At 40.3% G+C, this 144179-nt stretch overlaps 1 protein-coding gene and 1 pseudogene across 1 annotated transcript; one reads left to right on the top strand and one right to left on the bottom strand.

The window, feature by feature from the left end:
- Positions 1-51276: 51276 nt before the first annotated feature.
- On the top strand, positions 51277-118605 carry LOC114094986 (chondroitin sulfate proteoglycan 4-like). The gene is made up of 10 exons (XM_027938139.3): positions 51277-51301; positions 63746-63909; positions 65302-68862; positions 70380-70850; positions 74651-74827; positions 87960-88158; positions 93260-93391; positions 101737-101909; positions 114793-114979; positions 115611-118605. The coding sequence occupies exons 1-10, from the start codon at positions 51277-51279 to the stop codon at positions 117662-117664; spliced, it is 7143 nt and encodes a 2380-aa protein (XP_027793940.2). The 3' UTR covers positions 117665-118605.
- LOC114094940 (acylphosphatase-1 pseudogene) lies at positions 64822-65121 on the bottom strand (annotated as a pseudogene).
- Positions 118606-144179: the final 25574 nt, after the last annotated feature.

The raw sequence follows: 144179 nt of genomic DNA on the forward strand, positions 1-144179 counted from the left end.
GAGGAGAGGAAAATGAATAAGCATTAGGCAAACCATCAGATGGCTCTAGTGAGCACCATTCATGCAAGATACACTGTAGCTTCATAAAAATGTTTACAGTCTTGATTCATTTTTCAGATTTACCTGATCTATTATACTTTATGAACTTGTTTCTAACAGGGACAAAAGCAAAACGGGGCAGAGAAATGAGAAGAGATGTTAAGTTTAAGAGGGTCACTGACATTGTAGGAAATATAAAAATTAAAAAAGTTTTCAAACATAATAAAAAGTAAGTCACAATTTCTACCACGAAATGTTCATCTCCACAGGGATTGACTTTCTATTTACTGGATTTTAATGCATCATTATGATGAAGAATTTAGTGTAATGCTGGGAATGTTTCATAAAGGTGCTGTCCCTAAGATAGCCTCTAGCTACAGTGCCCACTGAGTACTTGAAATGTGGGTAGCATGACAAAGAAATAGAAGTTTTGCTGTTACTTGATTAATTTAAGTTTAAATAGCCACAGGCGACTGGTGGCTACCATGGTAGAGAGCACAGTTCTAGAAAGTTATTGGCTGATGTCAGTCTTTAGCTCACATTGAATAGCATATTGTTAGAGAAAGGAGGATTTATAGAAACAGCTATGAATTCCTGAGTGCTTTTGAGGATAAAACTTTTCATTTTTCATTGAAAAGTGGACATTGAAAATCACAATGTGTGTTTGAGTAAGAAAGATGGAAAAAATTTAGGTACATTGCGTATCTTTCTGAGTTTTGAAAAGTCTCAATTTAGTAATTATGTAATACTGTCTTCTGTCTTAGTTGCCAAGAACCCATAGGCTCATGAGATTTCTAATCAATGTAGTTAGTTGGCAGATGAAAAAAACAAACCTCGAATTTTTGCATTTCAGAATTTAGAAAAATCAAATATGTCCCATTGATAAATCTCTTGTATTTAAAAAAATTTATTCTTAAATAAAGTAAATACCCCTTTCAAGACATGCAATTTCTTCTACATAATGTCCTGTGCATTCACTGAGATAGCTATCTAGAGCACACGTGGGAAAATTGAGAGAACAAATGAATGATAACCAATTGTCCCTCTACACAATTCCACAGCCTTTGGCCTTGCCAGAGAACCCAGTCCTTGATGAAAACATATTTGTGAGGTCCCCAGAAGAGATCCCATGACTGTGATAATTGTCACGTGCCTGTTTATTTTTCCCTTGAGAAATTGAATGAGTAAAAAAAATAAAAAGATCACAACTAAACAAAAGCATATCAATAACAGGAAACTGTTGGTGAGAAATACCCTGATGTTCCTGTAAATTCACGTCACCAGATTCCCCAGGGACAAAGGTGCATGAACTGCATGGGTAAATAATTATGATTTAATACAGAGACCTTGCAATGTTGTTTACAGTAAAACAACAAAAAAGAATTGTTCCTGGAGGCGCAAATAAGCAAATAATAGAAACACATATCAATATAATCAGGAAGTGGTGATGTTATGTCTAGGTCAACTACTGAAAACAATCTGTAATCTATCAAAGTATCTCCTTTGCATTTGCAAGTAGTCCAAGGAGGGACTCTATGAGGAAGAGAATCCCTCATCTAGAGAGCAATTAGAAACGGTGGAAAAAATGGAATCATCATCCTGGAGAATTTTCAAAAGGATTTCTGCATCATGACACCTGTTGGTAGGTTTTATTCCTGTGGATGATGAGAGGGAGAATAACAAGTTTCCCTTTCCTTCTTTAAGAGGATTTCAGTGGGAGGACAATGTCAGTCTTGGAATGTGTGTGTATGTATACCAGCTAAGGAAAGAAATGAGTGGCTGTTCTTTAACATAGTTAGGGCCTTCTCTCTCTCTCTCTCTCTCTCTCTCTCTCTCTCTCTCTCTCTCTCGTAAATGATGATTTACTTGATAAAAGTGTAAAACCACAATTTTCTGGTTTTCCCCTAAATCTAATTTAAAAAACTTTAAGTCCCTTGTTAGGTAGCCTGCAGGAAAATCCAACATTTATTGGGAATAAGCTTTATTGGAAAAGAGAAGTAGGGTATAGCAGAGAGTCATCATGGAATTCTTGCGTAAAATTTCTCCACTATATTCCAGTTGATAAGATAAAATCCTAGAAGCCTCATTTTCAGGGGCAATGGAAGCAAAGAGAAAGAGATTTGAAGATATGCTGCTGGCTTTGAAGATACAGAAAGGGATCAAGAGCTAAGGAACTCAGGGGACCTCTAGAAGATAGAAAAGGTAAATGGATTCTTACCTAGAACCTCCACCAACACCTTATTTTAGTTTAGTAAGACCCATTTTGGACTTCTGACACACTGAACTGTAAGATAATGAACTTGTGTTTCTGTAAGCTACTAAGTTTATAGCCCTTTGTTAAAGCAGCAATAGGAAACTAATATGGATTCAAAATGCTCTTTTATGTGAAATGGCAGTGTTAGACCTCTAAAATTTTTCTCAATGTTAGAGTTCCAATTTTAGAATAGTAGCCTGCCTATTAGAATTATATACCAGCACTTAAAAAACAGTAATGTCAGGCAATGGTTTAGATTTAGTGAGTTTAGGTGGAAGCAGTGGATGGTACCTTATAAATCTGCCAGATGATTCCATGTTCAGCTAAGGATGAGAACCCTATTGCTATAGAACTACTTCCTTTATAACTTCTCTTGGCTATTTGAGTCCAGGAAACTCATTAATATAATTTTTGATTAATATTAATGAAAGAATCATTCCACTATTGCGAGTGCAGTAAAAGTGCTGTCTAATTTTTTGGTCTTGAATATTGCATTAGATTTTTGTCTCTATCTGAACAAAGAAGGGTATAGATACCTAGGAAACAAAGCCTCCTCTGTCTCCATTTCTTCCATTTCTTTGGGTTTCAGTGTATGCTCAGATGCTGCTGAAAATATCTTCCCTCACTAGGACCCCTTGCAATAGGACTTCTGAGACTTGTGTAAAAGAAACATTGAGTTACATACACTATATTGCAGGGATGTGTCTGGGGATCAAGGCAGTGATGCTCACCAGGGCCCCACCATCCTCCGAACCTGTGTAATCATTGAGAGAATGGTGGAATTACTGCTTGCATTTATCTGTTCAGTATAGATCAAGTGCTCTGTTTCTAATGAATATCATAGCAGAAAGAAACTGTACCTGGATATCAGACACACAAAGTTCTAATTCTGGTTCTGTTACCTATTTTAATAATCATAACTTCCCTTCATGGGTAATGACACCAGGCTGTGTTTCATTTGGTGCTGATCTTATTTAATCATTTAAAAAATCTTGACCTAAAAGAGCCATTATTATCAATTTTAGATAATAAAATCAAGATTCTGCAGGTGCAAATTTTTGCAGATCTAAAGAGGTTAAGAAACTTGAGGTCCAGGACCATACAAGTAGAGAGTGGTGAGCTAGAGGTTGAGTCTAGGTCTGTGTCATCCAAAGGTTGTCTTCTCAGAAAATCTGAGGGGGTAATAGTGGTGTGATTCTGGAGAAGCCACTTTCCCTTTTGGGAGCCCCAGTTTCCACCCCACTAACACAGGGAGCTTGTGAGACACTCAGCACAGTGCCTGAGGCCTCTTTTGCTTGGACATTCTAGAGATCTGTGGACCCTGGGTTTATCCCTGGGTTTAGCCACTTCTCCATGACCAGACTCAGCCTGGCAGGAACCTTTTTTTCCTCCCCAGGAAGCCTTTTGAGGGTCACAATCTCAGGCAACCTTCCTGCCCATGCCAAGTTTGAATTCATGATGTCCCTTTGTCAGTTCAGAAATGCAGCCATGTAAGAAAGAGTCTTTGCTCAAGTGGGATAAGTTGAAGGGCTTAGCAACGCAACCACTGATTGTTACAAGAAAGCTGGGGTTTTAGTTTGTGGAGAAGGCACTCTGATAGCCAAAGCCCAACCAGGGGCCTTTATTATATGGGCTCTTCTCCAGATGTTAGGACACTTTGGGCCTCTTTATAATTGTTAATAAGCAGCTGGGGAAGAAGACACTTTGGATTTTTCTAAAATTACCAAGTGAAACAACATACAATAGGGGTTTTAAAAAATTAATTATTTGATTTGATTTGTATTTTTGGTGAAATCCAAATAGGGATTATCCCTTTAGGTATTTAAAAAACAATAGTAGTTGTACTGATAATTGAGGATCCATAATGAGAAAGGCATAGCTCAAATATTTTGGAAAATTTTCAATTCCCAGTGATAAGAAATTAGCACTTTAAAAAGCACCCCTAAAAAATTTGCTCTGAGATCATGTCTGAGCACTCCCAACAAGTTATATCAAGAATTGAATATTCATAGTTTTTGTTGTTTTTTGATATTTATTTAATATAAATAAAGTGTCCAAGTTCTTGGGAGTATATTAGGAAACAACTGGTAGAGTTTCCTACATGTGCTCATGAATACCATGTCCTCCTTTTCCTCAGTCATCACTGATATTTCTCAGCCTCCCTCACTGTTAAATGTGCCCATAAGACAGCTCTAGTAGATGAAATGTGACTGGTCTGAAGAATGCCACTTTGGACCTTCTCACTCCAAAAAGCCTGTTACCTGTGAATCTTCTTCCTCCCCCCCTACCCCACACCCAACCCCATGTGGACATAGATGTCTCTGAGATCCTGGAGGACAGAACTACAGAATGGAAGACATCTAAATATTTGAAGGACCATGTGGGAGGCCACCTCCTACCAGGTACTTCTAACATGATAAGTCGCAGGCATTTGGGGCTTATTTGGTACAGTAGTTAGTATTACTTACCTCAAAGAGTATGCATGAAAAGGCACCTTTTAAAGAAAGGGTTGAGGGCTGGGGCTGTAGCTCAGTGGCAGAGCTCTTGCCTAGCATGTGTGAGGCACTGGATTTAATCCTTAATAAGTAAAATAAATGAAATAAAGGCATGCTACCCATCTACAACTACAAAAACATTTTAAAAATAAGTTGAAAAACCTATTCTAAGGAGTTGAGAATGGCAGAAACTGAAAAGAAAAGAAAGCTAGGTAATAGATGTTTTCTGGATATATATTGATGACTATACCACTTCCCTCCTCAGGTCAAAGCAGGTTGAAGCAGAAAAATCCTTCAGGGAGAGGAATGTATAATGGTCAAGAGACACAAAGGCCATTTCCTTAGTTTTTCTCTTATGGTTTCTAAGACCCTACTTTCAGAATTGACTCTGGGGTGTTTCTCTCTCTCCGCCCTCCCCCCAAGTTCCCCATTTGGCAGCTTCAAGGCAAGTTCCAGGATACAGCATATTTTTGTTCATTATTATTATTATTATTTTGGTACTGGGGATTGAACCCAGGGGCACTGAACCTCAGAGCCATACCTTTAGCCCTTTTTTAATATTTTATTTAGACAGAGTCTCACTGAGTTGCTTAGTGCCATGCTAAATTGCTGAGGTTGGCTTTGAACTCTTGATCTTCCTGCCTCAGCCTTCCAAGCCTCTGGGATTACAGGCATGTGCCACCATGCCCAGCCCTTTGTCCATTGTTTTGACAGAGCTGAAAGTATGGTGGCCACCATCTAGCCCCCACTGAAAAATCACAGGAGAGGGGAATTTCCAGGTTCCGTAGGCTAAATCCTGCCAAATTCATCAATAGCTTCTGGAGAGGTGAGAGGACCATCGATGAAGAAATAGGTGGCTCAATCTGGAGGAGTAGACTTTTCCCTGAGAGTACAAGGCAATCAGTAAGCCCAGGAAGGACACACAGGGTTGTGTGTGTGTCAGTTCATCTTGTCTTCACAAGAACACCTGGTTCTGAGACTGACTCAGTAATTCATGTGACGGCACATGCTGGGACTCGTAGAATTTTACCTTCTGAACAGTCCTCTTTTGCCTCTGTCTATAAACCACCCAATGTTTTAAAGATCTTGATGACATCTTATTTCACCAGTTTCCAAGCTAGGTTGGGCCTAAAATATATACCCCCAACATTCAGTTTAAAGCTCTAAACCAATAACTAAGAATGGGACTGTATTTAGAGATAGGACCTTTAAAGGAATTTAAATTAGATTTAGGATGGATCCTAGTCCAGTCTGATTGGATTAAAAGGGAAGTTAGGGACTGAAAAAAAAAGTTAGGGGTGAACACACAGAGGACAGATCTTCTGGGGACATGGTGAGAGGTGTCCATCTTCAAGTGGAGGCCTTTAGAAGAAACAACTACACCTTGATCCTGGGCTTTGAGCCTCCAGAGCTCTGAGAAATGAAGTTATATAATTTAAGACTATTTATGGTCCTTTGTTACAGCAACTCTAGCAAACTGACACAGCCCTCCGGCACTGTTCCAGTCTCTTGGGGGCACCCACAATATGAGCATAAGCAATAAAATATGAGCTGTTCCAGCAAGTGGCTTTCCCAGAGCAGGCAACAAGTCCTAGATTACTCTCACCTAAGGGGCAAGGAAATAAAAGCCTCTTGGACTCCTTGTTTCCAAAGGCTTTTCAAGCAGGGTTTGCCAAGTTGAACCAAAGAAAGTGAGACACCTCCAAAAAGTGACCTAGTATCAAAGATCTCCTCTGGAAGGACAATAGACACGCAGTGAAAAGCAGGGGTGTTAATCATCCGACCCCTCAAAACAAACAGTACAATTGATGTGACCACTAAGAATCAAACAGGCGACAACACAGGGTAACTGGTGCCATTTCTTTGTCTAGCATTTGATCCTGCTTGTTAGGCATGACCTGGGTTGAGTTTAACAGACAAATTGAGGTTCTGGATGTTTTAGCATTCTCTTCCTGAGAACATTGTTCGCAATTTCATGGTTCACTGCCTTCTCCCCTTATAACAATTCAGGCTTTTCATCATCTCTATATTTAGAAATCACTTGATGTTAAAATACGGTCATTTGCTTACTAGATTTTTTAAGAACTTGGAGTGGGAGGATGGAATTAACTTCTTGGCAAACATGATTTTTTTTTTTTTCTCATTGCCCTCCATCTGTCAGTGACATTATTTGCGTGTTACAGGTAAGAAAAATAAAAAGAAAGTTTAATAAATCCAATTCAGTCATTTTATGAACCAAGAGAATTCTGGCATTTGGACACAGTGACTCTAATACCCCAAAGTACTTTACAGCCTGTGAGTGGCCACCTCAGTTTATAAGTGGAAAACCTTGGTCCAAAAATTATTTTAAATAATATTTGCTTTAAAAAATGATCATTTATTTGCATTTCTCTGACTGCTAGAGATGGTGAGCATTTTTTCATGTACCCTAAGATACCATCTCACTCCAGTTAGATTGGCAGCCATTATGAAGTCAAACAACAACAAGTGCTGGCGAGGATGTGGGGAAAAGGGTACACTTGTACATTGCTGGTGGGACTGCAAATTGGTGCAGCCAATTTGGAAAGCAGTATGGAGATTTCTTGGAAAGCTGGGAATGGAGCCACCATTTGACCCAGCTATTCCCCTTCTCGGTCTTTTCCCTAAAGACCTAAAAAGAGCATGCTACAGGGACACTGCGACATCGATGTTCATAGCAGCACAATTCACAATAGCTAGACTGTGGAACCAACCTAGATGCCCTTCAATGGATGAATGGATAAAAAAAATGTGGCATTTATACACAATGGAGTATTACTCTGCATTAAAAAATGACAAAATCATAGAATTTACAGGGAAATGGATGGCATTAGAGCAGATTATGCTAAGTGAAGCTAGCCAATCCCTAAAAAACAAATGCCAAATGTCTTCTTTGATATAAGGAGAGTAACTAAGAACAGAGTAGGGTCGAAGAGCATGAGAAGAAGATTAACATTAAACAGGGATGAGAGGTGGGAGGGAAAGGGAGAGAGAAGGGAAAATGCATGGAAATGGAAGGAGACCCTCAGAGTTATTCAAAAGTACATACAAGAGGAAGTGAGGGGAAGGGGAAAAATAATACAAGGGGGACAAACGAATGTCAGTAGAGGGGGCAGAGAGAGAAGAGGGGAGGGGAGGGGAGGGGAGGGGGGATAGTAGAGGATAGGAAAGGCAGCAGAATACAACAGACACTAGTATGGCAATATGTAAATCAATGGATGTGTAACTGATGTGATTCTGCAATCTGTATATGGGGTAAAAATGGGAGCTCATAACCCACTTGAATCAAATTGTGAAATATGATATATCAAGAACTATGTAATGTTTTGAACAGACAACAATAAAAAATTAAAAAAAAATGATCATTTAAAAATACTTCTACAACATTTATTGTGAGTAGATAAGTAGAAAAGGTATCTTCATTTTATATCTGAGAAAAATTGAGGCCAAATGAATATTCTCTAAAATTTGTAAATAAATTTGTGACAGAGGTGGAAATATAGACTCACACAGACACTTTCCCAGTACATCTTGATGGTGGTTCCCAGCCTGGGCTCCATGGTCCTTGAAGAGTAGATAATTTCTTAGGATAGTATGAGAGTGTTAGTGCTTTTTTCAATGTTCAAAAACAAAACAGAACTTAAAAGCCAGATTAAATAAGAAAGCACAGACCTCCAGAATAACATACTTCCATGGTTTCCTTTGATCTATCTTTCTTTCAGTTCCTCTTCAGGCTTTTTGCTTAATGTTGGAATATCCATGGCTCAGTCTGTGGATGACTTCTTGATCTACACTAACTCACTTGGTCACCTCATTATATAACCACATAAAATGCAAAGAAAGTATAATTCCAGCTCAGAAAAAAAAAGTATAGTTTCAGCCAAGAAAAGAGGATAACTTTGTCTTTTCCAGACTCATATATCCAACTTCTTACTTGACATTAACTCTTGCATTTCTAATAGACTTCTCAAAATTACCAAGTTCAAAACTGAATTTCTGATCCCTTGCCCCATGCCAACCAGGCTCAGTTAGAAAACAAACAAAAATACCCCAAATCCCCAAGCCCCATAACACCGCACATCACAATACAGTGACGTTTCATAGGTTTTGGAAGGGTTGGAAATGCAAAGGAAAAATGGAGGAGGTTTGGATGTGGGGTGGGGGTGGTCTGGATAAAGAAAGAAGAAGTGAAACCAGAATTTAGGAGCTGTGTGCATCCCCACACTGGTGCTCATAAGCCTGTCCTGCTGGAGATGCTGTTGGGTCAGGTCTGGCTCTGCTGTATCAGGACTGAAGTTCCCAGAAATCTGCTGCTCCTGCCAAGGACTTAGAGTGAACGAGGAAGAAGAAAGAGAAAAGGAAGAGGGAGACCAAAAGCAGGGACAGTGAAGGAGGAGAAACAAACCTCTTAAAGATATTACTTAATGCCAGGCACAGTGGTGGAAGCCTGTAATCCCAGCGGCTCAGGAGGCTGAGACAGGAGTACTGCAAGTTCAAAGCCAGCCTCAGTAACAGCAAGGCACTAAGCAACTCAGTGAGACCTGCCTCTAAATAAAATACAAAATAGGGCTGGGGAGGTGGCTCAGTGGTCGAGTGCCTCTGAGTTCAATCCCTAATACCCCCACACAAAAGATGTTGCTTAAGGAATGTCATACTCTAACAGCACCTATATTCTAGTCTCATAATTGCCTGTCCCAGCCTCCTGTCCCCAAACACTTTGGACTTTCATATCTCTATATGGTTGGTTCAGATCTTCGATTAATGAACACAACTTGTCTCCAGGGCTTCTCCACATGTGCTGGTCTTAGGTAGAAGCCATAGTTTAATATAATTTAACATGTGCATAATGAAAATTGATGACAGAGGTTTTCTATGCTCTACCATCCCCTGAATTCCATACTTGTCACTACTTGACCCTTTAAGAATAGTTACTAATTTCTGTCAGGTTTTGCAGATATTTGGGTGCATGCTCTATTTCTCTGGAGAGGAAAGACCTGGGACAGCTGGGCTGTGATCATTTTCTCTCTCCATTATCTATGCTAGGCCAGAAAGCACATGCCTAGTGGGAAGAAGGACTTGGGGAGCCACAGAGAATGTCACATACCTTCCTCTGCTTTTTCTGTGCTTCTTGAATGCTTGTGTCCTTGTATCCTTGCATTATTAATAATCTTGATGTTGGGTATGATCTCTGATTCATATGCATTTGATGGAAAGTTCCTTTATGTTAGCTCACTGTCCTGTTAAACCATAAGCTTCTGGAGGGCCAAGACACTCTATAATTCGCCTCTGCATTCTCTCTTTATCTGACATTGTATCTTCTTTAATATGACAGATGCTTAATAAACAAATGGAGTACAATAGCTTGGTAAGTTATATAAATCCAGCAGGTAAAAAGATGATAGAAATTACATGAAAAGAAATTTGTGTAAAGATAAATGATGTACTTGCCAATCCTCTGATGGTTTCTGTACCATTCTATTCTGGGTATAATGTACACTAAGTATAAATGTGATTTATCTGCACATTACATTTGATGTTCTTTGTGAAAACACTGAGAATTAGCAAGTGATTTTGGATTTTTAAAGTTTTTCCATTTAAATTCAACTGTAGGGCTCATAGACACATTTTGAATATTTCTTAACTATTTTTGTTCATAGCAGGTCATCAATCAATGATTGTCCCTAGTGTGCCAATTTTGACTTTCCTCAATCTCTATAGCACTCATGATTTGCAGTTCAAATTTGATCCTCATAGAGAAAAAGGAGTTAATATTTTTGCATAATGAATGAGGCAGCTTGCCCAGGCAAGGAAGCTGAATTCAAATTTGTTCCACTTTTGTTGTAAATTTGAGTATGGTTGTACATTTCTCACCTTCACACTGAGCAAAAACTCAGTGTGCTGAGTTTAAGTGGTATACTTCAGGGTTATTTATAGGTACTCTGTGTCTCAAAGTATCCCCTGTATTGGTCTGTAATTGTGTCCCAAATCATCAGTACTACTTTCACTCCTTTATAGTAAAGGGTATTTCTCCAAAATCATCAGTAAGCACTCAAGTATAATGTAAAAGTGCAACCTAATAACTCAAAGATCTGCTGACAGATAGAACACGTAATAGGAAGTCAAACAGTGAAGGGAGAAAAGCCAACAGAAGTTGTGTTAAAGAGAATTACTGCTGTTGGCAACTGTGCTTGCTGCCTCCTGCTGAAGACCCTCCAAAGAAATGTGAGAAATGCACAGTAGGACTAGTGTTTTGAAACTGGGCACTTTTCCCCTGGCATCTATCACTCATCGGTAGAGAGTTTCTCCTAGGGATTTTAATCCTGGGACCACACAGAATGCTGTGTGCATGGAATGAACAAGTTCCTATGGCCCAGGAGAAAGCCCCAGGCAGAAGAGAGAAGGAGGGGTACTAGATTGGACACAGTGCACAGGATTGTCCTCTGCAGCTACAGGTGGACTTGAGGTGGGTGGAGCAGGGTTTGCATCAGTGGGTTCATCCTGTGATCTAGACCAGAATGAAAGAACAGGGTGGAGAGCACATAGCAGTTGATCTGGAGAGAAGATACAGCACGAGGAAGAGGAGAGTGAACAAGGCTAGGAGGCTGCTTGTTGAACTGAAAGTTGAGGTGATGTTTCAGTGTTGTAAGCTCTGGGTCTGAGAACCCTGGGAGATAGAAGGAAAATGGAGGACTCCTCGCAGCTGGTCTGGACCCTGCCCAGACCCTTTTGGTCTTTCTAAATTTCAGGGATCCCATCAAGATAATGGGAGAGTGGGACTGTGCATAGTGCCGAATTGTATGAAGCTTCTTCCTGACCTTATTGTGATCAATTCTCTCTTAGATCAGTCACTTTGTTCAGTTCTTTGACTGTTGGCTCATCATTAGGCGGCTTGGTCCCTTGCTATTTTGGTAATCTGTGTGGGTGGCGCCCACCTTTCCACATACATGGCTGTGCAGGGGGCACAAAACCAAAGCAGGTTAGCACTTCACACCCTACTTGTTTTTTCTCACCCAGCTCTTAGACTTTCAGGATGACTTAGGATCTCTGAATGTTTTCTCCAGCAAGAGTGTAATGGATTTTTTGTACCAATACATCTACGTTTCATTGTGCTTCACCCTCCTTTTCCCTGAATGCCTGTTTTAAGTTTCTACCCAAATCCTACCAAGGTTTTCATGATCTTTTATTTAAAATATAGAGATAGCTTCTTAAGTAATCAGCCTTCCATCCCTCTCCACAACCCCTCTTCTACCCATTCTCCACTCCATCACCAGATTAATCTTTTTTTTTTCCAATAGAGCTTTTATCATTCTCATTTTCTGTTCAAAATTACTCATTGGCCTTCCAGTGAAAACCAATTGAGGCACAAATTTCCAAGTCTGGAAGTCAATTTTTTAAAAATATGCCCCAGTTCAACCTTATTAGATATTTCTTACACTGTCCCACTTTTACTGCTGCTGTTTATTCACCATCTGTAGACTTGGTTTGGTTATCAGACTCCTTAAGATAGGAATTAGTTGTTCACATTGAAACATTGAGGCATTTATCTCCCTCTCTCTCTCTCTCTCTCTCTCTCTCTCTCTCTCTCTCTCATACACACACACACACACACACACTATGGATTTCCAGTTTCTGAAGCATTGAGAGTTGAGAGTTTTGGCAACCTTGGATTTACATCCTTACAATCAGTTGGATTTGAGTAATGGCTCCCACTTTTAAACTATCACAAGAACCCCAGTGTGTCTGGTCCTACTGCAGGCTATTATTTACATAATTTACTAAGCCTTTAAAGTTACATGTGGCCCAATTCTATACATGTCCTAGTTCCTGCCTAACTGTATAACTTACTGTCCTGTAAATATGCCCCAATTTTTTTGCACAGTTTCTTACAGTGTGTAACCTTTGGCACTCAGTGTCCCCATCAATATCAGTGGCTTTCTGCTGAAATCGTGACTCTGTTGAGGACAAAAAGCAGACCAGAATACCAGCTTTGTTGCCACTAAGAATAGCCCACAATGATGACAGTGAGGTAAACAGATAAAAACTCCAACTTCTTTACCCCCATGTGAATGAGCACTGTGTGGTGTCCTCTCAACAGCCTTCTAGAGGCCCCTAGTGGGACTAAGCACCAACTATCCACAGCAGTAACCTGTTCGTATAACACACAAAGTTGATTTTCTTCTTTCTCTCTCTCACGTTCCCACTATTTTGCTGAGTTTCTGGGGGTCATTTCCAAATTAACTGTTGTATTCAAATCCCTGTCTCAGGGGAGCCTGCTTGGACACTGTTCTGCTATTAAACCACCAATCAATCACTTTATGCCCTGCTGCAAGGCCCTGCCTGCCCTTGCCCCTCAACCTCCACTTCATTTCTACAGTCCTTTCCTTCCTTCCAAGTTGGACTCAAATGTTTCCTCTGTCATGAATATCAATTAATGTAATATATGATAATAATGAAAACATGACAATCTCAATAGATAAATATACAATTTGACAAATCCAACATCATTTTATGATTAAAAAGAAAGTACACACACTTAGCAAACTAGAAATATTAGAGAATTCCCTCAACTTGATAAAAGTCACCTATGAAATTCCCATAGCTAAAACACTTAATAGAGAGGGACTGAAAGTTTCATTCAGTGATCAGGGAAGACAAAGACGTTTGTTTCCACCACCTCCATTCAACCCACACTGGAGGTTTCAGACAGCATTATGGTAAGAAATAGAAATAAAAGGCATCCAGATTGGAACTGAAGAAGTAAAACAATCTCAATCTGAAGGTGATATAGTCTGAGAGATTTTTAAAACCTAAAGAGTCCCCCTCCCAAACCTATGAGAGTCAATAACTGAGCTCAGCAAGGATGGAGAATTCAAAACCAACATACAAACATCAGTGGCATTTTTATAGCAATGAACAACTCAAAAAGCAAATTAAGAATCTAATGCCACCTACAAATATTAAAAAGAATAAAATACTTAGGAACAAATTTAATCAAAAAGGGACAAGACTTATGTACACAGAAAACTACAAAACATTGCTGAAAAAAATTAAAGACTGAAATAAATAAAAAGTATCTCATGTTCACTGATAGAAAAGCTTAATATTGTGAAGATGAATATATAATTTCCAAACTGATCTACAGATTCTGTGTGATCCCTATGACGATCTCTTCATATACACAAAAAGGGTTTTCTTGCACCACAGAAGAGGACCTTCAAGTTATGCATCTGTCAACTTATGTAGGAGGACAGTTGTCCTTCCCACCCTCTTTCACAAGAGAGGAGACAAAGTCTATGCTTCCCAGTCAACTATCATCTTTTGAGTGAAATGAATTCTTTTAGGAGGAGAAAGAGTAAAGTCCCTATTCCAGAATGTAAATATTTGGCTCCTGGGAGAAAGAAGTTTTATTATCTTAGGAATGGGAGTAGATGGCCTCAGGTCTAACTCTTTAACTTCCTAGGCTTTTCCTATAAACCAAATTTTTGTTTCCTATGCTTAGAAAGTCAAAACTGTGCATAAATATAAAAATATTTTCAGGACAATCTCACAGTCTGACTGACCTGGCTTAACAGTCCTGACTGGGCCTTGGCCATTCAGGCCAGGACAAAAGACACCATATTTTGCCTCAGGATACACAATATCTGGAGGACCTTATACCTTGCAGTACCAGGGTCATCTTGCTTTTACACCTGTTGTAGCTCAACTAGTGCTTGTTAATTATTTGTTGTGCTCCCTTTCAGTCTCAAAGTGTCTCAAGGGGATGATTAGTGATGCCATCATCCAACACAAAATCCTAAAGGAATGGAGGAAGGAAGGGAATGGAGCCTGGAACCCAATTGAACAATTCGTCAGCTAGAGTGAGTCACATTTTTCCTTGAGTCCAGTTTAATTAATACAGCCAATAATTCAAACTTGTTCTCATAAAGCAAGCCATTTATGCAATAACTGCCATTTGGGAATGAATGAGGAAAGTCTAAACCTCAAAAAAAAAAAAATGATGGGGTATGGTAGATAAGCTTCAGCCAAAGAGAACAGCAAGGACAATTGCATGAAATAGCAAAGAAATGAATCAACACTGAATCACAGGTGGAAAAAAAATGCCCTTGGTCCATTTTGGGGATGTAACATAGGGGAGAAAAAGAAACAAATGGCCTCAGAGCTGTTTGGCACTTGAGAAAGCCCCTAAATTAGTGAGCGTTGACTCTGATTTATATTTTTCCTTGGAAACACTTTGATATTACTGATATATTTGAGATGATACTAGATTTGTTTGTATTATTTGAGCTAAGCTTTGGTGTTGTTGAGTCTGGCAGAAGACAGAGCTTTGCTATTAGTGTTGGAGCAGGAAGGTATTGAGGAGCTCATCCCAGAAGCTTTCTGATCCACAGATTTCCTCCCGGACCTAGGGAAGGGCTTATTGGTGGTTGCAACATCGCTGAGAGGCTCTCATTAACCTCATTTGCCTCTGGGTTTCTCAGCGGGTTTACCCAGGCTCTTGCTGTAGATTTATCACATTTAGTTGTTTATGTACACCATTTACTTTATCAGAAACCGGGTCAGTGCAGTTTGTTAAAAAGAAGTGAAAGTAGTGAGATCATTTTGTGTCTTTGCTTCTACAGATTCAGAATCAATTGAGGTGTTTGATTTAGACTTATCTACCCCACCACTCTCCTCCATTGGCAATTAGAAGATGGGGTCCTGAATTTGGGAGCAAGAGGAAAGAGCTGGCAAACTGTTGTCAAGAAAGGAGATTAAAGTCCAGCTATTAACTTCTTGCTCTCTTGGGGTCAGACATCCTTAGTGCAAAAAGAGGAGAATGAAGAGTCCCAATTTTGGTTCTCTGCCCACATCTCCTTCACCTCTTATTCAACTGTATATCTAAACCAAATCTAGAGTGCCAGGTGGAATGACCCAACAGAAAGCTATTCAACCTTTTCAATATTAAAAAGATAGAAATGGCTCTTGGAGTTGCTGCTTTGAGGTGAGTTGCTTAAATAGTATTATTGGCATTGGACTGTTACGCAGCCAAACAAACAAAAGCCTTATTTGGAATGTTTGTTACAATAAGTAACCTCCCTCACCAATATACCTGGTGTGGTGTCTTCATTCTGCAGAAGGATTTTTCTGTGTGGTCAGTGGAAGTGGTTGTTGTCAGTTATGACTGACTTGGTTCCATATAGAGAGAGCTCCTTTCTCTCTCTGTTCATATGTTAATTCAAATCACTCTAATTATCAGAGTGCCCTTTTGCTAGACCAAGTACAGTATCTAAAATAATGAAAAGTGTTGAATTAGTGGCTAGGACCATGAACTCTGAAGTCAAACTCCCTGGATTAGAGTTCAGGTACTATCATTTTCTATTTGGAATGCATGGACCAATCACTTGGCTTCATTATGCCTGTTTTCCCATCTATAAAATGGGAACAATAACTATACATTCCATTATTATTGTGAGGAATAAATGAGTTAATATTTAGAGTTTAGCATGGTGACTGGTGCACAAGAAGGAAACGTGAGGTCTTCTGTCTACTCCTAAAAGCACATGCATGCTGAGAGATATTTAAATTGAACGAAACATCAGGAGTAGAAGAGCTTTACAGTTTACAAAGTACTTTTTACATTTTTCTTGCCTCAGTTCTACAAGGAGGCCATATTATTTTCTCCATTTTACAGATGGAGGAAGAAAAGGACAATGAACTTGAGATCACACAATTAGTAAACAACAATGGTGAATCTTCAACCCAGGACTTAGGAGCTTTCCAAGTCACCCTGAGTTGTATGTCTGTTGCTAGGGAGGTGCTGATTATGGACCCAGAAGGGACTGAGCTGCTGGGAAATCTGCTGGATGATGCAGGCCTTTCCAACCTGTGATTTGAAGTAATTTTCAGGAAACAATTCTGGGGAGTATGATTCTCTGCACTTCAGGGGACTGGCATCTAGAAGCACTGATGTGGTTTGGATCTTTAATTTCCCTCAAGGGTCATATGTTAGAGGCTTGGTCCCCAGTGTGACACTATTGGGAGGTAATGGCCCCTTTAAGAGGTGAGACCTAGAGGCTGGTCTTCAAGTCATTGGGGGTACACCCTTGAAGGGAATAGTGGGATACCACTTCCTCCCTCTTTCTCTTTTTGCTCTTACATGTAAGGTGAACAGCTTCTGTTTTAGTCAGTGTTGCCTCACTCTGACCAAAATACCTGGCAAGCATAATGTCAGAGGAGGAAAGTTTATTTTGGCTCAGGGTTCAGAGGTTCAGTCCATGTTCAGTGACTCCCTAGCTCTGGGCCCAAGGTGAGACAGAACATCATGGCAGAAGGGTGTGGTACAGGAGAGCAGCTCAGGATGTGACAGCGAAGAAGCAGAGAGAGAGCTCTGCTCACCAGGGACAAAATGTAAATTCCAGAAGTACACATCAGTGACACACCTCCTCTACCTATACTGCACCTGCCTACAGGAAACTACCTAGCAATTAATCCATATCAGTGGATTTTTAATCCACTGATCAGGATGCACCACTCATAATCTAGTCATTTCGTCTCTGAAAATTTTTGTATTGACTCACGCATGAGCTTCTGGGGAACATCTCATATCTAAACCGTAACAGTTTTGCTCTACATACACTTGTTCTGCCACACACACCACAATCCCAAAAGTAATGGAGCCAGATGATCATGGCTTAGATAATACTTATATTTGGCCCGCAAAACTGTAAGCCAAAGTAAAAACTTTAATCTTTACAAGTTGGTTGCCTCAGACCTTTGTTACAGGGGTGGAGAGCGGCCTGACCCGCACGCAGGACCATGTTGCACTTCCATCTGTTCAGGTACACGTTGGTTTAATGTTTAGGGTGCCCATGTTACATGATCTCTGGGGGCCAGAAGTCTATGTAGAGTCTTGTTAACTGAGTAACGCAAACAGGTTGGAAATACAAAATAATCTGGGTAGAGAATGCAATCCCTGACTCAAATATGCTTTAGGCCTTATTTTTTTGTTTGATTTTTTTCTCTCTCTTTTAAGAACCCAAATGCAATGTATTAATACCAATAATTTAGTAATCCTCACACCAGACCAGAACAGCTGGAAGTCAGAGGCAAGAACTTTGACTTTAGTATCTGACACAGATCTATTTATTTTTGTTTAAACTTTTGCCTTTTGAATATCAGCTTGATTTTTCCTTCAGGACTATGTTAGTCAGCTTTCCATTACTGCAATAAATACCTGAGATACTCAACTTATAAAGAGAAAAGGTTTGTTTCAACTCACAGTTTTGGAACATTTTGTCCATGACTGGTTGGCCCCACTGCTTTTAGGCTGTGGAAAGCACATCACATCAGGGAGAGTGTGGTAGAGCAAAGCTGCTCACCTCATGGCCAGGATGTGAAATCAAGACACTAGGGTCCCATGATCCCCTTTGAGGGAATACCCCTAATGACTTATTGAACTCCCTCTAGGGCTCACCTCTTAAAAGTTCTACCACCTCCCCATAACACCACTGGCTGGGGAAGCCTTCAACACGGGCCCTTGGGGGACATTCCAGATTCAACCTAGAGCAGGGACAGTTAAAGGCAAATAGAAAAATAAAACAACCCCTCCCCCAAACCAAAACAGTACCTAGATTTGGCCTTAAATTTAGGGGTAGGAAAGGGGAACGTTTACTTGTAGAGAATTTCTTAGCTGCATGTCAATGGGTGTTGGGGTGGGATGGAGACTCCAAATATGGCAGCCACCACTTCCTTCTCCCCTTGGGTGCTCATGCTGTTCCATCCATGAAGCCAGGAGTCCATTTCCTTTCCTGTGAATCTCGAATGCTCTTGTAACTTACTTGGAATAATAGAATCCGTAGCAATGGCACAGCTATTTCTTGTTCTACCTTAAAGGAATTCAGACAGCTTTCATTTTCCCTCTTTCTCTTTTCAGCCAGACTTCATGAATGCAGAGAAGCTTAGGCTAGACTGTCACAGGAGGAGTGATGTGTAGGAAGAGGGAGACCACATGGAGGGACACTAAGGCACTGCCAACCCTGCCTACCTGCTAGCTGAGGTCAGCTGAGTCAGTGACCCAGCCAGTGCCTTGTGGAAGAGAATTGCTCAACAAAGTCCCCACTCAATACCTAACTCGATACCTGCCAAACAGTGACAAAGAATGTGCCATTATTGCTTTAGTCAGTGAGTTTTGGGGTGGTTTGTTACAGAGCAAGAAATCTTTGTGCATCATGGGGTTTTGCTCAGTAGCTTTTGAAGGGAAGCCAACCTGGCATATATTCTGGATTCTAATCCCCTGAATGAGGACGACATTCAAAAGTTAACCAAAGCAAATAAAAGTTGCAAAGCTTAATAGCACTTCCAAAATGGAGTACAGATTTTTTTTTTCCTATTTTATTTTTCTCTTCTGAAATCGCATCATCTGATTATGGCATATACTGAGTATATTCAAGTGAATCCCAAGACTTCATTCAAATCAACTCAAACATTTACTTATGGGGCCTCTCCTTTATAGAGGGAGCTTGGCACATCCCTGGACATGGGAGGGGGACCTCTGCTCTAATAGATCTTAGACTCTAGCAGGGAAGCCAGAGAAGTAAAAAAATATGCTGAATATCATAAAAGGGGAGGTACAGGGAACAAAATTTGAGACAGTTTCTCTGAGGAAGAAAACTTTGAGACTGGGTAGGGAATGAAATTTAGCCAGGTGGAAGGGCAAAGGCAGGTGGAGTCAGGGAGGGGAGACCCAGGCAGAGACAATGGGAAGATCAGCAAAGGTCTTTACTGTGCCTGAGGGAGTGGGATCCAGCTCTCCAGGATTGGGGTAACCTGTTGTCACATAGCCTTCCACTGCATTTCCAGGCATTCCTTATTATCACTCTTTTTCCAGAATCAACTCCCTTTGGGGAGCTTGAAATGGCTGTGTATTTGTTTCCTTTCTCTTCCAATTCTCTTTCCCTTCCCAGCTCTGCTCTGACTTTCAGCTCCTCAGGCTGCTTGACTATCTCACATATGAAGGCTGGTGCATGCAAGTGCTGTTGAAGATTGCAAGGATTTAGCCATTCTTCTAATGATGCTCTTGGGAGGTCTTCTCAAGTGTAGATTCTCTACTGAGTGGGCAATTATTTCCCACCTATCTGGCCCTACTTTTTGGTTTTCCAATTTACTGCCTGACTGCAGAGCCAATCAGCAGATGTTTACAGTGGAATCTTGCTGGTTGGCTGAACACTGAGTCTGACAGCTGGGTTTGGAGTGCCACAGGCAATTCACTGCACATCTCTCTTTCAATGAACAAGTTTTCCAGGGACTCAATGGTAGGCTGATGTCTTGTGAAACAATATTGTGGTTTTGGACAGGGGACAATTGGCCACATTTCATAATTCAAGACACATGCCACCTTCACTGTACAGTCAGATTTCCAGGCAAATAACCAGAAGAGTCTCAGGGAAAAGCCAGGTGAAACAGGATAGTCACGACATCATCAAGCAAAACTAACTTGTGGTATTCAGTTCTGGCGGCAGCTAAAGCTCCTGGAGAAAGTATATGAGGTTTTTGATGCTGCCAGGGAGCAGTTTAGTAAGCTATTAAAATGTTCCCATAAATTAACTAATGTTCTGGTTACAAGTCACATCTGGAGAGATCAGCCTTCATTTCTCCAGAAGGTATAATAGGGCCAGAGTGATGATAAAATAATAACCTATATCTTGGCTCCCACAAGCAGAATCACCAGATCCTTAGCAGCATCCATTGCTACAGATTGAAAAATAATCCTCTACTTTTTCCAAGGCCACCTAGGATCTGACATGTGCTCCCTAAGGTTAATGTGGTCCTCTGCTTCGGCCTCTCTGTCTCTCTCACTATATCCTGGTTGCTGGGAGATGAGGCTGCTTGGGATTTTGGCCAAAGACTGGCAGAGGAGTCAGAAGATGTGTTTATCCTCCAGCTCATCTGTGTGGCCCTGGTCCACGTGGCCTCTGTGAGCTCAAGGTTGTTCATGGTGCCCTTCCCCCCCATATTCTTGCCCTTGGTAATCTCACAGCTGTAGTTAATAGTCTGCACAGGCTCAGTCATTTAGCATTCACTCAGCAAATACTGCCTAACTACCCACTGTGTGCCTGGCACTTTTCTCAGTGCTTGCACGAACACAGGCACATGCACACACCATGCATGTGCGTTCACACATGCTCACACACACACATACTTTAATGTCCTCATGGAGCTTTGAGAAACAGGAGGCAGTCCATGCACAGCTAAGCAAACAAACAAAACTAACATAGAGAATGTCAGATGGAGATGAGGGCTGAGGAGGAAAACCGAGCAGGAGAGGGAGATCCAGAGAAGGGTGGGACCAAGGTCATTTTAAAGAGAAGGGTTGGAGAAGGCCTCAAGGAGAAAAGGACACAGAGCAAGGCCTTACAGAAGGGAAGGGAGTGAACCATGAGGCTCAGGAAGAAGGAGAGTGTTCCAGGCAGTGAGGCAAAGGCTCAGAAGAGGGATGACCCAGGCAGGTTTGTGGTACAGCCAGGAGCTGAGTGGGCAAGGAAGATGAGTCTGGGAATGAAAGGCTGGTACAGAGCTGGGGTCAGCACCACCAGGTGGGGCTGTGCAGGCCTTTGTGAGGACTTTGGCAGCCAAGCCAGTTAAGAGGCATCCGTGGCAATCAGGAGAGAAGGTGATGCTGTCTTGGACCAGGGTAGCAGCATCAGGGAATGAAAAGTTGTCGGATTCTGGATTATAAGTCAATTTATAGGATGGGCAGGACCTATTACCAGATCTTCATCTCCTAGTGGCCTCTCTGTAGAGCTTTGGTCCCACAGTTGCAAACGGCCTCTGGGCAGCTGTACCTGGACATCTCTGCAGCGCTCAACTGTATCATGCCCCAAGCCTTTGTTCCCCACCTCCACCCCAGCCTACCTTTCCTGTTATTACTTTTTAGACATAACACCTTAGGCTTATATGAAAGTCTTCTTCACTCTCCATTCCATAATAGTTGATAATTCTAAAGATTCTTTCCACAATGCTATTCAAATCCATATTTTCTTCTAATCCTACTGCCATAAATGTGATTGGATTTCCCTTGTCTCCCTCTTGAAGATTCATTCCACAAATACTGAGTACCTTTTTTGGGTAAGGCACTGCTGAAAATCCAAAGAGGAGTGAAACATGGCAGCCCCAGCTCTCATGGTGGTGAGCTAGTAATGAGATAAGATCCTAGTGAGATAGGAAAGTGGTCACAAAGAGCAACCCCAAGGCTTGGACCTGAGATGGGACTTACTAAAGCAGGAGAATCTCCCCATCTTTGGAATTATGTAATAAGGGTTTGATTCTCAGCTCTGCCATGCATTTCCTCCAAGCCTTTGTGTGAGTTGCTCCATTCTCTCCAAGTAGGTTTCCTGGCATTGAAGGGCAATACATGTGATGTGACTTGCATGGAGTCAGCATTCCAATAAATAGTCATGCCAATTTCTCCCCCTTCTGAATATCCTTTCACTATGCCACCAGATTCAGGTCATGAATTAGTATATTGTCTGCAAGGTCATTTACCATTAAAATGCCTCAGGAACATGATGTGTTTAGCAAACATTAGCCCACACCTCTTTAAGTCTTTGGCATCCTTAAGCCTTTTTCACTAATAGAAATCATCTTGTCTTTTTTTTTTTTTTGAAGACAAGCGAATGGAAGAGGATTTGTCTTTGACTTTTTTACTTATCTTTAGATAAATAAGTACATTTGCATATGTTTATTATGTGCCTAATATGTCTCTGGGCTGGGCAACAGGAGATAATAAAAATATAATATTTGTTTCCTGCTTTCTGAGAGTCAAATGGAAGAGACTGGATTTATTCATTGAAAACAAATAGAACAATATAACTGCAAGAGAAAAATCTAAAAAATAAAATTATCACTTGGAAAAATAAAAGGAGGATCTAAGGGAATCACAGAACTCACCCAGAGTCCCAGAGATTGGGCACAGTGGAGTAGGTAGAAAGTGGGGAGAGGAAATTCCAAATTTGGATCAATAATATTCTCTTCTATTTTCTTTAATTCTCAGGTGCAGCCTATTTTCTCATTGACTATCTGACTTGGCAAATTCTGCCTTAACATTGATGTAGGTTTAGCTTCTTTAAATACTAGATTGAATTTAAAAATTCATTGGAGAGTACCCTGTGCCTCCTTTTTGCAGAAGCTCTGAGTACTTGGATATTTCAACCCTCCCAGTCATTTTCTACTATACCTCGCTGAAGGTAGGATCTGTTTTGGACAAACAAAGCCTGATTCAGAAGCTGAGGTCACATATCAGTTTTTCTTTTTCTTTTTTTTTACAATGTGATAATTTTTTAAATTTTATTTATTTATTTTTGCATTATAATTATCAGTTTTTCTTTTCTCTAGGAGTTTCAAACACCCAAGTAAAGCAAAGAAAATTCCCCATGGAACTCAAACAGCTTAGATTTCCAGTTTTAAGTCAGGAGATTCCTATTATGCAATTTGTTCCCACTATTTTTTCTCATTTCACATTGGAATGTTGATCTTAAGCAACTTTCTCTTCTGCGAAAATATACAGGGCATCTTTTCACACAATATCCCTTTTTATTTCATTTGGCTGGGTAAAGGCAGCTTTGTACAAGGGAATTGAGAGCTTGTCAACTGAACCTTGGTTAGTCCCACTTGAGTTTAAGGAGACATGATTACTGTTTCCCTTCCTTTTCCTAGAAGTGAGATCTAAATTCAGTTTTAGTTCATAGAGCTTATTGGACATAGGACTAGGTCCAAAGATGACACTCTTAAATAGCAGAAAGCTCTTTTCTTAAAACTTAATGGTGCCCCCAAGTGGCACATTCCATTTCAAAATTCTAAGTTGCATGGCAGGCTTTTCAGAAGCTTTGTTTATTAGAAGCTGGAGAAATTATTTTTTCAATAATCAAAGCTATCAGGAATTATTATTGTTTTTGTTGTTGTTATTGCTGGAGATTGAACACAGGGCCTTGTGCATAGTAAGTATTGTGCAAGTAAGTACCACTGAGCTATACCTCAGCCACTAAGACTATTTATTTATTTATTTTTGTTATCAGGGATTTTTATTTAGAGACAGGGTCTCAATCAGTTGCTTAAGGCCTTGTTAAGTTGCTGAGGCTGGCTTTGAACTTGTGATCCTCCCACCTCAGCCTCCAGAGCCACTGGGATTACAAGTGTGTGCCACTGTGCCCAGCTAGGTTTATTATTTTAAAAGAAGACTCTGCAAATTTCCCCTTATTAGACTTTACTCCTGGAGCAGTTGAGATGTTTCTGCAACTTGCTGCCATGAGAATGAAACTTGGATGCAAGCACTGAAGCTATGGAGCATGGTTGATGGATGATTTCTCAGAACATTCCCACGGGAAGGGTAGGTTCACTCTTACAATCAATGATTCCCGCTGAGATGATTGAGCAATGGAGGGGACTTAAGAAAATAGGTAAATGCTTTGAAACTCAGAGTATTTTATCCTCCCTCCTACACATGGAGTTTTAAGAAGGTGCAATGATTTATACTTTACAAGGTGGTAAATAGTGCTGAATTTCTTGGTTTCCTCTGAAGTGTCAGTAGTCAAGTTACTGGAGGGATGAGTGGACCACTTTGATCATTATTTTTCAAGGTTGACTTAGAACATAAACTCTTTGAAGCATTCCAGATAGATGGGTTTATCTTCCCACAGGCGAGTTAAGCCATTCACCAGACCTCTCATGTTCTGTAGTGCAGTAGAGTTGAGGTGGCTAAGGTGAGAGGTGGGGCAGATGAGGGCTGTGGCTGGATAGTCCAATATCTTTTGCATGATTGTTTTATTAGCCACTTGTGACAAAGAATTCACTTCCTAAGAGGCTTGGAATGAACTTTTTTCACTCAACCAGACTGAGTGGTCTGATCAAAATTGACACATGCCGACACCATCTGGGGTCTCAGAAGGCAAGTTGCTTCACACAGCATCAGTCATGGGAGCCACTTGGAATGTGGTTTCACATTTGCACTTTCCCACTAGTTTTTGGCTTTGTGTTCAAGTATCTAAGAGCTTTAAAAGTATGGGTACGAGAAAGGGAATCTTAAATGAAATGTCCTTTCATTGCTTTGATAATGGAGAATCCCATTTAAACAGGATGCCATGAAGATTTAGTCACAAGAAAGGAGGTACATGGATTTAGGTGACACTAGAAGGATTTTGTTGATGTGGCTAAACTCATTCATATTCCCAGGAGAGCAGGGAAGATATCATTCTGCTGCCTATGACTGTACAGGTGGTCACACTGGTGGCATGGATGGAAAGAAGCCCAAAAGAGCCAACAGAGAAAATTCAAATTCAGTTGTGTTAGTTAACCCGAAACAAAGAATTCCCTGGTTCTCGGGCTCCTGACTCAGGGGAGGGAGCCGTGTGCCTTCTCCCCCTTTTTGTTCTCTTGCCTCACAAAGTTGATTCCACAAAGTTAAAATGGACTGGAAGATTAGAGGGCTTTCATCACAAAGGTCTCAGGCTCAGGCTCCATGTTTTCATAAATGTTGTGTCATAGCATTAAAGAATAGGCTATGCCTACTAACTCTCTCAGGAAAAGACAGCGGGAACTGAGACACCTGGAGACCCGCTGAGATTTAGGCTCATGATTCACACTGGCCACTGGAGGGCGCCCCTGTACAGTTATCAGTGCCCAGAAGCCCAGATCAAATTTCGGCAGTACAGGTGCATTCTCGAACACAAGGTGTTGGGGCATTGCAGGATTTCTCAACTTTAGCAGTATTGACGTCTTGGGCTAGCGCATCTTTGTGGTGAGGGTGATGTCCTGTGTGATGCAGAGTGTTGAGCAGCACATCTGGCTTCTAGCCACTAAGACAACTGTAGTCTTTGACTTCTCAAAGTATTTTGAGACGTAAAATGTCCCTTGGGGAAGCAAAATCACCCTTGATTGATAGCCAGTTGTGTACTACATGTTGGATCTGGGTATCCGTCAGTCCATTTAGTTAGAAAGCTGAAATTCCTTTCCCCAAAGACTCTTGTTTAGCTTTAAAAAGACACAAGAGTCTTGAGTGATTTTTTAATTTAACCCAGGATTCAGGGATCCCTGCCAAGCTGGCTTTAATTAAGACTGTCAGATATGATATAGATGCACATCCCACCTTCTCTCTATATATCCTGACTGCCCCTCTTCACAGTCTCCTCCAAGAGTACAGGCTACAGAGGGTGAGGCATTTTGTAAACTTACATTAAGGATTTGTCATCTGGACTCCTACAGTGAGCCATGGTGTTGAGGTAAGGGATCTACACATTTAAAATGAGGAAATGGTCCAAAAGAGGGCGCAGTGTAAGCCTAGTAAATAAATCAACCTTCAATCTCTAACTTCCATGTAATATCCAGATACCTGAAACAAATAAACCAAAGCACTCACTGAGCAGAGCTTAGTCATAAATAACTAATCTCCCTTTCAAATCCACCCTTCAATATTCCATAGAGTCCAAAAAAATCATTGAATAAATAAATGAGCTACAGGTAAAATGGCAACAATATTTGCAAAGTTATCTACACTTTGTGAGCCATGTGGGCTATCTAGATTGTCAGACATAACTTTAAAATTAATAAAGTCACAGGCCTTCAAATCACCGGGATACTCAGCGGGACATAAGGAAAGCAGAGGAAAGCACAGTGTATGGAAGTGACAGGCAGAGAGAGGTGACTTCCCCACACATTGATTTAATGAGGAGGGTTCTGGGGATTGAGGAGGGGAAGGGTATGCCCAGCGTTTCTTGTGGGCCCTTGGAGTTTACTACATTACCAGGAAGCAGCTGTCGCTCAATGTCAGAGTCGGGGTCTTGGTTGGGGCGGGGGAGGTGTCAGTTTCACATGTGCCTTCTGAAGAATTGGAAACCTCAAATTCGCACAGAGACCACATTCACACTTTCTGAACTTTAGAGCCAAGCTGCCTGCATTCATGTTCTCGGCTGTTTCTGCAAAATGCTGCTTGGAGAACAAAATTAACTAAATCAAATTTTGCTGAACCAGAGAAAAGGGCATCCTCTTGGGAGTGCACAGCTATTGCTATTGAAAGTGTGTGTGTGTGTGTGTGTGTGTGTGTGTAAAGAGAGGTTGACTACCCATTGCTTTATACTGGAAGGAAGATGAGGATTTCCCATAAGTGAACAACATTAGTGTTTTCTCCTGTTTTAATAGCAGAGGGTCAATGTTATATTGTCTATGGATTAATTTATTTAAAATAATTTGTATAAGAGATAGATGTTAGGTACTCTTACTATAATGATTTAAAAAAAAAAAGAAAATTAACTACATGGGGATGATGGGTATGTTTAATTGCCTGACTGTCGTAATTTCTTCACTGTGTATAAAAAAATCAAATTGTACACCTTAACTACATATAATCACAGCCAAATAAACAAAAAGCCAAGCATAATTTGTAAATGCTGTGATTTTTTGTGTACAAGTTGACTCCAATTTTCTTTAAATATTAACACTTCTTTTATACCCTTATTTCAGGGAACTAAGTGCAGCTTAGCTTCCTAATGGATTCTCCTGAGAGAAACGGAGGCAATTCCCCTACTCATATTGTGATTTTGTTATTTTAGAATATCTCCTCAAGTTGATCATGAAGACTTACCAAAGTTCCATGGAAACAAACATTGCATTCATACTCTCAGTGTCCATTCGCTCATCCATTCGTTCAACAAATAATAACAACTATGGCTCAAACGCTGTTCTAGGCACTGGGGTTACTGCAGTGACCACACCAAGTCCAGATACATGGAGATCACATTAGAGGTCCAAACATATGTGTATAAGAACACATATAATCAGTGGTGATAAATACAGTGGAGAAAAAATGAAGCCGGCTGAGCAAGACAGGGAAGTTATTTTCTATAGGTGACCATGGAAAGCACCAGTAGACACCAGTGAAAGTTCTTGTGAGCAGAGGCCAAAGGCAGAGAGGGGAGAACCATGGGTACCTCAGAGCATCTTAGGCAAAGGACGCTGCAAGTGTGAAGACCCCAAGGAGATATGTACAATGGGTGCCTGTCTAGTTCAGGGTCGGCTTTTTCCATTGCAGACATATTCAGCTTCTTTTTGTTCTTCAAGGCTTCAAGAAGTTTCACAAACTGCTATTTAGAAAAAAGAACTGAAATGATAGGGTTGCTAATGTTTGACTAACAAAAGCACGTAATTAACCCTCCAGTATGGCTCTTTGAAGTTTGCTAATTTAGGACTATGATATTTCCCATCCGCGGGTAATCCCGAGATTCCTCCTTCCCTGACTATCACAATGCTCCTCCACCCCTGCCTGTTTAGAACAAAATTCCTTCACCCCACGTGGTGCATGAAGCTGTTCTCAAAGGGTGGTGGAGGTATCTCAGGTTGATGCAGATGTGATGAGAAAGTGTGTAACTTTTGTGTGTTAATATGTCTCCATATCCAGGCTCTGTGTCCATGGATTCAACCAACCACAGACCAAAAATGTTCAGGAAAAAACAAAAGATTGCATCTCTCTGAACATGCACAGGTTCTTTTTTTTTTTTCTTGTAAGTATTCCCTAAACATTACCATATGCTACTTACCTACTGTTTACATTGTGTTAGATATTATAAGTAATCTAGAGATTATTTAAAGTATAAAAGAGGATGTTTATCACAGCACTACTCAAATCACCAAGATTTGGAGTCAATTTAAGTGTCCATCAACAGAGAAATGGATAAAGAAAATATGCTGTGGAATACACAGTGGAATAGTATTCAGCCATAAAAAGTTATGAAACCCTGTCACTGTGACAACATGGGTAGACCTGGAGGATGTTAAGTGAATTAAGTCAAACACAGAAGGAGAGACACCACATGATTTCACTCATAAGTACAATCCTAAAAAAAGTTGATGTCATGGGAGTTGAGAGCAGAATAGTGGTTACCAGTGACTGGGTAGAATGGAGGGAAGGGGGAGATGTCGATCAAGAAGTACAATGCCATTTAAAAAAATACCTTTATTTTATTTATTTATTTATTCTTATGTGGTGTTGAGGATCGAGCCCAGTGCCTCACACATGTTAGATAAGCACTGTACCACTGAGCTACACCCCCATCCCACAATGCTATTATTTGTTAGAAAAATCATTTCTTGTGTCCAATGGCACAGTAGTGTGAAAATAATTAACAACAATACATTGTATGCCTCGAAGTTAGAGGAGAGAAATTTGAATGTATTCACCACAAAGAAATGATAAAAGTATAAGGTGATAGATATGCTCATTACCCTGAGTTGATCACTACCCAATGTATACATGAATCAGAACATCACATTGTATCTCGTAAATATTATGTGTCAATCAAAACTAGTAGAAATATATATATATATATATATATATATATATATATATATATATATATATATATAACAAAAATAAAGTATAGGGGAAGAAGCATATGAGTTATATGCAAATACAAAGCCATTTTATATGAGGGACTAGAGCATCTGCAGATTTTGTTATCCAGGAGGGGTCCTGGAACAAGTCCCCCAGAGATACCAAAGGATAACTGCACACACAGATACATGCACACACATACAGGTGGTCATCATATGAATTATTGTTCCAGCTGGGACACTGATGAGAGTGACCTGGTACTATGAATAATTACAACAGGCATAACCAAGAACTGCTTGAGACACACTAGATATAATGGTCAATCTACTTATAAACAATTTTGTGTAACAGAGGGGAAGGGAAGGAACATCAAACCAAAGATAATTCAGACCTTGCAGTCCTAGATTATGTCCCCTGCACTTGGCAGACATCCTTACATCTCATTTCACAGAGAAAATTGAGGCTACCAAAATTAGTTTTTTGTGCTCTTAGCTATAAACTTGACGTTGGCCTGAATGGTCTTCCCCCTTCTCTTGTCCAGGTAAACCTCCATGTGCATCTGGACCCCATGCCCTCCTGCCCCTTTGATGACCACCCCCCCTCTCTCAAGCCCTTTCCTGACCTTGGGATACCCTCACTCTATAATTTAACTTCACTCCTACTCATGCAACCCAGACCCTTCAGAGCAATATCTGCACATGACATCTCATTCTCTTTCCACCCCATCCATTCTGGGCAGTAAAATTTCTGTGTTCCACCAAGCTAATTAAGCTGCTCTCATCAAGGTTAGCTCTGTGCCCCCGATGGTTCACACCACTAGCGGTCTTCATCTTCAACTTGCTTGACTTCCCTTGGGGACACCTACATTGTGGAGCATTCATAGAGGACACTGCTGACTTCTTATCCCCCACATAGCTGGTCCTTCCTTTCCCCTGGTCCCTCTCTTAGGCTGCTCATCTGTGATCAGTCACCACCAGTACTACCATGAACTAGGATCACACAAAGGCATATAATACTTGGCTGTTTCTACTTCCTGCAGATGGCACCAGTGTCACAGGGTCATGAGCAGGTGGGCCCAGCAGACTCTGTGGAACAGCCAGCCTGGCTCTTTGTTTCTGAATTGAAAATGCCAAGAGCTGGAATCAAGGGGCCACATGGCCAAAGGGTTTTTTTTCATACACATTTCTGTTCACGTCTCACCCAGTTGTGGGGAGAAGGTAGCACTGAGTCATGTGTAAATCACACAAGGGGGAAGCAGAACAGCAGTAAATCGTTCTTTGGAAAGCAGAGTTCAACAATTTGAAATCAATTTTGTAGTTCTAAGATAGCCCAAAATAGTTTCCTGTGGCTTCTTACCAAAAGGGAGCTTTGTGTCAGACATGCAAGTTCAGCAGAAGTGTCTCTTCCTCTAACGAAGCCTGGTGCCTGTTGGTATTATGTCTGAGCCTCCGGCTGTTCAGTGGGGAAGGAGGTGGAGTCAGTCTCTGGGTTTCCAGTCGCTGAGAAGTTCCTCACGTTAAATGGCCATAAACTACCCTGGAGATTTGGAACTGGGCACAGGGCTTCTGAGAGGGGCCTGACTCCATACAAATCTTGTGGGTGGGTTTGTGGGGAGCAGTTTACTACTCAGAGCTGGCTCTGTGGTCTCCCTCCTTGTTTGGTGGGTGGCTTCACATCCCAGTCTGTGGTCTGAGAAGGCTCAGTTCTGAGGGAAGCTAATCAGGAGATGGGGCTGGGAAGCAGAGGATCTCCAGTTGTGGGGACTTTACAAGAATTCCCATCATGGCTAAGACAAGAGTCATCTTTGTGTGTCCTGTGTTACTGAAAGTGCTCTGTAAAGTTTCATCCATGATGGCCCAAATGTTGAAGGCCTCATGGAAGGCAGAGCCAGCAGGGACCACAGGGACCAGCTATCCCAGTCCTCTCATTTGAACAAAGCTTTTGAAATGCAGATGGTGGTTTGACCTCTGTAATTGCCTCAAGTCACACAATATCAAAACTTTTTACATTCCATCAGTGGTAAGCTATTCATTGCTGACGGCAAAACAAGATGTGACACCCAGGTGAGATGTGAAGGCTTTTGAAGTTAAATTCCTCAAATGTATAACATACCACCAGCTTCCAGTATTTCCTCACTTCCTCATTAACACATCACCAACTGACTTCTGCCCTGATTCTCTGCACAAACACTTCTCAAGCCATTATGTTCCCGGGACGGGACCACCCAACGGGCTTTCCCCAGGTCACAGTCATTTCTCTATGTTCTGCCACATCCCCCTGTGAGACAAGGAACTAAAAGCATGACTGGAAGTAGATGGGAGAGAGTAGATTTCTTTCCAGATTAAAAGAGATTATGATGGACTAAGGTGAAGAGGGACTAGGGATGTGGGAAAAGAGCAGAATAAAAACAAAGTGGGGGATACGAAATCCCCCAAGAGCTGACCCTGAGGAAGATGGATGGCAGGTGGATGGGCCTGGCAAGGGTGTAGGAGCTGCTTGGGGGCTGAGACTTGGTCCATGGAGCCCTCCCATCCATCAGAGAGAACCCACCCTGTTTGTGCTCTGGATGAAGTTCACTGTTCCTTCTGTTGGTGTCCACTGAGGGCATAGCTCTTACCAAGGAGTCACCAACGAGGTGATGAAGCAAGGCCTGAGCCAGGTCCCCAGCGTGCCAAGCTCCCTAGTGAAAATGGTCTCTTTCCCTAGGATACTCACAAGCTCACAGATGATGTGGGGACTAGACATGTAGTGAAGGTGCTGCTGGTGAGGAAGGACCCACGTGCGTACTTGATGGGACAAACTGAACAAACTCTGGAAGCTACATGTCCTGATATCCTCAGATGCTGCCCTTCTCTGCTCAGAACTCCATCCTCCTCTTATTATCCTGGGACCTGAGAAGTCGCCTCCTAAGGAGGTAAGAAGAGCTGGAAGCTACCAGGTTTTCATGTCCTCCTTCAGCCCAGGTCTCTCATCCCATCTCCAAATGACACCCTCCTTGAAGTCCAGCTTAAAAACCGAAAGAGAGGCTCTTGCTCTCCTCCTGTTCATCACGTATGGACTTTAGTTCCAGGTGAGGCCCTTTCAGTGGGGTTCTGTTCCTTGCAAGCAAACTAATGTGGTGAAGTAATATTTTTAAGTGAAATATACCCCCGTCTCTCCCCACACCCAATGATTCCCTTTCCTTCTTGGTCTTGGCATGTCTTTCAGTGATAATCTTCAAGGAACTACTATCTTACTTTGCTTAAAGGCAACAGTAGGTTAACAGTCAAAATGCTGGCTACTGTCATGGGTTAAGCATATTCTATAGGTGATCTTATTTAGCCATGCAATGCCCCATGTGGAGGGAAATACTTACACTATGCCTGTTTTTCAGATGATGAAACTGAGGCACAAAAGTGAAGCAACTTGCCTTGCCCAGTGGTGGAGCTGGGATTTGAATCTCCCACCACTCACGCAATCAGGGCTTATAGAGCTTCCGTGAAAAAGTGCATCCTTAAATAATGGGGCTATTACCCCAACTGCTCTCCAGCTGCATTAGTCCCCCCTCCTCGCAGTTTTTAAACTTGGTCTTGGGAACTTTCTGGCCTCATAGGAAACAGGAGGGCTGTATGTGCTCAGGTTTCTGCCCTTTCTTTATTGACTTACCAGGAGAATGAAAGCCTCCCAAGGTATTCTTTCAAAAACTAGTATTTCTTTTTTTTTTTAAATTTTTTATTGATGCATTATAATTATACATACTAGTGGGATTCATGATTCATACATGCACATAACATAATTTGGCCAATTTTGTTCCCCAGTACTTCCCCCGTTTCCTCCCTCCTCCTTCCCCTGGTTACCTTGTGTTATGGTTTGCACATGAGGTCCGGCCCCAAAGCTCCTGTTCTTGCAGGAATGTCAAAGGAGAAGTGATTGGGTTGTGAGATCTGAGACCTAATCAGTGCATCTAACTTTGAATGGACGAGCTGGGTGGTAACAGAAGATGGGTGGGTCACTGAGGACATGCCCTGGGAGTCCTGTTCTTCCCTGCAGCCCCTTTCCCTGGGTCCTGGCAGGCCAGGAGGAGAGCAGCGCTTCTCCACCCTGCCCTTCTGTCTGTGATGTCTTGCCTTACCTCGCATCCAGAGCAATGAAATCAGTCATCCCGGGACTGAACCTCTGCTCCCATGAATCAAAATTAACTTTTCCTCCTCTAAGTTGTCTTGGTCACAGTGACAAAAAGCTCACTAAAACATCTTCCTCGACTCTATTGGTCTGCCTTCTATTTTCATGAGAAATCTACTCCCTTTTTTTCTTTGAGAGAAAACGCTAGACCTTTGACTTTCTGAGTTGGCTTATTTTGTGTATCATAACGTTCATTCTCAAGTTTCACTCATTTCCTTGCAAATGACATGTTAGCTCTTCCTTATGACTGACTCAAACTCCACTGTACACATACACCACATTTTCCTTATCCATTCATCTACTGATAGCAGCTAGACTAGTTCCATAATTGTGAATTGTGCTGTTATAAACATGGGTATGTTTGAATTGCTGTAGTAGGCTGACTTTAATTTTTCTGGATAAATGCTGAGAAGCAGTATTTTGGGGTCATATGGTGTTCCCATTCCTAGTTTTTTGAGAAAGCCCCATACAACTCCATAATGGTTGTGCTAATTTACAATCCCACCAATAGTGTATAAATGTTTTTTTTCTTCACCAACATTCATTATTATTTGTATTCTTGATGTTTGCCATTCTAACTGGAATAGTTTGTGTCATTTTTATTTGCATTTTCCTGTTTGCTAAAGATATTGTACATTATTTTCATGTATTTGCTGGCCATTTGGATTTCTTCTTTGGAGAAATATCTGTTTAGTTCAATTGCCCATTTATTGAATGGATTATTTATTGTTTGGTGGTATTTTTTTGCATCTTTTAAAAATATATTTTGGTTATTAATCTTCTGGTAGAAGAGTAGCTGGGAAAAGATTTTCTCCTATTCTGTAGGTTCTCCATTCTCTCTTTTTAAAATATTTTTTAGATTGTTTTCCTTTTGTTGTAGATGAACACAATGACTTTATTTATTTATTTTTATTTGGTGCTGAGGATCAAACCCAATGCCTTACACATGCTAGGCGAGCACTCTATTGCTGAGCCACAACCCAGCCCTCTCTATTCTCTTTAAAAAATTTTTTGTTTGTTCTTTCTAGTTATACATGACAGTAGAATGTATTTTGACACATTAGACATACATGGAGTATAACTTCCCATTTTTGTGGTTGCACATGATATGGAGTTACACTGGTTGTTAATTCATATATGAATATAAGAAAGTTACATCCAATTTATTATATTCTTTCCCATTTAGATCCTTCCTCCATTCCCCTATCCAATCCAGTGAACCTCCCCCACAATCCTCCCCACCCAACACCACCCCACCTACTGTGAGTTAGCATTCATATATCAGAGAGAACATTCAGACTTTGGTTTTGGGGATTGGCATATTTCATTTAGCATGATAGTCTCTAGTTCCATCCATTTATCAGCACATGCCATAGTTTCATTCTTCTATATGGCTGAGTAATACTCCATTGTGTATATATACCACATTTTGTTTATCTATTCATCTGTTAAGGGAACCTACATTGGTTCCATAGGTTAGCTATTGTGAATTGAGCTGCTAACACTGATGTGGCTACGTCATTATAATATGCTGATTTTAAGTCCTTTGGGTATATATTGAGGAGTGGGATAACTGGGTCAAATGGTGGTTCTATTTCAAGTTTTCCGAAATAATGCTTTCCAGAGCAGTTGCACCAGTTTGCAGTCCCACCAGCAATGTATGAATGAATATTTTTTCCCACATCCTCGCCAACATTTATTGTTACTTGTATTCTTGATAATTTTCATTCTGACTAGGTTCTCCATTCTTTTAATCATTTTCTTTGCTCTGCAGAAGCTTATTAATTTGATGCTATCCATTTATTAATTATTGGTATTATTTCCTGAGGAGTAAGACTGGTATTTCTGACTTCTGACAGTTCATCTCATTTTTCACTGAGCTCACAGCCATTGACTCAAAGACATTGGCTCCAACTCAAACATTGTTAATGAGTCTGGGAGTCGCATAGGGAGAATTCTTAGCATTTCTGGACAGACCTCTTACCATGGCGAATACAAATCCCCATCCATAACTCAGATCTATGTGAAGGATAACATTATTTTTCAACAATCAATCTGATGACTCTATGCCTTGTTCTGCTGAGTGTCTACACCTTCATCTTGGTCTCTTCAGTGTTTCCCCTTCTCATCTTCCAACAGATTGAAAAGTAAAGGATTTCCTGGGTTGGGGGACAGGACAACTTGGGGGAAGTGGGTTCAGCGATGACACTGACAGGCCCTAAAGAAAGTCGGAGCTCATGAAAGTATTCCAAATCCCCACATCCAGATTAATGAGCTCCAGGAAGACAGTAAGACCCAGAAGAGAAGACGCCTCTGTGGTGAGTGTTGGTATCCAGGCTCAGAGAGTTCCCATGTTGGGGTGGGATTCAAAGGTTAGGGTTAGAGTTAGCATTTAAAGTGGTTTGGGAGAAGTGGAAAAGGTTGCTGGCACCTGAGGGGTCACTCAGAGAGGGATGAGGCTGTCTCTACAGAGTCTGCATGGACAGACTCTCAAAGACCAAATGGGCGAGGGATATCTCATTGGGTACCCAAGGGTGAATGTGTCCTACAGCAGAGAACTGGCACATCCCTTCTCCAGTCCCCCCTAATGTCTTGACACCACCTAAATTCCACTGAATTTCAACATAACTTGGCAGAGGGGATGCAGGAGAGAAACCCTCAGTTGACTGGCATGTAGATTTGTATTCATAGCAGATTTAGAGAAATCAAGTTGAGTTTTGGAAAGACAGAGATACCTTGTGCATATCTGAATCTGTACACTAGAGTTGCATACTAGCTCTTGTAAAGTGTGGTTATTGAAAGAACCCAGAAGAATCTCAAGGAAACAAATTTGTAAGGTGCATCTGAGAATTAGAGCCAACAAGAAGCTCCTGTCTGCTGCTCTGTCTCTTGCAATCAGTTTTTCTCTGAGATGTGGTGCCAATCTCCTCTTGCTAAAGGCTGAGACAGTAGCCAGTGGCTTTCTTTGCTGATTCATGGTCCTTGGGTGGACATGGGTCTCAGCTGGTGCTCATGAAGGGGTCATCTCCACCTCACTTATTGGTCCTGTGACTACCACCAAATAATGCCATTCCTTGGTTTTTGGTTGAAAGTTTTGAGAAGGGGTCAACTTTGACACTCTTGACTGCAGAGTCATGCTCCTTTAGATCTAGAATCCACATTGGCCTGATCATGTAGGACCAGAGAGTGGGAGGTCATGTAAATCTGATGTGGTTGCTCAAGTTGGTGACATTCATCATTGTACATGTTTTGGACAGTTCCATGACAGAGTTTTGGGCTCAAAGACATGACCTGATTTCTAAATCACCTTTGGTAAAATTACTCCTGTACCTGGCTTATACTCCTCTACATATTGTAATTCTTTGAAAGCAGAGGATTTAATTGATCTCTGTATGCACTGTGACATCTTTTGTGTAACTTTTGCATTTAGAAGAGTCCAATGAGAATTTGTGGAATAATGAACATCCTTATTTTGTTCTGTGTTCTCACCATTTCTGGGGTGAACAGTAATTCAGGGCAGTAGCTAAACAGAATAATTGCTGTTGTTAGTGACAGTCAAAATGACTAGAGTGTGATCATTATGTGGGTGGGTTTCCTGACCAGACATTATTAAAAAAAAGCCTTGAAGTCACCATAAACAAAGGATTTTCTTAACAACTGGGCATCTTAATTTCTCATTTATTCTACAGTCATCTTAAATGCCATGGAAAATGGCCAGAGACCACATTCAATCTTTGAAGCATTTACATGATAAATTAGAAGTAATTTTTAAAAAAGGAGAAAATGGTGCTCCACAGGGAGATAATTCCTAGTCTTTTCTTTTTGACACTTTGAACAATTTTTCTAATTAAAAACTTCAAGTATGTTAGCAATCACTGCCTTGGTTTGTGTAAAGAAATCCAAACATTTAAAATCTCGCTATGTGCTAATTAAAAGGGCACTTTTTAAATGGGGGAGTTATCCTGATACAATGATAATTAAAATCATAAAATGTTGAGTCTGAAATGAATTTATGCATCATTTCATCCACCCCTTTCATTTTACAGGGCAAAAAACAGGCTAGTGCAGGGTGTGTAACTTATACATCTAGGACCAGAACAACAGCTCCCTCCTAGTTCTAACCCCAGAAAACCAACACTACTGTGGGCAGCTGGAGGATGCTACAGATTTCTAACGTGGATAACTTGATAAGTTTCAGTAGGTATGGCTAAGTCCATGAAAGGAAAACAAAACAGTTCTTCTCTATCCTTCAGAAGCTAAGTCCCTTAGCTTCTCTGGGCCTCAATACCATGCCTGCTACATAATTTCTTTTCTTTTTTGTCAAAATGGACATAATGATGGCTCCTTCCTCAAAGGTTGGGAGGGTTAGTTAAGATTTTTTTTTGAATGGAGCCCAAAAGATAACCAAAAGGGTACAGAAACTTCATTTTTAGAAGTGTGTGTCTAAGGATGTCTAGGGAAGCTGAGAGGCTGGCAGAGGATCCCCACAGGCCTGGCAGGGCTCTCAGGTACAAGAGTGCACAGAACATTCCTTCCATGAGTCAGGTACCATGTTCAATACTTAATCCTCATGAGTTTGCTGAACCACATAACCCACATTATGAAGTTAGCACAATTTTCTTCATTCTACGCATAGAGAATAATTGGGACATTTAAGTGATATGTGCAAGGTCATATACCAGTGTCACTTGTTAGGATCTGCACTAGGATCTGAGATAGGATTTGCACTAGGTTTTTAGGACACTAAACCCATTTTCTTAGCCCTAGATGATATGTGAATAGAGGCCCCTTTGGGAGACATTGGTGACAGGCTGGGCCTCTCCAGGAATCTTGTTCTACGTTGCCTGTGCTTTTAGATTTATGTGGACACCTGATCTTGCCAGGAGAAATTCCTCATGCCTAAATCAGCATGAGCTGAACTGGCCTCTTTTCCCTGGGCTGACCTTATCACAAACTGTACCTCTAGCGATTGGTAGGACAGAGTCAGCCTGGGGTGGGGCCAGCTTCTGTGCTTAATTCTAAATATAAACTTTAAAATGCTAAAACTGGAAGGACTCTAGAGATCTGGTGTGATCACTATGTTTTAAGAAGGAAGAAATAGAAGCTCAGTTTGGGTTTGATCTATGTTGAGCTATAAATGGTGGGAAACCACAGTAGCTAAGAGTAACAGATTTGCATGGAGCCTGGAAAATCTAATTTGTCTTGCGTGCTGGTTCTCCTTTTAACTGCTTATTGGCCAGCTGATTACTCATTTCTTGCCTTTTGGTCAAGAAATGAGTAATCAGCTGGCCAATAGGATGACACTGATAAAGTACACAACCTTTGGAGGTAGGGGAAAGGACTCAAAGGAATTAGAACACAAGAGTGAGCATGGGAAGGCTAGGGTAGAATTCCAGCTGTCCTGAAAGTGTTAAGGATTCTTGCCAGGGGTCTAGGGACCCCTAGGTAGACTCTTTAATAAAGTTACTCTGAAATCCTGTTATACTTTGGTTTGAAGCTCTTTAGCTGCTATGACTGTCCTTGAAACCCAGAGAAGAAAAAGGAGTTACATAATTTGAGGGAGCTGTACTTACCTACATTAGACACAAAATCATCAAAGATCTGAATAGGATTTCTCTACCTTTTTGGCTCCATTCAAAAAAATCTTAACTAACCCTCACAACTTTTGAGGAAAGAGCCATCATTATGTCCATTTTGAAAAAAGAAAAGAAATCTTGTGGTAAGCATGGTATTGAGGCCCAGAGAAGCCAAGGGACTTAACCTCACCTTAGGCACTGAGTATGTCTGGGATGCAAAGCCAGAGGCCAGGTTCTTAATCACCACACTGCTGCCTCCAGATGGGTCCCAGAGGCTCCTTCCAAACCCAATGTTTTCTGGTTTGTTGACTTGTTGAGAGCCAGAGCCGAAGGGGCCCCAGCAAACTTCCAGCTGCCAGCAATCCAGCTGCCGGCTGATGATTGGCTCACAGCGGCCCCAGCAACATCTAGCTGATTGGCTCCTCGGCCCCAGCAACATCTAGCTGATTGGCTCCTCTGCAGTGATGCTCATTGGACTGTTTCCCTGCCCTTTCAGACCACGGAGCTGCTCATTGGGGGACTTTTTGGCTCTGCCCACGTGACCCAGCCAATCGGCCTCAAGAGCAGGAGGATTGTGGGAGGTGGAGAGAAGCTTGTGGGGGGAGAGAGAGGCTTGTGGAAAGCCGATGGTGGCAGTTGAGGCTCTGAGGGGTTTTTTCCTGAGAGGCTGTTTGTTTGGCGTGTTTGGTTCTAAAAATAAAGTTAGTTTCTTTTGACAAGTGGCTCCTGATTGTGCCCAGCCAGACTGCGGCATCTGGTGGCTCGCACGGGGAGCGACTGAGGGTAAGTGAAACTGCTCGCCCCTGAGGGCAGGGCGAGAGGATGGGTAGCCATTTTAAGATTCTTCTTTTGTTATTTTGTTTCACTTTTGTTTTAAGTTGCCTGTCCCTGGAGATGAGTGAGACGGAAGAAAAACCGCTCACATCTGAGGAAAAACTATTTACGTCTGAGGAACAGATAGGGAGAAAGGACGGATGCACATGTCAGGAGGATAGAAAGGCTATAATGACTTTTTGTTGTTCCCTTTTTATTTCATTCTGTCTCGGTTTTGTTTGGCGTCATCTTGTTGGGTTGTATTATAGTAGAAATACGGGATCAGAAATTAGTAAAAAACAAACTGAAAGAGTGTTAAGTAAATTGTTAGAGGAAGGAGGCATCCCAGTAAAATCAGTAGCAGTCAGGGCATACGTTGATACAATACAAAAATGTAGCCCATGGCTTTTTAAGGAGGAGTTGTTAAATATATCACAATGGAACCATCATGGTGAAGATTTAAAAAGAATAGAAAAGAAAAGCCCAGGGACTCTGCCAGTTGGCACATTGCCATTGTGGACGTTCGTATCTTGTTTGCTTAGTCCAAAGCCTTCAGTTCAGACAATGGTAGAGGAAGGAGAAGACATAATGATTCAAGTAAAAGAGAAGGTCTCTCAAGTTAGTCAGACAGAGGAAAAGATTCAAGTAAAAAAGAAGGTCTCTCAAGTTAGTCAGACAGAGGAAAAGATTCAAGTAAAAGAGAAGGCCTCTCAAGTTAGTCAGACAGAGAAAGAAAGTGTAAAACAGAAAAAGCCATCAGGGGGAAAGTTACAACAGGAGATTGCTACTAACACCTTTCTATCACCAGAGGGTGTAAGTGTCCAACCAACAGCACCACCTCTACAGGAGACTGCTACTAACACCTTTCTATCACCAGAGGACGTAAGTGTCCAACTAACAAGGCCACCTCCATATGCTGGGAGGTCCCCAACCCCCGCAGTTGATAGTTGGGATCCTGAGACAAGATCTCAAATATTAACATGCCCTGTATTTGAGGCAGGAGGGCAGCGATTTTACCAAGTTTTAAATTTCAAAACAGTGAAGCAGCTAAAAGAGGCTGTAACAACCTATGGTCCTCAAGCACCCTTCACTGTAAGCTTGGTCGAATCCATTAACAACTTGAACATGACGCCAGCAGATTGGGCTAATATGTGTAAAGCTGTGCTAAATGGAGGACAATACCTGTTATGGAAGGTTGCCAATGAGGAATTTTGCAAGGAGACGGCTAGGCGAAATGCAGCAGCTGGTTATCCTCAGAGAAATCTAGATATGTTGTTAGGAAAGGGACCTTATGAGGATCAGCAGCAACAAATGGCATATGATCCTGGCGTATACGCACAAATTGCTGCAGATGCAATTAAGGCATGGAAGACTTTACAAGGACATGGAGGTTTACAAGGTCAATTATCTAAGGTAATACAAGGAGCTAATGAACCTTATGCTGAATTTGTAGATAGGCTTATTCAAACAGCTACCAGAGTTTTTGGGAATACAGAACAAGCAATGCCATTACTAAAACACCTGGCTTATGAGCAAGCGAATCGTTGGTGCAGAGATATCATTAGACCATGGAAACATGAAGATTTAAACACATATATTAAATTATGTAGAGACATTAATGAACAAGAGCAAGTCGTGGCAGCTGCAGTAAAACAGGCTTTAGATGCCAGAGACATTAATGAACAAGGGCAAATTGTGGCAGCTGCAGTAAAACAGGCTTTAGATGCCAGGCCAAGAACATGCTACAATTGTGAACAAACAGGACATTTTAAAAGGAATTGCCCCATTGGAGGAGGGTTTAACAAAACTAGGTATCCAAGGAGTAGAATACCAGGTATTTGCCCACGATGCCGTAGAGGGAGACATTGGGCTAATGAATGCCGTTCTCAAACCACCATAGAGGGTACTCCATTATCAAAAAACGAACAAGGACCAGGTGTTTATCCACGATATCGTGGAGAAAGGCATCAGGCTCCATTGCCAAAAAATGGACAAGGGGGCCCAATGCTCCGGGGCCCAAAACCACAAATATACGGAGCACTGGAGGAACCCAGCAACCCCATCAGGGTAGTGCCCAGGACACATTGTCCATCAGATCCCTCATCAGACAAACCAGAGGGAGCGCAGGGTTGGACATCTGCGCCTCCGCCAGAGCAGTACTAACTCCAGAGATGGGAGTTCAAATCATTCCCACAGGGGTGAAAGGACCTCTTCCCAAAGGAACAGTAGGCTTATTATTGGGACGCAGCTCTTCTACTCTAAAAGGACTTATGATAAGTCCTGGGGTAATTGATCCCGATTATGAAGGTGAAATAAAAATTATAGCCAGTTCTCCAAAGGGTATATCAGTAATTTCACCAGGAGATAGAATAGCACAGTTACTAATAATACCCAGCCTACATGATAAATTTTCCAGTCGTACTGTAGAAAGAGGTTCCAAGGGATTAGGTTCCACAGGTGTAGATTGGGCTATGCTTTCTTTAAATTTAGATTCTCGCCCCATGCTAAAACTAAATATTCAAGGACATGAATTTAATGGGCTACTGGATACAGGTGCAGACCTTAGCATCATCTCTCGTCAAGAATGGCCAAAACATTGGCCATTACAACAAGCCACTCAAACGCTTCGAGGCCTAGGAGTGGCGACTAATCCCCATAGAAGTGCAATGGTATTAGATTGGAAGGATCCTGAAGGATGTGAAGGAACTATACAGCCATATGTATTGGATCATCTTCCCGTAAATTTATGGGGACGAGATGTCCTAGATCAATTAGGTTTGACATTAACAAATAACATCAACCAAAATGCACCCACTATTATGACTAGACAAGGTTTTAGGAAAGGAAAAAGATTAGAAAAACAAGAACAAGGTATAGCAGCACCAATACAAATAGATCAAGGAACAGACAGACATGGGTTGGATTTTCAGAAAGGGCCACTGAGACAATAAAAATTACTTGGAAATCAGAAAGACCAGTATGGGTTCCTCAGTGGCCCCTGACTAAAGAAAAGATACAAGCAGCCCATGACCTGGTCAAACAACAATTAGCAGAAGGACATATACAACCTTCTGTATCTCCCCATAATACTCCCATTTTTGTCATCAAAAAGAAATCTGGTAAATGGAGATTATTGCAAGATTTAAGAGCCATTAATAATGAGATGGTTATTATGGGACCTGCTCAATCAGGGATTCCTCAGTTGTCTGCTTTGCCAAAAACCTGGTATGTTTTAGTTATAGATATTAAAGATTGTTTTTTTTCAATTCCAATTCATCCTGAGGATAGTCCACGTTTTGCATTTACTATCCCTGCACTGAATCATGAAGGTCCTGATCAGAGATATGAATGGAAAGTACTCCCTCAAGGGATGGCTAACAGCCCAACTATGTGTCAAATTTATGTTAACAAAGCAATCCAGCCACTTAGAAATCAAAATTCTGAACTACAAATATTTCACTATATGGATGATGTATTATTAGCACACAAAGATAAAAACACATTGCTAGAATGTTATGCCACACTTACAAACTTATTAAAAAATTATAATCTAGAGATAGCAATAGATAAAGTACAATTAAATTTTCCAATTAATTATTTAGGAGTTCTATTATCCTCAACCATGGTCCGTCCACCAAAAATTCAAATACGAGTAGATCAACTCAAATCACTTAATGACTTTCAAAAGTTATTAGGAGACATAAATTGGATAAGGCCTTATTTAGGTATACCAACAGGAGAGTTGGGACCTTTATTTGATATCCTAAAAGGTCCATCAGATCCAAATTCACCCCGAATGTTAACGCCTGAAGCAAGAAAGGCATTAAAAATCATTGAAACATATATGGAAAATATGCATTTGGATAGAATTGATATAAGTTTGCCTTTATTATTTATTGTACTACCAACAAAAAATATTCCTACAGGAGTATTTTGGCAAGAAGGTCCATTATTATGGATACATTTATCTTATTCTCCTAACACTATTCTTACTAGGTATCCTGAGGCTGTAGGACAATTAATACTCAAAGGAATAAAAGCAGCAAAGGGAGTGTTTGGAATTTCTCCCAATAAAATTATTACTCCATATACTATGAATCAAATTGATGAGTTAGCTAATGAGTTAAATACTTGGGCAATAATCATGTGCAAATCTAATGTTTCATTTGATAACCACTTACCATCTAATCCTTTATTGTCTTTTTGGTCATTGCATCCTGTAATTTTTCCAAAAATGACAAGAAAAACACCTATCATGAATGCTCCAAATATATTCACTGATGGGTCAAATAATGGTACAGCAGCAGTAGTTACCCCTGATCAAACTTTTACATTTTTAGTACCCAAACAATCAGCTCAAAAGGTAGAGCTTAATGCAGTTTTACAAGCTTTTGTGATGTTTAAAGATTCTGTATTTAATTTATTTTCTGATAGTCAGTATGTAGTTAATGCTATAGTATCTCTTGAAGATGCTGGTAGGATTTCCCCTTCTTCTACTGTTTTCTCTTTGCTTTCCACTATACAAAGTCTAATCTGGGACAGAAAAGATCCATTCTTTATAGGACATATCAGGGCACATACAGGATTGCCTGGAGCTCTTAGTTTGGGCAATGATTTAGCAGATAAAACTACACATGACATACATATTTTCTCTACACTAGAAGAAGCTATAAATTTTCATAAAAAGTTCCATGTCAATGCTAATACTTTACAAAAGCGTTTTAAAATAACTAAGGAACAAGCTAGACAAATAATAAAACAATGTCAAAATTGTGTGACCTTTTTACCACAAGTTAATCTTGGAGTCAATCCTAGAGGATTGATACCTAACCATATTTGGCAGATGGACGTCACACACTTGCCAGAATTTGGAAAATTAAAATATTTGCATGTTACAGTTGATACTTCTTCTGGATTTTTGATGGGCTCCCTTCATGCCGGAGAAAAAACTAAAGATGTTATAGCTCATTGCTTACAAAATTTTGCCACTGTGGGTGTTCCAAAACAGTTAAAAACAGATAATGCCCCTGGTTATACTTCTACCTCTTTTAAACAATTTTGCTCAACATTTGGCATTACTCATATAACAGGAATCCCATACAATCCACAGGGACAAGGCATAGTTGAAAGAGCTCATCAAACTATTAAAATGTACTTATTAAAGCAAAAAGAAGGAATTGGGAAGGGGTATATATTCCCCAAAGATAAACTTAAAATAACCCTTTTTACTCTAAACTTTTTAAATTTGGATTCATCAGGACTTAGTGCTGCGGAAAGGCATATGTGTCCAAAAAATGTACATAAGCCCAAGGTACTTTGGAAGGATATTCTAACAGGACAATGGAAAGGTCCTGACCCAGTAATTGTCTGGAGTCGGGGGTCTGTTTGTGTGTTTCCACAGGGAGAACAGCAGCCGATTTGGATTCCAGAGAGATTAACCAAAGTCCTGACCCAGTGATTGTCTGGAGTCGGGGGTCTGTTTATGTGTTTCCACAGGGAGAACAGCAGCCGATTTGGATTCCAGAAAGATTAACTAAAGCGATTTCTACAGACCAAAAAGAAGATGATTTGGCTCAAATCCATAACAACTGATATCCAAAACTCCAGTTTGGCTATTCTTACATCTGCAACAGAACCAGGATGCTTTTTTCAATATCTATTTTATTATTGCCCTTTGCCATATCATGAAGTTCTATTTTGTTTTTTGAGCTCATACAGACCTAGGTTAATGTTTTGCTGATCAGTTCTATTTTTTGACTATAGAGTTTTTAAACATTGCAATGGAGATTTCACCTGTAAAAAGTTATAAGGCCTTTACTATAATGTTATGTGTTGTATGTATTATGTTATGTGTGCACACTTGTGTTTCGTGTTATATGTTTGAATGTCCATATATCATATATGATGAGCGCTCATGATAAAATGGATCCAAATTTTTTTTTTCACGTGATTTATATGGTTTAATTTATATTGGGTAAACAACTGTTGAGGATTGTTTTAATATGTAAACAAAAAAGAAGGTTAACAGATCTGTTTGTTTACTTTCACCTTTCCTTTTCATTATATTTAATAATTCTCTTAAAGATAATGTAAATTGTTAAGAAAATTGTTTTCTTTTAGTGCCTTCTGTAATGTTACATAATTTTTTCTTTAGCCATTATTGCCAGAATTCCTATCTTCATCCCAGTGCCGGTGAAGACAATGTAAATTGTTAAGAAAATTGTTTTCTTTTAGTGCCTTCTGTAATGTTACATAATTTTTTCTTTAGCCATTATTGCCAGAATTCCTATCTTCATCCCAGTGCTGGTGAAGTCAAAGATAAAACCAATCTACACCTTCTACAATAGCCATCACTGAACTGCTTGCAGAACTTGCCTGGACACATTGTGAGCTCACCTGTATGCATTTTGAACTATCTGTTGGTGCAGCAACTTGTGGTAGTGTTGGGGTATTTTTGCTGATGATGTCACCGGTGGTACAATTTTTCAAAGGAGCCCTCAATTGGCTTAATGTCATGACATTTTGCATCCTCCTCTACTAGTGATGGTCTAAAATTTGGGGGCCAACAGAGGTGAGGCAAAGAACCTCACCCCCCCACTGGTGCAAAGGCCTATCCACAAGTATGGCTGTATGCTGGACCGGTAGTCAGTGACGGGTATGATCCAATTGCAGTGGTACCAACCTAAGACAGGAGGCTGACGCCTAGAGGTCAGTTCATCCGATGACGGGTAAGGACCATATGTTGAATTGGACTGCCTAACAGGCACGGTCCCTAAGCCACATGCTTGTTGTTTAAACAGAGAGGGGGAGATGTTGAGAGCCAGAGCCGAAGGGGCCCCAGCAAACTTCCAGCTGCCAGCAATCCAGCTGCCGGCTGATGATTGGCTCACAGCGGCCCCAGCAACATCTAGCTGATTGGCTCCTCGGCCCCAGCAACATCTAGCTGATTGGCTCCTCTGCAGTGATGCTCATTGGACTGTTTCCCTGCCCTTTCAGACCACGGAGCTGCTCATTGGGGGACTTTTTGGCTCTGCCCACGTGACCCAGCCAATCGGCCTCAAGAGCAGGAGGATTGTGGGAGGTGGAGAGAAGCTTGTGGGGGGAGAGAGAGGCTTGTGGAAAGCCGATGGTGGCAGTTGAGGCTCTGAGGGGTTTTTTCCTGAGAGGCTGTTTGTTTGGCGTGTTTGGTTCTAAAAATAAAGTTAGTTTCTTTTGACAAGTGGCTCCTGATTGTGCCCAGCCAGACTGCGGCATCGACTGAGTAAGGAAGTGATTCCGCTATGCACCCACATTGATAAGCAGATTACTGCGGTGGGCAATTAGAGCTCCATCCTCTAAGAGACTGTTTAGAACCCACTTTGGAGTTGTCCAATCCCAGGGTGAGGAAGCTTAGATATTTATGCATCAACTCTCTTCACTGGTAGTAAGAGGCTGCTCCTGTATTTATTTCTGCTATGCATTGGGTATATATGGGTCAAGTAAGCCTTGCAGCGAACTGAAGTTGCTTGCAGGAAAAAGTAAACAACATGTAAGTGCCACAGGGGTCTGGACTAGGGATACAGTGTCCACAACATGCACTCTAGAGTCTTCAGATTCGACATCGGTTCCTTTGTTTCAGGGCTTGCAAATGTGTGGCCTGCAGAACACAAACCAGAGTGAGCAAAATTTAAATCATGCTTGGATTAAAGTTGAGAGGGTTCTTTGGAGACACATAGGGAACCGAATCTGAATTAGCTTAGGTTAAGAGGTAACATGACTGACTCATGTAAACAATCCCAGAAAAGATTAGGGTACATAGGGTCTCTGGGATGAATGGAGATGATAGATCCCAGGCCCATACTGCAAACTTCTATTTCTGCTCTCTTCTAATTGTGTTAACTTCTTTGAAAAGGCAGAGAGCTTGCATACTAGAGCTTCCCTGCACCTTCTCCAGACAGGAGTGGATCCTATTCCCTTAGAAGCCTTCTCTGAAATTCTTCAGGTTGGAACTGACTGGCCCTGCTTGGGTCAATTGTATACTCCCTGACCCACAACTGTGACTGGAAAGGTCATGAAGGAGGATGCCAGTCTCCATTTCCCCCATATGGTGGGGTTGGGAGTGGAAAGTAGTTTCCCAAAAGAGGAAGGGTGAGGTTCCCATGAGAATAGAAGGCTGCTGGGTAGAAAAAACACATCTGCTCAGAACTAAAACAGTGGTTTGCAGATTATCTGGAGGGGAAAAGTTGAATATATGATTATGTGCTTAAAGAGCACTTTATTACAGAACTGAAAAAAGAAATGAAGGGAAATGAAGTCAACACTTATTTTATTAGGAACTAAGTACCACTAGCATTGATTGTCTTGGTAACATATTAATTGATATTTTGACTAAGACCAAAGTTGCAGAGAATAGAGCTGAAGAAATGCAGCTGGGGAAGATAGTTTTAGAGAGTCCTGGGTTTCTCTTCCTAAAACTACCTCTTTAGGCCCTGCTTAAGTCAGTTTTTACCAGAAGTCCAGGATATGGGTAAAGGCTTTTCTTCTCCACGATCTGTGGTCATGCATCCAAAAGCAGGAGGTGACAGCCACCACCCTTTGATTCTTAGGACTTGATTAATTCTTCCCATACATAGTTCAAAAACTCAGTGATCTAATTTTTAGGGATTGTATTTTTTTTTTTTTTAAGTTTCACATTTAAGAAGGAATGATTAGGTTGCCTACTCTTCTCCCATTCTCATTCATCTAACACATTTACAAACGTTTGTGTACAAGGCATACCTGGGGAAAACAGCAAACAGAAAAGCCACCCTCTCCCCTCCTGAAGTACAACCTGCTCAAGGGAACCAGCTCCTTCAAAGCTGGGCTAGGATCCCACCTCCTGCAGGAATCCTTCTCCCTCCCACTAACTCCTCCAGCTGGCGCCTCCTCCTCTGTCACCTGTTGACACAAACACACTTAACTCCGTGGCAGAACCGCGGGCAGGGCGAGGGGCCACCTACTCTCTGCCCGCTTTGCCGTGGAGCCTACCCCAGCCGCGTTAGATTTAACCAATCGTGGAGGGGGGGAGGGGGAAGGACCCCGCCCGGAGGACCCCGCCCGCCCCGCGGAGCCCGGAGTTGGGGCCCGCGCGCTGATGGGGCTCAGCAGCTGCGGGTTGCAGGAGGCTCTCTTCGCCCCCGTCCAGCCCCCGCGCGGTTGGAGGCGGGTCCCCAAGCCAGGCTCCGCTCGCAGGGGCCGGTGGGGAGGGGTCTTGCAGGTAGCTTGGCCTCTGCCTGGGAGTGAGCGACGGCCGCCGCGGCGGGATGGGGCGGCTCGGGGCCCGCCGCCTTGTCCTGCTTGCCGCCTGCCTGGGGCTCTGCGGGGCGCGCGGGGCGCTCGGAGGTACGCGCCCCCACTTCCCTTTCCCGGCCCGCTGCGCGCGTGAGCCCGTGCGGAGAGGGAGGCCGAGCAGGGGGCGGCGCGGGGCAGAGAGCCCGCTGCGGTGCTCGGGGTCCCCGGGAGGCGCCGGGCCGCGTCAGTCCCTCAGCCACCCAGACTTCGACTCTCGGGCCGCATTCCTGAGCTGGGCGGCTCGGGGAGGAGACTGCTGGGCCCCGCTGGGTGGCCTCGGCGCCTCCGCGGAGAACTTTCAGCTCCGCGCCCCTCATGCTGGGCCGGTTCAGGACGATCCCAGTCGGGGTCTGTTCCTCACCTCCCCGAGGTCGACCCCTAGGATTTGGGTTTTAGAGTGGGCCTCCGGGTGCACTTGAACAGGCAGAATGAGCGACTCCTGCAGTCCTCCCTTCTGATCCTTTTTAGTTCTGCCCTTCCCCAGCGCTGGCCAGAGTGACTGGGCTGCACGTGACCCTCAGGGCTTTGTGGGCTTTGAAACTTCCCAAAATTCTTTGTTCACTGGGTCATTGTCCCAGAAGCCCCCCCCCCCCCCCCATATAGAGCTTAAACTTTGGAGGCCTAATGAGGTAGACCGGCCTTATATTTCTATGGCGCTTCTAATAAGAACATATTTAGATTTTTTTTTATGTGATTGTGCCTCTGTACTTGGGCCTTCTTGCCCTCACGAATCTTTGAAATCGAATTCAGTTCAACAAAAGACCCTGGACTTTTTATTTAAAGAGAACACTTTCAAAAAAAAAAAAAAAAAAAAAGACTTGTATCTCTGTAGTATTTGGATTAAAACCTGAAGACTTACACTGTATTTTAGGCTTAGCCAAATATACTGCCCACAATTGCTTGATAGTTTTCTAAGGAGCTTTAGAGAAGTGTTCCAGCCATGACCCAAGTAGCGACTCCTCACCCTTCTTGTTGGGGGAGGATTCTTTCCCCAGTTTTGCTTCTTCCTTTCTAGGTCTCCTTTTCTCCTTTTTCTACTCTTTCCTGCCTGGTTCCCTGGGTAGATAGGCCAAGGGACTTGGGGCTGCTGTGACTGTGGCTTTGATGGGAAAGATTTGGTTATAGGAAATCCTGTAGGAGATCCTGGAGGGCAATGAGTGACCTCTGGGGACAGATTGATGGTGGGTGGGCAGTGTAGGGTGATGGGAAGGCAATGGTGTTGGAGTCATACGGTCTAGGATTTTAATCCTGGTGTTGTCTTATATTTTTGGTGACTTTGGGCAAGTTACTTTACTTCTCCCGGTCTTGATTTTGCCTATATAAAATTGAGATGATAATAGCTTCTTGAGAGAGGCTTGAATATAATACTATGAAAGACGGACTGACAGCCTGAGAACATTCAATAAACACTCATTTCCATTCTTTCTTACTCATTAGCCTCCATTCCTGCCTTTCCATGCAATTAAACTGAGGAAGAGCCAATAGGTTAGAGATCCAGTTAGAGAGAAAGAATATAGTTAGGAGCTCTACTGAATAAAGAATTTCACAGTATAAACTTTAGCATATATGTTCTTCATCTATGGCTCTGATCACGTGACAAATATATGCCAAAGTCTTACCAACGTCTGCTTTGGGGTACTTGGAAGAATATTTTCTTGAGTAGGCAGATGTGTGGTCTGAATTTAGTTTTCTTGCTTATTCCACAGCTTTGATGAGCTCTGCTGTCAGTCCTTGAAGGACACAAACTGCTCTATCTTCAGCTTGGCAAGTCTCTATGTCAGGAAGCCACCTGTCTGGCAAATAGATGTCTCAGTAAAAATATCTGTATCACAAACCCACTGTATGTCTGTTTGTAAATCAATACATCGTCACTAGCCACTTTCTGAAGGTACATGTACACAGAGTGCTGGATTCAGTAATTTCTGATTTTGACTACTTTCCTATCAGATCTCATTAGTATATTACTACTTTTGCCTTGTAACAGGCTGAAAAGGATTTTGACCAGGAAGAAAACTGCCAGCACTGCCCATTCTTTTGCATTACTGTCACTTATGTTATTTGAATATATCTTAAGATTTGTATGCAGGAATTTTAAAAGCACCTAGTATTAGTCTGTTTTTGCTATAACAGAATATACAAGGCTGGATACTTTATAAAGAAAATAGATTTGTTTAGCTCATAGTTTTGGAGGCTGAAATTTCAAAGATTGTGGTGCTGACTCTGATGAGGACTTCATGGCAGTTGGCATCATGGGAGACCATGTCCGAGAGTAAGAGATTATATGGTGAGAGAAGAAACCAGAGAGAAATTGGTGAGGGGCCTGTCTTGTTCTTTCATAACAATTCTCTCTCCACAACTAACTGGGGTCCCAAAAAGACTACCTTTATCTCTTCTGATGGTCATGCCTTAAATGACCTAATGACCTCTTTTTAGGCCCCACTTTTTTTTTTTAAAGAATGGTTTAAAAGTTACCTCTTTTTTTTAAATTGGTTGTTCAAAACATTACAAAGCTCTTGACATATCATATTTCATACATTTGATTCAAGTGGGTTATGAATTCCCATTTTTACCCCGTATACAGATTGCAGAATCACATCAGTTACACATCCATGTTTTTACATATTGCCATACTAGTGACTGTTGTATTCTGCTATCTTTCCTATCCTCTACTATCTCCCCTCCCCTCCCCTCCCCTCCCATCTTCTCTCTCTACCCCATCTACTGTAATTCATTTCTCTCCCTTGATTTTTTTCCCTTTCCCCTCACATCCTCCTATATGTAATTTTGTATAACAATGAGGGTCTCCTTCCTTTTCCATGCAATTTCCCTTCTCTCTCCCTTTCCCTCCCACCTCTCGTCCCTGTTTAATGTTAATCTTTTTCTCATGCTCTTCCTCCCTGCTCTGTTTTTAGTTGCTCTCCTTATATCAAAGAAGACATTTGGCATTTGTTTTTTAGGGATTGGCTAGCTTCGCTAAGCATAATCTGCTCTAATGCCATCCATTTCCCTGCAAATTCCATGATTTTGTCTTTTTTTAGTGCTGAGTAATACTCCATTGTGTATAAATGCCACATTTTTTTAATCCATTCATCTATTGAAGGGCATCTAAGTTGGTTCCACAGTCTAGCTATTGTGAATTATGCTGCTATGAACATCGATGTAGCAGTATCTCTATAGTACGCTCTTTTAAGGTCTTCAGGGAATAGTCTGAGAAGGGCAATAGCTGGGTCAAATGGTGGTTCTATTCCCAGCTTTCCCAGGAATCTCCATTCTGCTTTCCAAATTGGCCTCAGCAATTTGCAGTCCCACCAGCAATGTACAAGTGTACCCTTTTCCCCACATCCTCGCCAGCACTTGTTGTTGTTTGACTTCATAATGGCTGCCAATCTTACTGGAGTGCGATGGTATCTTAGGGTGGTTTTGATTTGCATTTCTCTGACTGCTAGAAATGGTGAGCATTTTTTCATATACTTGTTGATTGATTGTATATCCTCCTCTGAGAAGTATCTGTTCAGGTCCTTGGCCCATTTGTTGATTGGGTTATTTGTTTTCTTATTGCTTAATTTTTTGAGTTCTTTGTATACTGTGGATATTAGGGCTCTATCTGAAGTGTGAGGAGTAAAGATTTGTTCCCAGGATGTAGGCTCCCTATTTACCTCTCTTATTGTTTCTCTTGCTGAGAAAAAACTTTTTAGTTTGAGTAAGTCCCATTTGTTGATTCTTGTTTTTAAGTCTTGTGCTATGGGTGTCCTATTAAGGAATTTGGAGCCCGACCCCACAATATGTAGATTGGAGCCAACTTTTTCTTCTATGAGACACAGAGTCTCTGATTTGATATCAAGCTCCTTGATCCATTTTGAGTTAACTTTTGTGCATGGCGAGAGAAAGGGATTCAGTTTCATTTTGTTGCATATGGATTTCCAGTTTTCCCAGCACCATTTGTTGAAGATGCTATCCTTCCTCCATTGCATGCTTTTAGCCCCTTTATCGAATATAAGATAGTTGTAATTTTGTGGATTGGTTTCTGTGTCCTCTATTCTGTACCATTGGTCCACCCGCCTGTTTTGTTACCAGTACCATGCTGTTTTTGTTACTATTGCTCTGTAGTACAGTTTGAAATCTGGTATCGCTATACCTCCTGATTCACACTTCCTGCTTAGAATTGCTTTTGCTATTCTGGGTCTTTTATTTTTCCATATGAATTTCATGATTGCTTTATCTATTTCTACAAGAAATGCCATTGGGATTTTGATTGGCATTGCATTGAACCTATAGAGGACTTTTGGTAATATCGCCATTTTGATGATGTTAGTTCTGCCTATCTATGAACAGGGTATATTTTTCCATCTTCTAAGATCTTTTTCTATTTCTCTCTTTAGGGTTCTGTAGTTTTCATTGTATAAATCTTTCACCTCTTTTGTTAGGTTGATTCCCAGGTATTTTATTTTTTTTTGAGGATATTGTGAATGGGGTGGTTTTCCTCATTTCCAGTTCAGAAGATTTGTCGCTGATATACAGGAATGCCTTTGATTTATGCATGTTGATTTTATATCCTGCCACTTTGCTGAATTCATTTATTAGCTCTAGTAGTTTCTTTGTAGACCCTTTTGTGTCTTCTAGGTATAGGATCATATCATCCGCAAATAGTGATAATTTAAGTTCTTCTTTTCCTATTTTTATGCCTTTAATTTCTTTTGTCTGTCTAATTGCTCTGGCCAGTATTTCGAGAACTATATTGAATAGAAGTGGTGAGAGAGGGCATCCCTGTGTTGTTCCAGATTTTAGAGGGAATGTTTTTAGGCCCCATTTCTGAGGACACAGCTTCTAAACCATGAAACCTTGGGGACAAATACACCCAGACCATAGAAAACCTGAGCATTTTTGTGCAGAGTGGTTTAGTCACAGGGAGATAATATAGTTGTGAGTCCCAGTTAACCAGGCAAGCATGCAGGTTTTGTGTCACCTTGCTTTGTGGAGTTCCGTCTTCCCTTGGGAGACTTGCATTACTGCAGGAGAGACAGATGGTCACTTCACATGCCAGACTAGCTGGGACACTAATTTGTTTGTAAATTAAAGATTAAAAAAACTTAAGTTCTTGGTTATTTATTTGTTGAACTCAGAGGCGCTTTATAACTGAGCTACATCCCCAGCCCTTTTTAATTTTTTTTTTTTTGAGTCAGGGTCTCTTCTAGTTGCTGAAGATCTCACTAAGTTGCTGAAGCTGGCCTTGAACTTTTGATCCTTCTACCTCAGCCTCCTGAGCTACTGGGATGACAGATGTGCACCACTGTGCCTGGCCAAGTTCTTGTGTTTGTTTGTTTTTTTTAAAATGATAACCACCCTAGAAGTCTTAATGATTTCTTTTGGCTCTGCAGTAAGTATATTGTCACCTCCTTTATCATCTGTGCCCTAAAGCTGTGAGTGCCCAAATCCAAATTCTTGCAGGAGCTAGTGAGTCATAGTGAGCCATGTAGCAGCTGGTGTGGCAGAGGTGACACAGAGGGTTGGGGACTTGTGGTTAGAGCATCCACAGCACATGTGTGGCTGCTGTGCCTTGAAGCTGAATGAGTCCTAGAGTGGCCTGATTTTTCTAGCCAAAATGTTCAGATTTTTTATTTTAAATATGGTTTAATTATTTTCTTTTTAAACAGCGTTGTATAGGGCATACAAAACAGAAAACCCCAAAACCTTTGCTCCTGTGGCCCTTTACCAACAATCCTGCCCTACTGTATTCCCAGCACTTACTCCAGTAACCTACAAAAAATGGTAACCTCAAAATATTGGTGACTGGCTGAATGCCTCTAGGGAGTGTGGGAGGCCCAAACCTCCCTGCCCTGCCACAGATGTTCATTTCCTAATTCCCAAAGTGTGTGAATGTGCTGTATTATGTGGCAAAGGGACTTTGCGTATGTAAATGAAATATGGATTCTGAGATGGAGAGATTTTCGTAGGATTATCTGGGAGGGACTTAAATGTAATTAGAGGAGTGGAGACAATGAAAGTGGAGGTTGGAGGTTGGAGTGGTGTGATTGCTAATGGGAGGCTGCAAACCAAGACATGCAGGTGCCTTCTAGGAGCTGGAAAAGAGGAGACAACAGATTCTCCTCAAGAGCTTTCAGAAGGCAGGCAGACACCGTGCTGTTAGCTTAGTGAGACCTATCCCAGACTTTAGGACCTTGTATGATTGTATATATGTACTTAAAAAAAAACCTTTTATTTATTTATTTATTTTTATGTGGTGCTGAGGTTTGAATGCATCACCTTGCGCAGGCTAGGCGAACGCTCTACTGCTGAGCCACAACCCCAACCCCATAAATGTGTATTCTTTTGAATTACTAAATTTGCAGTTATTTGTTATAGCAACAGCAATAGGAAACTTACTCAGGGAGTTTTTGTACTAGTCAAAGATAATATAGGGGCTATGTAACTCTGACAGGGGCCTACGATGGCAGTTGCCATCAGAAATGAATCAGGGGTGGGAAGATTTGTCAGCTTCAGTCTGAGTACTTCAGAGAAGTTTCTCTCCCTAAAGAGTCTGGCTCCAGCACTGACATCCATGCTTGAACCTGGAACCTGAAAAACTCCCATCCTATCAGGGGAACCAACATAGAGACATACAAACACTGCACATGGAGCATCCAGGATAGGACACTGGCTCTGCAGCTCTAAGGGAGAAGCTGTCAGTTCAAGCAAGACAGGCTGGACACCAGGACTGCTTCCCTGACAAACCCAGGGGGTGCTGCTAGCATCAGAATATAGTTATAGCGCCCCCTGGAGTTGTGCTGGGAACAGTCTGCATGGCCATTCACAGTGCACTGGGGAATCCTCCATTGAGAGAGGTTAAGGAATGGGTGACTGCTACCTTTACAACCTGAGGTCCTACCCAGAGCAGTTGGGTGGAGGTTTTTATTTGGATAATGAAGGGATAATTGAGAGCCTGGTGGGTTGTTCTTTAGTAGCAGGAAGTCCAGGGCTATAGATTGCTCTGGTTCTATCTGGAAACTCAAGATTTGCATCCTCAAAGTGGGCCTTGGCCTGCTATCCTCCACATTCTGCCCTCCTTCAGTAAAGGGCTGTGGTGCCAGAGCTGCCCCTCACTCCAACCCACTGAACCTCTGGCCAACTACTTGCCCTGTGGCCATGGAGCAAATATATCTTGGTTCATTGACTTTCTACCCTGACTTAAATGTAAAGGACCCAAGTTTTGGGGCAAGGACTTTTAGAAATTTTCTTTTTGCAGTTAACTTTTGATGAATAAAGGAGGGTGAGTCTCCCAGAGCATACTGAATGTTTGTGGTAAGTTATTTCTTCCATGTAGGTTTCTGCTTTCTTGGAGGTTCAGGATAATGTTAATGATCTCTTGAGTAAATACTCAACTTCAGTTGGTTAGCATACAACCCTGACACCATAATAAAACACTCTTTCAAGTCTTAAGAATAGATTTGAAGGGCAAAATGTGATTTTCTTTTCCAAGTGACATTGTGAATCTCAGCTGCTTGTGTGAGAGCTGTTTTCTAAGTAAGTTCTCCTCTTAAGACTTTGCATAATGCAAATAGTGTAGCAGAGAAGTTTTGTTCTTGTTCTTTTTAATTTTAAAAATAAGCTTTTATACTTGTAATATCCCTATAACATATTTGGAAGATTGAGAATGCATAAAGAGGCACAATATAAATTTTATAATATAAGTATTATATTATCTTTTTCCATGAAAGCAAATTGTTCTGAAATATTTTTCAAAAAAAACTTCCTGAATTGTTTTCTTCCCACTCCTTTTTTTTCCCCTTGAGCAACCACCAGACAGATTTTTCTAAAACCTACAACTGACTTGTCTCTCTCCAGCTGAAAGCTATTTAATGCTTTCAGTTATGTGCATAGCAGGATTCAGCCTCCTTAAGGCCCTCTGTGAGTAGCCCTCTGCCCATAGGAATCTTGTTGGTGAATGAGTAGGTAGTTTCCCAAACTTTCATTGAGAATTTCTTGTTTATGCATCGAAAATCAAATAAAAACAGAACCAAAGCTTCTCTTCCCAGCTTCCCCATCTTGTAAGTGGATATCAAACCTGAAATTTGGAAATCAGTTTGGATTGCCCCCTTTCCCTCCTCTATAGTCCTACTTTCTACATATCTTTTGATCTTACCCTGTTCTGCTCTGTTTCCTTGCAACCCGTCACTCCTTTGAGTCTGGTTTTAGCCACAGTCATCTCCTAACTTGCGATCTGATTGTGGCATTTACCTATTGGTTCCTTCCTAGACCTCTTTGCAGAGTCCAAACTCTTTCACCTAGTTTCCAAGGCCATATTTATTGACATGTGCAGAACACTGTTCTAGACAGAGAATTAAGTGGTGACCAAGACTGGCGAGATCCTGCCGATCTCAGGATCTTACATTCACTTTGGGGTGAGGTGGTACTGAGGCTGGATATTAAACAAGAAAGCCAATAAAGAAAACAGGGATTATAAGGGCTGTGAATTGAGTAGCCAGCTGCTGCATTTGTGTGTGTGTGTATGTGTAAGCGCCCCCTCCTCATACTGTGTTCTGTGGACCAGACCTTCAGTTCCTCCTGTTCACCTGTCTCTCTTCTCTCTTTTCTCTCTCCTCTCCTATCTGCTTCACCCACCTAGGTCTTCTCAGTAGCCACTGTCCTGCTGACATCCCCTCATACCACCCCCCTTGACTAGGTAGGCCTAGTACTTCTGCTGCTGTCTACATTTCCCAGTTAATTACCAAGCAACTGTAATTGCTGGATTAACAGTCTCTTGTGTTCATTTTTAAACCCTTAGTACAAACTGCTCAGCCTCATTTGTGGACAGAATAACCTGTACCTGGGAGGGAGTACTTCAGCCTGCCTGGGAGAGCTGCTAGACATTTCCATTGCTCCCTGCCTGATACCCTAGCTGGCCCCAGATGAGCTCCTCTTATCAACTCCCTGACTTTACTTAGGTGCACTCTTCTTTCTGAGCAGTGTTCTCTGATAGAAAGCAAGCCTCTTTGTTTGATTAATTCTGTACCTGAGTTCCTGACAATACCTACACATAGTAAGTGCTCAATGAATAGTAAATCAAAAGCCAAAACAAATGTAAAACTCGAATCAAACAAAAACCCAGAGAGATCTAGTTTGGAAGAAGGAATGAGAACCAATTCTAAGGTGAATATAATGAACAAAAGAACCACCCTCCTGGGAGAAACTGCAGGTCAATATGAACGTTCACCTTCCTGTAAAAGTATTTTACCTACCTTGCTACAAACTCTAGTTTCCATCCAGCCATTCCACCTTTTGTTTCAGCACAGTACCAGGATGCCATCTCTGATTTCTGTTCAGCCTGATTTGTTCCACTGGTACTGAAGCCACACTCTTTCCTTCATTGGAGGTGGGGATCACCTTTCTTTTCTCAGGAGTCAAATTTCACCTGTGTTTGTATTTCTCCTTTATTGTTATTTTGAGATTCATATTAGAGGCTGCAAATTAGGGTCAACTTGGAAGTATTGTGAGTGGAGTGACTTCAGGCTGTCAAACCAGAAGTTTTTAATCTACTTCCTTGTTTTTCTCCTGAAGCAATGGAAATTTCTGGCCACCAGCTGGGACTGGAATTGATTTAGTGCCAGAGAGGTGAAACGTGGGAAAATATAGGGATATTGTTTATTAATGTTACTTATTCATTCTCAGCAGTAGGTTTTGTGATTTAGAAAACATTTCCTGGTTTTGAACACTTAACAATACAGCCTCTAAGCATGTCAAACATTGAGGTGGGGAGATTTGCTATGGGAAGGCCAAGAGGATAAACTCAGATGGTGGGTCTGTAATTGCTTGCTTTTTTCTTTAATGATCTTAGCTTTTCATTCTAACTTTAATGATCTTAATCATTAATGGCTTTATTTATTTATTTAAGATTGACTTTTAAATTTTTGTTGACTATTCTAGGTTAATTGCACATTAATAGGGTTCAATATATTTTAATACATGTTTACTGCATGCACTGATGAAATTCAGCCTCCTTCTGAGCGTCTAGTTATCATTATTCTACATTCAGGTTGGCTTTTTTTAAAAAACTTCTATATATGAGAGAGAACATGTGATACTTATCTTTCTGTGTCTTCCTTCACACGATGTCCTCCAATTCCACCCATTTTGCTGCAAAATAAGATTCCATTCTTTCTGTCTGAATAATATTTCACATTTTTCTTTATCTATCCATCTGTTGATGAGCACCTAGGCTGATTCCATGTCTTAGCTATTGTGAACAATGCTGCAGTAAATGTGGATGTGCAGGTATCTCTTTAGTGTGCCCATTTCATTTCCTTTCTATATAAGTCCAGAAGTGGGATAGTTGGATAACATAGTAGATCTATTTTTAGCTTTTCTGAGGAATTTCACACTGTTCTTCATAATGGTTGTACTAATTTATATCCCCATTAACAGTCCTCACCAGCATTTGTTAGTTTTTGATAATAACCTTTCCAACCAGGATGAGATGAGGTATATCATTGTAATTTTGATTTGCATTTCCCTGTTGGCTAGTGATTTTGAGCATTTTTCATCTATTTATTGACCATTTGTATTTCTTCTGAATAATAGAAGAAAGTGTCTATTCAGATCATTTGCCCATTTTTTGATTGGGTTACTAGTTGTTTCGTTGCTAAGGTTTTTGAGTTTCTTGTATTCTGGATAGTAATTCTTAGTCAGATTGCCAAATAGTTGGCAAATATTTTTTTCCCATTCTGTGGGTTGTCTCTTCCCTCTGTTAATTGTTTCCTTTGTACAGAAGCTTTTTGGTTTGGTATAATCCTACTAGTCTATTTTTGTTTTGGTTTCCTATGATTTTGGGGTCAAAATTTTATTGCCTATATCAATGTCTTGAAGAAGTGTTTCCCCAATGTTTTCTTCTAGTAGTTTCAGACTTACATTTAGGTCTTTTATCCATATAGGCTGATTTTTCTAGGGTGAGAGATAGGGGGTCAAATCTCAATCTTCTGTGTATGGGCATCCAGTTTCTCCAGTACCTTTCCTCAGAGACTGTTCTTTGTCCAATGTACGTTTTTGGTGATTTTTTAAAAAATCAGTTGGTTGTAGATGCCTACATTTAGTCCTGGGTTCTCCTTTCTGTTCCATTGAGTCTGTGTCATGGTATTTATGTGAATACTATGCTGTTTTGGGTTACTATAGACCATAGTATGTTTTGAAATTAGGTATGGTATCTCTTCTAGCTTTTTTCTTTTTGTTCAAGATTGCTTTGGCTATTTGGGATTTTTTTTGCTCCCTTATGAATTTCAAGACTTTTTCTTTTTTTAGTTCTGTGAAGAATATCATTGGAATTTTGAAGGGGATTGTATTGAATTGGTAAATAGCTTTGGATAGTATGGACATTTTAACAATATGGTTTATTCCAATCTATGAACATGGGAGATGGTTCCTTTCCTCTTCAACTTCTCACATTAGTGTTTTGTGGTTAAAATTACAGGGGTCTTTCACTCCCTTAGTTAAAGTCATTCACAGTGTGTGTGTGTGTGTGTGTGTGTGTGTGTGTGTGTAGCTATTTTGAGTGGGATGGCTTTCATGATTTCTTTCTTAGAAAATTTGTTGTTGGTTTACAAAAATGCTACTGAATTTTTTGTATGTTGATTTTGTATCCTGCAACATTACTGAATTCATTTGTCAATTCTAATACTTTTTTGGTGAAATTTTGTAGATTTTTAAATATATAATATCATATAATTTGCAAACAAGATTGTTTGAATTCCTCTTTTCCCAATCATATGCCCTTTAATTCTCTCTCTTATCTAATTGCTCGGGTTAAAACTTCCAGTACTATATTGAATAAGAGCAGTGAGAGTGCATGCCCTTAGCTTATTCTAGATCTTAGAGAAAACACATCCAGTTTTCCCCATTCTGTATGATGTTGACTGTGGATTTGTTATATATAGCATTTATTATATGGGGTGTGGTCCTCTATACCTAATTTGTTCAGGATTTTTATCATGAAGGAATGTGAACTTTATCAAATGCTTTTACTGCATCTATAGAGGTGATTGTATGATTCTCATCTTTTATTCTGTGATATGATGTATTACATTTGTTGGTTTGAATATGTTGAATAATCCTTGCAGCCCTGGGATAAATCCACCTGGGTCATGGTGAATGATCATTTTGATGTGTTGCTGGATCTGGCTTGCTAGTATTTTGTTGAGATTTTTTTGCATTATTGTTCTTGGGATATTGGTTTATTGTTTTCTTTTGCTGCTTGTTATATCCTTACATGGTGTGATATCAGGGTAATGCTTGTCTTATAGAATAAGTGTGGAAGGCTCCCCTCCTTTCAATGCTTTGAATAGAAAGGCAAACATATACCTAGGATATGTGTCTGTTTTTGTCAAAATGAACCACTGGTCATGCCAAGGAGAAAGGTTTGATTGCAGTGAACTTGCCACCCAGTGAACAATTGATCTCCTCAAGAACTGGAGACATCTTGGGAACTCAGTGTTAGTCTTTGTGGAGGTACATTGGATATTCAGCAGTAGCAGTAGGTAGGAAAGCTTTGACAAGAGGGAGCCCATAAAGCAGGGTGTATATATAGACCCCACTCTTGCCTCCATCACAGCTACTTCATTATGCAACCATTGCACCTACTTTGGGGTGGCATAATGGCTGGGTGATGTCGACAGGCCAAGTCACGTTTTCTGCCTGGTTGTTCAATACAAATTGTGTAGTAGGCATCTTCTGGTGGGCATTACTATGCAATATAAAACTCTTCCTGCATCATGCTCATATCTATTTCAGCCCTTCTTGTTCCTGATCTTTCACTCTTTCTCATTTTAGGCTCCTGATCATGTGGCTGGTTCAGTTGCCACTATTGATGAGTCTGTATATTCTAACTTCTGAACATTTCTCGTTCCATAGTAAGTGGACAATTAGGTGTACCATTCAGTTCTATTCATTTGGAGGAATTTTCCTTACTAGAATTTTTCATGGCTGCTCTGAAAGGAGCTGTAGTGCAGCTAGAGCCCATTTTTTGCTTTTGTCTGTAAGATGAAGCTGACTCGTTCAAAGCCAAGTGTTTTTCTCCTTCGTTAGCTGGTAGTGAGGAATCTTTCTACGCAGCTATGCGAGCTGAGAGAAGGGTACAGGCACAAAACTGGTGGATGACGTAAGATCTGGGGAACCATCTGGTGTGATTTGCATATGACTTCTGGTCCTCTTCATGCTTGATCTAGGATGCACCACTTTCATCCCTATAATCTCTTCTCCCACCATATGCCCTGACAATGCTATGTCTATCTCATTTATAATGGTCCACTGCATTTTTCATGCTTCTAGGAGCCATCTTAGCATGAGTTCACATCATTTCAAGGAGACTTTGCCAGGATGTTATATGTTGTACCTCATGTCTGTCAAGAGTGCTTCAAAATCTAAAAACTTTCCCTTATCAACCTTATACTCCTGTTCCTTGTCAGATACATTCAGTCTCATGTGTATTCCACCCTCCTCTACTCCTACCCCCATACTAGAAGTTTATTTTGAGTAGGTTTTGCATCTCTTTTAGGAGTTCAGCTATTGTGCATCAAGTCTAACATGTCCCCACCCAGGTTACATTGCAAATTAACCTTTGTGTTTGGTCTAGTGGCCAGGAGGAGAGAAATGGGGTCTTATCTTTGCAGGTCACATGTTGTTTTGTGAAGAGAGTCTTCTGCATCCTTTTTAAGTGGGGAGTGCTGGCCTAATAGGGAAATGAGCCACTTCTGCAGACTCCAAGGGTACAAGAGGGCCTAGGGACTAAAAATGATTGAATGCAGCAACCCATATGTTCCCATTCCTTGTGTCGGGGTCCCATTTCTTCCTAACTAGTTACTTGCCTTGTCAGAACAAGCCTGTCCCATTTGGGACTTTAACTGTATCTGGTGTCAATTCCTGGGTCTGAGTTTCCCCTTTCTCTGCCCTCCTGCTGTAGATGAGAAGGACATTGCATTTTCCCATCGACACCTTCTGGATTTCACACTTAACTAGTAATTGTAACTAATCTGTTTTAGCTTTTCCTTATATTTCCCCAAAGTTTTATTCAAATTTGTTGGGAAGCAACCACTTCCATTGTCCTCATAGTTATTATTTGCTCTATATTTTTCATAGCTTGACATTTTATAGCTGGGCTAATGTGTTCCCTTACACTCTTACACCATACCAGTATAATTGCCACCAGTGAAATTATATCATTGCCAGGGCTCTCTGTGATTCACCTGTCCCTGGTGATAGAGTCCTAATCACCATTTGGATGGTTGATGCTTTAGCTCCAAATCCCATTCCAGCATCTGCTTTCTCGGGCTACTTCCAGTCCCAATGGTCACAAGTCAGGTTCCTGGAGAAGAAGAATCTGAGATGGAACTTAGCATGTGGGAAGTTTATTAGCCAGAGCTCTTAGAATCAATCTTCGTGGAGGGGAAGCTTCTTGGATAGAGGGAGAAGCTGAATTACAGTTTACTCGCAGTGGAAGCCTTGGCTGCTCCTCTTGAGAATTCTGAAGAAGAAATGACTTTTGGCACTGTCCTGAGTTAGGGTGAGAGAATAATAAGTGATGAACACTTTATACACCCATGTTGGGTCTGTGGGCCACCCCAGAAAACCCGGGTGGCCTTGGGCAAGACAGCTTTCTTTAGCAGCATCAGTTCCTGAAAGGGATGATTGCATACTGTAAAATAGTCATTGTGTAATAAATTTACTAACTTATGCTTTTTTCCCCCCATAGCATCTTTTTATGGTGAAAGCTATGTGGAGCTCAACATCCTAGAAGTTTCCTCTGAGCTATCTCTTGAATTAAAATTTCAAACCAGCAAGCCACAGGGGTTACTTTTTCTTGCAGCTGGAAAAAATGACTATTGTGTAATAGAACTTCTAGCAGGAACCTTACGGGTATGGTTTAAAAAATATATCCTTAAAATATAGATTACCGGAGAGAGAGAAAAGTGAAAGAGAAAGAGAAAAATATATCTGTATGTGTCAATTACTATCAACTCACGAGAACAAAGTGACATATTTGTATAGAGTGAAATCTTCTTCAGTTTTGCCAGTATGTCCTAAATATTCTGATCCTAAAATTTTCAAACTTCAATATGAAATCTACAAGTGTAGGAAGAGCTTTCATATCTCTCTCTCCTTCTCTCTCTCTCTCTCTCTCTCTCTCTCTCTCTCTCTCTCTCTCTCGGTGTGAGGACCCTTAGTTCATTTCCTGTTGCTATATCAAAATCCCTGTACTTTTGGCTCATGGTTCTAGAGGTGCAAGGACCGGGTTCTGGCATCTGCTCTGCTTCTGGTGAGGGCCTCACGGTGAAAGGGATACATGGTGAGAGGGAAAGCAAGAGATCCAGCTGAGGAGTTGAGCTTGCTTTTTAACAACCTGCCCCCCCTCCCAATGTGCAACTTGTTCTAACAATCTGTTCTTACAAAACCTAATCCAGTTCCACAAGAGTGAGGACTTATTCCCTTAAGAAAAGCATTAATTCCTCTTCATGACTTAATCACTTCTTAAAATCCCCAACAACTTTCTCTACTGCTGCATTGGGGACTTAAACTCCATGAGTTTTGGTGGAGACAAACCATATTCAAACCATAGCAGTCCTATTCTCTTTTCTTTTTATCTTTTGTTTTAATGTGTTTTTATTTATTAGAATTGTGTGAAGTTGTGTTCCATCACACATGGAACACACAGTAACAAATATCTGATACAAAAATAACTAATTCTAATATTGAACACAGAATAGTTCTATTTCTATTAATAATAAAAACCAAAACTAAGTTTTTATTGGAAATTTTAAATTCAGGCCATTATTTCACAATTTCTAAATCAGAGTAATCCAATTTCAAGATGATTTTCTCATGGTTGAAATTTGCTTTGTCAATGTGTGATTTGGGACTTCCTGTTGTCTCAAGCCATTCCTGCATGTGACGCACCTTAAAGATAGGAACTTGCAATTGTCCTTGCACTGTGCTCCAGTCAGTGTTCTGGACCCAGCCTGCCAATTCTAGCTTTTTACCCTCAGCCTGAGTGTACTTGTGGAAAACCACCACTTGCCCCTTCTTCAAAATTTTGTAATCCACTGATACCAAGGTGTCTCCTTCTGCCATGCTCAAACCCTCTTAGTCTTCCCCATAAGGGGCCGAATCACACCAGCAACCACAAAGCCAACTGCCCCCAGCCACACAAATGACTACTCCCGGAAGTTTAGGGTGCCAGTCCCATTTTCATAATAAAATACTTTGGAGAAATGAGATGAGATTTATTAATCATGATTCTTTCTCTTTCAGGTGAGAATGCATTTGGGTGCAGGTGAACAAGTGCTCCTTTCTGAGCAAAGAGTTCATATGGACAACTTGGTTTGGCATTCGGTGAAACTGTATTATGTTAAGGATAATGTTTTCTTGGTTATTGACAAACATTATGAGACAACTAGCCAAATGTCTGGTGGGGTGCATAATTTGAATTTTCACCACGGAATCTACATAGGAGGCCACGGGGGACTCAATGTGCCTTACCTAGATGGAAATATTCCTAACTTCCGTGGATGTATGGAGGATGTCATATTTAACCAGCAAGAGATCCTTATGTCCCTTAGATCTTATCCTGGTTTTAAGAAGGTTTTTGAGGTCTCACTAGGATGCAATGATGAGTTTTTTGCAGGAGAGGATGAAGCCATCAATTTCTTTAGCTCTAGATCCTATGTCACCTTTCCAGAATGGAAGGTTCAAGGGGAAGGGCTATTGGAATTTGCATTGCAAACTGGAACCCAACAAGCCTTGCTTTTATTTCAGTCAGGAAGAGAAGGGGATTTTGTCGCCTTGGAAATATATGAGGGTCTACTGAAGGCGTATGGAGGAAGAAATGAAAGCAAAATTCAGCTTTCTTCTTTTAGCTTAGTTAGTGACAACAAGTGGCATGTTATTCAACTCAAACTCAGGGAGAGGTATATGGACTTAGTGGTAGATGCACAAAGGGTGAGGACTTTGCTGCCTTTGCCAAGCAAACCATTTGTGTCCAAAGGCCCCCTCTTGGTGGGAGGTCTTGATACTCGAATGTGGGAAAAAGTGAAGAGGTTAGAACTGGCCTCTGTGCCTAGAAAATCTGCTCGAGGAATCTCTTTGAAAGGGTGCATAAGAGACTTGAAAACCAACTCAGAAAAGAGAGCGTTAAGGGACGCCCTTATTTCCAAAGATATTTCTGCTGGGTGCAAAATCAAGAGTGTTGATAATGTTAATCCTTCTACAACAGTGATGGAAACCCTGCTTCAGTCAGAAGTTTCCCATTCCCCTGCAGTGCCTGCGACTAACTTCCAAGATGAAAGTAGCCATTTTTTGGTTGTGAATAACTTGGAGGTCCAAGAAGGTGGACGAGCCCTATTGGAACCACGGCATCTAGACGTAAATGAAGAATTTAAGGATTTGGACATCAATTATTCTCAATTACTATTTAAAATAGAAGAAATGCCTGTTCATGGATTCATTCAATTAGATGTTTCCCCTGAACCAGAAATGGAGAAGACTTTTACTCTGTTAGATTTGTGGCAAGAAAAAGTGTGGTATGTGCATGATGGTTCAGAGCAACCTACGGATCATTTCACATTTTCCATCTCTTTCCATAGCAAGAAGGAAATTCCGTCATACCTGCAGAACCATGTTCCACAAGTGTTTAACATTATTGTAATTCCAGTGAATGATCCCCCATACCTGAAGCTCCAGGAAGGAAATTTGCTGGTCCTGTTTGAGAACTCAAAGAAACAACTGACCCCAAATGTAATACAGGTGTCAGACCCTGACACAGTGTCTTCAAGTCTTAGTTTTTCAGTTCTTGGAAGCTTCAATTCAGATGCTGGATTTTTAGAAAATGCCAATGATCCTGGGAGACCCATTAATAGCTTTACACATGAGGATTTAAGAGATGGCAACATTTTCTATGTGCACAGGGGTCACCGCAACTCGCGGATTGTTCTGAGAGCAAGTGATGGTGAGCTGGTTAGCAATACAGCCGTGTTACGGGTCATGGCTGTTCCTTGGGACTTTGAAGTGGCCAATAGGACTGGTGTGGTTGTATCACAAGGGGGCTCCGTTCTGATCACAGGGAGTAACTTGTCAGTGGAAGTTAATGGTGAACGACATGAGGTGGAGGCTCGCTATGACATCACTCACCCACCTCAGTTTGGCCAGATTCAGCGTAGAGGGTTGAGTGGAGAATGGAAACAAGTTAGGACCTTTTCTCAGCGTTCCATTGATCGGGGTAGGGTCCGGTACCATAGTACATTCCAAGAACTGCAGCAAGAAAATATTACCGATCACTTTAAATTTAAAGTTAGCATAGAAGGAAAAGTCAGCAAAGAGCTCATATTTCCTGTGACCATACAATGGCTGAAAATTGCACTTTTGAAAAATATTCCCCTAGAGGTCAGTAACATAAACCAGCAAATATTGAATTCTGATCATTTGCAGGCTGCAGCATGGGGTGTGGAAGTAGCCAAGAGGGAGCTACTTTTTAAGTTACTGACCCCACCTAAGAAAGGAAAATTGCTACATGGTGATAAAGTTCTTAAAACAAACTCAACCTTCAGCCAAAAAGATATTACTGACTCCAAGATAAGTTATGAACCTCAGGAGAGGCCAAGGGAAGACTCCCAGGATACTTTTAGGTTTTTGATTATTGCAAAACACATAGAATCAAATGACTATACTTTCAGAATAAACTTCAAAACAGATAGGACACACATTATTTTAACAAACAAGGGATTGCTTGTAAAAGAAGGAGAAGGCAAGTTAATCACAAAATCTGAATTATTTGTTCGAACCTTGGACAATCAGATCTTCCAATACAAAGTTACCAAGGGTCCTCAACATGGAAAGCTGAAATTGATTAGCTTTCCAGATTCTCTGGAAACTAATGAAAGTATCACTACATTCACCAATCAAGACGTAGTGGGTGAACGGCTGATGTATATTCATGATGACTCTGAGACCCAGTATGACGAATTCTTTCTTGTGGCCTCTGCCAAAGGTTCAGGCCAAGAGGGAGTAGCCAGGGATCTTGACTCAGAGCGATTGTCTACAGAAATCAAAGTCACTGTTTCAGTGGAGTTAAAGAATGATGAGAGGCCAGTGCGCATGGTAGATAAGGTCTTCCATGTCGTACGGAATGGCCAGCGCTTGTTGACCTTGGAAGATCTCTGTTACCATGACCCTGACTTAGATTTTGATGATGGGCAGTTGCTCTACACCCGGCGGGGCATCCCAAATGGAGATTTGGTACGAACCAATGACCCCACTCAGAAACTCTACCAGTTCAGGCAGGAAGACCTGAGGGAAGGACTTGTGCTCTTCAGGCACTGGGGAGCAGACTCTGCCCGCTTCGTGCTGTTTGTAACTGATGGTGTCCATTACACGTCGTCCCTTCTTGAGGTCAGTGTGTCAGACCCCTATGTCCAGATAGCCAACAACACAGGGCTGCTTGTACAGAGAGGAAAGGACAGCTGCCTCACCACAGCCAACCTGAGTGTCACCACAAACCAAGATGTCAGAACAGATCTCGAGGTTGAATTCCATATTGTGCAGCCCCCAAAACATGGCAGAGTCCTGGTCAACAATTCTGTGTCTTACTCATTTTCCCAGCATGACCTGAAGCGAAGACAAGTGGTTTATAGGCATAATGGCAGTGGCAACTTTGACATGTTCAACCTGACAGTGAAAGTGAAAGATACACACTTAGAAGTGGGTGTCTGTGTTCAGGTGTTCTCAGAAGGTCAGCAGCCTCACACCCAGGTCCTGCACAGAAACACCCTTGTAGTTGAAGAAGGAAAACCAGTGAGACTGAGTAGAAGAAGGCTCCAGGTGGGTATCATCTAAACACCAAGTATTCTTATTCTCCTAGGACCACAGGGGTGGATATTCTGTTTACTTCTGAAAGCTATTTTTATGTAGATTTATCTCCTGTTAACAAAGGGAAATTAATTATAAAATCTGAGTTATTTTTCAAACCTTGAGCAATTAGATCTTTCAATGCAAAAGTCATCAAGAGTCCTCAACATGGAAAGTTGAAATTGATTAACTTTACAGATTCTATGGAAAGTAATGACATGTCACTATATTTGCAGATTGAGACATAGTGGGTGGGTGACTTTAAAAAAATGCAAAGAAGCCATTAAAGAAGAAAAGCTGAGTGGTTTCATGACTTTGATGCTGCCAATTTCCTTTAGTTGGAAATGGGACATAAGCTTATTTTGAAGCTATGTACACGCGTATTCATGTGCTTGTGTAAATTTAGTATAGTATGAACTGGGAATAAGGGAGGGTTGTATATATTATGGCCAACTACCTTTGTTTAATTTGACATACTATATTATGATGTAGTAATTTAAAAAATATAAAAAGGAGTCCTAAAACAGCAGAGGATTATATTACACAATTTATTTCCTTAGTTCTGAATGTGGCCTCATTCTGGAGATGAATAGATAAAACTGGATAAGACCAGTGGAATACCGGGGCTCAGGCCAAAGCCTTCCCATTTCTTCAGGCTCCTATTTGGAAACTTCCAGGGGGACCCGCCCTGTTCATCAGAGTTAGAGGAAGTGTTCTTTTGAAGGTGTCCTGTATAAAGTGTGTGGGAGAATGAGCTGTGATTAATGACAATTGGCCACAAGTGCAGGCTCCTCTGAAGCTGACTTCAGGACAGTAAAAAAATTTACTAAATGCAACCAATAATACAAAATAGAAGTGAGTTGAAGTGAAAATCAGTTTTCTACATAGGATGTTCTGACTAAGGGAATATAGGGCCCCTCCTAGCTTTTCTCAAATTTTTATCAAGAGCTCAGAGTGTTAATATATGTTCCACCACAAGGGGGCATGTGTACTTCAGTGACTGTAAATAAGTTGCAGTCACAGTATTGAGATGGATTTTGCTGAATCAATAAATTAAAAATATATGGAAAATGCTGAGCTGGTTAAAGTGGGGTAGGGAAAAAACTTTTCTCTAAGGTCTTGCAATTTTAGTGATCCCACTACTGTTTCTTCCATAGTCATTTATTCTTTCTCATAGAATTTATTTCTTTCACGTAAACCTTCTAAATCCTGTTTTTTTTTTTTTTCTGCTATGTGTAATGATCTGTTAGTACATTTGTAGCTACTCTAGATTGTTCACTATTACTTTTCTTTGTGATCAGGGCTGATATTCAAAATGTTGGCATAGGTAATAGATCAGATTTAGGTTTAACTGTGTATGAACCCTGAATGTAACTTAAACCATTTGTGGACATGAATAGAAAATGATTAGGGTCATCAATAGTCTTGACTCTTACACACAGTAACATGTTTTTTTTTGTTTTGTTTTGTGTGTGGTGTGTTGACTCAAGGCTGGAAATGAAGCCAATATTCCTCCAGAGGCAGAGTTCATAGTCAGTTCTCCATCAAGGCATGGATACCTCCAAATATCTGAACCAGAAGGTGGCAGCTTGGGTGCAGATGAAAAGTCCGCTTTGAGATTCACACACCGGGATCTTGATGATGGCAGGGTTCTTTATGTGCAGACAGCGCCCGACCAACAGCAGGATCGTTTTTCCCTAGATGTGATAAATGATTCCCAAGTGGTGAGTGCAGTGGAAATTCTGTTGGATATCATCCCTAAGTGGATTCCTCTGGAGGTACAGAATTTCACAGTTCAAGAAGGTGGATCCAAAGCACTTCTGGAGGATGATCTCAAAATTCCAAGCAAGTATTTTGAGGGACTTGACTGTGAATTTATTCTACTCGAATCACCAAAACATGGTTATGTTCAAAGTTCTGATTTTCCAAGAGTAAAGCTAATGAAATTTACCAGGAAACAGGTAATAACTCTAATATATTTGGTCATGTTAGATTAAAAAAAATTGACTGTTTATCATTTATACACATGGGCTTTGGAGGATGATGGGACCTTGGAGGGGCTCTAGTCTGACCTCCCATCAGATGCTAGGGACTTTTCTACAGTATCCCCCATAGAGAAGGGTCCAACTGGTACTTGAACATCTTCAATGACGGGGAACTTAATACTTCCTGAGATGGGTTCTTCTACTCTAAAAGCTTGCCAACTTTAGTTCTTTGGGCTGAGCTGAAATCTGCCACTTAGAAACTTCTTGGATCCTGATTCCAGTATCCTACAGAATAAATCATAACTCTCTTCATGAAAGTTCTTTAACTATTTGAAAGAAACATTTATCAAATTCCCTTGAATTTTATCTTCTTTAGGTTAAACATCTCTATTCCTCCAACTTGTGCTTATATGCCCTGAGTTTCCTGCATCACCCTGGCTTCCCAGTTCTAGATGAGCAAAATACTTCTGTCCCTCTCAGGATATCAGGGCAACACAGAGGTTCTAAGCATGGGCAGATATTTTGGAGTCATTGTTCCTTTGTTCAACCAACAGATGCTTTCAGAGTATATACTCAGTGCTGTGCTCTGTGCCAAGCCCAAGACTATCATGTTCAAAGTTCCCAGTCCTTGCAATCAGGGAACTGGACCTAACTGTCAATCTGGCATCCAGTCAGGATAAAATAACCAAGGTCAACTCCCGGCTGCTATCAGGTTTCTTTGCTTTGAGCTCAAATGGTGTTATTGTCAGATTTGCTTTCTCTTCCTGCCTCTCCCATTGCATCTTCACAGTGGTGCGATGGGAGGACGGAACTGGTACATTTGATTCTAAGTGAAGGACGTAGGGAAGAGCATAAGGAAGCCTTCAGGAAGGAGTGATGTTTCACCTAGACTTTGAGGAGAGGAAGAGTGAGGAGATAACAGAGGATGAACCAGAGACTGGCATTGCAACAAGGTAGCCTTGTGGCACAGGGCATGGAGGCCTTGAAGGGAAGGGTGATCTGGGAGCACAAGGAGTCTTCCACAGGCTGAGGAGTGGCAGAGGTTTCTTGGGGATGGAGTGTGGAGCAGCCCTCACCCCTGTCCATAGGAGATGTAACCTAAATTGGATGTCAGGGGGGCTAGATTTATCAGGTGGCATTAGGAAGCCCTGGGGGAATCAGAGAATGCTGAGGGCTGTAAAAGCTCTTATACATCAGATCAGGGAGGGCGATTCTTCAGTGACCTCCTCAGGGATCTCTCAATCATGGCTTCCCTTTCGAAGGCTGGACCAACCCCCTGCATACTAACCACCTTCTCTAAGGTGAGTTGAATTAATACTTTGCATTTCATGTACTCTAGGTGAGAGCCCAAGCACTATATTTTGGTACCATTTTGGTCAATTCAGTTACAGACTGTGCTTCATAGGAGGTGTGTTTTTATGGATTGTTGGTTGAAATCTGTGTACTGAGATATAAGCATTCCCTGAGGCACCTATGTCATCATGCAGCTTGTTCACAGAGGAGAGTCTGTGTTTCCAGATGACCACTTCATCTTTCTCTGTGACTCCTGAGTTCTCCAACGTTTGAGATCATCATTTCCACTTAAAGTGACACTAATCTCTGACTCTAGCTGTTAATGGCTTGGATAAGGAGTTCCTGCTCAAATTTGCCCTTTATTCATTCAGAAAGTATTTTTGAGTTTGTTATGAGTCTGGGATGCCAGGACTAGGAACTGGGGATAAAGTGGTGAACTAAGGCAGCAATCCTACTCCAATGGAACTTTGTTCCAATTAGGAGGGGGGGAGTGGGAGGCAGGGAGAGACAATAAATAAAATAAATGTGAGACAAATGGCATGTCGAATGAAAGTTAGTACTCTAGAGAAAAATAAAGCAGGAAAGGAGCTGGGAAATTTACTGATGTGTGGGTCGTGAGTATGCATGTTTGGGCATGTTGATGTTCAATTTCTAATACAGTGGTCAGGGAAGGCCCATTGAGAAGGTGGCACATGGCAGACACCTGGAGGAGATGAGTCAGAGAAGCCTAATGTATCAGAAAGAGCTTTCAGGCAGAGGGAGGAGCAAGTGCATGGATTCCCAGGTGAGGAGCAGTGTGTGGTCCAGCACCGTGGGAGCCACGTGCTGGTGGGGAGGAGATCTGACTTTTGACCTGAAGTGAGAAGCGAGATCTGGAGCAATAGGGGATAGGAAGGTGTGAGCAGAGGAAAAACTCAGTATACCCCTGAACAGGATCATTGACAGGGGACCATAGACTCTCAATATTTTCTAGAAATTTGTTGAATCCTTTAATTTTAGGTCATATTTTTCTAGTTTTCAGTCTGGGAATTTACAAATCCCTAACACACCCCGTCCTGGACTTCAGATTAATATTATGAAATGACATGTAATTTGGGGAAGTGATACTCCACTGAAGAAATGATGTATTTCTCTAGGAGATGATTGTTATGTAAATGCTGGGATCCCGAAATGCCTTAAGTTGAGGCTTCTCTCATCTTGTGATCAGTGTCACCTTCCGTGTTTGTTTTAAAGTAACTTAAAACAGCATGTTCCAGGAACCCATGGTCAGGCCTGTGATCTGGAATTCCTCGGCTCACAGAGCTCCAAAGAAATTCCTATAGCACCTGTGTATGAGTGGCCACAACTCTCCCTTGAGACCCTTCCTGAACTTTTCAACCCATGTCAGAAACACCTCTGAGAGATCAAAAGACTTTGCTCAAAGGAAGTGCGCCACAGGAATGGGCGAAGTGGAACTGCTAAAAATTTTGGCTTTATTTTATCAAAACAAACACAACCTCAGAGACCTTTTCAGATGTTTAACAACTCCATTTGGGATTTGGAAGTTCTCTGGCATTGTCTATTTGGGTCACAGACTCATTGAAGCTTTAAAATTCTCTTGGTCTCTAATTTTGATCCTGGGCTTTTTATCGTCTCCTACCTGAATCTTAGATACATGAGAGGCATTCTGATCAAAATTTTGGTTATTATAAATTGAAAAGGAAAAACGAAGTCATTGGATGACTGCTTCAGAATTAATTAAAAATATGTAATCTTATAGGATAAAAGTAAATATTTGCAATTTGATAGAATAATTTGACTCCAATGTATTTCATGATAGGAGATGCATTTTAGCTCATCATTGGTAGCACCCCTTAAGAGATGAACACACACACACACAAAAATTATTCTGAAGGAGAAGGAATAGGATAAGGAGGTAGCAGGTATAATCTCACATACAAAGAATAATTAAAGGACCAATGCATACTTGGCTTAGAAATGAGAAATGTGAGAGAACTTAATAGTTGCCCTAGTCCATATGTCTCCAAAGAGGAAATATCCGACCAATGGGGAGAAATTTCATTGTTTTATGAAACAATAAGCAACTTCAGAAATTAGTCATTCTAAATATGCAAGTACTGTCTGTATTTGATTGTGTTTTTCCATTGGTGGGAAGGCTGTATATGTTCCTCCCACCACACTTGGGTATTAGAAATAGCATTTGAATTCAGGGTTTCTGATTACCAGTCCAGAATTCTCTTTGTATATCGCATTATTCAATTGCTCTTTTTCTCCTTAAACTTATTTCTAGGATAAAGTATTAATTTAGAAAATATATCATCCAGCACAATTTGCTGATTGTTGGACTTAAACTTCATGGGATGAGGATATGCTTTTGTGCTTTGGCAAGATATTTAAAATCAGAATTTCTTTTATAGCAATTTATTCATATTTTGAAAGTCACATTTGAGGACGTTAGTGATTTTGTTGTTTGTTGGTTATAGGTGGAAAAGAAACTGATTTACTATGTTCATGATGATAGTGAGGAGCTTCTTGATAATTTCACCATCTTTGCAAATAGCTCAGAGCTTGGAAAACAGAGTTTGCCCAAAACCCTTTTTGTGACTGTTGAATCTGTAAATGACAAAGCTCCAGTAATAACAGCCAATAAGATCCTCCAGGTAAGTGCTACCTGCTTTTGACTTAACTTGAGAACCTTAGGGCTTCCAAATTGGTTTTCTATTTTATTATTTCTAATGTTAAATAAGAAGGCATATGAATATATATATATACACACACACACACACATACATATATTTGATATAATCCCATGGTTTTAAATAAATATTAGTTATTACCAGGACATTCTGTTGGGTGCCATTTGGAAAATATAAAGAATCCCAATGAACCTGGTGTGATGCTCCCTGAGGCTTGGCCTTTGGAGGCAGATTAGGAAGGTGTCTGCCCATGGACAGCCACTGCTAGGCAGGTAGTGGGTTTTGTAGCCAACATATCTGGGAGGAAGCCCTGGCTGCCCACTACTAGCTATGTGACCTTGAGCAAGTTATTTGGTTCCCTAGTTTGTTCTCATTAGGATGGAGGATTAAATAAGAGTGAGAGGATTAAATAAGATGATGTTAGGTTCTCACACAGTGCTTCCATGTAGTTAGACTCAATAAATAGTAGCTATTATTTCTAAAAATTAGTTCACACCAGTTGGGTAAAAGAAGTCACGTGACAGTATTTTTCGATCTGGGAACTTTGCTTCCTTTCACTGTCCTGGAAAATCCCCCAGGGGTAGCTCTCAAGCACTCTCAGGTACTCATCTCTCAGCTGGTGGGGTGTTAGCCATTTTGTTTCTGTTCTTTTGTGGAGATTGCCCTGAGGCAGCATCTCCATGTGGTTTCTGCTGCCTACACAAAGGGGCTGATGTGCCAGAAACCTCCTGGCATTGATGGCACATTTCCTGCCACACCAGCAGCATAGGTGCTGGTGAACTCATTGATGCCAGTTTATACTGAAGCATCTCAAAAATTCCATTTAATAGATTCTCTCAGGTTTAACTTATACTTTCTTTATATTCCTTCTTCTAAGGATTTTATTATATGTACATGTGCATATAAACATGTAAATATTGTATACATGTCAATCCATCTAAACATATAAATATTGTATCCCTTACTTACCTGGTTCTACAGGGGAGAAAACTAAAGCCCAGGGAGCAATCAGGGTCCTCAGAACAGTAGCTTGTAGGTTCTTTTGATTTCTATTCCAAGAATTCTTCCATCCTACTTTCTTCATCATGCTTTTTTTAGAGGGGTATTTAAAAAAATAAACCACTTTAACTAACAAAATTGTGGTTGTTGTTGATGCTAGTCTAACCCAATATATCTTAAAGGATTTTTGAGGAGAGGGGGTGGTGCTGGTGATCGATCCCACATATGCCAAGCAAGTACTCTACCACTGAGCTACACCTTCAGCTTTAAAGCTTATTTTCTAAGTGGTCTAAAGACCACCAAGCCACAGAATGGTGCAGCAGATGCAGCATCAATGGAAGTTGACACAAATAGGAAAAGGGTCTTTGGTGAGTGTGGAGGCCAGCTAGGTCTCAGGGAGGGACAGGAAGAAAGTAAAACAAATAGCAGTGAAACATGAAGCATTAACCTTTGCCCTTAATTTATGAAACACCCTAGGGCCAATTAAACAATAGTGCAGGCATACCCAGGAGCCCACCAAGGGCTAATCTAATGAACAAATTTTACATTGTAAAAGATCACCGAGGTTTTAATGTTTATCTATTCAAAATAATTAGATCTAGGAATAGACTTTTGAGCTCTTTTAGTGATCTTAAAGATCCATTCATTTTTCTATGTCTCCATTTTATGTGAAAAATTAATAGTGTTAATTAAAATTAATAATATGCCTTTGGAACTTGTGGCTTTGGAGTTTGCTTCACAGACATGACCCAGGTAGCCCAGGAATGGTATGTGCCAACTGGTTAAGCTCCTCTGTTTCAGTCACTTTTCTTATGGTTTCCACACAACTTTGGCTATGATTGCTACTGAGGTCACTCTCTGCAAAGTCATCTGAGAAGCAGGCTATTGGCTATAGTAAGGAATCTTAGCTGTCAATCACCATTGAACAATTATAAAAGTTTATATCTCATGTGTTTTTACAGAGGACTGGGGGTCTTCAGTAACTAGTGTCATTTCCATAGCCCTTCAGAGGAGCTGCTGAGATTATTAACCTTATTTGTAAAGTGGAAACATTGAGGCGCAGAGTGGTCACAAGGGAGGGTAGTGGACTTGAAACTAATCTGTCCACATCCCACACTCTCATCATCAATGCTCTGCCACATTCCCCTGTTACTTTTGTCTCACTCTGGCTCTTTTAATACATCATGTTATCAAGGGATAGTTTTTTTTTTTTTTTTTTTTTCCGGTAAGGAAAAAAGGCTGCAGAGCTGCTCTTGCTCTTACTGCAGTGGTTTTTATGCCACCATCTCTACAGCAGTTGTATTGACAAGAGTGGGTTTGCCCAGGAAAAGTAGTAGAGGGTTTGGTCGTGTTGCTGCATGGTGCAGAACTGTAGAAAGTAAAAGATCTAGAGGAGGCAATAGGGCGGTCAGGATCTAGAGAGCTATGGGAGAAGGGCTGGAGTCAACTGAAGAAAGGGAGAACCAAGGAAGGAGATGGTCAATGCTTAGGCCTTCTTATGAAAAGGAATTGAAACCTCATGTCCAGCTCAGCTTTGAGCTCCAAGTTCCCCTCAGTTATAAGATGCAATATCAACTTAATCACATCTTTGTCATACCAAATGCATCTGTCAATTTAAGATGTTCAGAAATATTAAAATGTGAGGGAGAAAAAGCATACCCTAGACTTTGTTTCTGTCCTCCTCTAAAATTAGGGAAATACAGTTTGTGGGGTTGTTCTAGTGGTCTGCCCACACTGCCTCCCCCAACCTTGACTCAAAAGTGTTTTATCTCAAGGGGTTGGGGGGGAGAATGAGGAGTAGCAGGGGCAAGGATCATTTTCTTCATTCTTACCTTATCCCTGGTAATCTGGATCCAGGCCAGTTTTGACTGATATGCCATTCGACTCCGGTTCTTTCTGAGTTTATTCATTTATTTACCTGTAAAAGAAACTTGTTCTGTGTTTTGAAGTTTTCAGATTAAAATTAGGAGACTGGAGTTGAAGGTTTGTAAACTGGCCACTTAAACTTCAGGAACACTTACTAGCAAAACTGTAGGGAGGAGTTGTTTTGCTTGGTGATCTCAGTTCCTCCCAATTTGAATCCTCTGATTATATGACTGTAAAACTTGCATGAGGTGCTCTGGTCTTGTTTGGCTGGACTTGGACGGATGGAGAAACTGTAGCATTGCAATTTTGTATTGGTTTGATTCAATCTAGTCTGGATTAAGTGGACATTTTACATTTTAAAACCATTAAACCATTTCTCCTCTTTTTGGCTGAGAAACATAAACAGTTTTGGATTTAAAGTCAGTGTTTCTGCCATCTGAAAGTGACCAGGTACACTGTAGGATATGCTAACTAATTATTTAAAGACGTAGAAATAGTTTTAGCAGGACATGCTTGGCTTAAAATGAAGAAACCCTAAGAATTTGTTTTCTTCACTTGTAGTCAGTAATCTTGGTGCACTGTTCAATGGAAGTTATTCTATATCAAAGGGCTTTGGTTCATTTGTCAAATAAGATTTTTCCTTTGTTTGATTTATAACTATTACAAAAAGAATCTATTGGGATTTTGTTGATTTCCAGCTATATGATACAGAATTTAGTTAAAGGGCTTCTCTGTAATGGTTTTGTCTATGAAAAGGATATGTTACTGCTCCCAGGAATCTGATTGGACTATGGCAACCCAGGCTTCTAGCTGGGAATGTTCTCAAAGAGACATTTCCTAATCATCACGGGCAAAATAGCACTGGGCTATTTTCTGTTTTGGGACCCTACTTTTTTCTTATTTTTAGTGCCCATTACTCTCTGATATTAAACAAATAAACAATCCATTGTCTGTCTCCTCACATAAATCTAATCTCCCTTTGGAAGGGACTTCACCTGTATTTGTCCTGTTGTATCCTCAGAGTATGACACAGCATCTGGCACATTATAGGGGCAATAAATATTAAATGGATGAATGCCTTCATGAAGCTTAGAGTCAGCGGAAAAGTCAATTAAATAATTATAAATGGAGTGATGATCTGCTGTGTATATATATAATATATATAGAAAATATAATATATATATATATATATATATATATATATATATATATATATACACACAAAGTATTTAAGGAGTTAGAGAATGGTTTGGGGTTAGAGAATACTGATATTTCAGAGAGGATGATCTGCGAAGGTCTCTCTGTTGAGGGAACATTTGTTGTGAGGCTTGTAATTCAGGGGCCCCCAAGACCTCCCTAAGGTTCATTGATTTGTAGGACTTGGTATACTAATGACTACCATTTATCACAGTGAAAAATATAAAGCAAAATCAGCAAAGGAAAAAGGCACATGGGGTGAAGTCCAGAGGAAACTAGGTCGAGCTCTGAGTGGTTTTCCAGTGAAGTCACACAGGATGCACTTAATTGCTCCAGTAAGTTGTGACAACACATAAGTGTTTTCTACCAGGGAAGCTCAATGGATACTGAATGCCCAAGATTTTTACAGAAAGCTGGTCAGGTAGGTGCCCTCTGCCTACTATGTACCTAAATCCCAGACTCCAGGAGGAAAGCCAGTGTCCAGAGATAAACCACATTGTTTGTACAAACAGTTTAGACATATTGACCCACGTTGTCCCTCGGGAAAAATTTACTATCAGTGTAGAACACTGCTTAACTGACAAGTTCTTAGATGCCAGCTGAAGGCCAACCTTACACGCAGACCATCCTAGAGAAAGGCAATCTTTAAAAAATTTTTAAATTTATTCTTTTTAATTATATATATAACATCCAGATACATCTGACATCATCAGTCCCCAGCACCCTCCCCCACGTCCCCCTTCTCTACTTCACCAATCCCTCTTCAATCCATTACAGTTTACTTTTTTTTTTTTTTTAATTAGTGTCCTGTGGATACACCTGATGCCAGGACCCACCATACCACATCCACACATGCACATAGGAAAATTCGGTCAGATTCATTCTACTATTCTTCCCTTTTCCAATCCTTAAAGGAAGGCAGTCTTAAGCCTGCTATTAACTATTTTCTAAATAAGAGTGGGGGTGGGGGATTGAGGTGTTTAGATGTTTCATTTATATGTATATTATAGAGGAGAGTATTCCTGGAAAAGGATTATCCCAGAACAAAGGTAGCAGGTCTGTAGTGAGCCTGCCATTTCTGAAGGCATGAAAAACTTGGAGCAAGTAGAGCAGATGGAGAGAAAAGGAGAGTGAGAGATATTAGGCTCCCTGGTGAGAGTTGATTTTTGGCCAGAAGGACCTCCCAGTGTCTCCCTGAACTACACAGTTTTGTTCCATCAAGTGTCCAGGGATGATAATGGGGAAGCAGCCATCATCTTTCGAGTCCCTGCTTGAGTCAAGCTGAGTTCTAAAAGGATCACATAAATGATGAGATGAATTCTCATTTAATTCTCTCAATGACTCTTGAATCAAATGAGATTGCAGTTGATTTGGGGCACAGAAAGACTAAGTCACATTGGCCAAGATTGTGCAGTTAATAGAAAAGTGGAATTTAAGTCCAGGTGGTCTGAGCAGAGCAGCCACACTCTGCTATCCATAGTGGGAGTATTCTTAAACTGTGTTTTACAAGTGCAGGTTACAACCTATGAGTCAGGACCAATATTTTAAAAACAAATTACATTGAACAAAATAGAACAGGTAGCTTCAAAATGTACTATGATTACTAAAAGTTAAGTATTATTTTGTGAAACTTTTGCTACAATTATAGATAAAACACACATACACACACACAAAAATACACGTGTATGTACTAGGTTGCTGCATAAATATATTCCTTACTTTGGATGTTAATCAAAAATCATGTGAGCCATTGATCCAGCAAAGCTATATAATTTTATATTGATGAATCTTTTTTTTTTCCCATCCCTTTTCCTGTTTCTGGGATAACCTCTCCTTTCATGGATTGAATCAAATCCACTGAACTCCTTGTATTCACCAGGACACCTAGAAACCGGTGCTCTAAGGCTGTAATGGAGTTGATAGAACCTTGAACTACCCACACCTGGCTCCTCAAATACTCCATCAGGGTAGTTTACCGCATGTAAGGAGTCTCTGTGTTCTAGGCAGGGGTCAGATTGTTTCCTTTAGTTTTGGAGTCTCCCTGCAACTTCCCATCATAGCCCTGCCTGCCTGTCACCCTGCACAGCTGCTATATTCTCTTCAGCAGTAAAGGAGGTTGGGATGGAAGGGACAGGTACATTGTCTACACACCCGGCTGATTCACTTTATGGACTGCTGTCATGGTCCAAAAATCATGGCAATGAAGGAAAAAATAAATAATAAAGTTTTAAATATTCTAAGACAAAGGAATATATATGAGGGCTTATAATCATATCACTTTTCTATTATATATCATGTAATGTGAATGAATTTGCCTTGAGGATTTTCAAATAATGTCATTTGTGCACTGAAATTTTATAAAATGGGCATTGTGATTATGCTATAATCAACATAATTTTGACTTGATGGAAAAGAGCCCAGAAGCAGCTAGGAATTAGTCTTGCTAATTTTGAAAGGCTGTATAGGAAATGGATGACATGTAAGATATCCTTTTACTTTCTTCCCTTACTATTATTGTTTTTTTACATTGGAATTTCATATCTCTGTCTTAACCACCAGACTGTAGAATAATAATGGCAAATAAGCATAGACAACTTCCTGGAAAGACTGTGTGTATTTGTTATATTGCGGGAAGTTTTCATGAATTGATATCCTTGAATACGAGTAAAGTGGTCAGATTTGTTAACATTTTACTGAAAGCTGATGCATAAAGCATTTTTTTTCACCAAAATAGTAGAACTGTGAGAGTACATTTTTCCAATAACCAATAGTCTCTCCAAAGCTATGGTTAATAGTTACTTCTATCTAGGTAAAGTTTCTATCCAGTGGCATTTCTTATTGTAGAGCAATTTGTCAGTGATAATAAAATCATCTGCATAGTCACATTGGTAGCTAATACTGACTCAGTACAAACCCTGGGCTTGCCATTGTTCTTAGCACTTCATGTGAATCCTCAACATCTCTATGTATATTATTTTTTATTTTAAAGATGAGGAATCTGTAGCACTGGGAGGTTTAGATACTAGGCCAAAGTCAAAAGAGTGAGAGCTTCTGGGAGTGAGCAGCAGTTAGGATGGGAGTCTGAACTCAGCCACAGTGCTCCGCTCCTTCTTCCTTCACAGTTACAGTGAAGGAGCCCAAGGACCAGAGGAAGCAGATATAGCCAGTGTTGCTCTTATTCCCATTTTAAGAAGTCAGAATTAAAGCTCAAGAGATTGACAGAGGCTAGAGATGTTGCTCAGTGGTAGAGCACTTGCCTAGCATGTGCAAAACCTTGGGAGAGAGAGAGAGAGAGAGAGAGAGAGAGAGAGAGAGAGAGAGAGAGAGAGAGAGAGAGAGAGATATCTTAAAAGATTTGCCTAAAATAGCAGAAATAGAGTTAAACAGAGGCAGGGAGAATCTGAGGCAAAGGCCATTTCGCAAATACAGATCCCATAAAGCCTCTAGATACTGTGCTGTCCCTGACTTGGACCCAGCATTTTCTCAAGTTCATCATATGATCTTTCACGGCCATTTGCTCTCCTTGCTTATCATGAGGACCTCGGGGAGGTTGTGTGAAAGTCAACCTGCAGTCTACCTGAGGGTAGGAGATAGGGGGGATAGAGCCCCTGATGGCATCTCAGACTCTGATGGGAGTTCTAAGCCAGACCTGAGTGTGAACTTATCAGTTCCAGCGTTTCATTTCTACTTCTCCTGAGGTAGAAAAACAACATGTCCTTAAACCACAGGACTGTCTGCTGATCTGTAAGGCCATTCAGTGAGACAGGGAATCGTCTGTGTCCTGACAAACTGAAATTAGGAAATGAAGTTAGGCCATCTTGTGTGAATCCTTTGCCTTTTACTCTGAAATATATTTTACTAAATACTTTTGTATTCAAATGTGATCAGTGATTTTTTTAAGCATATTTGATAGAAGATATGTGTGTCCACAAGGGGGCTTCATTTTCCTATTTTTCAAGTTTCTCTTCCTATGATAAATACTATGTATTTCGTCTTCTTGTTTATACACTGAAACTAGAACCATTTGCTTTTTCTTGTTCCTTCCTTCTTTCCTTCCTTCCTTCCTTCCTTCCTTTCTTTCATTGCTGGGGATTAAACCCCAGGGCCTGGCACATGCTTGGCATGAGTTCTATTACTGAGCTGCACTCTCTAGCCCTACTTGCTTTTGATAAATACTAAAAAGAGCTTCAAGAACTAGGCATAGTTGAAAAATTGGAGCTGCAAAATTTGAAATGACAGCTGAAGTCCTGAGGGGGTCAAATGGTGGGATAATGAATTCATGAACATTTTACATCCTTCATATGAAACTCAAAAGAAAGGTCTGAGTCTTTAAATATTAAGATCATAATTTGGATTAAATTAATAAATCCAACTCACCTACTCTTAGAGCTATGTTTAAAAAAAATTTTTTTCCAAGTTGATTATTTCATGGGCTTCAGATTGTTTTTAAATTTGAGCTCAAGTTCGGATTCATTGTTGTTCTTCTCCCCACCTAACTGAAGTTTCTGTTACCAAGCATGGGGCACTAATCAGGCCTTCCCTGAAACAATGGTGCTGTTAGTTAAAGAGAATTTGATGTTATAAGTGAGGACATGAGGGTGCTAGCTCTCGTTCTGAGTGGCAGGTTTTCCATTTGTTTTGCAAGATGGTATATTCCAGAGCGGGGAGGAGAAAGCAGCTTTCCCCTGTAGAGGAACTGCCGTGGAAAACATGCTTCCTCCTGCTCCTCTGCGCCTGGTGTTGGAAACAACCAGTGTTTACAAGTTACAGAGGAGAAGTGGTAGTACATTGCCAAGTCAGTTTGAGTTCCTAAACAAATGAGAATAAGACATATGAAAATATTTTTTTAAGTGTAAAAAGTGAAAAAGTGAAATGAGTGGGTTTGGCATTTTGTTAAACAGGCCACCTTGTATATTTTATACAGACTATAGCCTTTCAAAGGGTAAAATGAAGGCTAAAACCTTACAATTTGAACATTAAGTTGATTAGCATTTCTGGTAGCTGTTAAAAAAATGATGTCCTAGAGTTTAATGCTGACAATCTTCAGTGGTCATATTCTAAAAGGCAAGATATAGGAGCATCTGCTGATAGCACAGTCATTAAAAAGATAAACTAATCATCTTATTGTGGATGCTATAGAATTAAACAAAATCTTCAGACAGTGTTCTAGAACAGCCTCAGTGGTAGTAATCTTCATAATCAGAAGGACTTTTAAATAACATTGATATTGATATTAAGTGATATTCAAAAAATCACATCTGGGCTGGGGTCATAGCTAAATGGTATAGCATTTGGCTAGCATTCGAGAGACCCTGGAAACAAAACAAAACAAACCCGTTAAAATCTATCCTCAGAACAACCCACAATAAAAAATTAAAAAAAAAAAAAATCTATCCTCAGAGTCAAATCTGATGTAGAAGATGGGTAACAACATAAAGCTGACATTTATTGAAGGCTTACTATGGGCCAGGCAAAGTTGTTCTAATATATCATTTAGATCAAATCGCTCAGGATACATAATAGCTCCAATCATTCCTACTTTGCTGATGAGGAAAAGAAGACACAGAGAAATGAATAAATGTGGCTAAGTTTACATAGCTGAGAAGTAACTGGAACCCCATCAGTCACTAGACAAAACAAAATAACATGTTCTTGAACCACCTGAAAATAATTTCAAAATATTCTGAGCAGTGCCCTTGTTATTGACATGTGTTGTTTTTCTACACAGTCACCTTGAAGAGGGAAACGCTCATTTGGACGTGTAAATTACAGTGTGTATGCACACGTGTGTGTGTGTGTATGCCTGCATGCATATGTGGAGAGTATGAACATTTATTTATACACAACTACTTTGTATATACTTTTGAAAGCTCAGCTATTAGCTTTCAAAAATGTTAGGGACGATTCACAAAGTAGGTTTTCTGTGCCATCAGTAGATGGAGCATTAGAAAGAATCAGTAAGGGTTTTTATCTTTTAGCTCCATCATGCCTGATATAAAAACATGGGGATCTAATATACTTTCTGATCTCCATGTCTCAAATTTTGCTTAAATAGTTACAAGGTGATTAGTGGGCATGGACTGAGTTATTTCATAAACTGCTTGCTTTATTGAGGAAAATGCTTCCCTTTAACCAGGGAGCTTATCCATTAAATGGCTTAGGACTGAAGTTTTAAACATGTTGATAAAAAGCATAGAAGAAGATTAAGTTCTAGTCAGAGAGCAAAGAATGCTCAGGAATGTGCTCGTAGTGTTTCTGTGGGTAAGAAAAAAAATACACTTTAGTGATAAAACTACTTGTTTTTAGTCTTAGTGAAATATGGAATGCAGGATTGCGGAAACCCAGAACAGCCTGATTCCATCAGATGTGATCCAGGGTCCAAATTAAGCATCTTAAACTCTGCACATTCAAAACTGAACTCCTGATGTTACTCCCCAAGTCCACTCCACCTGAAGTCTTCTCACTTCAGGGCTGGGAACTCCTCCTCCTAGCTGTTGCCACCCTAACCATGCGTCATTCCGTCCTCCACACCTCCCCACTTGTAGCTCCTCAAACCCTGTTGGCCTTACCCTCAGTGGACACCCAGAACTGGACTGCTTCCCACCACTTCTGCAATGTCTTTCATCCCTCTGTGGGATTATCGTAGTCACCCATTGCCAGGTCTCCCTGCTTCTCCCCTGCTCAGTCTGTTCTTGACCCAGAAGCCAAAGGTTTGCATATTTTCTATACTAGGTCCCTCCTTGCCAAGGGCCCTAGATGGATTTACCATCACACTCAGGGACAAGCTGATCCATCCCCTTTTACTCCTCATCTTGCTCATTCTGCTCCTGCCTCATTGACCTCTTCCTGCTTCTCTTAGAATGGAGAGAAGGCTGTTTGTCCTGCCTGGAGGGACCTTTCCTGAGTATTCACATGTTGACAGGCCCCCTCCTTCACCTTCTTCCAGTATTTTCTCCAAGAAGCCTCCTATTTACCATTTCTCCATTCCTGAACCTTTTATCTCATTTATTTTTTCCATAAAGTTGTGAAATTCTAAAACAATACATAATTTATTTTCTTATGCCCATTATTTCTTCTCTGTGTCCCTTTTTCTCCTCCATTGAAATGTAGACTCCAAGAGGTCAGGACCTGTTTGTTTATCAATATTTTATATGCAGCCCCATGTTTGTATGATATGTCAAAATCCATTCTACTGTCATATATAACTAAAAAGAATAAATAGAAAAAGAAAAGAAAACATTTTATGTGTACCCAGAACATTGCCTGGGACATAGTAGATGCTCAATAAATGTTTGATGACTTGTTGAATTAAAATGATTGGGAAACAATCAACAAATGGGCCAAGGACCTGAACAGACACTTCTCAGAGGAGGACATACAATCAATCAACAAGTACATGAAAAAATGCTCACCTCTCTAGCTGTCAGAGAAATGCAAATCAAAACCACCCTAAGATACCATCTCACTCCAGTTAGATTGGCAGCCATTATGAAGTCAAACAACAACAAGTGCTGGTGAGGATGTGGGGAAAAGGGTACACTTGTACATTGCTGGTGGGACTGCAAATTGGTGCAGCCAATTTGGAAAGCAGTATGGAGATTTCTTGGAAAGCTGGGAATGGAGCCACCATTTGACCCAGCTATTCCCCTTCTCGGTCTATTCCCTAAAGACCTAAAAAGAGCATGCTACAGGGACACTGCTACATCGATGTTCATAGCAGCACAATTCACAATAGCTAGACTGTGGAACCAACCTAGATGCCCTTCAATGGATGAATGGATAAAAAAAATGTGGCATTTATACACAATGGAGTATTACTCTGCATTAAAAAATGACAAAATCATAGAATTTACAGGGAAATGGATGGCATTAGAGCAGATTATGCTAAGTGAAGCTAGCCAATCCCTAAAAAACAAATGCCAAATGTCTTCTTTGATATAAGGAGAGTAACTAAGAACAGAGTAGGGTCGAAGAGCATGAGAAGAAGATTAACATTAAACAGGGATGAGAGGTGGGAGGGAAAGGGAGAGAGAAGGGAAAATGCATGGAAATGGAAGGAGACCCTCAGAGTTATACAAAAGTACATACAAGAGGAAGTGAGGGGAAGGGGAAAAATAATACAAGGGGGACAAATGAATGTCAGTAGAGGGGGCAGAGAGAGAAGAGGGGAGGGGAGGGGAGGGGAGGGGGGATAGTAGAGGATAGGAAAGGCAGCAGAATACAACAGACACTAGTATGGCAATATGTAAATCAATGGATGTGTAACTGATGTGATTCTGCAATCTGTATATGGGGTAAAAATGGGAGCTCATAACCCACTTGAATCAAATTGTGAAATATGATATATCAAGAACTATGTAATGTTTTGAACAGCCAACAATAAAAAATTAAAAAAAAGAAAAAAAATGATTGGGAAATGAAAATAGTTTTAAATATAAGTGCAAAACAGCAAATTATTCAGATATAGTTGTAGATGTGAGCTATCAGTACAACAAACATTACAAGGACAAAGGAACCAGATATTTGTTTTCCTATAAAATATGTAGAATAAAGGGGAATTTGAATTTTTCAGGGGGTTTGTTTTCCCCTCAACAATTTAAAAGCAGACTAAATAATTTGCTTCTTAAAGTGATGAAGAGAAACCTTTAAACCAGCCTGATGAGGTAGGTTTTGTATTATCTGAGATGACACATACAGTATTTAGCATATGCTTGGCACTCAAAAGCTGCTTAGTAACTATCAGCTTTTATGATTATTACATTTTATGTAAGTTCATATGCATTTTAAATAATCAACTTTGAATAATTTTGAATACTATTTTTATTAAAACCTCATAAATTACATGCCTTGAATGTCATCTGGCTTTATATGTCTGTTTTGAATTAAGAACACTCATTCTTTAAAAACTCTGGTGAATGGGTATAGTTTTTAAATCCTTGTACAGGGAGGGGCCTGAGTGTCCTGCCTATCCTGTTTACTAATGTGATATGATCAGAATTAATCCTCAAAAGCTTGTGGGCCTCTTCTTTTTCAGGTATGGGTGAATTCTGTCACAGAGGTGACCAGAGGTGAACTCTGTGCAGAAGATGAGGACTCCTCCCCACAGGACCTGATGTACTGGGTCACTCCACCCAGCAATGGCCATCTGGCTGACAAGTCCTTTCCTGGAAGAAGCATCCAGAACTTCACCCAGGATCAAATCAACAAGGGCCAGCTAGTGTTTGTACACTCTGGTAAGTCACAGAGCAGAGCAGGGTAAAGCTGAAATGTGTTTCAGTCAGTGGTTAATATTGTAGTCAGACTTCAGAGTCATTGGCTGAAAACCACAGATCTGGGAGTTTTCTAAATTCTGCAACTTTTTTTTTAAGTGACAAATTTAATAAGGCTAACAATAGCAAACATGAGAGAGTAACCCTGACTCCTCCTACATGGCTTACTTCAATGTCATATTACATCTATAACCTTCTCCAAGGGACTTTTCTTAACCACTCACTAACATAGCATGTCTTCTCTGTCACTCTCCATTCTCTTCCCTCACTGCCTGGCATAATGTGGGTTAATTTGGACATTTATTTGTTGCCTGTCTTCCCCGTATAATCATGGTAAGGGCAGGACCTCTTGGTATAATCACAGTAAGGGCAGGACCTCTTGAATCCACACTTCCTAGAACAGTAACACATAGTAGGTATTCAATAAATAAAAAATTGTTGAAAGAATGAAATAATATTGAACACTTATTATATACCAGAAATAATATTCTGGATGTTAAGGATGCACTAGCAAGCAAAGCAGACATTTGTTCAAGGAACAAATGAATAAATGAATGTAACTAATTTCCAAAAGGCCCTGATAGTTAAAGACCTTTTCTGCTTCTCCTTATTCATCAATCAATCAATATGCCAAATGGATCCTGGAAGTCTGCAGAAAGGGTGGCCCAAGCACTTTGCAAGGGCATCCCGGCTTTGTTTCCAGGCTGCTGTGTCAGTGGACTGAGAGAGGCAACAGAGGACAGGGCGGGGCAAGGGGGGGTGGTTTGTGAGGAAGCATGAGCCAGGAGGACACAATCAGAAAACTAAGATGTCATATTTATTTGGTTATTTTGAATTATCTTCCTTGAAGATGCAGTAAAGAAAATAACGATAAGACACCTTCTAAATACAAATGTAATAATATCTTGGTTACTTTTGAATTTAATGCAAAAGATTCCCAAAGAATTTGAAAATAAGCTGAGCATGGTGGTGCATGCCTGTAATCCCAGCGGTTTGGGAAGCTGAGGCAGGAGGATCTAGAGTTCAAAGCCAGCATCAGCAACAGTGAAGCACTAAGCAACTCAGTGAGACCTTGTCTCTAAATAAAAAATACAACCAAAAGGACTGGGGATGAGGCTCAGTGGTCGAGTGCCCCTGAGTTCAATCTCCACTATCCCTCTCCCCAAAAAGAGAATCTGAAAATAATTTACTCTGTGAATGCTCTCACCTAGTGCTTCCAAACTTAAGCCTGGGATGCTTTGGTGTTAGATTTATTGACTATGCCAGATCCACCCACATTCATGGCAAAACATTGCTTCTAGACTGGATGATGTTTTTCCAAATATATATTTCCATTTTTAAAATATGTACAGATGTGCTGTTTATTTATTTTATTTATTTTAATTTTTTTATTATTAGTTGTTCAAAACATTACAAAGCTTTTGACATATCATATTTCATACATTTGATTCAAGCACATTATGAACTCCCATTTTTACCCCGTATACATATTGCAGATTCACATCGGTTCCATATCCACTTTTTTACATACTGCCATACTAGTGTCTGTTGTACTCTGCTGCCCTTCCTATCCTCTACTATCCCCCCTCCCCTCCCCTCCCCTCTCCTCCCATCTTCTCTGTCTACCCCATCTACTGCAATTCATTTCTCTCTCTTGTTTTTTTCCCCTTTCCCCTCACTTCCTCTTATATGTAATTTTGTATAACAATGAGGGTCTCCTTCCTTTACCATGCAATTTCCTTTCTCTCTCTCTTTCCCTCCCCCCTCTCGACCCTGTTTAATGGTGATCTTCTTCTCATGCTCTTCCTCCCTATTCTGTTCTTAGTTGCTCTCCTTATATCAAAGATGACATTTGGCATTTGTTTTTTAGGGATTGGCTAGCTTCATTTAGCATAATCTGCTCTAGTGCCATCCATTTCCCTGCAAATTCCATGATTTTGTCATTTTTTAGTGCAGAGTAATACTCCATTGTGTATAAATGCCACATTTTTTTTATCCATTCATCTATTGAAGGGCATCTAGGTTGGTTCCACAGTCTAGCTATTGTGAATTGTGCTGCTATGAACATCCATGTAGCAGAGTTTTTTCTCAGCAAGAGAAACAATAAGAGAGGTAAATAGGGAGCCTACATCATGGGAACAAATTTTTACTCCTCACACCTCAGATAGAACCCTAACATCCAGAGTATACAAAGAACTAAAAAAAAATTAAACAATAAGATAACAAATAACCCAATCAACAAATGGGCCAAGGACCTGAACAGACACTTCTCAGAGGAGGACATACAATCAATCAACAAGTACATGAAAAAATTCTTACCATCTCTAGCAGTCAGAGAAATGCAAATCAAAACCACCCTAAGATACCATCTCACTCCAGTAAAATTGACAGCCATTATGAAGTCAAACAACAACAAGTGCTGGTGAGGATGTGGGGAAAAGGGTACACTTGTACATTGCTGGTGGGACTGCAAATTGGTGCGGCCAATTTGGAAAGCAGTATGGAGATTCCTGGGAAAGCTGGGAATGGAGCCACCATTTGACCCAGCTATTGCCCTTCTCGGGCTATTCCCTGAAGACTTTAAAAGAGTGTACTATAGGGATACTGCTACACAGATGTGCTGTTTAATAAAATACAATTCATTCAAAGAGGCACTGAGTTGGTAGGAGGTTTCTTCAAGTGACATATGTTTTTGAGAGTGGATACCAAAAGTCCAAATATTATTATGTAAGGGCTTAGAAATATTTTTTTCTTTTTATGAAAGGATTGCCGTATTTTTGGAATGGAGAGAACTTCTCTAGAGACTTGTGGGTGGGGGGCGGGGTTGAATTTCTAAAGTTTTCCAGTCTACACTGGGAAGCAGTCAGTGATTCTCTACCACGAGTCAGGCACCTTCAGAAGCCCTCTGAGCAGTAGAGAGTAATGACCTCATTCATTTTTGGGATGAAGAAACTGAAGTTTAGGAAGATTAAATTGGTCTCACCCTAAAACTGGGCTCTCTCTGCCAGCTCCAACCCACTGAAGAACTAGAGTTACTATCTGCAATGAAGGATTAAAACAAAATTTAGCTCTCTGGGCTAATTGAGTTGTCATTTACTGGGTCAATATTTGCTTTTGAGAGTAGAGAAAGCAGGAAGCAGAGTTAAAGGCAAAGTTGATGTGAGAGCCATTACATTTCCTAAATGGACTTTGAGGCAAGCTAATAACTCTCAAAATGTCCAGAGCCCAGCTACAGATGAATCTATTGCTGAAACCAGCTGGCTCTCTCCTAGCACATCTGTCCATCATCAGTCCCAAACAAAGACTTAGGTTTAATTAGTCTCTCTTAGCATTTTATATGTGCAAAGTGCTCCACCATTAATCTAATTACCTATTCCACATAACAATCTAAGTAGGTTGACAAAACCAAGATGTGAGAGGCTAAGTGATTCACTTACGGTTGACCTTCTGGAAGTACTGTTTGGAAAAATCTGAGCTCATACAATAGTAGATCCACAGTTCAACCCTGTTTCTACGTTTCCTTCCTTATCTTTCCTTGGTCTTAATTAGTCTATTAGGGCACCCCTCATATGTTATTTCATGTTTATTTTGGTGTATATCCTTTGATTCCATCTTCATTTTGTTCCTGGATTTATGAAATATTTGAAGTACCCCCATTCTCTCCTTAATTTTGTGTTTCATTTCAAAGTGCTGTTTCTAGAAAAAAAAATGCAAAGCAACATTTGGTTGTGGACTCTGATTCTGAACTAGGCAAATTCAGAATCTGCCTCCCTGCCCATGGTGACTTTTGAGTGTTTGGGGAAATTTTTAACAATCTGCAGCCATTTTTTGTTTGTTTGTTTTTTTGGTGAGGAACTCTCATTATTTGCTTAGATAACAGAGACCCGAAAGCCTGTCAAACGAACCACCTATCTTTTATTAAATTGCGTTATAAAGGCAGCACTGGTACCTAATTGCAGAGTCTGACCATGTCTCCTTTGTTCCTTACCACATGTCCCTAAGGATGACAAAGATACATTTCTCCTCAGTACATGATGTAAAGACCTGTGGGTCTCCAAATTTACTGCAGGATAAATATTTTCAAAGAGTGATAGGGATATGAATATCGGGCTCTCCATGGTGATCTTGCCTGGTGCTTTGTGAGTCAGATTAGTAAATCACTCCTGGGATCTGGATCGATGAGAGTCCATCTCAATTTCACTTATGCACATAAGTTAATTTTTAACTTTACTCATATCACTAATCCCTTGACAGACGTGTCAGAGTGTAATTTTCTCCTTTCAGAAATTTAACGAAAGCAAGGCTGGGTCTTTCCTTTCCCTCCCCTTCCCCCTCTTGGCAGAATACAGCTAACTTGACATAGATACATAATTTAAAGTGTAATGGGGCAATAAGTGTTATTTAATTAACCCCAGTTTTGATTTTCAGTATTATCAATTAAGTATGATACATATTTCAGAAATTACTAGGGTGTTGTTTGTGTAGGTGTGTGTGTGTGTGTGTGTGTGTGTTTAGGGGCGTGGGTGTGATGTTGCAGCCTTGCATCACTTTACTGGTATAAATTGATTCCAAAATAATAAAATTCAGGTGATGAATTACTTTTAAAATAAAAAAATTTATGGAGATAATATCTTTGCTTTGTTTCAGTGTGTAATGGGGTGGGAGAGTCCACGTTTTAGACCTTCATTGATACATTTTAACTCTATGTCTTTGGCAACACAATCATGCATCACTTAACAATGAGGACATGGGCTGAGAAATGAGTGCTCGGGAGGTTTTGTCCCTGTGCAAATATCTTATATTGTCCTTACACAACTAAGATGGCTACACCGCCTCTGGTAATCTAATCTCATGGCACCACTGTTCTCTATGCAGTCTCTTGTCTGAAGCATTGTTAGGTGATACATGATGCGTTTTATTTGGTGAAGTCAGTGGCTGTATTAGCTTACTTACAAATTGACAGGTCTTTTTTTTTTTTTTCAGGATCCCTTGGGGGGTGAGGGTGAAACTGGGTGGCTTTTGCAGCACAACAAAGTTGACCAGACTGTCATTTCTTCTTTTGAAGGAGCAATGTCAGGAGGCTTTAGTTTTCAGGTTACCGATGGTCTGAACTTTGCACCTCGGCAAATCTTTAGTATCACTGCTCGTGCTTTGGTCATTAGCTTAGAAGTCAACAGAGGACTGAGCATCTTTCCAGGTAAGATTTCATCTTGGGCAAGTGTTGTTTTGGTTTAAGTGTTTTGCTATTTGTTTAGAAAGTTCCACCAGCGTGGTATAAAGTATCATCTTTACCTGTAGATTGCTATAACAACATTTACAAAGTTCTAGAAACAATTCTCTACAGAAATTTAGCTGAAGCATACACAGCCCTTCTGTCTTTCCCCTTTCTTCTTCCTCAGAAGAGGGTATGCTGGTGAAGGGCAGTGGGGAGGCGTCATAGAAGCAGCCATCTTTATGGTCCCTGTATATTTTTCCTACTCTTATTAGTGTCCTCACAGAAGCATGGAGAGCCAAACTGTGCAGTGCTCATCTGGTTTTATTTTCCTGGGATTTTTGTATTTTTGTTTTGGTTTTGGTTTTGCAGTACCAGGGATTGAACCCAGGGTCCTGCACATGCTAAGCAAGCATGCTATCACTGAACCACACCTCCAGTGGAATTTTCGTATTTTGAATATAACAACCCTTGCAGCAGGAAGAGACTGTCAGTGGTTTCAGAGAGCACTTGCTTTGGGGTCCTGCAGTCTCTGAATGGCTGTTTGCCAGGAGTCTCAGCCTGCCTGGCCTAGAAGGAGCTAAGAAGCCCTCTCTGGCCCAACACCCTCATCACAGGGTAGAGGAAAGTTTTACCCAATGGCAGCAGCAATAAAAAAAGGAGAAAAAAAGTTGAATTTGTTATTTCCAAAAATAAAATGCACCAAGGTGGAAATATAGGAGATAATAAAATTTTAATATCTAGAATGTTGAAGAAGAAAATGAAAACCAAAAGCAACTGTACACATGGCTTATTTAAATAACATGCATTACCAGTGAAACATAAATATTCAAGAAAGACAGGAATAATTTTATTAGTTATGGTCATCCTAGCCAGTTGTTTTAACTACTGTTAAGATTTTAAAAACAGTGATGCCTGGGCTTCACCTCACACCAGTTGAAAGGGTCTCTGGAATGGGGTTTGGCATCATTTTTTAAGAACCATTTGGTCCTAAGTGGAGCCAGGAATCTGGTCCTTAAATTCCTACAATGACACAAGATAGATGACATTCTCCTGGGAAACTGGCAGGCTTTGGGGCTTAAGGGAAGACTCTGTCTTGGTCTATAAGCCAGTAAGGGGTGGAGGGAGCTCACACACTTCTGTAGTAGACTTAAAGGAAAATGTCTTTTAGTTTATAATTATTTAAAAATACAACCAAATACTTTTAGGAAAAATATTTTGAAATTTTTAGTTTGTCTTCAGCATTTGAATCCATAAAAACAAACCCTTTCAAAATGCAACAAAAGATATGTTAACCAAGATTCTTCTATTCTAAAACATTTTCTAATTTTTCTCTGAGAATAAGTAAAATGCTTTGATCATTTTTTTCAAGGTTGCCATTTAGTGTTTTCAAAAACAGGCATTCTGAAAAATACTACATTTCCCAGTAATCTGAAAAACATGGCAATATATTTCTGAAAAGTTCAAAAATCAAGGTAAATCTGGTTGCTGTAAAAGATTAAGTACCTTTCATCTATTCAGGATAAACGGATTCTGGTTTAATAATTGAAGACAGTTATATTAAGAGAGAGACAGAATCATTATAGTTTAGAAATGAAAAAGTTCCTGGTGCCTGTTTTACTGAATATTAGTTTGACAGGAAAAATATATTTAAAATGTACAGAATGCCCTTCTCTTCTTTATAGAATTATGCAAAACATTCAGTTGCATAATTCTCTGTTTAATATTTCGGCACAGCCCTGAGCGGCTGTCTTCTTTCCTTTTCCAACAAGCCTCACATCTTCCCGGCTCTTGCTTCTGTGTGTTGGAGAACTCACTCCTTGTATATTATCCTCAAAGCACAAAGTGTGTTGCTCCTTTCTCCAAGCTCCTCCTAACACATTAGCTCTGTGCATGTTCTTGGTTTCTGTGTCAGCCCCTGTCCCCACACTGTGACTTATTTCCTGCTCCAACTCCTGGTCAGAGGGAAGGAAGATGAATTTTCACACACATTTCCACTGGCTGCTCTTTTATTTGATAAAATCTCAACTTGGAAGAACTTGGAAATGAGAACTATGGAATCACAGATCTTAGAATTGGGTAGACTTATGGATCATTCAGTTCACTTTTCTTGGTGTTTTTCTACCCTAAAATCCTTGAGTAACAGTGACCCACCCCCTTCTGTATCAGAATCCCCTAGTGTGAGCATCCAGGTGAGTCTTGCTGCCACACTAGTAGCCACTCAAGGATTGTTGGTCCCTGATGCTGTGTCAGCATCATGGGGTGATGATGACAGATACCCCACTGCTTCTTCCCTTAGGCCTCCTCAGCACCCACCTCTTCCAATTGTCATGCTAAGGGAAGGGAAGCAAGCTGTGTCTTGCTTCAGCATGTGATTTAAGATGTCATTTGTCAGTTGTTGCTGATCTATGTGTTCAGCACCTATATGTTCTAAAATATCAGGGAAAATCTATTCTTTTTATAAGACTATCATTTCTTTTAGAACTATTATAGGAGTAGAAAATCTATTCCAATTATATCTTGGACATTTGGATTTGTTGATGCTTTGTGTTTTTATACTGTTTGTGTCTTTAATCTACTACTTGGGTTATTTTAAGGATTTAAATGAAATAATGTTTGTAAATACAACTTTTGATCCATCTCCATTTGGCAGAGAAAAAACCTTTTTAAAAGTCTATGTTCACACCAAGCAGCCCACTTCCATTCCCTTTATGTGTGGGCCCGTGTTCCCTGGGCTGTCCCTATGTTGAGTGTCAGATCCCTGAGAATGGAGCCACTGTGATAAATGTTTGTTTTGCCTCTTTCTCAATGTTATTGATGTGTTGACATGCAAAACCAGGAAAACATGCAGAGCAATTTAATAAAAAGCAACAATTATGTAGAAATGTATATTTTACTCTCTTTGGTCAGGGAAATATTGCAACATAGCATTAGTTAACAAGAAAAAAAAAAACTAAATTTACATTGGTCCCATACTATTTGGACTTTTTCTGCTAGCTTGTCGGACTTTGGCTATTTCTGTTTTGGCTCCTTTGTACACTCAGTCTTAAAAAATGGCCTTGGCTTGAGACTTGTAGGAATTTGCATGGTAAGCCAAAATAATTATTAGAATATGTAGCACGGTGAATGCTTTAAGGTTAATCGTGACTTCTTTCCCCTGCCAAATTGGAAAATCAGTTTTTGACTCAGTTATTTTAAAGTAGGAAGGACACTAGTTCTTAATGAAATTATTTTTCTGTGAAGTAAAGAAAGAAATCTACCCAAAGTGTATTTCCATTGTGTTATTTTTAGTTTATTTCACTTTATATATATTTGTGTATTATAGATAATACATGCAGATATTTATATGTATTACACGTGTAATATATATACATACATATACATTTTTCTCCCTCCCTCCCTCCTTCCTTCCTTCCTTCCTTCCTTCCTTCCTTCCTTCCTTCCTTCCTTCCTTCCTTTCTTTCTTCACCAGAGGTTGAACCCAGGGCACCTAACCACTGAGTTACATCCCCAGCCCTTTTTATTTTTTATTTTTTTGAGACAGGATCTTGCTAAGTTGCTTAGGGCTTTGATAAATTGTTGAATCTGACTTTGAACTTGAGATTCTTCTGCCTCAGCTTCCTGAGCACTGGGATTACAGCATGTACCATCTTGTCTAACTTATTATATATATTTTGAATATGAATGTGCAGGAATTCCTATACAATATATGTACATATACGTTTGTACAATATGTACAATATATGTACATATAGTGTGCATGCATACATGTGTATATATTTTGTACATATGTGTGTGTGTGTGTGTGTATATATATATATATATATATATATATATATATATATATATATATATATATATATATAAAACAAGTTCTGTTTCTTTGTGAAAAGTTTGTTTCCCAGAAAAAAAAATTTATAACCAGTTTTTTCACATTGAATACTGCCACTGAGTTTATCTTTAGTGGTGGCATGTTGGAATATACTCTGACCTTAGAATCTAGTTTTTCTGTGTATCCAAGTTGTACATGGCTCTTTTTCAAGAATGCGGTCTTGAGTGTTAGAGGGATTGACTTTGAGAGTTTTGCTACAACGATTTAGAATATAAAGTTACATTGATACAGAGTTAAGCAGCCCATCAGCAAAAGGTCTTCCTGGTAAACTGTGACTTCAGTCCCTGGTCTTTATAGAAAGGGAATGATATCAACAGGCTGATCTATCCTCTGTGGTAGGAATTAAGGGAGAGAAAAAAGGAGAAAGGACTTATTGTGTGTTGCTGTAGGGTTTAGAGCACAGATTCATAAAATCTTTTCAGTCAGTGGATCTTGAAACACTGAATATTGTAAGACTTAGAGATAACCAAGAATTGTAAGAAAAGATTCTCCATTCTTAAGTAAATAATTAGAGGCTTGTTAATTGGTGAAATAAGAACTCCTACTTAGGAGTGTAGTACCCATGCAAAGTATATCATGGTTAGTTCTAGTGAATGGCACAGATGGGGTGGGCTGCATGGGTTCAGAAGGGGAATTTTCCGTTGACTGGGAGAGCTTCTTCCTCAAGGCACACCTTGAGCTGCCCCTGTAGAATGAGCAGGCCAGGGAGGGTAGCAGGCTGCAACGTGAAGACCAAAGAAGAGAAGAATGTGTTTGGAAGGTGGAGAGAACCATCTCTCAGAGTGTTTGACTGCTTAATTACAGGATTTCCTAAGTTGGGTATCATTTCACCCATTGAGTTCAAAGTAGAACTATTTAGGCAACACAGTGTTGAGTGTATAAATTATATTCACTTCTGAGTCAATTGTGAGTGGATTTACGAGTTGCTTAGTCTCCCCAAGCTTATCATCCTTTCTTCATGATGAAACAAACAACTACACGTTTCTTACCATTATCATGGTATCTAAAAGAAAGGGCAGGAACTGTGTCCATGCTGTTTCTTGATACAAGTTGACTCTCACTTATCTGAAATACTTGGGACCAGAAGTGTTTTAGATTTTAAGGACTTTGGTATATTGGCATATACATAATGAGCTATCTTGAGGATGGGCTCTAAGTTTAAACATGAAATTCATTTATATTTTATATACCTCTTATATTCATGGGCTGAAGATAATTTTATACAATATCTTTAATGTGCCTCTATTTTGACCACAGTTCATTACATGAGATCAGGTGTGGAATTTTATGCTTGTGGGGTCATGGTGATGCTCAGATTTTTTGGAGCATTTCAGATATTGGATTTTCAGATTAGAGATATACAGATTAGACTGGTGTATCTCTGTTCCCTGTTGTAGGGCTTTTTACATTTAGGTATTTGAGATGTTTGTGGAAGAAATGTGTAAAACCTCTAAGTCTAGTGATCATGAAACTCTTGCTGTTTTGGTGGTGGTTAGTTTTTTTTTAATGAAACAAAGAACTGGGATACAAGTGTTGTTTGAGAAATGCTGTGTTTAAAAGGAGGAGAAAACAGATTTCTTTACTCTGAGGTTTCCCAGAGGCGTTAACATGCTGATTTGCTTTTCCAATCTCCAAAAAGAACGAGGGGAGTAAGGACTTGCCACAGCAGTGCCAGAGAGCACTGTTAGGATCCTACCCCTTGTGGGACTGTTATTCTGTGGATAAAGATTTATGTGGAAATCCTTCCCAAAGTATGTACCTGGAACTCCGTGATGGAAATATCAACTATGTGGATTAAATAAGGCAGGTGGGGGAAATAATGCTCGGCTTTGGGTGAGTTGGGCTGGGCAGTAAGAGGTGCTTACCTGGCAGTTTTGGCATGGGGCAAACTGTTGTTGACTTAAGCCTCAATGTCCTCCTGGGTTAGATAGCTGGAGAAGACAATGAGAGGTTGATGTACCCTGGCTGAGAGAAAGCCATCTTGGCTTGAAACAGCACCGGTGAGTCTTCTACTCCAAAAGGCTACGATGAGTGAAATAATGCTTTTTAAGTTTATTTGTTAGTGAACAGATAATAATTATACATTTTTATGGGATACAGTGTGATGCCTTGGCACATTTACACATTATGTAATGATCAACGCAGGATACGTTGGTTATCTATCATCTAAAATGTGTACCATTTTTTTGTGATGAAAATATCCAAAATCGTCTCTTCTAGGGATTTTTAATTATATAACATCAAATTATTTTCTTTAATCACCCTTCTGTGTAATAATATACCAGAACTCATTCTTGTACCTGGCTCTAACCATTGTGTCCCCATCTCCCCATCCTTCCCTTCTTCTCTTAGGGCTGAATAGTATTCTGTTGTGTATATGTACCACATTTTCTTTATCTATTCATCAAGTGATGGGCAATTATGTTAATTCCATATCTTGACATATTTTGAAGAGCAATAAACATGGGGTGTAAATACCTTTTGCCATACTGATTTCATATCTTCTTGTACGGAAAAATAACTTTTTTTCAGAAAAAAGATTATTGTTAACTTTGCCCCTGCTTCAGAGGTAACCCTGGGGGTAAAGGAACAAGGGAATTATGAGCTAGGATCCTTTATAAGAAGAAAGTAATGAAGAAGGCATCTTGGGAAATTTTTCCAAGGAAAAACTGAGGATGGAGAAGTTGGATATTAGAGTGCGCAGAACCCACACATGTAGGGACATAATCCATTTGATAGGAAGGACCCACCTTGACAGGAAACAGAGGAAGGGCCCTAATAGAGCTTTATAGCACTGACCAGGGACACAGAGACTCCTCTTGGCCTGCCTGATCTTGGCTCCAGAAACCAGGAAGTGGCAATGACTACAAAAATGTCAGCAGCATGAAGTACAAGGGATGTGGGAGACAGTTACAAACATCACATGATGCTTTCTGTAACGACCGAACTTGTGCCAAGGCAGACCTAAACTTGTGGTGGAACTATGTTCCTGAGGCTGGCTTTCACAGACTCACCTACCCTCATCCCCACGAACCCCATGACCTAGTGCTTATCTCAAGGGGATGAGGTAATTTAAATGGAGCCTCCAGGGCTGGGATCGTGGCTCAGCAATACAGCGGTTGCCTAGCACGTGCAAGGCCCTGGGTTTGATCCTCAGCACCACGTAAAAATAAATAAAATAAAGGTATTATGTCCAACTGCAACTAAAAAAATAAATAGTTTTTAAAAATTAAAAAAAGAAGAAAGAAATAAATGGACCCTCCAAACTGAGGGCTCAAAACAATCCTTGCAAGTTTGGAAGCTGTCCTGACTTCAAACTGACTTCCTGCAAATGCCTAATGTGGTTTAAACACTACATTTGGTGGCCCTTGTCTCTAAGATTATAAAGGCTAAATAAAGAAAGCCAAAAAAAAAAAAAAAAAAAAGATGTCATCCAGGAAGCTTGGTTACTACTGAAAGATCGATTCAACTTCATAAATTATAAAGGGCCTTCTCAGAGGGCTAATGCTAAAAAACCCTTTAGCAAGGGCTAAAACAGAAGAGATGAGGTAAGATTCTGGCCAGAAGAATGATGTAAATCTGGTTTATACCTCCTCTCCTATAAGGTTGGGATGTTCTCTAAATCACTGCAAAGTAATGGGAAATTCACTCAGACTCTGCTTTTCCAAGTGTGGTCCGTGGATGTTCTAGTCTGTGAGCAAATAAGAATGAAAAGCAAAAGGAAGTGTTTAGAAATTTTTATAACAATGTGACATTTTTTATTGTATTTTATAAAATTATTGGAATGTGAACAAAATGTTGATCCTTTACCACAGAGCATTGGAAAAAACACTGTTCTAGCCTGAGTGTCCCAAGCCTCTCTGGCCAATGGTTACCAATGAGGTATAATAGCATCAAAACCCATGTGACACTAGTTCTTCCCAGTTGGCGCTCACCCAGTCCTTTGCTCCTGCGTGGACACGTCTGGTGTTTGATCCGGAGCCAACTCCTCCTTCCGGTATCAGCAGATGGAGGGCACTCCATTGAGCACCTGCAGCTCCATCAGACTGGGACCCCTCCACCCTGCAAGGGGAGGTGCTGTCTCTTATGTTCTCAGCACCACACAATCTGCTTTTCCTTCACATATGCTGAGCCAAGGGGCCATCCGTGCCCTGGCATTGATTTCTTTCTCTAGGGATCAGTTGGACTCGGAGGCTGGGCTGAGGGAGGGGAGGGGAGAAGCTGATTTCTCCTGGGTCTCCAGTAGCCACTCATGCCCATGAATAGATGCCTCAAGGATCACTAGCCCCTGGCAGCTCAATTTCAAGCTGAATTCCTCAGTCCTTCTTTTATAATCATGTGCTCTTGAAAGATATGTCAGGGGTCTGTAAAGACTATTTCATTAACCGGCAGCTTTCCTATGTTTTATACTTGCACTCACGTTTTAATCTTTATTTAGGTTCTGTAAAGCCTCTTTCACCTCATGACCTGAAAGCTGTGACCAATGATGTAGACAACGCAGGAAACAGATCTATTACTTTCACAGTTGTAAGTTCCCCTAGACTTGGGAGGTTGCTGAGAATGAACTCTGACAACAGCACAGAGAAGGTTTCCGTTTTTACCCAATATCTGGTGAGTTCTGAAGTCTGTGCTGTGAGCAGGGCTTAGCGTGGGTGCAGGGTGGGCCTCTCATTTGTCTTCATTCCACTAATCCAAGCAGACATGCCCCTCTGCCCAGGCCATTACTCATTGTAGCTGTGAAACCAGACACTTTGTAAGGAGTTCAAGAAGAGACATAATTGTCAGAAAACACTACTCACTTAAACTCTGAGTCTAATAAATAAAAAGGAATCCTTTTGGGGCAGGGGTTGTGGCTCAGTGGTAGAGAGTTCGCCTAGCATGGGTAAGGCACTGGGTTCAATCCTCAGCACCATGTAAAAATAAATAAATAAAAATAAAGGCATGTGTCCACCTACAACTAAAAAAAAAAAATTTTTTAAAGGGGATCCTTTTATCATTAAAGACTAACTTAAAAGGAAATTCAAAGTGTAGTTAGTGGAGTAAATCCTATAGGATATATATGTGTAGATTTATAATGAATATATGATATTACATACATTACATAATTTAATGTGTACATGGGCATATAAATATGTGTGTGTTTTCTTTTTAGTCATATATGACATAGAATGTATTTTGACATATCATACATACATGGAGTGTAATTTCCCTTTCTTGTGTTTGTACACGAAATGGAGTTTCACTGGACATGTATTCATATATGAACATAGGAAAGTTATGTCTGATTCATTCCACTGTCTTTCCCCTTCCCATTCCCCCTCCCTTCCCTTCATTCCCCTTTGTCTAATCCAATGGGAGTGTTGTGTTTGTAATCTGCATCCAGAGCTATTTCGAACTTCACTGCACTTTATCACCAATACTAGCATCCACATATCTTCTTTACCTTCTTATTAAAATGGATAAGCCTTCAAACTCTTGTTTTTTTTTTTTTTTCTTTCATATTCCAGCCAGGAACTGGATTGACCAGACATATTTTCTTTATGTTAATTCATTCTCTGAAAGTCTATGTTTCCAAAATAGAATTCTTGACTATATCCATTCCTCTTGTTTGCTCTTCAACTTTCTTTTCCCATTCTGAAATAGTGTATACATGGATCTGACAGTCGATTTGGCTATAGATTTACATGATTAAAGAATAAAAATATCCACAATCCAGTTTAGAGGAAACAGCAAGAGTAAAGTGTAGGTCTTTTGTTAACCTTTGAGCCTTTTCTCTCCAACACAATGTGGCAGGATTGAATTTGGCTTTTGCTTTGCAGTTGCCTTTGTCTGGGATGCATTTAAAGGAACAGGTCATGAGGCTAGCAAAAGCTCTGAATGTGCTGCTAAAAAGAGGAAGTATGGTTTCTCTGGTTCACAGATGCACTCTGTGAGAGGGAAAAAAAGGATTAGGATGAAAATTACACTGTGTAGGGGACCTGAATGTGCCCAGAGGCATCAAAACATGCCCCATGCCCGAGGTCAGTTTGCATTTTGAATACTAATAAGAATTATATCAATTATGTAGAGATGCCTTGGCTCTGGTCCTGATTTCTTTTTTTTTTTTTTAATTTTGATTATGATCATTGCAAGCATTATTTGCAATGACTTCTGATTGCAAAAATATACTATTTTTTATTTAATATATGGTATTTTAGTCAAAATAGGCTTTAGCCAGAATCCACTAGATATTGCTATAATACAGAACAACTTCCAAATCTTATTGACTTACAATAATAAAAATATATTTCCTACTTGTATTATGGTTGGTTGTGGGTCTGCTGTACAGTCTTTTTTTTGTTCCAGGACCTGAGTTAAAGGAACAGCCTGTCTCTTGAACATTACTGTACTTGTGGCAGAGAGAAAAAAGTAATGGTGGAACCATGTGATGATTTACAGCTTGTGACCGAAAGTGTCAGCTGTTCTCACGTTTCATTGGCTAAAGAAAGCCACATGAGCTAACCTGATGTCAACGGGATGTAGAAATTTAATCTTATAGGGAAGGGGCACTGAATGATTGGGATAGTAAGACAATCTCCCTCAGTAGACTAGCCTGGTAATCCGAAACTGTTTATAATAATGGAAGTCAGAGTACATTTTCCTGTGAAAATAAACCACCTTTAACAGTACAACATATTGGTACACAGGAAATTAATACCTCAAGCTAGATATAAGGCCTCAGGATAAGCAAACTTTTGATTGATTAAAATGTCATTACATGACGGTCTCATATTTTTCCCCTTGTAATTTCTTCTCCTTTACGAACAAAGAGGCAAGTAACCAGAAAAACACAGCAAGGACAGGTGTTGGACAGAACTGTTGAAGCATCCTGCTGGGGCTCCTGAAATGAAGGGCCCTTTGTCCCTGTGGAGACAGGAGCAGGCTCCAGCTCAAAGCACAACTTGACCACCCTGCAAGTCAGGAGTGGTGAGTGAGGAGTTCCACCTTCCTTCCCTAATAAACCGGCTTCTGACTGCACAGCCCTTTCCTCTTCTGAGCAGACACAGCTACACAGTGCCTGGTCCAGTGTTTTGACTCAAAAGACAAAGGAGAGATTGTTGTGTTGTATGCAGGGTTGGGTACAAAGACTGTGTATCAGGCTTTTTACACAAGGCACACTCTGGATATGACAATTCCTTTTTCCCTAAAACAATATATCATATATATTTGCAGCCTATAGAAATACAGCACAGCAGCTCATGCTTTCTGCATTTTGGGCAAGTGGTATGTAGAGAGAGCTTCTAATTTCAAAATCTGTCACCTATTAGATGTTTACTGCTGACAACTAGTGACTGAGCACTATGAGTGACTGACCTTTAACGTCAAATTACATCTCTTTTAAACCTCAGTTTTCTCATCTGTAAAATGGGAAATATAATAGTAATGATCATTGAAACCATTTTGATCATTCACTATGCACTAAGCAATGTTCTAAGCTTTCTAATGTATTGCTTCCCCATTTAGAGACTCAGATTGTAAACCACTAGAAGTTTATACAACTTGCCCACAGGTCACAGTTTTTAAGCAGCAGAGACAGGATTTGAACTCAGGGACTCAACTCTTAAGTCAAGCTCCTGTCAACAAAGCCCTGCTTTCCTCCTGGTGTTTAAATGTGGAATAAGACAGGTAATAGATGTGTTAGGGTCTTTAAATGGAGAGCACCTCTCCCATGATTAGGAGAGATACTAGATGGAAATAGAAATTTTATTACTTATAGGTCCTGGGGAGTATATGGCACACCCAGAAGCTATAGATGCAAAAAGCTCACGAAGAAGGAAAAGGACCCCAATGCTTCTGCTATGTTCAGAGTCTTCCAAACAGGTTTCCTAAGGGAATTTTAATTGGTGGGTTTAAAGCAGGCAGATGTAAATTCCAAGAGGTCACAGAGTGACTGAAAAGTGGTTACCGTGGCATATTTTCTCAGTCTATGTGGGGCATAAGGTCCAGTGGGGTAGTCATGCAGGCTGCATTAAAGGAACAGCCTGTCTCTTGGTTACCAGCGAGCAGCTGTATAAGGTGGATAGCTAGACTGACCACATGGATCAGCTGGGGCAGCGGGTAAAACTAGAGACTCTGTCTATGGTGTCTCAGCCCTGCTTCTGGTATGAGAAAGTCCAACTGATAATAAAAATGAATGGTAATAGAAAATTATGAGAATTGCAAACACTAATTAAATGGTAGCTAAGGCTGATGTTATTATCTTTTGTTCTTGGAAATATGAAAAGTCCCTTTTTTCTCCTAGTAGCTAAAAGCCTAATTTCCCAAGGGAAGGCAATTTTCTGGGACGCTGGATTGGCCAGTGTGTTTACTTTAATGTGCTACAGTAATTTAGTGAATGGAAATGAGGTTGTCAGAGGAGAATGACATTTGCTTCACCTTATAACCCATTTATTGTTTCCTTTTGGGGAGAGTACCTGGTTGTTCTTGAATTCATGTCCCCAAGGGAGGATGAGAGGAGAGGGCTCAGAAATACCTAAGAGGCCCCGTGCAGGGATTGTATACTCTATCTTTGCATGGTGCACAGGCTGGAGGAGGAATAAGGCCTGGGGCTGGGAGAGTTCCACAGTGGTGGTCAGAGAAAAAAAGACATGGTGGAAGGACTCTTCATAGGAGCAACCAAGAGCTGCTGCTGCCAAGTTGAGTCATTTTAACAGGATGTGTTTTGTTAACTTTCCTCTGCATGTCACTGGAAAACCCTGACTCTCTTCCCACTTCAGCCATCCTAAAAAACATAGGTAATGTAGGTAGGGGAGAGAATATGCAGAGAGAATTCTGGAGGGATAGAAAACAAAATGTAAACTCTGACTCCTTCAGGGTAGTGGCTCATTTTGATGTTTCAGTATGTGCATTGTTTTCTGAATATAAAAATATAATACATGCTTATTATTAAAAATAAAATGAGAAAGTATTAAAATATTAAATTCCTGAGTAAAAGCAGATCATCACCTGAAAATATAGCACAACGAGTGCTGATCTGAAGGCATTCCAGTTCTGGTTGGCTTGTGTGGTCAAAATGGACATTTTTATTTGTGACTTGGGAAGAGGAAGAAATTTCTTGTCTTCCTGGTGTTGCCCTTTCCAGATCCTGTCTCCGTTTTCACAGGCATATGGAATGTGTTATCTTTTCCTAAAGTCTGCAGTTTTATGTCTTCTGTCAATATGACCCAGATTAGCTCCCAACCATTTTATGATGACTCAGATTTATTACCCAGACAATTTTGGGAAATAAAAGAAGGGATGTAGGCTGGGCACTGTCGTGCACACATATAATCCCAGTGGCTCTGGAGCATGAGGCAGAAGGATCATGAGTTCAAAGCCAGCCTCAGCAAAAGTGAGGCACTAAGAAACTCAGTGAGACTCTGTCTCTAAATAAAATACAAAATAGTTCTGGGGATGTGGCTCAGTGGGCAAGTGCCCCTATGTTCAATCCCTGGTACTCACCCCGCCCCCTCAAAAAAAAAGAATTGATGGAGACAGGTTATGGAGGTAGTGAAGAGGATCAAATGCTTTTTTCTTGAGTTGGAGACCATAGCTCAGACGTAGATCACTGGCCCAGGATGTATGAGGCCCTAGGTTCCATCCCCAGCCCTGGAGGTGGTAGGGGTACTTTTCTCCAAGATATTCAGTGAAGATACTTATTAACACACATTAATGTACTATGCACTTTCATAACTTCTTCAGTCTTTTTGGCAAAAAAAAAAGGGAGTGCTTGGGAACCAATTAAATATATGATAAGTTCAGCTCTGAAAGTGTTAAGTTATCAAATGGATTTGATTTAGGTTTGGCTTCCTAGGCCAGTTTTTCTAATCACAAGAGACAATTGCAGGAGTGTTTTAGGCGACTGATGGTTACATGCTCTTTCACACCTGTCCCTGAAATTGTTCCCATTTCTCCATGTGTCCCCTCCAGTAGGGGAGGCAAAACTACTCTATCATAAAACACACCCTCTTTCTTGCTTATGATGGATAATTGAAAATGAACATTTTAATCAGTGACTTTGGATAGAAATAACTTATGAAAGAAATTTTGGCTCTAGTGTGCTTAATATCATACTTTGGCAAAACAATCAGGAGGAAAAATTTTGTTATGTTATTGCTCAAAAATATTTTCTTATTCCAGAATAAATTCACCGTTTTTTAAAAACCATACCGTGTCAGCCTACCAAGATATATAAGTAACCTTCCTGCTATTTGCCATATTATATCTGTCTAGATGGAAAAAAGATAAACCACAGAAACTTTTGCTGAAAATCTGCTCCTGAAGGATTAAACATGAGCATTCCAAGAGAGTAAATCATCAGATTTTAAAATTAAATGACAGCTTTTTTAAAAAAACAGATTTAGAGAAATGATTGTTCCTTTTAAAGGGTATATGGACAAAATAAGAATCTAATTTTATAAAGCACTGAGCTCTTCCAAGTAGAGTTGTAAGCTAATTGAGTGATTTTCATTCCAGTGCTTGTTGAGATAATTTAGAGTCATTAAAAAGCAAAGTGTTCCGGGGTTGACGTTTATGATGCCTGGCCTCTTTCCACAAAGCCAGTAATTGCATTTTGGTTATTGTGCTGTTGTGGATGGGAGCTCATCCATCTTAGTCTCTGCCTACTGCTGCCACACAGATACAGGTTCCCAGAACCACATTTAGAAAATTATACAATCATTTCTGGGTTATGAATATGTCTAAATTACTTCTCCCAGAACCTGGGTTTATTGCTCCAGACAACACTTAAAATTTTTAAGAAATGGTGAACACCTTCCCCATGGGATAGAAATTAATTTATTACTACTTAATGGTGAATGCAATCAACTTAATGGCTCATTAAGATTTGGTCCCTGAATTTGCTTATCGGGGAGGGATCAGTGTCTCCTGTTATTAATTAATCTACCTCACCCCTACCTCTGCTTAATTGGGACCCCTAGCTCAATGGCGCTAGACTCAGTAGTCATTGTGGACATTTTCTGCCAGTTCTTTTGTTGTAGTTGTTGTTTCAGCAATCTTGTTTTTGCCATTACAAGTCACTGAATTACACAGAGAGTGTTTTTCCATGTGTAATAATTATTGTGCTGTTACCTAGTCACCTGCTCATTGTTCGAACTGGAAATAACTGCTGGGTCTTGGCCCAAAGACTTTGAATAACCAGAGATGATTCTGTCTGTGAGAATTGTTGGCTCTTTCTTTGAGAAGACAGAACCATTTAGGAACTCAGGTTTCCTGAAATGGCTTCTACCCATTCCCAGTGGTGTAATCACTCCTGGGTCTTAACCCAGCCTGAGTTATTTAACCTGATACCTGGGAACTCTCTAACCCTTGGCACCCTGAGCTGTCCTGGACTTCTGATCTCTTTTGGAAACTTTGTGACCAGGCTGTTTTCTGCAGCCACAAGGGGCCAGTCCTGGTGGGAAAGACAAAGAGCACACAGAGGGGAGTCATCCTCTGAGCTCACCTTTCAGGAGCACAGGATCTTGGTGCCTTCAGGAGGATAGCTTTTAGGGGTTTTTTGTTAATCCTCACAGAACCTTAGAGGCGTTATCTTCTTGAATTGTTTGGCTTTCTGTAGTTTCTTTTCCCTATGAACACCTGCCCAAGGGACTGGGGTTGTGGCTCAGCAGTTAGAGCACTCACCTAGTACAAACAGGGCGCTGGGTTTGATCCTCAGCACCACATAAAAATAAAATAAAAGTATTCTGTCCAACTACAACATTAAAAAAATAAAAGAAAGAAAACCTGCCCAAGATAGAAATTTGGGGATCAGTCCTCTTTCCTTTGCTCCTTCTGGCCAGACACTATCCTACCCAGAGACACGGACTTTGGGTAAAGCCGTTGTGTTGTGGAACCAAGTGGGTGGATTCTGTCTCTATCGCTCCCTCCCCATCCCTAGACTGACCCTGAGATAATTTGGTTACTCTGTTTGCCAATTGGAATTTCAAAGCTATGTTTGACATTTAAGCCCCACTATGGGAAGGATCAGTATAAAAGACCTGTGCTCTGGGTTTCTTATCAGGATCCTGAGGAGCTATATTTAGAAAGACCCTCAGAGTGAAGATATTCTCTTGAGTATTCCAGCCCTGTCTTTTGGCCATGTTTGACTATTCCATTCTTCTACACTCAGTCCTGTCCACGGACCTATAAAATGTCTTTAGGAAAAAAGAAAAACATTGTCAAGCCGGGTGCTAGAAGCCCAGCACCGCAGGAAGCTGAGGCAGAAGGATCACAAGTTTGAGGCTGCTCCCACAACTTAGTGAGAACTTGTCTAAAAATAAAAGTTAGAAGGGGCTGGGGATATAGCTCAGGGGTAGAGCATCTCTGGGTTCAATCCCCAGTATCACCCAAAAGAAAAGAAATTGTCAGATTCCATGACACGGTGACTCCATTACACATGGTGTATCTGAGCTTCTGTTGCTCACTGGATTCATCCAAGGACAATCACATGACCTTAGCTCTCTGGATTCAGGTTTAAAAAACTTAGCCTCATGCACACAGGTATCTGCTAGGTACCTAGAAGGCCTTGAAACAGGAATGATCCCCAGTGAAAAAATCCTTTTCCTTCCATCCCACCCTTTTCCTCCTTGTGTCTTATGATTTAAAAAATGGCCCTCTTGTAGAAGAACTGGAATGCTACCTTTCTTTAATTTTGCCACTTATAACAAATAAAGTCTATAGAATGAACTATTTCTTTGAATCTTTACAAGTCTGGACAACCTCTGGCTGATACTGACTGTTCTGGCCAGGCCAGACCACAAAGTAGTATTTGTCTGCCTTCGTCATCCTTACCCACTGACTTCCCCAATTACTCGTCTCCTTGAAGTTGGAGAGCTTATCTTGGGAAGTTCTTTTTTGCCTAAAAGCTCACTGACTGTGAATGCAACTCTTAGTGGGAAAAGCATGAACTCTGGAGTTACATAGGACTAGGTTCAAAACTAGGCTGTCCCATTTATTGTTTATTTACATTTTCTGAGTCATGTTTTTTTCAAATCTGTGAAGTGGGCCCTAACAAATAAAATTTAGAAAGGGGCTGGGGATATAGCTCAGTGGTAGAGTATCTCTGGGCTCAATCCCTAGTGTCACCCAAAAGAAAAGAAATAAAATGAGTTACGTTAAGTGCCTTGTAGAATGCCTGGACTTTGTATTTAGGGTTCAATAAAACTTAGGTATTTTCATGTGTTTTTGTTAATTTTTCCATGTGTAAGAAATATCCTGGATTGCCTTATTTCCACTGCTTAATGATTATAAATATATATACTTTCTAATTAAATTTCGTAAAATGTTGTAAAAAGCAGTTTATTTTTTTCATTAAACAAATATTTATTGAAATGCCCAGTAGTAGAATGGTAAACAAATACTTAATTACAAAGGAGCTAGAACTAAGCTTCCAGAATTTGTGCCAACAACTTCAGCCTACAAATTCTACAAATTCTCATTTTTATGAGAAAAAATATTTATTTTATTATACATGTTTTAGGACTTTCAGATTGCCTAATATCTTCGTGCAGGGATTCACTACAAAAAATGAGTATAGCCTTCCATCTTAACTAGAATCTCCGCATGTCCCAGTGAGCAACTAACTGGTCAGTGAGGACTCAAGACACTTTTTAGAAAGACCTAGAAGGCCCAAGGCCTGCCATTTTGAGCACTGATATTGTTATAAGCCAATTAGATTAAATGCACATCTAAAAGACATTATTCTGTATTTTAATGCACAGACGGAGGTCCAGAGAGGTTAAATGAGTGGCATGCAGACCACAGAGCTGAAAATTACTTGCATTTATATTTGAATTTAACTCTCATTGATCCAAGGCTCAAAATCTACTACACTCTTCTGCTTTCATTTTCATATTAAGTGTCCTTTTCTTCCTTAGAGGAATAAGAGCAGTAATTCAAGCAGTTGGAGCCAAAGAGTTCCTCTCAGTAAAGTACTATATAAGAAAGCTCTCATGAGTGCCTGGAGATGTGGGAGATGTGGCTTCTGTCCCCAGCTGTGCTACCAACCAGCCCTGCAATGGGGCGAGGGCAAGGGTCCATCCATTCCCAACTTCTCTAAACTTTCAGCAGCCTCTCAGCTGTAAACTTTAATGCATCACAGAAAGGTCAGTAGGGCCCTGTCCTTAGAGTCAAATCCCTTTTTAGTATCTGACAAAAGTTCTTTGTGGTTCCTTAGAAATCAACAATCTGAGATACAGAAGGTTTACATCTCTGCCATCTATGGATCTTGTAATATTGTCCCTTCAAATAAAAGCATTACTCTGAGAAGTTCTAAGATTTGGAACCACATCTACCCATTCCTGGGTGACACAGGATGACAGCCTTGTTAGCCCAAGTTTGAGGCTGTGGGAGTGGGAGGTAGTTTTGGGAGGAAGGGGATAGACTAACTCCGGATAGGGAACAAAACAAAACAAAACACTTATTGATTTTAGAGTCCCCAAGGCATTGTGGGTTGGTCCCTGTCCCTTGCATATGTGGGTCATCAGAGAATAGGAATCCCTATTGGTACTTTCTTGAAGCTGATATAGTAAAACACTACAGGAGTTCCTTTAGAAATTATTTCTTTAACTTTGTATTGTGTAGTAAGTTATAGGACAATTGCAAAAAGGTACAAAGAAGTCTCATACAGTTTGTCCATATTTCCTATAAGTTAGCTTTAAACCACAATTAATTTTTTATTTTTTTTCCTCTCTCTCCCCACATCCATTTCTCTCTCTCTCTCTCTCTCTCTCTCTCTCTCTCTCTCTCTCTCTCTCTCCTGGAATTTTGAGAGCCTGTAGCTGATATGCCTCTTTACTTCTAAATACCTCAATGTACAATTTCTAAAAACAAGGTTTTCTCTTGTATAACCACAGTATAATTTTCACAATTGTGAAATTAACATTGCTATAATACTAATATATAATTTATAGATCTTATTCAAATTTCCCAAATTGTTTTAGTAAGTGTCCTTTATAGCAAAAGAGAAATTACACACAGCATGAAACATAGCATTTTTTGTCAAGTTTCTTTAGTCTCCTTTAATAAGTAGAAACAGTTCTTCTCAGTTCTATTATATTGTCTTTTATGATCTTGCCTTTTTAAAAATTTTTTTGAAGACTACAGGCCAGTTCTCTGTAGAATGCCCTTGAGTTTGATCTTATCTGATATTTTATCTGATGTTTCCTTGTGATCACATTCATCATGTGCATTCTGGGCAGGAATGCCATGGGAGCTGGTTGGTTCTTCTCAGAGTTTCCTACCAGCAAGCTTTGATGTTGGCTCTGTCAGGGAGTGAAGACATCTATTCATTGCTTGGTGGAGCACTGCCTTTTGGGTTTCTCCATTGAGCAAGTGCTTTTCTCCCTATTGTGATAAATCAGTGTCTTGAGGAGACACTTTGTAACCATTTAAAAATCCTCTTTCTCATCATGCTTTAGCCTATTTTAGCAATCATTTTAGGATCTTGCCTAAAACATTATGGCTGTTATAGTTGTCAAATGGTGATTTTTCTCATATTGTTTTCCTACTATGTTTCTTAGTTGGAATTCTAAATTGGTTTTAATGTTATTCCAGAAAGACCCTTTCTTAAAAGAGGAAAATATCTGGGCTAATGTAAATTCAGAGGATAAAAACCTCCCCTCCCCTTCTTAATCCCAGAGCTCAGGTATTCAGCTAAGTGGCTTATCCATCCGTTTTTAATACAGTGGAAATATGTAGAGCTGTTGGAAGCTGTTCCTAAGGCCATTTTTCCATTTGAGGTGACCAAATCCCCAACCTTTTCTGAGATCCTTCTCTCCTCAGGTTCACTCCATACTTTTTGTCTCATCAAGTCCTGGCCTCCTTCTCCCTTTCTGGGCCCTTTCCTGATGAGACACACACACACACACACACACACACACACACACACACACATACCCACCTGCAAACCTGCATGCTCACATACATAGCCCTTAGAATCCGGCTCCTGAAGCTGGAGAGGCTAAAACCCTCTTCTCAACATTAAAGACTCTATTCCCCTGCAGTCCTCCTTCAGGGTGTGACTGGCAAGTGGGAATCCCACAGTCATTCTTATTCCCCTTCACTTCAGCACTTTCTATCCAGTCTTAAAAATCCAGATGCTCAAAATCCCTCTGATTCAATTCTCTCACTCTCCAGTGCAAAATGAGTCAACTGGTTTTTGACATTTCATTTCTCACTCTTGAAGTGCTTCTTCAAAAATAGAATTTTGATGAGACTTCTCCTCCACTAGACTCTTGAAATATAAACCATGTCTAGGACTCTTCTCCAGTTATTTTCCTTGGCACATTTTATTATTTCAATAATTATATATATATACATACATACATACATACATATGTGTTTGTGAGTGTGTGAGTGTGTGTGTGTGTTTAGGAAAGCTAATTGTTACTTACATCTAAGTACTAATGGACAAGAGTGACCAGTTTCCAAGAAAATCTTTCCTCCTGGTTAAAATACTAGTTTACTTACAGTTATAAGAAATTGGATTTCTTGGGCTGGGATTGTAGCTCAGTGGTAGAGTGCTTGCCTAGCATGTGGAGGCACTGGGTTCAATCCTCAGCACCTTATAAAAATAAATAAATAAGAGTATTGTGTCAATCTACAACTAAAAATATTTTTAAAAATAAAGAAATTGGATTATTCTTAGCCTTATGAAGCAGAACAGGAACCTTTTCGGAACATCCTCAGGTCCAAAATCCATGGCACAATCTCCTGTTTCTGGGAGGAGGAATAGGTTTATGACCAATCTTTTGTCACAAATCTGAAGCTGGGAATAGAAATGGTAGGACTCATTTCCCAGAAACTGCTGTGGAGCTGAGTTGCTATTAGTACCAGAAATGACCATCTTTGAAGAGGATAATAGAGTTTCCAATTTCCAATCCAAATTGGATTACTTTTAATCAGAGTAATTCAATTTCTCATAAGCAATCTGTTCCTTTCTGAGGAAACGTGGAGAGATGGTGATTTCTCATCCTCATTTAAAATCCCCCAATGACACCATCCTTGCCTCATCCTTGAATAGTGTAAGGAACAAGAATCTCCTCACCAACAGTTTTGGGGCACTCTGGGACAAGGAGCTTACCTTCCATAGACACTCACTTCCTAGAACTCTGGTTCTGTATATATATCCACTAAACTAGCACTGAGCCAGAGCAATACATATTCAGAAAGCCAGACTTCTCTACTTCAAATATTGACTGATGCAGTAGACTCAATAGTTCTGTACATTATATGATAGTTTATCCTGGGCAGTTTTGACCTGGGCACTAATGAGACCCACTTAAGTTTAGAATCCCCTTGATTTGGAAAACAAGTTACCACCTTTTCTATGTCCCTGCTTTACATGGATACGTGCAATTACTTGAGCCTGAATAGAGTAAGCCATGAGAAGATATTATGTCCTCCAGGTAGGTTACATATTAATCCTTGCATCATCCTGGAAGCTAGGGGATAATTTTTCTTACTGTTTGTCTAGGTAAGTGAAGGGCTGATATTATACCAGCATGTGGATCGTGTGAACACAGGCTGGACTGCAGAAGACTCTTTCACATTCATAGCATCCTCCCCACCAGCAGCAGCTCTAGGCCCCAGGGAGTTCCGCATTAGCATTTCATATGAAATTCATGAGCCTGGTCGGCAGAGTTGCCTGCTCGCAAACACAGGTAATGCTACAGGATATGGTCAGTACCTTACCTATATTAAAATAGGAACAATTTGGAAACAAATCTTTCACTTTTGTCAATGCTATGATGCCAACCTTTGAAATAAAACTAATACAGTTATAACAATCTGTTATTTTGTTATATGTCCTCTTTCTCTGAGCCTCTTCTATTTCCTCTCATAACTTTAATGGCTGTATTGGGGAAAGGATGGCAACTTGGCTTTAAAGAATTTTATTTATACCTCTGAAAGGGGACTTCACAATGCCCGTGACTGAAGACTGTTGATAGGAAATGAAAATGACAATTTAAGTAAATTTTTGAAAGGAAAGAGGTATTGAAAGCTGCATTTATTTCCATAGCAAGAGAAAGTCCAGTAGTAGATAAGTTAGGAAATTACCATTTAGTAAGTGAATCTAAAGTTTTAGGGCTTACTTGCCTGAAATGTTTTCCTAATTGTGTACCTGTGGGTTTGTATTTAAAATTCATTTTTTTTTCACATGCTTTGGGTAGAAATGTTAATTTAGGTACAGAAACAACAAAGTGTTTAGAATAATCTAGTAGGAGAAAGTGATTTACAGCCATCATCTGAATGTTCTAATGAGATATCACTTTGTTCTTTATGTTTTAACAGGAGCTGCTGTAAAAGAGGGAGACAAAGTTCTAATTGACCAATCTAAGTTAGATGCTTCCAACCTCTTATTTAAACTACCTGAATCTCAGCGTTCTTCCTATGAAATTTGGTTCCAGATTATATCTCTTCCTTATCATGGAACCATTATGGTTGGAGAAAGAAACCTTACCAAAGGAAAACCTAATTTCTCCCAGTCTCTAATTAATAAACTTAGAATCACATACCTTCACGATGACTCTGAAACACTGGCTGATAGTTTCACCTTTGCTGTTTGGTCAAATGAAAAGCATAAGTCTGTCACCAAGCCGGAGGCTGACTTTATTGAGGAGATGTTTAACATCACCATCACTCCTGTGAATGACCAGGCACCTGAATTAAAGACAAAAGGACTTCGGTTGAAAGTTCTGCAAGGCAGTAGGTTGGTTGTGGGACCTGAAGTCCTAAAAGTGGAAGATCTAGACAGCCCTCCAGATGAGATCAGATATACGATCATCCGTAACCCCAATAATGGCTTTTTGGCAATGACTTACCCTCCAGACACACCTGTTCATCAATTCACCCAAGCTGACATCGATAACTCTCAGGTGTGGTTTACACAAGATGGAAGCCTGTCCTCTGGAGTGTTTTACTTCAGTGTGACTGATGGTGAACACCGCCCTCTCTACAAACTCTTCCACCTGGACGTCATTCCCATTTCCATCACCCTCATGAACCTCACAGACCTTCTTGTCCCACAAGGCCAGACAACTGTCCCCATCACCAATGCTCACCTGTCAGCAGTGACAAATGGAAGGAGTCCCCAGATCATTTACCGAATAACATGGCCTCTCCAACATGGGCACCTGCTGATTGGAAACCAGGTGGTCACCGGCTTTGGACAGGAGGATTTGGATTCAGGAAGACTCTCCTACCACATGACAAACCTCACGGCCTCAGAGGACCAGTTACGGTTTTCACTGTTTACATCAGAATGCAACCTGACAGGACAAACCCTGGGTATCAGAGTGCAGCCGTTATTGAGGGTTACATCAAATCTGAAAATTGCCAACAGGGTGACTCATCAGCTGAGAAGAAAGGACCTTGATGCTACTGAGCTTGCTAACATGACTAACAGTGATCCCAAATTTGAAGTGACAGAACCCCCTGTCCACGCAAGACTTATACGAAGAGTGATTCACAGCACCATAATGGAAGATGCAACTCTATTCACTCAGAGGGACATTGACCAAGGGCTATTGATGCTCGATCCACATGCCAATCTATCAGGCACTGATATACTGAATGATTCCTTCACTTTCTTACTCAGGGCAGATCATGTGCAGCCAGCAATCGGTCATCTCCCCTTCACCATCAAGCCACTTGACCCCTGGCTTTTGCAGACTCTTACATCAGATGTTCCTTTACTAGTCACTGGTGATAACCTCGTGACCTCAGTTCTCTTGCAGAAAAAGCCTGTGGTTTCTTCAGGACCCGTGGCACTGACACAGATGGAAACTCTGGGGAAGCTGACCCAGACTAGATGGAACAGAGCAGATCCCTGGGGACCCTTCAGTGGTGAAGAGCCAAGTTTGGATGACAAGGTCTCTCCTACCACTAGCATTTGGCCACTAGCTGCTACCAAAGCCAGTTCTGGGGCACCCACTCAGCTCAGAGAAAGCAGTTACCCGCTGATCGTCATTATACCCTTGGCTGCAGTATTCCTTCTGCTAATGGTGACTGTGGTGGCCTTGTGTGTCTGGCTGCTGGGCCAGAGGAAAGAAAAGGCAAAACCTCTTATGGAGCCCCAGGCCAACCTAGAACCCACAACCCCAAGTTGTAGGCCAGAAAGGAGTATAACAGTTCCTACCGTCACAGTGACACCCCTCATGAAAAGCTCCAGCAGTCCCCCAGCCAGTCTTTTCAGGGCTCCTCCATGTGAACAGATGGCCTCTCCAGTGGCTGAACCAACAGAAAGATGTGCTCCTTGGGAGACGTGGATGAACCTGGATCCCGACATGATCAAGCTCTGCCGACAAACCAACCCAACGCTGAAGCACAACCAGTATTGGGTCTAGATTGGGGGCTGTGTTTCTTATTGACCACCTACATGTAACAGGTACTAGGATAGGCACAAAAGAAAGAAAGAAAGAAAGAGGAAGGGAGGGAGGGAGGAAGGAAGGAAGGAAGGAAGAAGGAAGAAAACCAACCTGACCTTGCTAGCCACTCACTGTCATGACCCTATGGTTAGTGGGTGTTTATTGGAACTTCTCAACAGCACTCATAGGCTTTCCACGGCAGGTTTTGTATGTCCTCTGCTGGACATGATTCACCCAGTATTCATAAGCTTTTGTCAATATTTAAACCCTTTATCAAGGTGCTACTGAATGTATTGGCCCCACTGAAAAGCAGCAGTCTTAATGGGACATGGAGTTAAAGCTTTGAATATTTTTCATTGAGGATTCGCTCTGAGTGAATCAGCAGGAAGTGCAAGAACCATCTCAGCAGTAGGAGAGGCAATTTATCACCCCAGTGAGTCTGTTTATGTGGTGTTTTTCTGCAGTGCCTTCTCCATGGGGTCCCTAGGTTTGTTTTCCTATTGCAGAAAATGCGGTAATGATCCAGATAGTGGATTCTCCTTTGAAGATATTCACTGCATGCTTTATATTTCACCAAAGATTTTATCTTTTCTGACTTGTGAAATCAAGCCTAACAGTAGTAGAAATACTATTGGAAGCTCTAAGAGAAAAAAGTTTGTTAAGTGCTTTTGTGGACCTTCAATTTGGCTTTACTTTTTAATGAATGGAAATAATGACAAATTTGTATTAGAATTCTCTAATCTCACTGACCAAATATTAGTTTCTGTAATTGTAAAATGAAGATATTAGTACTTGTATGAGTACTTGCTTTGGATTTCCAATCACAAGACCTTCAGTATAAGTGGTTTATGTTGGGGATTGGCAAATTTTTTTTTCTGTAAAGAGTAACTTAATAAACATTTTGGTTTTGTGAGCCCCAATCAGTCTCTGTTTTTCATTCACCTTTTTTTTAATCAGCCTTTGAAAAATGTAAAAATAATCCTTAGTTCTTGAATTTTCCCTGTAGACCATAATATGCCAATATCTCAATTAGCGTTCTGGAGGTGTGTGGTCCAAGGCTGGCTCAGCAATTCAAGGGTGTTATCAAGGACCGAAGCTCTTTTGTTCCCTCTGCCCTACCTTCCTCGCATCTTCCTTCCTTAGCATCTCACTTTTTTGTCCAATTGTTTGTGCTTGTCAGATGGCTGCCAAAACTCCAGCAATACAGTCACATTCAAGACAAATCACAGTGGATGAGAGAAAGGACAAAATGACTTTTTCTTAGAGACTCTTGTTTTTCTTTAAATTTATTTATTTATTCTAATTTGTTATACATGACAGCAGAATGCATTTCAATTCATAGTACACATATAGAGCACAATTTTTCATGACTCTGATTGTACACAGAGTCACACCATTCGTGTCTTCATACATGTACTTGGGATAATAATGTCCATCTCATTTCACCATCTTTTAGAGAGACTCCTATTTTACTTGTATTATTATTTTAATCTTACAAGGAGAATTCCTCCCTAATCATTTATTATTCTTTTTGTGGCTCATTGCTTAGAATTCAGCAACATGATTTCCAACTCTCCACCAATCGTCCAAATACCAGCAAAAGGAAGTGAGATTCTCATGACTGATCATCTCTGCTGGGCTTGAGAGAAGAGTCCACCACATCTGAGATCAGTGGATCACTAGCTCAGTCCATGGTGTAATTAGAGAAGGATGAAGGGATCACAATTAGATTGGCAGTGAATTATGTCTATTAAAATACTCATTGGGTACTAAAATACCTCAGAAACAAAAACTTTGATCTTTCAAATTGGATTCTAATATTTCCTTTTCATTTAATAATTTTCTTAAAGCCAGAGGCTGGTATTCCAAGTGTGGGGCTGGGAGTGGAGTGGGCTTTGATGGGGGTGAGTGTGAGTGAAGATATGCTCCCAAGGGTCATTTGGCAATGGATGGGGACAATTTTGATTTCCAAAACTGCTGGGAAAGGGAATTTCTTGCATCTACTGGGTAGTGGCTCTAAATATCCAACAATGCACAAGACAGCAAAGAATGATCTGGCCCCAAGGGTCAAGGATGCCAAGACAAGAGATGCTGGCTTAAGTCATACTAAAGAGTTTGTTGCATACCCAGGGAAGGTTTAATAAGCTCATTATAGACTCTAGGCAAAAATTTTGTTTTAAAAACAACAAAGTGTGAAAATTCCACAGTAGGTTTTAAATTCTGGCTAATGGTACACATGAACATTTTTTTAAAGAGGATGTCTTAAAAACCTGACAGCAGATTCATTTCTATATATCCTTTGTCCAAGGAAAAGATTTTGCCTATGTTAACTGGTCTGGAACATATCAGGAGGAAAAAAAAATTGAGATAGGATGTTTCCAAAGGATGAGGTCAAATTGTCCCCAGAAGGTCTGATGCCTCTGATCTGTTTCATACAGAAAGTTCTTTCTTTCACCATCTTTCTTTTCTGCTTCTCTAAGTAGTATTTCCTTCCCAACCCAGTTTTAACTTCTGTTGTGAAAACAGATTTCACAATATAGAGAATAGACATAGCATGTTTGAGCCTAGAGACAGCCCCCCACATCTTAGATCCACGTCCCTGGCCATGGACATCTGATGCTGAAGAAAACTTCTCTACTCTTCTTCCAAAAGTGTTCCTCTCCTGTGTGTTTGAACTTCTGAATTATAAGTTCAGTATCCCCAGTATTTTTTGTTTTTTAGAAAAGAGGAAGAAATAGAGTATTAAATCAAGATTACTTTATCTGTGTGCAACTCAGAATTGTTCTTGAGCCTGTTCTAATCCAGGCCCACCGAGGGCACAGAATGGCTGCGTGCTGGCTTCTGCACACACTATGGGAAGGCCTAAGAGCATCTTAGCATTCAGTACATGGGTTGTGCTCCCTCTTGACTGGATTAGGAGAATGCCTTATCTTTGTGGAAGAGCCAGTCATCCTTGGCTCTGTGAGCATGTTGTTTTCTTTCTTGCTTCAGTCATAAGATATTTGGAACTAGGAGTATAAGGCTGGCCAAACAAAAATGTCTGATTTCTTCACCTCTTTTTTCCCATTGATTTTTTGCAACTCCAGACAAATAACATTGTTGCTCATGTTGGAAGGAGACATACACAAACACTTTACGACAGTCATTCACATTCTTGTTTCTGAGTGTTTGCTAGAGCAAGTAACAGTGTGAGATCCAGATGTCAAACTTCAGTGATTAATCAAGCAATTAATAGAGAGTTTGGAAAGTTTTTTTCCAGAGACTCTGGAATATTCTACGGGTTTGCAGATGGGTTCAATTAAAAGGAAACAATGTCTACCATTTGGTGTTGGCTCAAAGAAAGCATAAAATGAAAAGTTTTGGCATAGCCTTGTGCAGTATTAAAAATTCAAGTTTGGAAACTGAAAATCAGTCTGAGATGGTTTCTCCCATATGCAAAACTATGACTGAATAGTTTCAATTCTTTGTCATAATGAATCCACTGATGCTTAACAAATGACTGGTAAATTAATATGTGCATACTAGAAGTTAGAATCAGAAGAGTGACTAATTTTGCTTAGGAGACTTTTGTTTGAGGTGGGCTTGGAGTGGAGGATTTCTTATTTTTTTTCCAACCTCCAAAATTTTAATATTTTTAATATTGGGGGTTTTGGCAAATTCTTTTAAGGTTCCTCCTTGAACACCTGGATGAATTTCCTCATATTCTTGCATTAATTAGGTGGGATGGGGGTGACACATCCTACCCTCTGGTTCTTTAGATTTCTGGGGCTGAAATAGACACATTGGAAGAAATGGGAAGTGATAATACATATCGGGTAACAATCCCTGAATTTGGGGATGGAAGTGGGCTATTCATCTTCTCCATCTTTCAAAGGCATTGTAATTAACAATGAGGTCCAGCCCTGTATACGGACAGGCATGAGAGATGAAAGTGGGCACAGATCCCACTGTTTGGCACGCTGACTGATGGGTCCTTTGGTTTGGATGCTTTCTTTAGAGCACCATTGGCTGTTTAATGGAGTCCTGGAAGAGGCCACCTTTTCCAAGAGATCCACAAACATTTATTAGGCACGAAATGCACTTGAGACACTACTAGATTCTCCCCCTGCGCTGAACTGCAAGATGCTGTGTTGTAAGAAGCTTTTTGGTGATTTTTCAAGAATCACATGGGGCATGCCAGGAAGATGAGTGTATAGTAGAAACAAAACAAAAAGAAACAGAACTTAGAAAAGGGTTTTGTGATTGCACCCAAAGTGCTCAGAGGTGTATGCTGCCCTTTCAATGGTGCAGTAAGAATTAGGGTGCACGCTGGCCCACTGTGGCATGTCTCCCAACCTGTACTTTTCTCCACCTAACCTTGTACTACCTGTCCCTTGGTGTCTGCCACTGGTGACAGGCCAGAGTGGTTAAATAATGGATTCTGAGTCTGTTTGGGATCCTGGCTCTCCACTTCCTAGCAACATGATTCCAAATTATTACTTAATTTCCTTGGGGTTTCTTCTCCTCAGCCAAAATGAGGATAATAATTATATTGGCACCCACACCTTGAGGTTTTGTGATATAATCACCTGATGTTCATGAGATGATAACATTTTTAAAGCATTCTCAGTGCATCAGGCACTATACCAACTATTACAAAGTGGAGTTTCCAGTGGGTGATTTAGGAATAGATGAGGTGTTTTAAAGAAGGAAAAATTCCCAGATGCTCAAAATACCTGGCATGGATGGCCTTTTCCTTGGTCCTTGGTAAGAAACAGGATGAAGGGAAGAACTCCAGGAACACTTTCAAGCAGCAGACTGAAGCTTAGAGGGATTGACAGTTCTCTATCTCAAGGAGAATGATGAGCCACTGGTACAAGGCCCTGCACCATTCCCTTCATCTGGCAGGGATTTAATGCATATATGTCAGGCTCTGGACTTGGAAACTTAACCTGCTTGTATTTCTCTCCTCCCAACCCAGCAAATTCTCAGGCATTCATGGATTAACTTTTTAGTTTATTTGTTGTTTTGTTTTGTTGTTTTTTTTTTTGAGACAGGAGTTCACTAAGTTGCTTAGGATGTCCTCAAATTTGCAATTCTTACCACCATGCCTGGCTTCTTTTTAATTGTAGAGTTGACAAAAGACTACCACTCCAAAAATTTTTAAAATATCCTTAACAAAATAAAAAAGACTACCAACCATCACCATAATTTCATTTTCAAAGTGAAGGCAGGTCTTAGAATAAAAAACTTATGGAGGGGAAAAAAAGAACCCTATATGCCCAATTTTTGTCTTTTGCCTCAATTTGACCTTGGTCAGGGAAATCTCTGGCACCCACAAGTTCGAGGAGGGGGAGGGCAAGGGGGAGGGGGGTGGGGGGCTCTGGAGGTTGCGTTTGTGGGTGTTTTTGTTAGAGCAGAGGCAGAGATTGGAGAAGAGCAGAACTCATGCTCCTCGGTGCTGGTACTTCTTGAGAAGATGTGGTCTGGAGCCCTGGTATGTGCTCGTGTGTGTGTGTGTGTGTGTGTGTGTGTGTGTGTGTGTGTGTGTGTTGTATTAGGAAAGATATGGGGATGGGTAAGTTGGCTACTTAAGTGTCCAAATGAGACCAACTTTGCGGGCATGCTACCTGTGTCACAAAGGACCTGTTCTCAGAAGTTCCTTGGATTTGGTGTCACCATCTTGAAAGTCCAACAGTTTTTGAACAACAGGCCCTACATTTTCCTTTTCACTGGACTCCATAAAAGATGTAGCCAGTTGAGTCCTGACAGAATTCAGTTGATAGTTACATCAGACACATTTTAAGCATTGTTTCAACTTCAACTTTGCTTCTTATTCTAGCTATAGCTTGACTACCATTACCAAGCATGTTTGCAGCTAAAACTGAGTGTGTAGCATGCCACCCAAGTGACATCCCGGGGCTCCTCTGTCTCCAGAGCCTGCCTTCGAGAACTTGTGCTTGCACAATGCTTGAGGAGGGAGAGTTCATTCCCCATGGAATAGCAAGTGGATCCTATGGATAGGATAAATGCTTCCTCATTCATCTCATGTAAACAGTTCTAAAATGCCGTCTATGAAGGTCTCAGAAAGACCTGAAGGTTTTTGAGCATGCTACACCAGCATGTGGACTCTTCCTAACCTATTTATTGTCCCTTACAGATGACTCTTTGCTTTTGAGGATATATGGACTAAGGCAATAGCTCATATTTTCCCTGTGTTATGTGCCCAGGGCCTAAAGGCCCTGTGGTCAGGAGTCCATTGCCTCCTGGCTCTTGTATGTCCCTTAGCATCACTTGCCTTTAAGGTCCCCACCCCATAGGCCTCTTTATCTCCTGCAGCTCAAATCTGCTGAGGCACTGCCCTCTGTCTGCAGTTGAAGCGAGGCAGGCTAGTGCTCCTGGGAGGCTCTGACCCAAGGCTGTCTTCTGGAGTCACTCTGAGGAACCTGGCTTCCACAGTACCCCTTCTGGTTGAACATTTCTTTTCTGTTCACTGTAGTTTCTCTGCTGGTCATGTCAGGTCCCTGAAAGAGCAACCCTTTTACCATAACTTTTAGCAGGGCCAAGATTTGCTGCATTTTGTAGTATTCTAGAAAGTCTTCTCTGCATTTTATTTCAGTGTGGCACATGTCTCTACAAAGCAAAGGCTATGTCAGCATTTTTTTAAATATCAGCTTTACTGAGATATTTATATCCCATGAAATTTACCCAGTTAAAATACAGTTTTTAGTATATTCATTGAGTTGTGAAACCATTGCCACAATAAATTATAGAACATTTCTATCACTCCTAAAATAACACTACACCTTAATAGTCACTTTCTGTTTACCCTAGACCTCAGAGCCTTAAGCAACTACTAATCTAACTTTCTACCTTGATGGATATGCCTATTCTGGATATTTCATATGCATAGTATCATACAACTTATGATCACTTACAACTGGATTCTTTCATTCAGCATAATATTTTCAAGGTTTACCCAGGTTGTAGCATGAATATTTCTTTTATGGCCAAATAATGTCTTATATGGATATGCCACATTTTATTTATCTATTCATCAGTTAATGGAAATTTGATCTCCCTTCCTTTTTTGGTCTATTGTGAATAATTCTGCTGTGAACATTTATGTACATACTGATTTCTTTTAGATATATGCCTAAGAATGGAATTGCTGATTCATATGGTAACTCTCTCTGTTTGATCACCTAAGCAACTGCCAGGCTGATTTCCAAATGGCTGCCACATTTTGCATTCTCATCAGAAGTTTACAGGGGTTTCAATTTCTTCACATCCCTGCCAATACTTGCTGTTGTTTGTCTTTTCTATTTTCTCCATTCCAGTGGGTGTGAAGTGGTATCTGAATGTGGTTTTGATTTGCATTTTCCTGGTGACTAATGGTGATGATGTGTCCTCATGTATTTACGGGCTATTTGCATATCTTTGGAAACTGTTCAGATCCTTTGATCGTTTAAAAAAGTTGGACCATTTCTTTTTCTATTTTGGGGTTGTAGGAGACATCTATATGTTCTAGATACTAACTCTTATCAGACATGTGATATACAAATTTTTTCTTCCACTATTTGTGTCTTTTCACTTTCTTGCTATTCTTGAAAGCACAGAAGTTTCAAATTTTGATGATGTCCAATTTACCTGTTATTTCCTTTTCTTGCATGCACTTTTGTTATTTTATCTAATCTAAAGTCATGAAAATTTATGTTCATGTTTCTTTAAAGCATTTTCTTATTTTTATCTCTTTCAATTAAATATGTGATACATTTCAAGTTAATTTTCATATGCAGTGTGAGGTGGAAGTACAACTTCATTCTGTTGCAGGTGGATATGTAGTTATTCTGGTGCCATTTGTTGAGGAAAATAGTTTCTACCATCTAATTGTTTTGTAACTGTCAAAAATGAACTCAAGGGCCTGGGTTGTGGCTCAATGGTAGAACACTTGCCTAGCATGTGTGAGGTACTGCATTCAATTGCTGACACCATATTAAAAAACCCAAACAAATAAAAAATAAAGGCATTGTGTCCATTTACACTAAAAAAATATTTTTAAAAAATTAACTCAGAAATGTGAATTTTTTTTCCCCCTGTACTCTCAATTCTAATCCATTCACCCAAATGTCTGCTCTTATGCCAGGACCATCCTGTTTCATTACTGTAAGTTTGAAATGAAGGAGAGCTCATTGTTTATCTTTGTTCAAGATGTTTTGGCTATTCTGGTTTCCTTTAATTTCCACATGAACTTTAGACAGCTTATCAATTTCTGAAAAGAAGGTAGCTGAAACTTTGGTAGGAATTGCATTGAATCTGTAGATAAATTTTAACAATATTGAGTCTTCTGGTCCATGAGCATGGAATGCCTTTCTGTATATTTAGATCTTTCATTTCTTTCAACAACGTTTTTGTCATTTTCAATGTACAAGTCTAGCACTTCTCTAAGTATTTTATTCTTTTTTGATGCTATTGTAAATCTGTTGTTTTCTTCAATTAATTTTTGGTTAGTACAGAAATAGAACTGATTTTTGCTTATACATCTTGTAACCTTAAACCTTCTTTACTTTTGTTTTATAGTGGATTGGTTAGGATTTTCTATATATGAAGTCATGTCCTCTGCAAATAAACATACTTTTACTTCTTACTTTCCAGCCTTTTATTTCATTTTCTCTTTTCATTATATAGAATGTGTGTATGTATATATATATATATATATATATATATATATATATATACACACACACACACACACACACACATGTATATATACACACACACACATGTATATATACACACACATTATATCATATATAATGGTGCATTGTAGTTCTACATAATAGTGACTTCTTACCTTCTCATATGCATGCACAATATAACAACATACTTTCTTGCCTAATTACCCATTAGAACCTTCAGTAAAATGTTGAATAGAACTAGTGAGAGTACACTTCCTTCCGTCATTTTTATCTTAAGAGACAAGACTTTCACTCTTTGTAGCTGTAGGTTTTCCTTAGATACCCCTTATCAGTTTGAGGAAATTCTCTTTCATTCCAAGTTTGTTGAGTGTTCTGTTTTGAATGAAGCAATGATGAGTTTTTGGATCTAATAAAATGGCCAGGTGTTTTTTGTCTCTTGGTCATGGTGTATTATACTTTTTATATATTGCTGGATTTGGTTTGCTAGTGTTTTTTAGAAATTTTCCTTGTTGATAATCTTGATATTCAAGTCTCTCATTTCAGGGGCATGAGCTCAAGCAAAGAATGTGTGCTGGACAGATATCAAAGACTTTTTATTTAGGAAGGTTGGTTTTATTGTGGAACAGAAATAGAATGGACTTGGACTCTAAAATTGTGGAGTTTATGAAGAGGAGCTGAGATATTTTGTCTTGGTTTAGTGCACAGATCATGCTTGGTAGGGTCACTGGCTTTTCAATAGGTCTCTGGGGCAGAAGTATGTACCAGGACTATACTGAGGGAGTTCACTGTGTAATGTTCTATACCAGGTGGCTGTGTCTGCTGCTCCCCTATCCCAGCACACACTACATTAGATTTGAAAGTTAGGTTGTTTTAGCAAGTTGGAAGGGCCAGGAAGGACTACACAAGTTTGTGTGTTTTCCTTGAGTATGGAATATCCAAACATCACAGGAAGTGAAATGAACAAAAACAAAGAAAATTGACATCACAGTTCAAAGTCAAGAACTTTTTCATGATAGACTATTTTCAAAGGAAGTGATAGGAAAACAAGCTGATAACTCTTAAACATCTCATTCACATATTGGGTAGAAAAAAATTAGGATTTGGAAATTGATCAAGAAAAAATTTAGAGAAGGCCATTAGTTTCTGCCATTAGTACTATTCCACCTCTACCTTCAAGGTAAGGGATGAGAATGCAAGAACTTTAACTTAAGCTTAAGTATGAAAGCTTCAAGTGGCCATTGTAGAAAGCTTAATGCATGCCCCTTGCATCTCAGGAAAATAGAATCATCTGAAGGGTGTGAGAGAGAGACCTACTGCTTGTTTCAATGGTGTAAAATGGACAGGAGGCCAGTTCTTCTAGGGTCTGTCAGGCTAGTGAGTGAACACATGAGTGTGTCCTGTGGATCCAGAGAGCAATCTGATAGGGGTCACTTAGGTCTCATCCAAGAGGTGGTCTAGGGGATCATAGAGACCCTAGGACCTAAGTAGAGAGGAACTAGTGGACTGCCAGATTTCTAGGGGATGAGCACAAAGGAAGTGACCAGCCAGACAAGGGTTATATTTGCCTTGATTTGTGGATGAGAGGTCTCCAAAATCCCCAAAGAACCGTGTTAGAGCTTATAAGAAAGTCATCCTTAAATATCAGCAAAAGCAGAGATCACACATTCTAAACCTGTGGCAGTGGTGTTGAAGTTGAAACGTATTTGCTCCCCAATTGCCGCAGTCTGGCTGGGCACAAATCACGAGCCACTCAAGCAGGAACAAACTTTATTTCTGAACTCCACCAGCACACTCCCCGGGAACTCTCCGGAACGCCACCCACGGGCTCCTCCAGGAACACACCACACACCAACCAGAACTCCCTCCACCGGAACTTCACCAACCAACGCGAACTCTTCAGGAATCCCTGCGAGAGCTCAACCAGAACTCAATGGGAACTCCGCGAGAACTCAAAAGTCATCATCTTAATGGCTCGCTGGTGTCACCTCTCAACCACTACTTCTGGCAAAAATGCCATGCGTCATCCTGACTCAGCTGTGACCCTCAACACCCAACCTGTTCTCTTATGCTTAAGTCCTGAGGGAGCTGAAGCCATCATTAGCCAGAGGAGAAAGGACAAACACAAGGAAACAGAGATCTTTCCCTTCCACAACTTCAGGCCCAAACTCTATGAGGGGGAGATGCATCAAATCAAAAACAAGTTCAAAATTTTGAGAACAACATGAGGCTGGACATTTTAAGGCTAACCTGAAATTATTATTACTTAAAGTAATCCTAGAACAATATTACCCAAGAGTGACCAGAAAGTTCGTAAGGATTTCCCTTGCCCTTGATGGAAAACAGAAAGCGTGGCCCTACCCCTGACTGAAAGGGACAGCAGGAGAAAAAAGTAATTTTCTGTTTACACTCCATGTCTTGCTTGTTCAACATAATGTTTACATGAGAATGATGCATTTCTGTTTCTCAGAATCTTACCTCTTCTGAAGGGTTGTGTGCCAAAGGCTGTTGCCTTTTTTATTTCAAATTTGTTTTCACAAAACAAATCTATCTATAGTCTCCTTCCTTAAGGAGCCTTTGTCTGACTACCCCAGTTAGATGCGGCCTCATTCACCAGAATGGACATTTTTCCTTTTTGGCCTCTAAATATCAGAACCACCTCCTCAATGTCTGGGAAATCTCTTCTGTATGAGTCAGAGCCCACATTCAGGGATAGAAACTGAAATGTCAGGCACTCACATCCCAACCTCCCTGAAGCTAATGTTCAAATCTGTAGCCAAGTTTGGTGACAAGTGGCAATAGCAGAAGCTACATCCAGTTTCCAGGGGCAGCAATGATAGAGAATGCTGCAAGCTGGTGGTGGGGAAGCCTACACAACATCAGTGCCCAGTAGAAGCCATGGAATCTCTGTTGGACCAGTTCTGCAGAATAAACTTAGCAACAGTTCCTGGCTTTGTTCAAAACTGATTCTTCAGTGCTTCTGGAGATTCAGTGAGCTCCTAAGTTGTCTTTTTTTATATATTTCATTTTTTAGCTGTAGTTGGACACAATATCTTTAATTAATTTATTTATTTTTATGTGGTGCTGAGGGTCGAACCCAGGGCCTCACCTGTGCTAGGTGAACACTCTACCGCTGAGCCACAACCCCAGCCCCCTAAGCTGTCTTTTTTTCTAAAAATAATTTTAGTCTTACAAAGAAGTTGCAAAGGTAGTATAGAGTCCTTATGTACACTTATCCAGCTTCCTTTAAGTTGACATTTTATATAATCATAGCACATTTATGAAAACTAACAAACTGTCACTGATATAATACTATTTAAACTGCATAGTCTATTTGAATTTCTTCAATTTTTCCACCACTGTCCTTTTTCTGTTCCAGAATCTAATTCAGGCTACCACTTTATTTTTGTTGCCATTTCTTAGTCTGCTCTAATTTGTGATGATTTCTTACAGTCTTTGTATATTTTAAATAGTATTGGTTGGCTATTTTGTTTTCTCTTTATTAGACTGGAGTTATGGATTTTGGGAGGAGATACCACAGAGGCGAGTATCCTTACCACATTATATCAGGCAGTAAATGGCATCCACCTGACTTGTCAATGGTGATGTTAACCTTGATCAGTTGGTTAAAGTGGGTTTTCTGCTATAAACTTGCTATTCTTTCTTTTCCATTTTCTCTTATTAGAAGCAAGTCACTAAGTCCAGCCCACATTCAAGGGCCTTCAGGGGACCTAGGTTCCATCTCCTAGAGTGGGCATATCTATATACATACTCAAAATTTTCCTCAAGAAAAACTTGTCCTTTTCCCCCACTGATTCATTTATTCAATTCTCAGTCTGGCACAAGGAAAGGACAATGGAACCCAATAGCATTAAAGATAACCAGCACGGTGGGACCTGAGTGATATTAGAAACTGAGACAAGAGACTATGTGGGTAAAATAAGAGAGGCACTCTCTGTGGCAGACTTTTCTGCCACAAAGTTCTTAGTTTCAGTTTCCTCCTAGCTTGAAGCCTCTAGGTAGCCTGAACATCTCTTCTGTCCCATGCTTCATGACTCTGTCCCTCCAGGACATAACATCATCCAACTACAATTATGGGTTACTTAGTGCAAATTCTTCAGAGAAAGCAAGTCATTTTCTCAGCTTCAACTACAGATTCATTCTTTCTGGGCCAGTTGTCGACTTGAGTCCAATTACTGTGACCAGAAGTAGAATGGGATTACTTTGTGAAACGTAAGATGGCCTTATCCCCACCTTGTCAGAACTCTAAGATGGTGTCATTCTAAAGAAGAGCATGGTGGGTCAGCACATTAGAATGTCCTGTTGTACAGAGTGTTTGCTTCAGTTCTTCCTAGGATAATAAAGTAACATCGAGATTATGTTTATTTAAAGTCCACATATGGATTCTACTGCTCAGTACACTCTTCAGTAATCTTCTTCATTCTCTAAAATTTTGGAGTATCTACCTATAATTTTGTTAAGTAGATAAAATAGAGCTGCAGTAGTTGTTATAGTTTGAATGTGAGGTGTCCCCCATTGTCTCATATATGAGACAATGCAAGAAGGCTCAGAGGAGAGATGATTGGGTTGTGGGAGTCTTAACTGAATCAGTGAATTAATCCCCTGATGGGATTAACTGGGTGGTAACTAAAGGGTATGGGGAGATGGGCATTGGGGGCATGGCTTTGGGTATATATTTTTTATTTGGCAAGTGGAGATCGATCTCTCTTTCTCTCTCTCTCTCTCTCTCTCTCTCTCTCTCTCTCTCTCTCTCTCCTTCCTGATCATCATGTGAGCTGTTTCTCCACTGTCACACTCTTTTGCCATGATGTTCTCCCTCATCTCAAGCCCCAAGGAATGGAGCCTGCTGTCTGTAGATTGAGACTTTTGAAACTGTGAGGCTCCAAATAAACTTTTCCTCTTCTAAAATTGTTCTTGTCAGATCCTTTAGCCACAGCAGTGAAAAAGCTGACTAAAACACTAGTTGAATGAACCATTGATAGGGGGCTTATCATGTCAACCTCTCCACCTTACTACCCGCTCTGCAGAGGCTGCCAAGATCTCCTCCATTTTTGAAAGGGGGTGGACCAGGTAAATGGTTTCCTTCTCTTGGTTTCCAAGTTGAAGAATGAACAGTTGGAGATTTCACACATCATCTTCCTCTACAAGAATCATTCAGAGCCCCTACCCTAAGAATATCATAAAGATGAATATAGTAGCAGGAAACAGAAGGCACATCCAAACTGGGTAGTTGAGATCCATTTACTTACCGAGTCTACAGAGATGTGAGCAGATGTGAACAGTTCAGGAAAAGTAAGTATTTCAGGCTACCCCTTCTGCTAACAACAGCGGGGAGAGAACTTGAATCAAAAAAAGACAAAAGAAAGGACTGGTTCCTGGAACTTGGAAAGAGTGGCTGAATGGCCAGAGCCACCTGGTGGTATCCATGGCCTTCAGTAGCTAGAGGTAGACAACCTAGAGAGCAGAGGACAGGGAGGTGGGGAGCCAACACTCTTCTCTCACTCTCATCCTTTCTTCTGATCTCCTGCCAGTGGCTTTCATTGACTGAATCCAGTCAGAAGTCAGAGGGCTGGCTTTCTCTTGACTCAGCCCAGAGAGAGCAGCCCCCCTGAGCAGGCAGCACGGGGAAGGGTGGTTGGTGGGACACATAGCAGGGGTCCAGCACAAGTGTGATATTAGAAACTGAGACAGCCTCATCACCCACTTTCCTGACTTGGGCCATCATGCTCTTTTCACCTTATCACACTGCCACCTTCTTATTTTCTCCTACTCCAAGCTGCCTTTTCCATGTTCCGATGAAGGGGAGCTCAGTTTGCACACCGTGAGGATCCCATTCTGGCTTGCACTTTACACAACACTACACGAGAGAAATACCTGAATCTTTTCTGCTTTTCTTGGGTTACCTTCTAGTTCTGGAAGCCTGAAGTCTATTTTGCTTCCCTTTCATCCTGATCCCTGGTGGCCCTGCTTCTAGATAGAGAGCTTTGCCAAGCAATTCCTCCTAATGAGCACAGGAAAGTCCTCCAAAGATATATATTTGGTGCAATGGAAAAAGAAGCCTCAAATTGCTTTCAGAGTGAGGTTTGCATTCTTCCTGGAAAGAGTTTTCTTCTCTGAGGCTGCTATTGCCACGGTCAATTGAAAACTAGGAAGCCGCTTTCAGAAATTCTCTCCTATGCTTTGGAATGTAATTGAAAACAACTGTTCTGCTTCTACTGAAATATGTAGGGAGTTGGAACCAGCCTTGGCAACTAATCAAGGAGCGGGTAGAGAGGAATAGTTTTGGTAAGGGGAAGGGAAGACAGTAGTTGGGCCAAGGCAAGGGAAAAACCAGGTTTATAGGTTAGAAGAAAGGAAAATAAGTTGAGGTTTCCATTGAAAATACATTTCCATCTGAAATGCCTTGATGACAAAATAGGCTGTGGACTAGAAAAGCTGGGGGTGACTTTTTAAAATAACGACATAGTCTGAGATCCAGGCAGTAAGGAGGCTAGTCCAGAGCAGGACTGGAACCTCCTACCCTAGGAAAAAGTCACTTAGAGACAGGCATTGCCTTCTTTAAAAGAGGAGGCAAAAGGAAAAGTACAGGCGATTAGCTCTGAGCTTTCGGAAGGAAATCTCTATTTAGACTCTCCAGTGATCATCTTCTTCGACAGGGAAGATTAGAGCAGTCATCTCAACATACCCTTCCTTTTGTTTCTTTGGGCCCCATATTCTCTAGCCTTAGACTTTCTTCATGATTCATAATTTTGTTTCTAGGCAAATAGCCCATCCCAAGTGCAGATGCCGGCCGGCCGAGTCACTGCCAGCTAGGCCCATCTTGGACTGTGTCCCTCCCTGAGAAATATACTTTCTAGCCCTGCAGACAGAGGGGCTGGAGATTCTTCCAGAAGATTATACATTTTTTTTTGGTGCCTTGAAGAATATGGAGAATTTGTGGGCTAATTTCAGAAGACAGGGCTCTGGTGACTTTCATTGTAAGAAATAGAAAATATCAGAACTGATCACCACCAGAAGCATTAAAAATGACATTTTTAGATAAAATTACATTTTTTCCTGGGGATTTATTTATTTATTTGCTTTTGATATTAGACATGAGTGTGAACTGATGTGAAGCCCTTTCTGCTGGGTAATTTGGCCTCTGGGCAACAAGCCCACCCTGGCTGGGCCACGGCCAGGCAGGCATCTGAAGGGCATATCCTCCTTTTCTGGTCTCCCATAAGACTCCACAGTACCAATCAATCCCCAAACATTCCTGTTCTCGAGGAACTTATAAGAGGCCTATAATAACTAGCACGCCCAACAGTGACAGGCATTTAGTACTTAATAAATACTTTATGGGTAACTCATTTCTTGATCACAAACATTCTGTGAAGTAGATACTGCTCAGTAGTACCTCAGTTTTCTCTTCTGTCAAATTTAGATAAAGAGGCTAAGTATCTTTTTCCCTTTCTGGAAGGAAGAGCTCCTGTTGTAGGGAGTGTGGCTGGAAGACAGACCTCAGCTGTCAGCTCTCCTTGGTAATGGCCTTGGCTGCAGATTGCTGTCTAGCCCAGGCTATGCTCATTTTCAAGGGCAGCTCACATCCAACAATTGATTCACCTAGAAGTGCAAACGTTCAGCCCCATCATTCCATCTTAGGATAATTCTGAAGATCCATCTCAGCCTCAGAGTACCCGAGGGATCTTTGCAAGAGATCACATTGCAACTCAGCTTTTCCCTCTGTCCCATCTTATGTCTTTCTTTTTCTTTCCATAGCAGCGAAATCCCTTGAGTATTCCCTAGTAAATCTCCCGTACTCTAAACCTCAACTCAGAGTCTGCTTCCTAGGAACATGAGCCTTGACAGTGCTGGAGCTGCAATTTGAGCTTGGACCATCTGGCTCCACAAACCAGGCTCTTCTCCAGTGAATTCTGCTGACTCTCAAGAGAGGGATAGTTGTTCAAGTTGGAAGGGACCTTAACAGTCAGGTAGTGCAACCTCATGTTAGTGCCTAAAAGTCATAATACTATTTGAAAAAGATAATCTTGCCCATAACAGATACTCTGTGAACAGAGAGGCCGCATATATGTGTGTAAAATCTAGGAAATGAGAAGTTTCTCTCTCTAGTCTCATCTGTTTTCACAAGGAGAGATTTATTGCTGTTCTGACCCGAAGAATTGAGATCCTCTATGATTTTCCAATGAGTTTAAGCTCAGTGAAGGTCAGGCTCCTGTGAAGTGAGAGTCTCCTAAGTGATTCAACAAAGGGCAGACACTAGAAACATGGAAGCCACCACTTCTTGGTCTATCAGGGCTTTCTAGGTGTGGAATCCTCGGGGGAAATGCTGAGAGATAATTAGTTTGTCTTCACAGGCCACAGGCTCAGAGAATTATGTCTTTTTGAACTGGAAAGAGCACTGTGGGTGACACAACCCCACTTTGTCTTCTGTAGTTGAGGACACTGGAGTATGAAGGAGCAGAGGATTTCCACAACCAATCAGTGACAGAGGTAGCTCTGAAACCCTGTGCCTGGACTGCCTTTCAAGGGATAATTCTATAGCTCTATTCTCCTGTTTTAAAATTTCATAAAGCATTTCTAGTACATGAATGTGCCATGCCACTGCAACTATTCCATGTGTTCCTGACACTTCCTAGCTTCCTTTGCACCTTGATTGGAATCCCATTACTGTCCTGCCATTGGATCGTGAATAGAAAGAAACAAAGTGCATGCATCTTCCAGGCCAGTGAGTAAAGATTGGTGTTCCTCCTCACTCTCTCACAGGCCCTGCAGTGGCATCCGTGTATCTGATGGAGCACATGTTAAAGCTACAAGATGGATGAAGGCCTCCCAACCCACGGGAGGCTTTAAACAAGCAGGAAATATGCTACTGAATTCTTAAGCTGCAGAGGTTCCAGGAGTTTGACCTTCAAGACAACTAGTAATTGCTAACCCAAATTGACAGGTTTCTACTTCTGAACCAGTTTGCTTAAACTAGATCTAATGAGCAAGTCTTGGCAATGGCAGTCCACCATTTGTAAAAAGTCAAAGGAATGTGGCACTCATCCTTGGGCCCTTGTTGCTCAACTCAGAGGCAGAAGAGCTGAGAGAAGGCAGGAGTTCTGAGACGGAAACAAGGATGGTGGTTTCTGGTTGAGTATACCTTTTCATTCTTCTTTAGAAAGTAAGGTCCCCCCTGGATCAGGCAGCTCTCGTCTGCTGTATCTCAGTTCTCTTTCTATATCCAGGGAGGGGTTGTGGTCACATTGCCTTTTCAGTCTGTGCACAGCTGCTTCCCCTCTATCAGGTGTTCTAGGAACTGATAGGAGGAACTGACACCCATGACACTTCTCTATGAAACCTCTGCTCCAGACCCCACTTCATGTCCCCACCTACAGAGGGCCTTCAGAATCTGGTTCTGAACTCACACCACTTTCCCCTGCTTAGCACAGAGGAAAGACAGAGGAAAGGCAGCATATCCTCTCTGCTGGGTTGCTGGTTTTGTGGCTATCAGTGTGTGACTTCTGGGTCTGGGGCCTCAAATTAATATGTGGATTGCTGGCCTAATGTTGAATTCTAGTCAGCTGACCTGGATGTCATTGTATTTCCTGGCAATGAGCCTGGCATGCCCACTGTGGAATGGTGCATTGATGGAGACTGGGTGTCATGTCTTTCTCCTGCTGCTGGTGTCTGATTTCAGAGAGACTCCCAGTAGATTGTCACTGACATACATCCTGGGTGTCATGCCCATACTTGATGTAGCTTCAGCTAAAGTCAAGTACTTATAGTTATAGTTAGTGGTTTCATTGCATGTAGACTCTTCAGAAGACAGGACGTGATATAGCTGGATGGTGGTTCTGTGGTCATTGTAGACACAGATAACACGAGAAATTCCGATAATAGGGCTGACCTTTTCCATTGTCACCAGTAATAACACAGTTTCCGCTGGGTTCTTGTAGATGTCTTAACACACGATGAGATTAGGAAATCTACCAAGGCTTGACTTTTTATATATAAAACAAAAGCAATATTGTGGCAAACCTTTATTTTCCTGAAATTTCCCTTTTTAAAAAAATCTAATGTATTTAGTTGTGAAAATTAAAGAAATAGGATAGAAAATAAGCCATTTTTAATTCCAGATCTAACAGATGAACAGTTTGACATATAGTCTTCCACATTTTTATGCTTATATACATCTACATATTTCTTACAATGTAGGATCATTCTATATATATGTGTGTGTGTGTGTGTGTGTGTGTGTGTGTGTGTGTGTATATATATATATATACACATATGTATGCATTTATATATATTTCTGTAGCTTCCATTTTTATTTCATTTTAAGATATTAGAACATTTTGTATGTCAGCAGGATCAATCTCATCTTTTCCAATATCTGTATAGTGTACAACTATGGGAATGACCCATGGTTTTTGTCTTAGTTCTCCACTGTTAGACATTAGGATATTTTTATTCATTTTCTATTATGGCCAAAGCTCTAATGAATATCTTTATATAGTATATGTTTGCATACCTGTCCTGTGTTTGGAATAAATAGAATTAGAAATATTAACTCAAAACATTTGCACAATAAAATTTCCAAACTAAAATTGTCTTCCAGAAATGACACAAGAATTTATATTCCTGCCAATTAACATGTGCCTGTCTTGTCACACCCTTATTAGCATATTTTATTACCATTCCTATTGCTTTGAAAACTTAAAATAAATTTTGCTTTACAAAATTTGCATTTCTTTGGTTGTTACTGAATTTAAACAGCATCTTTTCAGATAATAGCAATTATTTGTATTTTAATTTAATTTTAATCAAGTAGAAAAATCTTATTTTTCTCCATTATCATTTGTTTTATTTAACATATGTGTGTGTATATATATAATTCTTTTTAAAATATATTTCTTATTTTTTATATATATATCTTTATTTTATTTATTTATTTTTATGTGGTGCTGAGGATCAAACCCAGGGCCCTCCACGTGCTAAGCGAGTGCTCTACAGCTGAGCCACAATCCCAGCCCCTATGTTTCTTTATATATTACAAATATCAGCCCTTATGATATATGCTGAAAATATATCATAACACTTTTTTATTGAAAGATTTGATTTAAAGTCTTACATTAATAAACAAACTATTTATAATAACATAAAAACTATTTTTTGGAACTTATTAAGATAACTATAAATTTGTAAATTATTGCCAATATGCATCTGTATAAAAATGTTAGATTACTACTTATCTTTTATATGAACATATGCTTAAATTTTTCCTTGTTAGTTCTAATTGTTTTTGATACATAATCATATTTCAAATAATGATCACCAGTCCGTTCTCTCACAATAGTTATAACTATTTTATTGAATTTGCCATGTACTCTAGAAAAATGTTAGATAATGTATATATTATGATATAGATAAGGTATAAATAATAGTATTATATTGTTCATTAGATAATGTATATACTATGATATAGATCAAGTATAAATAATAGTACTATATTGTTCATATTTACCCTTTTCTATTGAAATGTACAAATACTTGAGGTATCTTCACTTAAATATGTGTTATTTGTTTGATAATTCTTTTTCAAAATAGACAAATCTCTTTCTGTATCTATTTTTAAATTTTTATGTAATGTATGTGTATGTGTGTTTTATCAGAAATGGATGTTGAAAACTTCACTGACATCTTTGACATCTATCTGATAATCATACAATTTCTTTAGTAATAAAAAGTAATACATTTAATTAACTAATTTATCAAAAAATGTATTGAACAAATAAATAGATAAATTAAAATGCCTTTGAATTCCTGGAGCAAACCCTAGTTGATTATGATTGTTAGACATTATTAGATTCTACTTTTTGATATCATATTCACTATATTTTTTTATATTATTATTTTTTTGTACCAGGGATTGAACCCAGGAGTGCTTAACCACTGAGCCACATCCCCAGCCCTTTTTATTTTTTAATTTCGATAGGATCTTGCTAAGTTGCTTATGGCCTTGATAAGTTGTAGAGGCTGGCTTTGAATTTGAGATCCTCCTACCTCAGCCTCCTAAGACACTGGGATTACAGGATTACTCCACTGTACCTGGCTTGGATATTCTTAAGTGAGACTTTTCTGTACTTGGTTGTGTTATTTTTGTTGGATTTTAGTATAAGAGATATGCTGACTTCTAAATAACCTTTCAAATCATTTTTCTTTTTTTTTTTAAAAAAATAAAATATCACTTCTAGTCAAATCCCTAACAGATAAGTTCCTCACTATCTGGCCATGGAGCTCCTCTGTATTGGTTATCTATTGTGTGCAACAAATCAGCCCAAATTTTAGCAGCTTCAAACTATAAAAATCTATTACCTCAGTTTCTGTAAGTCAAAAATTTAGGACCCATTTAGCTAGATCTTAGGGGTCATGATGTCTCATGAGATTAGAATCAAGATGTTGACCTGGGATGTAGTCATCTGAAGACTAGGACTAGAATAATCCTCTTCCAAGATCACTCCTGTGGCTGTTAGCTGAAGGCCTCAGCTTCTTACCACATATGTCTCTCCATAGTGCTTTCTGGAGTGTCTTCATGATGTGGCAGTTGGCTTCTCCCAGCTAAATAATCCAAGGGAGAATGAAACCACATGTCTGTTATGGCCTAGTCTCAGAAGTCACATTCTATTGCTTGCATTGTATATTCTATTACTAGAATATTACATAGTCTATTGATTGCAAAGACAAATTGTAATACAATATAGGAGAGACTACACAAGGACACAGATACCAGAAATGATGGATCAGCTTGGAGAGTACCATCTTGGAGGCTGGGTACCACACCTCCATCTCTCCTCTCTATAATTTTGGTTCCTGTCTCTAAAACACTGCCCCTAGTACTCAGAAAAAAACTATCCACCAGGCTCTTCTAGCTAAGACTTGACATCTAAGATGATTCTCAGTCTTCATTCTAGATGTCGCAGTGAGGATTATGTGCAAATACCTACATATAGGCAGCTCCAGTGTCTAGAGGCAGCTTTCTCCTTACTGAGTATGTATGGATTATTGTTTGTGAGGCTTTCCATGCAAACATTTTGAAATGACCCCACCTTCTGTTCAAGAGTTATTTGGAAATGCTGTTTGGAAAGGCTTGTACCTCTGGTAAGGGGGGATTTCCTCCCAGATTCTACTTTGCTACCCTTTTCTGTCTTTAAGGGGAACACAGAGTTAAACATCAAACTGGGACCTCCTTTGGGGATGATGTTAATTCAGGTCAGGTATGTATAATGCTGGCCCATTTTTGAAAAATTTCCCTGTGGACATCCTCATTCGGAACACAGAAGAAAAGCATTTACTCTGGGGGAGGGGAGAGAGGAGGAGAAGTGTCATTTTACTTGAACTCTTTTCTGCTCTCCACTGAGAATATCATAACATAAAAGAAATTTTTAATGTGATAATAAAAGTGGAGTTATCCCTTCTTCTAGTCATTCTATGCTTATGCCTTTTTTTAAATTATGAAAACAATCTCTAGGACGTTGTCTATATAGCTTCTTGCATCAGTTTGTATGCCTGAAACAATTTAAAAGATTACCATATAAAGTACGTCAACCAATTTTGTTATTTTTTAATGGTGCTGAGAAAGTTTACTTTCTTCAAATGCTTTGATCTGATACATTTTACATCTTCATCTTATCCCAAATTTTGATAACTCCTTCTGGATTTTTTCCTTTTGTCTATATCCTGAAATATTTCTCTGATTTTTTTTTTCTGTTGTAGCCAGAGTCTTATTTTATCTTCTCTTACGTGGAAGTTTCTTTGTTCATTTTGGTGTCTCATTCTTTTATTTTGACAACTCTATTTCCACACCCATCTTTGCAACTTTTTAAACCCATATCTGGGCATTAATCAGAATTAGAATCACAGAAAAAAAATTCGAAAGAACTTCAAGGCAGAGAAGGTGAATAAGAGTTAAGGGGAAAGATATGGGGGAAATTTTCTGCTTTGACCAAAATGTCTCCAGTCATTTACAATGGCCCCTTCTGTTTATATCCTTGGATTCTGTAATCTTCATTTGCTTGTCTTTGGCTTAAAAAACATTTCTTTATATGAAATATTTTAAAGCAGATTTTAAAATAAGTTACTTCCATTGATAACAAATATAGAACGTAGATTCTCCCATACTGGAGCTCTCCCTACCCTAACTCTCCACCTGCCTTCGCATGACCTTGGGTTTGAAAGAGGATGCTCCATGGAACTCCCAGTGATCTGCAGAATGAAGTTTAATAATCACTGGATGAGGAAAAACTCTGAACTTTCTTCCTGCTTTAAAATTCTGTGCACCTGTAACTGCTCTTTTCTTTCCACCTTTCTAAATCATAGTCATCTGTTATACCCATTTCCCCAAATTCATATGCCGAAACCCTAAGCTCCCTTTGTGATGATAGTTGGAGATAAGGCCTTTGGGAGGGGGGTGATCAGGGTTAGATGAGATCATGATAGGGCTATCAGGTAGGATTAGCATCCTTTTAAAAAAGACATTCAGAGAGCTGTCTTTTGCATTCTCTCTCTCTCTCTCTCTCTCTCTCTCTCTCTCTCTCTCTCTCTCTCTCTCTCTTTCTGCCAAGTAAGGACACAGCAAGAAGATTACATGCCAGGAAAAGAGCTCTCCAACCATGCTGTATCCTGATTTCAGACTGATAGCTTCCAGAATTTTGAAAAAAATAAATTTCTGTTTTTTTAAACAATCTGATTTGTGGTATTTTGTTATGGCAATCAGAGAAGTCCCGTTCCTACAGTCCACACCCCTAACCTCACATGAATATATATGTATCATCTTCTTCTCTTCCGACCTTTCTTGATCCTAGGAAAGTATTGACTTTTCAAGAAATAGGCTTTATTTCAGTTTGACTGTAGCATAGGACTGGTGAGGAAAATGATAAGAAAATTGGCTTCAGATGATGAAAGGTAGAAATTATCTGGGGTAGCCACTGGTGTATGGAGAGAGTGTTAGCAGTGTGCCCCCAAATCGACCAGCTTACCTAGGAAGTGATTTCACAGATGTCTTTCACTCTAGAATTCCTGACTTCTAGAATCAGAATTGTTTCTGGTTTGATGCAGGGAACAGAGCAAACTGGAGCAAAGGAGACCTGGACTCAGAGAAGGAGTGCCATATTCTCCTGTCTGTGAGCTGCGTAAAGTAAAAGTCATTATAAAACAACAACAACAAAAAAATAAGTGATGCCCATCCTAACATCTTTCCTTTCCCTTCTACAGCAGGTCTAATTGGGCCTTCCACTTCTCTGCAGGTTCATGGAGTCTGAAAGCATGTTTCTGTAGGGAACATGTATTTAGCAGATGGTGCTTTTGAACTCCTGACTTTTCTTGGAATTTTCCTCATGATCTCCATTTGTCCATCCCTGAATACTTTTAAACATTTGTCTAGCATGTTTAACTTTTGTAGATCATGTTCACACCCACAATAGCATCTTAAATTTATAACAACCTGGTCATGGAAAAGAAATTATCATCTTCATTGTATAAATGAGAAAATTGAGTTTCTAAAAGTTTAAATGACTTGCTAAGTTTAGATACAATAACTAATATTAGTGGCAGAACTGTTAACAGATGAATTGAGAACTAACAGAACAGGATGAGAAATGTATGCTTATACTGTGATTCTGGGGGTACAGTCTCCTCCTTACCACTATACATGCTTGCCAAGTTAGAATTACATTATCCCAGTAAACTCACAATCTACCTGCTATGAAAATCTTCACCTGAAACGAGATGTTTCTGGTCTACTCAACTTTGCATCTTTTGGGAAAGTGGAGCTTTGGGTGGCCTACAAACTGGCACAATTAGAACAAAGTAGATTTTCGAAGTTGTGTTGGAAGAAATAGGGCCAAGAGAATATGGTAACCAGATTTTACACATCTAAAATATATTCCTATTTAAGAAAGAGAAACTTTCTAAATCAGCTCAAAGAAAAGATGGAAACAAAAGTCTTATGCCAAAACTCCAACCACCACAGAGTCTGTTCGTCTTTTTCAAAGTCTGCTCAGCAACGTGAACCAGTGTGTCTCTCTTCCAGGCCCAAATGCCATGCCCCACCCTCTAGTGCAATGGTTTCTTTTTCATAAGCAGAACTCTGGCGCCTTCTAGAAGGTTCCATGTCTGGAAACAAGAATCCAGGGTGGAGTGGGAGGGAGCTCTGTGAGTCCTGGAAGAGGTTGGGGACTTGTCTCCATGCTCAGAGGCACTGCTGATGTCCAGCTGCCCCCCCCCCAACCTCAGCCTAGAGTAAGCACCCAGAAAACTCCCATTTGCAGCTGTGCAAACTGCCCCTAAAGCACTGCGGCATGCCTACTTCCCTCTACAGCTGCACTAGACCCACAGTTCCCTTGGCCATATTCAGAGGGGGAAAAAAAGTCTATTTCCTACTTGGCTCTTTTTCAGTCCCCACAAGATAAAAGGAAGTCTAAAGTTTAATTTTAAAGTTTAAATGAAATGCCCTTCCTGCTTTTGCTCTGGACTCTCCATGATTCTTCCACCTCCGCCTGATTAGAGCAGAGTTGGCCAGCTAAGGGTTTTTCCTCTGGTGTCCTAAGAAACAACCCTGGAAAGTTGGTTTCTCTCTATTTCTGCCTAATATGTATTTGCTTCGGGCTTCAGTTGTGTCTCCTCACCCCCTTGGTGGAATGTGGAATATTAGGTATCTAGCGTAAAGGATCACTTTGGAAAGGGAAGAGGAAAGGAAGAAGTATAATCATATTTGCACCAGGTCTTAGGAGAGCCCATTGTCCCCACTGGTCAGAAATATACAAACTTCTCAGGGGACCATCTCCAAGGGACTCCCAGCCCAGTCCTGTGGGAGATGATGGAGGCCATCTTCCTTGGGATGAAGGATGGTAGCTGTACACAGGTGTAGAGGTTTGAGAATGGGGCAATTGTAGACCCCATGGTCAACAAGTAATCTGTACTTCTAATCCCAAGTATCCTGTAATCCCAGTGGTTCTTGGCTATGTACTGAAATAACCTATGGAACTTTTTATCAATACAAACACCGTATGTCAAATATTCTAATTCTGTGGGAAGGGCCTCAAGGACCCTCATTTTGTGCAGTTCAAACAAAGTGATTTTCATGCAGGGGATTCATATTTTGCCAGTTTTCTCAGCTTGGATATGTATGTGTCAGAACTACCCTTAAGGATGAAATTTAAGATCCCAGGAACATAAATTGTTTTAGGTGGAAATCTGCAGCACAAAAGTAGAGATGGCCATTCTAAAAAGACTGGTAGATGTAAAACAGAAAGGCTAGATAGGTAATATTAGACCCAAGGAGCAGGGATATATGTGGACAAAGAGAACATGCCCACGAAAAGGAACACAGATTAATAATCACTGCCAGTATTTTGAGTTCTCACTTTAAATGATATTACCCACATTTGAATGTATTCCAGTTATTAAGATTTTCATTTATTTATTTAGTAAATACTGTTCATCACTTACTAAGTCACTGTGCCAGATGCTGAAGATAATGCTCCAGATTTTTCTCTTGAACCATTTCTCATCTCAATTTCTTTTTCTTTGGTCTGTGGTCTGTATTTAGATTCTTTATATATGGTAGAGAAGCTGGATCTATACCCTTCAGCTTAGAAATGCTAAAAACAGTGAAAGTAAGGGGGGGCGGAGGGGGAGAGAGAGAGAGTGTGGTGTGCACACGCTTGGGTCACGTGTTCAACTATGGCAGATGGTGTCTTCCAAAGACAGCCTATCGATATATTTAGTCTTGTCCATATGTTCTTCCTACAGGATGACTA

Source organism: Marmota flaviventris, chromosome 5 (assembly GCF_047511675.1).
Source record: "Marmota flaviventris isolate mMarFla1 chromosome 5, mMarFla1.hap1, whole genome shotgun sequence".
NCBI classification, from domain to species: domain Eukaryota; kingdom Metazoa; phylum Chordata; class Mammalia; order Rodentia; family Sciuridae; genus Marmota; species Marmota flaviventris.

Excerpts from the sequence above, each read along its gene's own strand:
- LOC114094986 (XM_027938139.3), top strand. The coding sequence starts at position 51,277 with ATGTCCGAGAGTAAGAGATTATATG. Across the intron at positions 88,159-93,259 it reads GCTAGTGTTTGTACACTCTG|GAGCAATGTCAGGAGGCTTT; the intron begins GTAAGTCACAGA and ends CTTCTTTTGAAG. Across the intron at positions 101,910-114,792 it reads CCGTTTTTACCCAATATCTG|GTAAGTGAAGGGCTGATATT; the intron begins GTGAGTTCTGAA and ends CTGTTTGTCTAG.